This window comes from Apteryx mantelli, chromosome 19 (genome assembly GCF_036417845.1).
Source record: "Apteryx mantelli isolate bAptMan1 chromosome 19, bAptMan1.hap1, whole genome shotgun sequence".
NCBI classification, from domain to species: domain Eukaryota; kingdom Metazoa; phylum Chordata; class Aves; order Apterygiformes; family Apterygidae; genus Apteryx; species Apteryx mantelli.
This window is the reverse complement of record NC_089996.1, coordinates 12,040,283-12,184,075: the sequence shown is the minus strand read 5'-3', so window position 1 is coordinate 12,184,075 and position 143,793 is coordinate 12,040,283. Positions and strand designations below refer to the sequence as shown.

General features: G+C 44.7%; 2 protein-coding genes and 2 long non-coding RNA genes across 6 annotated transcripts; 2 read left to right on the top strand and 2 right to left on the bottom strand.

The window, feature by feature from the left end:
* The first annotated feature begins 9,746 nt into the window (after positions 1-9,746).
* Positions 9,747-22,480, top strand: LOC136993690 (uncharacterized). The gene is made up of 3 exons (XR_010886095.1): positions 9,747-9,867; positions 17,311-17,563; positions 20,952-22,480. It is a non-coding gene; the product is annotated as an uncharacterized lncRNA (long non-coding RNA).
* A 34,924-nt stretch (positions 22,481-57,404) lies between these two features.
* Positions 57,405-76,742, top strand: MMD (monocyte to macrophage differentiation associated). 3 transcript variants are annotated; one of them, XM_067308426.1, is made up of 7 exons: positions 57,405-57,462; positions 63,727-63,808; positions 70,285-70,445; positions 71,604-71,678; positions 72,360-72,461; positions 72,975-73,044; positions 74,448-76,742. In XM_067308426.1, exons 2-7 carry the CDS (start codon positions 63,731-63,733, stop codon positions 74,646-74,648), a joined length of 687 nt encoding a protein of 228 aa, XP_067164527.1. In that variant the 5' UTR covers positions 57,405-57,462; positions 63,727-63,730; the 3' UTR covers positions 74,649-76,742. The 3 variants fall into 3 exon arrangements, with proteins under 3 accessions (XP_067164527.1, XP_067164526.1, XP_067164528.1); XM_067308425.1 differs by lacking the exon at positions 57,405-57,462 and adding an exon at positions 58,002-58,070; XM_067308427.1 differs by lacking the exons at positions 57,405-57,462; positions 63,727-63,808 and adding an exon at positions 64,666-64,819.
* Positions 76,743-88,800: 12,058 nt separating this feature from the next.
* Positions 88,801-124,570, bottom strand: HLF (HLF transcription factor, PAR bZIP family member). Its single transcript, XM_067308467.1, has 4 exons — positions 124,270-124,570; positions 122,492-122,827; positions 94,355-94,575; positions 88,801-90,689 (listed from the first exon to the last, which is right to left on the bottom strand). Exons 1-4 carry the CDS (start codon positions 124,373-124,375, stop codon positions 90,474-90,476), a joined length of 879 nt encoding a protein of 292 aa, XP_067164568.1. The 5' UTR covers positions 124,376-124,570; the 3' UTR covers positions 88,801-90,473.
* A 7,945-nt stretch (positions 124,571-132,515) lies between these two features.
* Positions 132,516-140,581, bottom strand: LOC106493118 (uncharacterized). The gene is made up of 3 exons (XR_001294102.2): positions 140,515-140,581; positions 140,284-140,400; positions 132,516-132,578 (listed from the first exon to the last, which is right to left on the bottom strand). It is a non-coding gene; the product is annotated as an uncharacterized lncRNA (long non-coding RNA).
* Positions 140,582-143,793: the final 3,212 nt, after the last annotated feature.

Sequence of the window (143,793 nt, the reverse complement as noted above, 5' to 3'; positions counted from 1 at the left end):
TAAGCCCTGATAAACGCTGCATGGCAGATAGCGGCAGGGCAGGGTTGCGGCTCCATCAGGGGTGCGTTGGGGCTCAGAGCTCGCGGGAGCGCGAGAACAAGGAGCCGCATATCACGGACGACAGTGCCTGCCAGGGCCGCGGCTCCTGCCTGCTCTTTCCCAAAGCCTCCGGTGTCGGCTGTCGTCAGAGCCGGGATGCTGGGTTGGATGGACTTGCCTCTGACCTGCGGGCACTGAGGAGACGCATTCCTGGTAGTTATGTGCATATATTTATTAGGTGATATCGTAAGTAATGCAAATCGCCAGAGCCTGCTTTGCAGCACAGGCAGCTGCTTCCCAACGCTGCTCTGAGTATCCGACTCAAAAAAAAAAAAAAAAAAAATCACAGAAAAAACCTGATTTTGCCCATGTGTGGAGGAGCAACCAATTAAGCAATCTAGTGACTTAAGTGATCACCCAAAATATACCCAAGTGATAATATTGGTCTGTGCGAATGGTCCTTTCTTGAAGGGCCTGGAGGAAGCAAGAGCTTGGTGAAGAAGGGCTGTGGGCTTGGCTCCCAAAAAAGAGTGAGCAATAAGTAGGCAGTTTCAGAAGCAAGCACAGTGGCCTGGTTGGAGCTGGAAGTCTTGCATGCTTGTGGGTTTGCTGCTCTATTGCTGCAATAGGCTTCTCCTAGAGCTCCTACAAACCGGTGGTCTTGGCTTGCAGGTTAAACCCCAAAGACAGCTTATTCCCCTGACCAAGGGCTACTTGTGTAATTATGTGCCTCAAGCATCAGGCACCAAATGAGATGTTACTTTAGCTGCAATAAACGTATTATCTTTCTGCTAAAACCTTAAACTTCCACAAAGTAAGCTTTTAAACTGCTTTAGCTTGAGTTAGCATGTTTTTAGAATCTGAAAATTCAGTGCAGAAAGAGTTCAGTTCAAATGAAGTTGGAGCTGAAAAAGTTCAATAATAAAATGAAGTATAAAATGGATGTTACCTACAAAAGATTACTTTTTTCTAATGTTAAGAAGGATCGTGGCACTTGGCCTAGTGGTTATATTCTAGGAACTAAAAACAAATGTTCATCCCAGCAACTGGGTTTCTATCAAAATAATTTGTGTCTTGTTAAAATGTAGGTAATCCTTTGCAGTCACTATTATGTAAAAGAAAAATACTGGTTTGGCCAGAGCAAAAGCTGTTTTGGAAGATATATGCAAATATCATAGGAGGTTGATTTGTATTGGCCCTGAAGTTAGTTATGTAGTGTTTTTCATTGTCGTATTGAAAATTATACATCATCTGTGGCTCAGTTTTTTTCCTACTGTTGCTGAGAAATCCCTGGATACTGGTCAAACTTCTCTTGGTGAAGAGAAAATATTTGGTGCCCTAAAGTCATTCTGGAGTAGCTTAAATAATGAAGTGCCTGTTCCTGCAGACCTGGAGTGAGGAACTGCCCGTAACTGACCGTGCGGTTGCAGCAATAGTGGTGAGACGGGACAAACTCGGCTCCTTCTGAGCACGAAGCTCTGCAGATTGGGGCGCGCGGGCTGAAGGTGGGTCTGCCGCAGCTGCGAGGGTCACTGCGCCGACCGCAATGAGCTCACAGGAAGCTCTGTAGTTTCTCTTGGTCCAGATGAGAGAAGTGTTTATGTAGGAGTGTCCTCCCCAGAGCTGGGTAATGGCGCGGTTGGAGCGCTTTCGCCTGCGTTTCGGAGGTAGCGCTGCGATCCCCCGGGGTCGGGCGGGAGGCTCGCAATCAGGGCTCCTGCCCTCGGCTTGATACGAGAGGTGGAGGGGAAATGACTTTCCAAGTCACTCCCAGGAACTCTGCGTTTTTATGCTAAAAAGGCAGGCTTGGCGGATCACGCTGCCAAATTATTGGCTGGAAAAGAAACTCCTTGGAGCTTGTTTTGCTGACAGGAGGTACTGGATGGCTGCGCTAGCTTCTTGGGAGTAAAACTCTTTGCTTTACAAATTTTGGAGGTTTTTTGGAGGACGTGTTCACGGGGGGAGGCCTCGGGTGCTCCAGTGGGGCTCCACAAAAGTTATTTTACAGAGACTAAGCAGCGTGTGATGGCCCAGCCAATATAGTGTGCAATACCTGGTTGCATGTGGACATGTGCCTGTTACCCTCCTGTTCAAGGAGCTCAGGGTTCAACCAGAAAAGCCAGGGAGCAAGTTCTGCTATCCCTATTTCACTGGGACCAAGAGACCAAATAGCTTATTGAAGGGCAGATGATATTATGGTAAAACTGGGGTTTCTACGTCCTCTGCCTCCCAATCCAGGAACATGGCCATGAGCGAGCAGGAGAAAGGAGCTGGGAAGAGCTGCCATCTCGCCAGCTGATTCCCTGAGCGCTGGCAGGATTACGTCCTAAACCCCTAAGGACGACTGAAAGCCCGGACGAGTGTTTGTTGTGGGGTTGCTACTGGAGGCTGTGGTGTAAGGGAGTTTCTCAGGCATGTTGGTGAGTCATTTGATATAGAAGGAGGCCTGAGACCGAAATTACATATTGCCCCCTCGCCCAGCAGTCAATCCTGGACGGTGGCTGCTATTTAAATCGACAGCAGAAGTGTCAATGTATCTGTGACATTTTTTTAAGATGGTTGAGGAGACCAGGAGCTGACAAATGACTCTTCCCCTTCTCCCTGCTAATTTTGGATTAGCTGCATTTACAAACAGGTGCCGACGTGTCCCCAGGTCCCCAAACTCCACAATGCTCTTCTCTCCAAGGTTTCTGACAATCCATCCCACAAAGTGGGGAGGAACCAGCTAGTTCAGGTGTATGTCAGACACGTACTGAGTGCAGGCATGTTCTTGGTGTCTTGCCCTTTGTACCATATGGAGACAGGTCCTTGGCATCAGGCTTGGCATCCAATGCTTGGCTGATCTTGTAGTACGAAGCAACAAGAGATCAGGCTTGTCTGTGAGCATGCCTTTCCATTAGGCAGTACTTAGCTAAGCAAAGCTGGAGTTTATGCTGAAGCTTTGTGTGTAAACGGCTACTGAATGTGCAGGAGAGGCTTGTTCCAGCAAATGCAGCCGGCTGCAAGATACTCTGTTTGCACAAATGTCTCGGCCCTTGCTGAGGTGCTCTTGGAAGATGCCTTGTCTACAGACATTTCTAGAAACAGCATGTTTATCTCTGAGGCATTTCCAAAGAAAATATTCTGTTTCCCCAGCTTTGCACTGGCAGAGTTCCTATGGAAAAGGAAAATGAAAACCAAGCAGCTTCTTTTCAGGGCTTTTCAGTGCTAACCCAAACAGCGTCATCCAATGCTTCCTGTGCAGCTTGGTGCTCACTGGCCATCACCAAGGCGGTCACCTCTGGCATTTCTTTTCCCTGCTGACTCTATGCCAGAGACTTTGGTCCAAACTTAATTGAGGGAAGAGGTGATCAGGCCACTTCCAAAGCCCTGAGCTTCACTTCAAACCATTGATTGCAATGATGAGTGTTGGAGGAGCTCTTGGCCCAGTGAACAAGCCACTCTGGTCAGGGTGAGCAGAGTGTTTTCCCTGCAGGCTCCTTTCAGCATTTTGCATGGTCTGACTTATCCTCTCAAAGGCAACAATAATTTAGAGCAGCTCATGTATGGAGGGGAAGGCCTGGTCTGGGAACCTTTGTAAGCACAGGGGTCACTCCCTGTATTCCTAATCCCAGGGTGTTACTGGACCCCTGTCCACATCTACAGGCATAGCTTTGTGTTTTGTAGGGTGTGAGCCTGGAAGTGCATGTGGGAAAGAGCTGGAGCTGCTGCAACCGAGTCCTTCTGTTATAAGCAGGATCCTGAAGAACTGCAATGAGGTCCCACCATCCTCATATGGGAGAGTCCTGGAGACCTGAATGCAAAGTAGTGGCCAATTTATACACAGAAAAAAAATGTATGCATTGAAGTCTCTAAAATGTTATTAAATCTTCAAGAAACTTAATTTTTTTAGCTCTTAATACGATTGTCCTGGATTCTGTACCTTCACAAATTCAGCAGGCCTTTCTCATACCAGCCCTGAATGCTCTTTCCCACGGGATCCTGTGTCCTCTCCAGGCTCCTGATGTTCTTCAGTCTTCCAGCACTTGCCATGAATTCGGTCCACAAGTTCAGCACAGTGACTATTACCAGTGTAAACATTAGGAACAAATTCTTCAGTGGCTCTTCTGGAGAAATGTAATCTACAGAATGGATTGTCCAAGATATAATTAGAAGGTTTAGACTTGATAATGCGCAGCTTTGAAATAGATCTATTTATCAGTCTCTGCTCATTTTTTGACTTCCTGCAATGCTTGCTTCAATTATAAATAATTATTATTGGTGTAAGGCCAAAGATATGAATTCCTTAAATCAACTCTAGCTTGGAGTACAGACCTTAGAAGAAGATGCTAAGGGTGAGGGAGGGCATGGATAAGAATTCAGAATTTGGAGAAGAATACCGTGTCTTTGTTGAGCTTGCTTTCCAGACTGCTTTAGTGGATATTGACTGAAAGAATCTGAAGAAAAATACTGCCTAAAATCAACATCCTATCAAGTAACAACATTATGGAAAATGACTTCTCAGAGCTGCTACAGGCCTGAGCTGTCCTGGGAACTACATGAGCATGAGAAGTCAAATGCACTGACCTGAATAAGAATGAGGCCATTTTGGGCAGCTGAAATTTAATGTGGTGCCTGAATAAAAAGGCTTTCCAGTTCACTGGGAGTAAATGTGAATAACTTACTGTTTCTTGGCCGAAATCTCAGCGTTAAGAGCAGGCAGCAGCATTACACAGCACGCTTTTCATTACTGATGTCAATTCTGATACAGTCCCAGTGGGACCGCAGAAAGCTCTGCCCCATTATGCTGCAGAACAATAGGATCACTGCAAAAGAAAGACGCCAAGCGTGAACGTGCCAAGCTAATTCCTCTCCGATTTCAGCTTGAGCAAAAACACTCAGGAATGAACATCCTCAAATCTTGAGGTGGTCAGAGTCAATATTCGGATCTGTGTGGTGTGGCTTTTTAATCATCTTTCATTATGCCTGTATCCTAATTCTTGCAAGGATGACGTACTTTTTCTGCCCTGCTGAAATGCCATTACATTGGTGAAACTGTTTTGGAGCCCTAATATTGTTTGGACACTGAATACCAGCAGTGACACTTTGGGCTATGACGCCAGTCCTCTGACTCTCATCTTCAGTAGTGGTGGCTGATTTCAAGATATAAGACTAATATTTTGTTCTTTTGAGTGGTGTTTGGATCAAGTCATGCTTACAGCATACATTTCTATGGACCACTTCCTAGGACAGTAGAGCTGTTAAGGAAATGCTGATGCCTTGTTGCCCAGATATTTTGATAGCTGTTGGGGTTTCATTACTTTTATCAGTGGCAACTTATAAAAAGTAAGACTCCTCTTCCTGTGTCCACTTTCACAGAAGTTAATAGTGAATGAACAGTGCCTATTTCTGTTTGTAAACAGAGTTGATCCTGAATAGCCAGTTTTTGCTAAGCTGCCTACTTGGGGATGGCCATCAGGTGCAGTGAGCACTAAGTTTGTCCCTTTTTTTTTAGTGGCTTGGTACAAGCACTTACAGTTTCTGTCACTAAGAAAAAATACTTTTAGATCTTTCCCATTGGTTACTGAATACAAACCATCCTCATTTAACTATATCATGAGGGTAATAAATACATCAGAGGGATAAGCACCAGGGAGGAAGAAGAACTATTTAAACTGGACAATGTTGGCACGAGAACAAATGAGTGTAAGCTGGCCATAAATATACTTGGGATGAAATTTGGAAGAAGGTTTCTAGCCATCAGAGGAGAGAATTTCTTTCAGTTCAAGGAGTGTGGGAAAGAAGCTGAATTTCCTCTAAGATGGAGCTGGGTAATATAAGGGATTATATGTCACAACTGCAGTCAGTAGTTCCAGAGATGCTTTCCCAATCTGTTTCTGTTTCAAAGGAAATATGCAAATTTTTGTCACCCTACTTCAGTTAATTTTTTTAAAGGACTTCCTGTGCAGTTCCTTGAAAACAATCAGAATTCCAGCTTTGGACAAAAGATTTCAGATTTTAAATGACTACATGAATGTATTCAGAACAACTGAGAGCACCGACTGAAAAGCAAAGTTGAGAAACAAATTACAAAAAAACCAAACTGGCATCATTCTGCACTTCCTATTTTCAGCACTAAAAATAGTAAGTCATTGGAAACTGGAATTTGGAAAGAATCATGTCAATACATAATAAAGAGAGAAGGTAATAAATCTTTCTTGTCTCATCTCTATAAACTGCATGATGAAGCTTTGAGGTTCTGCAAGGGCTTGAGCACGGTCCATACTCAGAGCTATTATGCCTCTTCTGCTTCTGAAATGCGACACTTCTCCAGCTGATGCAATGTGACTCCCGGGCCTGCTCATGCCCCCGGTCTGTGGTGTTGTGCTGGAGTGACTTGCCAGGGAAACACATGCAAAACAGCAGTTTGGGGTTCTGCTCGCTTCCTGAAGTTCACTTCTAAATCCTCAGTGTTTTCAGTAGCTTCTTTCTTCAGTGCCATCCAAGAGCTCCTTTTCTCCCCTGGCATGAAGAAGTTCAGCAGAAGTATCCCAAAACTTCATGACTCAGTGCATCTAGTTCAGGACCCAAATATTTTTTCTTTCTTCACAGCCTCCCAGTTTGGATCCATGGGCAAGTCTGTCCTCAGTGTGAACAGTCTTTCTTCTTCCCTGGCTCTTTGCCCCAACAAATTGTTTCCAGGCCCTTGGCAGACTGGTCACTTGGAGGGTCCCTGAGTGCTCCCCCGTGGGGCTTGCCCCCAGTAAGCCCCAGATAACGCTCCCAACATATCTTGCATGCGTATGCTTGCTTTTCTCCATAAAATGCCTTTTTCTGGACTGAACTCTCACTAAAGCAGGCCAGGAATTTGACAAAACTAGCTTTTCATAGGGGGGAAAAAGTTTCTCACTTGCTGAAGCTGAAATTTTGTGCAGGATGATGCTGTTTTCAACTAAACTTTCACTGTAATTCTTTGATCCAGAGTGGAATTTCTGGGCAAAATTAAAAGATGAACTTTCAAGTGAGGCCAAATCTTCTCAAGACATTTGACTCGATCCTTTGTTGCATCCTTAAGGCACAACTGTGTCCGCAGAGCTTCAAACTGCTCACAGCTGCTTTTTCCTTTCTTTTTTGGAGGCCTTTAGTTGTGATCAGCCTTCCCCATTAGTTCTAAATTATCTTCATAATCAGCACTTTAATCCTGAGTTTTACGACCTATGTGGTTTAAGATAGGGTGACCAATGGTGTGGAGACTGGTAGGAACTAAGTGATCTGCCCCTGGTCCCTGTTTGGTGGGCCTTGGGGTGAAATTAAAGATTTTTGACTTTCTCCCCAATAACCCATCTGCTCCAATCTGTTCTGTCTCCCAAATTCAGAAGATTCAATTTCAGAAGATTTTGCTGCTCTTACCCCTATCTAGCAAATCTGAAACTGCTATTAGAACTGGATATTTCTTCTGAACTTTCTGAACTTATTCTAGCATCATAGCTATAATGTCACCTGAAGATTTGCATTTAGTAATAATATCAGAAATATGGAAACTATGATAAGTAAGGAGGCTTAAATTGATTTTGCCAGCCTCTGCTACAGAGAACTGCATGTAGAAGGCAGTGCAAGCCACTAGGAAAGCTGAAGTTGTTAGAAGATATTTTGGTATGCCTCTACCATCGGATTTCCTCCCACGATATAACCTGATTTTACTGCAACTCCTGCTTCTTTCTGTAATCTCTTGTAATGGTCAAAATGATAAATTACCCCGCCCTGGAGATGTTTACAGTTCCCAGTGTGTTGAGGGTGGAACAGATGCTGGGCGCTCCCATCTTCCAGTTGTTCTCCAAAGATGCTGTTACTGGCCAGGGGGAGACTTTGTCAGTCAGTGACCCATGCTAATAAACATTCATGGGAGCCCCTAAGCAATGGGACATGTAAGCAGAGCCTCTGAGACTGATTTTAATGAATTTTTGTAGCCAGTTTCCCTCCCTCTCTTGTTTTTCCAAATGAACTGTAGGAATAAACTGAAAAGCACTGTATATGTTATAAGCACACAAGGAAATGAGCCAGAAAGTGATAGGGTAAGTCTGAGTTATTAAAGTTGGGTCATACCCTGAAGGAGATTACAGCAAGATGAGCCAACATAAATATACACTATATTTCTGTCATATGTCTTTGTTAATGCCCTGGGTGGTCTGCAGTCAATTAACAGGGCGAGGGGAGAAAAGTAGAGCGCAGGATTATTACAGGCTCCAAATCCAGCTGGTTGGAACCCAGTTCTCATTAACTGACTAATTTATACTCTTTCTCTGGACCGGGGTTTGATATCAGTGTGGTGTGAATCTGGAGTAATGCCTCTACTGATGTGTTTTACTGAATCAAAGTCCCACTGACATCGGAGTCTGTCCCTCCTGCCCCTTTTCTTGTTGAACATTCTCAATCCACTAGATATCAAGTGGAGGTTTTCACCCAAGCAGGCGGGCCTGGCGATAAGAAAATCCATGCTATGTTAAGTGCAAATCTTGCACAGCCAGTCTGTTTTACAGGTTTTCTACGTTAAGACCTTGATCCTTGGATAACCTATAAGGGAAGGCATACTGAGGTTTTGGAGGAGGATTCATAACGCTGGAAGACATTACTGTATTGGCCATGAGTACAGAGGGTGTTATCTCTTAACATGTAGAGCCAAATTCTGTTTTTCATTAATCTGGTGCAAATCTGGAAAACACTACTTTCAGTGCGTTCACTCAAAGTTCGTTCCCGGTGTAATAAGAAACAGAGCACTGGTCCAAAGATTAAACCATCAACTCAGAGTGTTAAATCCTACTGTTATTCCAGGTGTGTATGCTGGTGTAATCCTGACTTAGGGCAAAAATAAGGGCTGGAACTAAGCTGCTCTGTCAAACCCAAAGGGCCTTGCCCATAGTGCGGCACCCTCCTGAGCAGCCTGCCGGAAAGCAGAGCCCTGTCCTCTTCCCCTGCCCGGGAATGAGTCAGGACTGGCTCTCAAGGATGAGGCAGTGGGACCGTGCCCTTGCCTCCGGCAGCTGTTGAGCAGGGCTTCGCAGTGATCTCCGCACGTCAAGGTGCAAGGGGGTCTTAGCGTAAAGCTCAACCGGCTCTTGGGCTGATTCAAATGGGCTTTTGCGCTCCAAGTCCGTAGGACTTTAGCCAAATGATCTCCTCCAGGGGTGGGCTGGGCACCTCAGAGCAATGTCCAACCCTGTAGGGCCTAAGCGGCCCCAAAGGGCTCTTGGGCGGCTGGAGAGCAAAAGTTTCTGGAGCTTAGCGGAAGCTCTCCAAGGGCAAACTGCAGTTGTTTTTTTATTTATTTTTTTCTGCCAGCAGCTCGAGGTTGGGCTCTGTGAAATGGCATCACTTGCCAGAGGAGCAGCTACTGGGGGGGATGCTGCGCTGGCCCGAGGGCGGCATGGGGCAGCCGAAACGCAGGGATGACGTGCGGATGCAGGCGCCGGAGGAGTTTCGTGCTGGAGGGGAGCCCGGGGCCGGTGCCCGGTGCCCGCCTGCGCCGCGGGGCAGGACGTGCCGGGGGGCTTCCCGGCTCCCCCCGCTCGTCGCAGCCCTGCAAAAGCAAACAAACGCCAGGGAAGGAAAAAGAAAAACCCTCGCAAGCTCTGCTTGTTTTGCTTTGCCTATCGCAGATCTAAACACAATATTTTCTCATTCTTGGGCCCGTATCAATTTCTGACAGTACAATTGGGGGCCGGCGCCCGGAGCGCATTGTCCGCGGGGGCTCGCGAGGAAGCGGCGGCTCTGCTCGGCGGCCGTAAATATCCTCCCGCCGTCGAGGGCGTCTGCTGCGCGGCCGTCGCGGGCCGCCGGACACCCTGGCACCAGGTTAGCGCTGGGAAAGATCCGCCGTGCCGATAAGGACGGGAGCGGGCTCCACCCCCAGAAATGCCCCGGCGAAAGCCCGGATTTCTCCCGAATCGCTCGGCTGGGTGGTGACAGCGGCGCGCCGGCGGGCAGGAAAGGGCTTTCCCCTCGCGCCGCCACGAGCCCCATCGCTCTCCGAGCTGTCGAGCGCTCGCGAATCCTGCGCCGCCTCGGCGCTGAGAAACGAAGGGAAAGTGCCCGGCGGAGCGGCCGCGCGAGAGCGGCCCTTTCCCGCCCGCGACGCCAGGCGAAACCCGCTTCGGCAGGCTGGGGTGCTGCTTGGGGTGGCGTTTGTCGGGTTTGGGTGGGGGGGGGGGTTAGTTTTTTGGTGGGAACTGCTGCTTGTTCGTAAGCTGTGCTGCAAGCGGTGTCCCGGGTCCTCAGCAAGGACCAAGCGATCTATTTGCGGGGGAAGAAGGGTTTGCAGAAAGCAGCTGTTTCTAAATGGCTGGAAGCAAAGCTACAGATAAGCAGAAACGCTGTTTCAGCTGGCAAGGGCGCCGCGGGCACGCGCCGGGCTGCTCGGCACCGCCGGTGGTGGGCACAGGGAGGAGCGGGCTGGGGAGCAGCTCGATGCCACCCATGCCTGTGGCGCACAGAAACCGCTAAAGAAAATCCACTTGAGCCTCTTTTAGGGTTTTATTTTTTTTTTGGGGGGGGGGGTATGGTCACAGGGTTTTCCCTCCGGATGCTGCGTGCTGATGGAGAGCTCTGATAACAAACAGCGGGGTGAGAGGGCGCGTTATCTGCGTGTGGTGGCTGGTAAACTGAGGCACGGCTCATCTTCGGGGTGACAAAGCTCCCCAAAGATCAAAACGGGATGGATATAACTGGTACTGAACTGATTTAGGGCTCTGTTGCCAGAACCCCCTGCCAAACCCTTCTCCCCGGGCAGCTCCCCGAGGGCAGCGAGTCTTCCTGCGGTGTAACGTATTGCTCAAGACGAGCGCTGGCACGGAGCTGGGACCAGAAACCAGACGGTCCGGCCCCCATCCTCGGCTCTTGGCACTAGGTCCCCGTAACACCTAATTTTCTTGCGAGCAGCTTGGGGCTGCTTCCCCCCCAGGAGCGGGCCGTTGTCTGTGCTGCTGAGCCCCACACGCTTGTTTTCGTGCCTTCAGGCTTTCGCTCCCGAAGGGCGTGCCAAAAACCACCGCTTTGGCAGAGAAGAGCCACCTGGCTTTGCACGGAGCAAACCCACAGTAGCAGGCTCTGCCATTAAGGGTTTTCTTCCCAAAGTCCAGAATAAACAGTCTCTGCTCTAATGAACACATTAATAAATCAAGTCCAGCTTCAGGGAACTCGCCGCGGAGGAGCTGGATATGATGCATGTGCAAGAAGTGTCCCTGCGACTCTTGAAATCCATCACGGTGCTGCGAAGCGTTATCGTCTCGGGCTCGTCTGCTAACTCCAGGCCGTGCTCGGGGCGAGCGCGTCCCTCCCACGGCGCTATTTCCAGCCTTTGCTTTAACTCCGGAGGGGCTCTCAGACCACCTCTGCTTCACTCGCTCAAGCAGATAAAAACCTTTTCTGTGCTGCGGAAGTTTGCCCGTGCTGGCAGCGGGTGTCAGGCTACGGTTCGGCTGCAAGTAGAGACACAGTCAGGCTGTTTCCATAACCGGGGGGAAAAAACGCTCCAGACGTGTTTACCTACTGAGAACTTAATTTCAATATATGTTCCCTTGCTAATGAGCCAGAGGTTGGAGCCTGTTCTCTGTCGTACAGCATGAATCTTGAAAGCGCACCAAATCCTGCTCCCCATTAACATCGGGTTACGTTACAAAAATCGGTAGAATTATTCCAAATTTGCGGTGACGCAGCTGAGAGCAGAACAGGGCCCAGCAGCTCTGCCGGCAACAGCCGGCTTGGCGCCACCTGAGGTGACCAGCCCAGAGGTGGACGTGGACAACGGGCTCCTGCGTCTCGTTCGGTGGCCAGCCTCCACCCCGCGGGTGCCTGGAGCCTGCCCAGGCGCTCGCCGCCCGCGTGTCGGCGTGCAAGCGCGTTTCACTGCGAATCTTCACTTGCACCGTCCGCCGTGGAAGCAGCGAACTGCAGCAAGCGCGGAGGAGCTGTGCGTTTCGTTGCCCTTCGGCACGGGCGCTGGGAAAAGCCGTTTGTGCCAGCGGAACGGCTCCGCTCGAGGCCTGGCGCAGCCCAGCCGTTTTGACTTGTTTCTTCTTTCTGCTAAATAGCAAAAATTTGTTCTTCTGTTTAAATAACAAGCTGAATTATTCTGTATGGGGAATTCACCAAAGACGGGATGATTCTGCTTACGCCAGCACTTTCCAGCAATCGGAGAAGGGACATGCTCTTACCCGAGCCAGGCTGGTCCTGGGAGGGATAAAGCAGCCAACAGCTTTGGGCAGCGCCAGGCAGGGACCAGGCGCCGGGATCAGACGAAACCCTTTGCCTGGGCGTCCTGTAACTCACCCCTACGGAGCCGAAAATGCGGGTCCTGGGGCAACTCCAACCTGGGCCAGCCCCGGCTGAGGTCGGAGCACGCCGTTCCCACCAGCTCTCTAAACACAGGCTAATGTTTCTCATGCAGCTTTTTCCAGTGAAAAGTGCAGATTTGGTCACACCAGGATGTTTTCTGAGCCTATGCTGTGTTTACTGAAGCTTTTGGTTAGATTTTTAGGGGTTTCTTTTGGCCTAAAAATAACTTCAATGTCCTCTTTGAGCCTTTTCAAAATGAAGGTGTCGCCTCATTTTGGGATAGAGGGTGGTGGAAACAGCAGCTTCAGCATTTCCTTCAACTGAGTAATTAAAAAAAAGAAAGAAAAGCCCTAAAACTACCGAATTTCAAATGAAATGTTTGGATTTGTCAAGCAAATTTTTCAGTCAGCCCAAAATAAAATTTCAGGATTGCTGCTCTCCTCACGGATGTGGATGCCGTAGTCTCCGCGAGCGCACGCGTTGGGCCGGAAGGGGCAGTTGCCACATTACTGCCTCGCTACCTCAGCAGGTGTGCTCAGATTTTACTTTAATGATCGTTGGATTGTTCATTTGAATTTCCCTTCATTCCATGTCCTCTTCAGTCCTGAAAATTGCTCGAGGAGAATACATGGCGGAGGAGAAAAACCCTGGGCAGGAGTGAGCGGGGCTCGTGTGCTCCACCTGGGGCTTGGGCAGGTTTTAAGGGCTCGAACGTGGTAGCCGTGGCCAGCGTCCTGGTGCCGACCCTCTGCGCAGGGCTCGGCCTCCCCTTCTGAGTGAAATTCGAGTTCGGAGCTCGTTTAGTCTCCGGGATTCTGGGGGCTTTAAGGAGGATCGCCAGTTCTGTTCCTTGGTTTTTATTTTATTGTTTCGTGAGCAGCAGTACCGCTTAAGTTACGCGGCCGTAGCGGAAGTCCTGTGCAAACGGCAGTTATGGTTTTGTGCGTAACTGTCCGTAACGGGAGCTGGAAAAGAAACGCAGAAAGAGAAATCAAATAGGAAACCCTGACCCTGCTTAGGAAGCATCTTAGTTATTTGTAAGTTAAAAAAAGGGGGAATGAAGGAAACGCCGGGATGGTTTAACGCAGCGGAAGGCTGCGCAGACTGTGCGTGCCCGGGCGGCCGTGCCGCGGTGCCCAGCTCCGCGCGGAGCAGCTGTGCGCAGCTGTGCGCAGCTGGAGCCGGGCAGTGGCCCTTCCCCGCACCCCCGGCGGCAGGGCCGGACGCCTGGGTCCCGTTCCCAGCGTGGGGCGGGAGGTTGCTGACGTAGGAAGCGTTAGGATGGGTTGCGCGAGTCCCCCAGCAACGGCAGCAGAGACTCTCTGATCCAAGATCGCTCCTGCTCTGAGAGGCGGCTGGGTAAAACTGGCTCAGCAAAACCGTCTTGTTCAAGAGGTCTTCTCCAAAGGTGCATTCGGGACCTGTTCCCTAGTTTAGGAATCTTATTTTTGCTTTTCCTTTCCCTTCTGTTCGCCCTGCTGCTGGTGTCACCGGTGGGGCAGGGAGCTGAGGTCCCTTCTGGCTAATCCAACCCCGTGAAAGCGGAGCTGTGCTACAGCCGATGGGGCTTTCGCTACAGCCGGGCGACTTGCCAAGGCTGCGGGGACAACCGTGCCGGTCCCTCCTGGGACCCCCAGGGCCCGACGAGCCCATGACTTGTACCTGGGGCGTCCGGCCGCGAGGCAGCTCGGGAAACGTCCCGCAGCTGCACTGCAGGTGGGACCAAGCGGCCAGCGGAAAGGACGGTCCAGGTCACGGAGGGAGGAAATCAAGTCCTGGGTGTCTTGTGTGACCTTGAACAACTCTTATAGCCAATATATGAGATTTCCCACCCACAAGCGCCTTACGAAGCAGAGGCGTTGAGGTGGCATTGCCAATGTCGCAGGGCCTGGGGAAGGGCTTCCACGAGACGTCCCGGTCAGCGCTGTGAGTCAACGGCATCGCTGTGCCGCTCTCGAAGTGCCCGAGACAGTTTCAGCCCCGGCAAGCTGAAGACCAGGTCTGGGGGAAAGTCCATCACTGCGGCCGGTGAGCCCGGCCCAGGGGCTGTGATTTGTCCAGCTCTTCCTGCGCTGGCCCGCTCGAGCCGGCCCGTCCTTAAACCTGATGGACCACAGCTCACTCGGTTAGCTGCATACTGGCCCCTGAGCAGCGCCAGGGCGGTGGGACGGGATTTGTGGTGTTAACGGTTATAAATCACGAGCGCCGAACTGAATCAACTCCCTAAAGCTTTCCTTGGAGCCCTCCCGCTCTCCGCTGGGGGAACCCAGGTGGTTCACGCTGCCCTCACACGAATGCGCACTGTGCGGGGCTGGGGGCCATCGGACTCGCTCAGCTTTCAAGCTTCACCAGAATTTGGATTACACTTTCCATGGAGAGAGAGAGAGAGAAAAAAAAAAAACCAGTATGTGCTGCCGTTTGGCAAGCGGGAGGGGAGAAGGGGCACGCGGGCCAGCCCTGCAGTCCTCCCCTCTTGCAGCACACCACCGGCAGTCCTGCTTCCCCGGAAGTTTTAAAAGAAGTGACTTGTCTCAGCACTTCATTTGGCTGCGAGCTCCTTTGAAACGGGCTTATGAGCCTGGCTTTTAATGAGCTGAGAAAACTTGAGGTCTTCTGCACCCAGGCTTGACGTTCACCAGAAATTCAGCTCTTTTTAGCGTGCAAGCAAATCAGAGATTCGAGCAAGAGAAGGGCTCACATCCCCCTGATGCCACATGAGGAGGGTGCCCCAGTGGGTGCTTTGGTGCAAGGAGCACGGGCACGGCATGGGTGCTCGGTCACCTCCACCCATCCCGGGCTCGGTACTGTAGATCCCTAATTTCAGAGCTTGGATTACAGCCAGGGTGCTGCGAATGCTGAATCAGCCGGCAACGGGACGGGAACGAGCCCGGCCCCTGAGTCACTGTGAATCACATCCGCTGCATCCAGGGGTGCATCGCTGCTCTTTGATGTGCGCTTTCTGCATGATTCCTTGGAAACAGCTTCCCCTAATTAAATTAAAGGAAAAGCATCATTGGGGCTTGGAGCCTCGGTTAGCAGGAAAAGCAAACTCAAACTATAAGCATTTAAACCCCTTTCTGGCAGGACACACTGAGCTCTGCTTCACGCAGCCAAGAGTTCCCATGTGGCGCAGAGCGTTTGCAAAGACACGACGGAGCTCGTTGCAAAAATTGCCTTGACGTGTCTCTGAGATGGCCAGAGACAACCAGCGAAACCCCGCGTCTGCTCGCGCAGCAGCTCTGCCATCGCCGGCAGGGCTGCGAGACGCCCTCCAGGAGGGGCGATTGCTGCGTATGGTCCCATCCGAGAGCCATCAACAGCGTTCAGCAAAGTCCCAGCGATTTCAGTTGGCTTTTACAGAAACTTGCAGGCAAGCCGATATGCTAATTGACCAGTTCAGCAAAGCACTTAAGCACATACTTGAAGCTAAACAGCTTTTTAAGTGCCTTTATGAGCTGGAGCCAAGACCAGTGAATGCACCAGATCCTTCTTCCTTGGCCTAAAATCAGCAGCGACTTTGGCATGGTCCAACACAACAGCCATCTTCAAATTGCTTTTTTTCTTCCTTTTTTGCCTGAGTCAGAGTGCTGAGTTCAGAGCAGTTAAACGTGTTGCTTTTGTTGTCTGCTCTGACGCCGGCCACGCTGGGTTGCTTTGGACGCAAAGATGGGATGGACAGAGTTATGGAAGGAGAGCACAGGGCCGTGGGCGAACGGCGGCGTGGTGCCTGCTGCCATCCACGTGCTGCCCTCCCTCTCCCCTGCCGGCTTCGATGGGCCAAACGGATGGTTTCTCACCAAATAATTCTGTGACTAAATCTTCAATCTGCTTCTTATGGCACCAGATCAGCAGAACTGAAAAAAGTCTGCCTGAAGCACCAGGGTGGTGGGAGAGGGTCACCCACCGCCAGGGACTTTCCATCAGCTGCGTGTTGGGTCAGAGCAACGTTGTCCGGGGGCAGAGCACAGCGGAGGGAGCAGGGTTTGACCCCCCTCGAGACCAGCGCGGGCTGCAGAGGGCCCCGCTGGCCTCCTGCGGCTTTTGTGCCCCTGCCTGCTTTCCTAGCGCTGCCATCAGTCCCGTTGGTCCTGCAAAGCCCAGCCTAGAGGCTCTCCTGTGCAGGCGTCGTTCGTCGCAAGCCGTCTGCCCGGCCGGGGTTATTCGGGGGCAGATCAAGGGGAAACGGCGGCTTCGCTGCCGTCCGTCGCAGCGAGCGTCCACCTTGCCGTGGTGGCCGGGGGAGCCCACCCTGGTACCTGGGCGGACACACACGGGACCGGGCAACCCGCGAGCCTGAAGCCTTCACCCGCTCTGTGTCCAAGCCCATGCGGTGGACACTGTTCTCCTAGAGTAAGGAGAGGCTTTTCCCCGTTTTAATTCAATCCACTTACCGGTGTTTGCAGAATCAATGTCAAACTGGAAAGCGAGCAGGTCTTAGGCCGCCACCCTGACAGCTGCCCATCACCTGTTCAGAGACAAATGCAAACCAGCCACACAATAACCGGTTTTATATATATATGCACGGAATTACTAAGAAAAAAATTAATTTTTATTTATTAAACAGTCCCAAGCATTGCTGTTGTCTAATCTGTCGGAAAGTGCCAGCGTTGCAAGTTTAGTCTTTCCTGGGCTAAGAGGAATGAGTGTGTTACACAGAATTTCATGTGTTTCTTCCCTCAATTTGCGGTTGTTGAGTTCAGCAGTTTTTTTGTGTTTTAAGGAATGATTCACTTATTTTTGCTCAGGGCTAGTTCAGTTTCAGCTAGGAGCAGGCCAAGGAGGATATGGGTTTGGTTTTGCAAAACCTCATCAGTGACTTTCAATTTGCTAATCCAAACCCAGAACTAAAGGGTGGCTTCCATCCAGCTTCTAATTTGTCTAAAATCAAATGATCTCAAACCAAAGTGGAGGGCTGGGAACATGGTTCTGATTTTAACCCTCTCTTGCTCCATCTTCTCTTTTCAGAAAGAATGAGCAGCAGTTTTCCTAAACGACCTCTAAATGCCGGAAAGCTTTCAATGGCATTTGGTTAAAGCACTGCCGTTACCAAGGTTTGTCAGAGCCCCCTTTGCTGCTTCATGCTGCGCGGGAGCCGGGCCGGAGGGCGATGCTCTTCCCCCGCATCAGAGGTCAGGCGGATCCGATCCTACATCGCAGTTCCCCAGCTCAGAAGCGGAGGGATGGGGCTGTTTCCATGTCTTTAAATCTCTGATGGGAGGTGAGGTACTCTTTTTTTTATGATGATTTCAAGCTGGTTTCATTTTTTTTGGCAAAACTCAGCTAAAAACCACTTTGGAGGTAAAAATGCTAGAAGTGAGTCTTCGGGTGGGACAATTTTGTGTCTGGAGCAGCACGGGTGAAGTCTGAGGTTCATGACAGTCACTTGTTTGTGTGCCAGCAAGACCTGTCTGCCTTTTATTATACAAACATCCCCGAGAAGTCCCAGCCGCGAGCCCTTTCCCAAGCCCAGCCCTGTCCCAGGGTGTCACTGCGCAAAGGGCATCGTCCCGGTTCATGGCTGGGAAATAAGGCCTCGGCGAAGGAACAGTTTGCCCAAGGAGACACAGCAGAGGCAAACACTGAATTTGGGTTTTCTGGCTCTCAGTCTGCTCCCTCAGACGCAAGATAACCTTTCACTGCTGGAGGTGGGGGAATAGGAGAGAACTGTGTTTTCCCCATGCAGTGGCATGGGAAAACTTTACGCTTCGGCACAGGCAGACGACGCACAGTATGAGCTGTTTTGGCCCCGTTCTGGCTGTGTCTCCGGAGGACGCTATCCTGGTTTTATGGGGAGCAGAGCCCTCCGTGCAGCCGGCACCGCGGTGGGAAGCGAGTCGAACAGCAGAGCTCATGTCAGAGGATTTGATTTCCACTCCAGCGGAGATCTCCGAGAGCCTCCAAAACACAGAGCTTCGCTGTCTGCGACTGAGCATGAATTGAACATCTGGTAAAGGTTAGGGTCAAACATATAAATGGGGGAAGCACAGCACATTTCATTAAAATACCCAATCTGTGACGTCAATTGAACTGATCAAGCCCTTCTGCGTTGCAGTCAGGGAACCATTAACTTTATCCAGTGGAGAGTGTTTATATGGAAAATATGAAGCCAGGAAGTTTCTCCTGATTGTGATATTAAGGCTATCAAAGTAGCTGGTTCCTCTCTCTCCAAGAGAGAGTAAAAGAGTAAAATTCCTCTCTCTCTCTTTTTTTTTTTTTTTCACTTTGTATTGCTTTTCTGTCAAATTACCATAACACCAGCCTCTTTACTGGCCCTGAGCCGTGCTGTTTGCCCCATTTCAGCTGGTCTCGCTGCCACTGCTGCCTTTTCCCTCTCGAGCACGCAGATGCTGCAGAAGCCCCTGGCTCTGGACTCAGTGCTCACATTTTGCTGGGAGCATCCTACAACACGTGCACGTGTTGGCCACGGTCCAAAATACACTTGGAAGAATTAAGATTAGGTTTAGGAGCACAATAAAAAATAGCTTCCATGGGAACAAAATTTCTGCTCTTGCAGTTGTTTAAAAATCAAGACAGTATGAATAAAACCACATAAAATATCAGGGAATCGATTGTGACACCCCCAGTGCCCACAGAGCACTGGGATTTGCGGATCTTTTGCGTCAGACTTTCAAGGCTTTACATTTTTCTCCAGTAATTCTGACTCCTTCAAAGCCTGCTCTGTTCCTGCCAGGCAGGCGGCAATCTTGATTTCTGTGCTGCAGAAGAAAAAGCTGCCGTTGAATGACTTGACTGTAGTGTCTGGCTCCTGGAAACCTGACCGGTGGTAAAACTGAAAGCGTTCATTACGGGAAACTCCCCTCCTCACCGTCTCCAACTCACTATTCAGCGCTAAAGCACAGCTCTTCCATGGAGGCGGCTGTCTCGCCTGGGCAACACGGCTGTATTTCACGTGTGGTTGGCCCCATTTGAGCTTCTTCAGCTAGGGCAGGTGGTACCTTCTGGAGGCCAGATGTTAACTGGGAGGCCGAGGTGTCTGGCTTTTGGAGGTGGTGAGCTATGGATCTCCTGCGCTTGGACCATGTGCCGCAGGTCCTCTGCTGCTGCGGGACCAGTCACCTCAGCTCGCTCAGGGCAATGGGGCTGGGGAACACCAGGTGAGATACCTGCTCTCTGCCTGGCCCCGAGAGGGGCGGAAGAGAGGAGATCACTGGCTGGATGTTTGGCCTGGTGGGTTCCAATTTGCTCACAGCAGTAGGTTGTGGACCTTCATCTCCAAGAGTAAAATTAGACCAGCTACTTCTGGTGCATCTCAGAAGACTTGTGAGCTCTCTGCAGCTCTCTGGGGTGACACTACCCCATTTAAGATCCTAAGACATATTCCAGGAAAAACAGAATTATGAGAGGTGTCTCCTTCCCTTTTGCTCCCCAGGGTATTCAGCAAACAAGAGGATGGGGAGGAGAGATGGGGCTGTGAGTGGGACCGGGTGGTCTTCTCCCTTCTCCCTCTGTTATTCAGGAGACTTAACAGCTCTCGGTACCTCGCTGCCAGTCTTGGATTTCACTCTTGCAGCAGCTAAGGGCTGCTCTCACTTGAAGTTTGTGGCTGTGGTGGGCACTGAGCTTCTATGTCCTGGATCCATACATTTGCATATTGTTCTGCTTTTGACCAGTCCCTTATGCTCTTCTTAGTTTTCCTGCCACCTACCAAGATGTTTTGGTCCCTTGTCTTAAATCCTGTGTTTGTATTTCTGTTGCTGATTCTCCTAAATTGGTCTTTTCCTGAAATCCTTTTTTCTTAAAGAGATAGTCAAATACGCACCCTCCTCCTTCCCCCACAACACACACACCTTGACAGTGCTAGTCATGGGCCAGGTCAGCCTTGGCTTTCTTGGAGAAAGGCCTCCAGAGCAACTTCTTCCTTCATTGGGAAGGGGGCTCTCTGTAGGGTTGTTTTCTTTTCTTAACTTGAAAGAGCTTTTGTTTTACTTCGGAGCAAGCCCTTTGCTTTCAGTGACCTGATCTCAGGCACACAAAGCAGCTGGGAAAACAAGAGAGCTATAAAAGCAGCAGTCCACCAAAGACTGGACCAGCGGAAACCATGAGAAAAATGGGTTTCTTGCCATGCAACTGGGTGGTCCACATGGACCCTGGGTGTCACAGTGTGGGTCCTGTGAAACTTAAAACACACCTCTGGGCACAAATAGCCCTCCTAGAGGCCTAGGCATCTCATTTATCTCCTGCTATGTCCCAAGACTTCTCCTAAAGCCATATACTGCTTCTTTAAAACTTTGTCTCTAGTGAAGCGGCAGGACTGATAACAGAGGGATGGCTGCTGTTTGCCACCTGATCCATCGAGCATCTGAGGAGGTTTCGTCCTGGGATCTGAAAAAAGCCTTTCAGCCTGGCTTAATGAGCCCGGGGTGTAATGAGCAGGGCGTAAGGCAGGCTTGGCCAGGGGAGACCAGCCCCTGCCCTCCCACCTCGAGCCTATACTCGGAGAGGATTCCTGGGTAGTGCTGGGATGGATGGAAAGCCCAAAAGCAAAACAGCTGTACCTTTGAAAAAGGTTCATCCTCTATGCTTCTTCCACATGAATCTGACCTTTAAATCTGCTGTAACTCTTTTTTCCCTTCTTTTGGTCATAGAAGCTTTCCTCGTTTGCTTCTTGTACGCATGGCCAGGCAGTCTTGTAGGAGGCTGCAGAAAATGCCTGAAAGCACAGTCTCCTTATCAACCACCCTGTCGGAGCAGCCATGCGGCAGGCCATAGCTACCTTTGGGCACTGGTTTCGGGCCGATCTGCAGAGTCATGCAGTCGTGTATGTAATACCCTCTGTGAAGGTTTTGGGTGAGCAGAGAGGAGTCGTTGCAGTCAGCTTCTCCCTGCCAGGGAGAAAGAAGAGAGAAGAACAAGGGAAGCGTCTCCTTTGCTAGACAGCAGTTACACAGGCACTTCCAGATGGAAACATTCAAAACGGTCACGCTTGGATTTTCTTTGTCTCACGAAGGTTTCTGAGGCAGCAGCACTGAGTTAGCAGCAAACAAGGCTTTATCAAGTGGACAAGGGTGGACAGCTAAGCCGTAGGCCTACAAACACACGCACTCGTACACATGAGCTGCTCCCTTCGGCGCTGAAGGACTGCCCGTGTCTAAAACGGGACATCGTGTGCAACTGCTTTGCGGCTCGGGAGGCACCGTTGGGGCTGGAAGGTGCCGGCGTGGGTCGTTCTCTACCTGTCTGCATTCCCTGAAACGGAGGTGAGGGGGAGATGGGCAACTCCTCTCCCCTCACCACCGCTGAGGTGCTTGAGCATCCGTTTGATGAGGCAGGCATGAACTTATTTTCAAAGACATGGGTGTGAGGTCGTGATCCAGGATGGGTCAGCCAATGTGCTGTTGAAAAAGCATTACTGTATTCAAAGCAAAATCATGTTTTCTCCTTTGAATTGCAGCAATCAGCTGAAGTACTTCCAGACCAGAGCCAACTGTTTGAAATAGGATATTTGATTTGTTTTGTGTCGTTCAGCACTAGGTCTCCATGATGTCTAAGCGAAAAAAAAAAAAAAGGAAAGAGGCCAATTCTTTCAAAGTCAAAAGGATTTGCCAAGCATGAGAATATGCTTTTGCTCTCTAATTAGATGATCTGCCAGAATAAGAACAAAAACAACACTTGGCTGCACTTAGTTTATGGAGGTACTGCCCAAACCTGGACAACACCAACCGTGGGGTTCAGACTTTTCATTACCGGGAGTGGATCAGACATCACTGACCAGATTTAGCCCTCACGTAACCCAAGTGCAGTCAGTCAAGTGACACCAGAGAAGAGGTTGGCATGTACCAGCCTCATAAAATTTTCCTTTGGTTTGGTTACATCTCTGCTTGAGTGTACAAGAGTCCTGCACAAAACGGGTTTGTGTGGGCAATGACTGCAGGGCTACTGGAATGTATCGCTAATTTATGGTCAGAGATGGCATATATATAAGGGTTTGACTAGAGCATCTTCATCCCAGGGAATTATTGATTATCTGGGGATAATTGTGACCAAGATCCATTAAACATTAGAGAAAAGACAGGTTTGTTATATTAAATTGAAAATAGATGTCCTTATGCAGTGTGGCACTCAGCCCAAGACCATAAATTGTTGTATCTAAATAAATATCTTGAATAATGAATAATGGAGTAACTTTTTTCACAGGATGACCTATCTCTGTCACAAATGGTGGATTTAATGCCTGTAGGATTTAAAGCTTAAGCTTTCAAAATTTCCTCTTTGGCCACCTTTACTGCATTAAGATTAAGTGTGCTGCTCATCAAGAGAAGGTGCTGAGCAATTGGCTAAAACTGTTAAAACTGTTCTCAAAATATCATGTGTCAGTTTTGCTTCTGGATTGTCTCTACTGAATGGCCCAACACACAATTAAGTGCTAGTGCTACTGGATAGTTAATTACTTTATAGCATAAAGTGAAGTAATTTTATTCACATGTGCATGAAGTTGGCCATCTGCTTGAAGATCTGGCAAACTGGGACCTTAACAGTCACTTGGAAATGGGAAAAGTGTTAGTCTTTCTTTATGAGATTTTTTACAATGATAAAGTAGAAGTAAATGTCAGTTAAAACTGGAGTGTGCCTCTGGTTGGAACCACAGCAGACAAGGGACCTTAGAAACAAACATCTACCCATTTGCTTAACTTTAGTTCTATGAAATCACCCCTTTGGATTCAACATATTGACTTGCGTGCTAATGTAGCCATCTGGCTATGTTTCTGTGGAGCTGGAATTTCTTTTGATCTCTGCATTTCAACCTCAATTCCAGACTGGAGTGGATCTCAGTTGTGGCATCTGTATACTATCAACCTATTAAAGTGTTAATACTACCATTTTTGGGGAAAAGCAACCCAAAATATCAGTGCAGAACACAGCCAGAACTATGGCTATTGAACTGATTTTTCAACAAGCACGTGCAAACCTATGAACGGTTCAGGATTTCAAAACGGAGCCATCCTTTGGCAGAAGTTCACACAAACAGAGATCTGTGAAGCATCCTGAGGCTTTCAGCCAACCGAACGAAACTCAGCCGTTCTGGAGAAAGCTCAGGGCAAATGAGCTCTCATTTCATTTTTTGACTGTGAATATTTTCATGGTCTCCTTCACACAACCTCAATTTTCCCTTCAGCTCAGAGCTTTTGGGTCAGTTGAAGGCCACGTTTGACTTGAGTTCAGCCAAGCTTTCACTAAGAGAGATTGATATGGATCGACAGGAACAGACTGGAACCAGAAGGTTATGAATTAACAGAAACAAGAGCGTCCATGAATGACATCAAAACCTATCTGAAACTAAGCCCTCAGTGATATACAAAAAGCCGAAAGAGAGATAGGAACCACAGAGGAAGCCAAAAAGGAACAATGCAATAATGATAAGATAGCGGCCGGCAGAGAACAATGCAGAAATGATTGAGGCTGAATTCGCAGCAGAGAGCAGAGCCTGGAGCCAAGAAGGAAACAAGAGGAGCATGGCAGGACTGACCGGAGCGTTAGAGAGGGGTCTGACCAAGAGGAGAGCAATCTGAATAAACATCAGGAGCAGGGCTGAAAGGAGGCGTTCGGAGGCCCAAACCTACTGACAGCACGGGGCTTGGTTCCCTTCCTGGCAGAGATGGAAAAACTCCTATGCAAGGTTGTTTGCTCCAGATTGGAGTCCTGCTTTTGTCCTAGGGAATACCAAATAAAAAGGTGGATGTGGAAGAAGTAGAGAGGGGGAAAAAAAAAAGTCACAGCGGTAAACAGAATTGAAGTGGGCGAGGCAGAGGAACATGTTTCAGTTCAGACTGACACAATCGGTTATTTATGATTGCTGGTATCCCGCTATCTTGCATCTCGAAAGGAAGGCCAGGCTTTGTCCGCACGAGCTGATTATCGGCGCCCAAGGAGCAGCTGGCAGCAGGAGGGCCTGCGTGCCGCGGCAGCACGTCTGCGGGCTGCGATGACGCCAGGCTGGCCCCGGCCAGGGCTGACGCCAGGCTGGGTTGTGGGAAATGGAGCCGGTGACGCGCTGCTCTTACGTCTCACTTTTCTCTGCGGGCAGGGGAACTAGCTGACAGAAATGAGGGTTCCCACGGAGGAAATGTCAACACAGATTAAGCCTGAGCATAGCGGGAATGGCAGTGTTCAAGGAGCCCACTTCTATCCAACCAAGCACGCAAGCACATGCGTAGCTGTAGGTGCCTAACAAGTCCTGCAGACTTGAGTGAGGATTAGGTATAAGCCTCTTACGTTCCGCTTAATTAAACTCATGCTTAAAAACTTTGCCAGCTTGGAATAAGGGACTGCAAAGCCAACCTGGCTCCGCTTTTCGTATTTATTCCCAGAGGTTTGTTGGCCAGATCGTACTCTGTGTACTTTTTACAAAATAAATCTAGGACGTAATTATTTGAATAGAGAGCTATATGTGATAAAAATCTGTTTACACCACAACGTCTCCAGCCAAATGATTGACGTATACATTTCTGCCCTTCCATTGATGTAACTTCTCAATTTCCTGTTGATGTCTAAGCTTGATTTATTTTTCCATTTATTTGGGTTTTACAAAGAGCGCTAAAGAGCTTGGCACTTGGGTCTTTTTTTGTCAGCTCAACCCTCTTAGTCCTTGATCACTTCATTGTTTCTGCAAACAATGAAAAAGAGAGATGGAAAGAACAGCTGTGAACAGCTGGGCTTGTTCGCCAGGTGTTGGACTGGTATTAAAGTATCCTCTTTTGAGCAAGGCCTCTATTCCCTGAAAAAGCCTAAAGAGCTAAACCCAGGCAGACTTCACTCTATTTGCTGCCTTCAAATAAATGATATGACGCAACTTTGCCGAGATCCTAGTAAGGAGCCTGAAACAAAACAAAACAAGCAAAAAACCTAATCTAGGAAACCTCAGGGCTTTTCTTTCTCAGGTTGCACCCAGCTGCATCAGTGGGGAGCTCTGCAAGGTCTTGTCAGGCAGATTTTGCCAAGTTTTTGGCAAATAACTTGGGTTATTTGCCAAAGGGTTGGGGAACCCTCCCTCTTCTCATCCTCCAGCTCATCTCTGCCTTCACCCTACAGGGCATTCAGGAGTCCGAGCTGGGAACAACTGGTTTTACAGAGCAGCTTCATGGGGCTACTCAGGACCACGAGAACCGTCACTGTGTTTTATTCTGTCTGCGAGGCTCCTTTGGGCAAAGAGCTTCTCCTTCCGCTCTGCTCGTAAAAGTCCTCTGGCTCCTAGAAAAGGAGCTACATGTTCCCACTTGTTCCAAGGTAGCAGTCTTGAAAGCAAATCAAGAAGAAAAAAAGATCGGATTCAGAAGCAAAAGTGATTTATTGCCCGCAGACACCGTAACATGATCACAGCAGCGTTCACCCAGGCACCAGGAATAGTGATGTATTCCTTACACATTCCACCCCATGGAGGTTTATTCAAGGAAAACAGAGAGGCGAATACCCATACGTCATCCTGAGGAAAGACGTACAGATTTTGTGCCAAGCAGCCCAGGGGAACCGTTCAGCACCGTCAGCTCTGCTGGCGGCTCTAGCCCACCAAGTGCCTCTTGCTGGAGTGCCATAGCCTGCCTCAGTCAAAACAAGCCAGATTAGCAAAATCCTGATTTATTAAGAAGAAAAAAAGGAAAGAACATTGCCTTAAATCTTTGTAAGTAATAAAGCAAGAAGCTACAGCTCTCCATTTGTGATTTCTCAGTTTCAGTGCTTTACTACCTCTGTTCGTAACTGTATTTCTGGCAGTCACCACGTAGTTAGTATCCGAAGCTCAGCTAAGCACATGTGCCTGAGCTGGACTCTAAATATGTACCTAAATCCATCTCAATTCAGAAAAGCGCATAAGCACATACCTCCGTTGCAGTCAAGCAAGGGAGGTGTTTCCTTGAGGACTTGGCTATGGGAGGCACAAAGAACGCTAGAAGGGATGGGGAAGGTTATATGACATAATTCCTCATTTGGCAGTGAACTCAAAACAGAATAAGCAAGGGGAGATTCACCGAACTTGATGCAACTGTGCCTGTGTAACTCTGGTTTTACCCCCGCGTTGGCCTGATTAGCTCTTGCGTAAGGTCTGGTACAGGACAGAAGACAAACCGAGGAAGCGGCCTGGCTCCGGCAGCACTGAAACGCAATTCCCGGCTCTGCATTAGCCACGCGCTCCCCTATGGCCCCTTCCCAGGGAACCGCATTCGATCGGCAACGTCTCCGTTTTCTTCCTCCTGTTTTCAAGGCGTCTCAGAGTTAAGAACGGCAAGGCAGTCACGCTGGCACCCGCCTCTCAAGCAGCCAAGGACAAGGGCATTGACTAGGTGTCTCACAGCACGTCAGACGAGATTTGTCACAGTTAAGGAAATTTCACAGGCTTGCTCGTGTGCTGGGTGCAGCGCTGGTTCTTTTAGCTGGCTGCACATCAAAACCCTCACGCGCCACCTTGGCTTTCCTTGGAAAGTTACCCAGAGAGGAAAAATAAGCACGTAGTCTTTCTTCAGGTATGAATCCTCTCCAGATGCTGGCCCTGCTGAGCAGCACTGTCTGAAATGTACCCTACTCTGCTGATATCAGGCTAGTAAAGTTAATAAAATTATAGAGATTTATCTCAGGTGAAGATTTGGACCACTGTGCTAAAATCAAACCACGGGTTTTACTTTTCACATTAAAATAGGTTTTATTTATCCTCCTGGTTAAGAAAAGAGTCAACTAAATTTTGAACTCTTTTATATGAAAATTTAGCATCATTTGAACAATATCCGCCTGGAGATGATGGAAAGGAGACACGTTCAGTAGTGCTGGCTGGCCACCGCTTCTGCGGCCCTGCTGGTTAGGGTCCAGCTCTCCAAGCACTCAGGCCCTTTGCCACACACAATCCTGGACTTGTGCACGTTCCTCTATAGGAAAATTAATTTTTTTTGCCCACAAAATCTATAACGAAAGCAAAAATGTCACAGTACGAAACCAGATCTCGCTGGGTTCTGACTCGCGCAGCACCACGTAGAGCCAGACCTGCTCGCCGGGAGCTCGGCGCAGTCACAGGGGAGCACCCCGTTCCCACCGCACGTGGGGCCCTGGGCCCCGAGACGAGGAAATGCCATCAGAGAAGCAGCTGATCGGCGTACGCTGCCTCACGGCACCTGGCAGTGTTTTACTGAGGCCTGAATCCTCCCCAGCTGAGAACTCGCTTGGGAGTTGATTTGCAGATAAAGGAAGTTGGAGCCGGGTCAGTGTGTCCATGTGGTGGTGCCTGGGGGGCTGCAGGTGCAAGGGGGTCTTGTGGGCTCTGCATCAATGGAGCTGATGCTTGTGGGGGCATGAGCCAAGTACATGCAGGCAATGGCTGTGAACAGTGCTTGGTATGGTAAGGCTTAAATCTCTGTTTTGGGCTTCTGACCCCCCCCGCAGCAAGATTCAGTGTATGCTTAATCTTAACTGTTTCTTTCACCTCTGTAGGGCTATTGATAACCTTAAATGTAGGCATATCCCCAATTAATATTTGTGGTTTCAGGGTCCCTGGAGGAAGCCACAATACAAATAATTACAGATGATGCTTAAGTAGATTAATTCTGCATCATAGTGATTATCTGGTGTTTTTCCTTTTCTTGAGTTTCTACTCCTTTATGAAAGGGAGCATTTTAATAGCTGTTTTCTAGTGCTGCACAGATCAAACAGATTAAAAAGAGCACCTCTAAAGCAGGAAATGGTTTAACCACTGCACTTAAACACTTCCTGAGAAAGAGCATAGCATAAGCCATGAACAATAACACCGAAAATCACTTCTCTCTTCGGGTGCTGACAAAGGAACGACCCCATTGCCCAAAAGGGGTTTAGAAAGCAGAGGTCTCCCTGCTAGTCTGCTGCGCCGAGCCTTGCACGACTGCTGCCTGCGGGGCTGCGCCGGGCGTTTTGGGGACCCAAACCGCTGCTGATCTTCCGCTGCCACCTGCCGGGCCCGCGGCGCCGGTGCTGATCCGGGCTGGTGCTGAGCTGCTCGCGCGCCGTCTCCTTGGGATTTTGGATGCTCGCATAAGGAAAGCAATAGCACCTACGTGTGGCCAGCGTGTATTAGGCATGTGTAACGGTATGGCCATAATGTGGAGCTGCAAGAGATCTCTAGGTGAACGGGGTGTAAAGTTCTTATACCTTGTGCAGCTCCCTGTAGTTTGTTGCAGGCACCTGTGAATTTGGGGTATGCCCGTCGGAGGTGTGCAGTGCTGCTGTGTTGCTGCCCCTTGTGCTGCTTGGCTCGATATCTGCCCCTTGTCCCCCATAATTTCTGATGGTGCTGGTTAGTCCCCTTCAACCAAAACTGTCAAATGTATTAAAATCCTACAGGCAATATAGAAATAAGCGGGCAATGGGGGCTTCCTTGCAGCAAAGGCTGCAGCCAGAGTCAGTTATACCCAGGGGAGGCTGAGCCCTCTTCCACCGGGGGGGGAAAGGGGGCAGTGTGTTGGTTTTTTTTTTTTTTTTAGGGTCCCAAGTAGCAGTTTGCGCCACGCATTTGCAGCACCCAGCGGGACCCCAGCCAGGCTCGGTGGCAGCATCGCCAGCGCCTGCCCGCCGGGCGCACAACAGCCCCCTGCCACGGGGTTTGCCCCCGGCAGCTGAGCCCCCTTGCTGGGCAACGCAGCGTGGTCCCCGGCTACAGTGTGCTCCTGCCCGCTGTCCCGAGGCCTTTGTAGGGGCTCCCTCTCTAGTCTTTATTTTTATTCTTTTCGTTGTTGTGGGGAAGCGGATGGACTCGAGCAGACCCCCCCGACCTGACGCACCTGCGCCTACTTTCCCGGGCTGCGGAGGTGCCGCAGGGGAGGGTATTGCCCTTGGACAGGCCCAGCCTTCTTAATGCCTGGTCGCCGCAGTCCGTCCTTTCGTTCCATGTTGAGCACGCCGGCATTGCAGCCATCTGTGTTTCCCTCTGCTTCCGCTTTGGACCGGGATTGAGGAGATTTGTCTAACGGAGGCTATTTTTAGCAGCGACATTGCGGTTAAGCCACTCAAGCCTCTTGGCTGACTCGCTTGGTCGGCAGCACCGCGGCCACATCCCAGGCAGCAGCCGGCATCGCTGTGCCTTGGATCCGCCGGCGAACCCCTCCCGTCATCATCCCTAACCTGTTTTAGTGCAAACGAGCTACCCTAGCCGTGGCCTGCGGTTTAAACTGTTCAAGTCGAACAAGCGCTGATCTACCATCCTCCGAGGTTAGAGGAGCCAGGTATCGTCGCTTCTTGCAGACGGACTTTCCTCAGCCCCTCTGCACCGTGTGCCTTAGCTCCCGCGAAGCAAAGGGGCCGCCTGCATCCCCTTCCCTCGGGGGCCTCTGGCCAAGGCTTTCATTTTAAAATCAGTTGTGCCCTGATCATAGGGAGCGGTCTTCTGCCATTTTTGTTGATGTTTTTTAACCCCAAAACTTTGACTCTACTGTGAAGTCCATCACTGGATGATGAGTTTTAGTGAAAAAAACTATAAAAAGGATCTAACTTTCTATTATGTCCATCTCATTCCTTCACATGTCATCCCAGTTAAAATGGGTGCTTGCTTCCAGGCAGACAGCACCTCTTCTTTCGTCTTTATAAACCGAATGATGCTTGATTCTCTCCTCAGTTTTCATCTCAGGTTGCCTCCACAGCAGCTGGTGGCCCTAAGGCCTCCTGAGTCCCGGCCTGGAACGCTGTTCCTCGCACAAGGCTTGCTTTTTTTTTTTTTTAATCAAGCATTAAATAATGGAGTAGTGCACTCCAACTAATGTCCTTGTTGAGGATATTTTTTCAATGGGAAGCTGTGTAACCTGCCACCTCTGCGCTCTGACAGGCAGCCAGTCACCGGGCTGATCTGGCCATTGAAGCAACTAAAAGCACGGATGAATTTTGAGACATCCGAGGAGAACAGGCCCCACGGACACCCGATCTCATCTGCTGCTTCAGGCTGCTCCACATGCGGGTCGGAGGAGGAAAGCAAGTGTCGAACTTGAGGCCAGCTCCCCTTGTAGTCCTTCATTTTTAGATGCACTGATAGGCTTTATTATAGATGCCTATCTAAATTAAACAATTAAAATGTCATGTACTTCCCAATTGCTGTGTTAAGCAGAAATATGAAACCAAGCCATGTGTGGAGGACTTTAGAGGAGACAACTTATGTTTTGGAAAACTTACTGATAAACAAAACAAAAAAAGGGAGAGAAAAATCCCATAAACTTTCTTTTGTAAGTGTAATGCTGAGTTTTCAGACTCTAGGCTGCCTTTTGAAAACTACTCTAAATGGCTTAAACCAATTTAAAACCCCCTAAGAATAATCTGAAATAAGGGTGTCCCACCACAGATCTCTCCAGATATGTGAAACGGATTAAATTTATGATTTCGGTACTGACTCTTGCATAGCAAAGTCTGGATGTAATTTAACCATAAACCCTGTTGCCTTTCAAATGCACTTGTTGCTTCCGAGTCACTTTATAGGGACTTCGGTGTTTCCCGGCTAGCACTGCAGTCAAGTCCCAGCTCCAACTGTCACGGTTTCGGAAGGGAGCTGCCTCTCCAAAGGCTTAGCCAGTCCTGAAAGATCGCAGCCTTGGTCTGAATTACGTCAAAGAGCCGAATGCCTGGGCTGCTCCAAACGCGGCCAGGACACGTGACGGAAAGGCGACGTGAGGGTGCGTTGTCCCCGCCATGGGCTTTCCATCCTCGCGGCTAACGTTGAATTTGGGACTCGTTCTCCGTGACGCCAGTCGCTTTTAGCAGCTACGGCGGCGGGAGGGCGGAAAAACGCGTTAGCCTGCCCTGCCGAGGTCTGCTCCCGCGGCCTGGCCCCGTGACACATTTCCCGCTGGGTCGGCTCCTCGCTGTCCCGCAAAGCCCTTTTCCCCTGCTCGGGGAGCGCCCGGAGCTGGGTCAGCCTAATCTTGTCCTAATGCCGAGCGAGCCGGGAGGTGGCCAGCGTGCTGCTGCCCCGCGACCGCCAACCTGCCCTCCGGTCCCACGGCTGGCTTGGATGTCGGTGTGCTGTCTGGGAGGAGGAGAAGCCTTCCCGGCATGGTTTTCCAAGGAAACCAGCAAGCTCCAAGCGTGCCGGCTGCACGTGGGTCCCCTCTCGCGTGTCAGCGAGGTGACGTCTCGGAGATACAAATCCTGGCAGGTTTGGTGGCCAGGCAACCCAGCGCTGCTCTCGGGTTCATGACGTAGCTCATGTCTGCCTGAGCTTTTTTCTAGCAAGCAGCGAGTCCACCCAGGAACAAGAAACCACTTGTGCTGGGGCCGCAGAGATGCGCCGGTTGTGCTTCACCTTCTCGCGCATGGGAGACCCGGCCGGGATGGAGAGGCGCGCGGGCACCCGGCTCCTTCGGCTCTGCTGCTTGCACGGGCACCCGCTGGGCAGCCTGTGACGTGTCCCAGTAACGTCGATACAGAGGGGTAATAATAGCTTTTAATCCACTCTAAAACCTTTTACAGCACCGGGCAGCGCAAAGAGACCTTAGCTGAGATGAGAGTCGGGCTCGCTCTATCCTGAGAAAACGTGCCTTGCAAATGACTTTCTCCCTAATTTGTCTCCATGTTCATTTACTACTAACAGAGCTGATAGTCTGCTTCCTTCAGTCCAGTGACTCGGTTTTGAGCCCAGACCCCCTTGTAGAGGGTGAAAAGGCAAAACGTCCTTCGAGGAAACCCGCTGTTTGGGACCCGCCGGTCGGGGAGGAGAGACCCCGGAGCGAGAGGCGGGTGCAGCTGTCAGGGGAGCACTTCTGCCACTGCAGGCACCGTGGCATTAAAAGAAGGAGCTTAAGTTATTAAACTGAGCTGCTTTAATCATCCAGTTCGGGGAAATCCATTGCTACGGGAGACTGGAGGATTAATGTATTTTTACCGCAAAGCCAATACGTCTGTTCTGACCAGTTAGCAGCCGCTCGCTCGCCCGTATGAAACTTTGTTCTCCGGGTTTGCGGGTGGTGGTATGGGATCGGATGGAGTTTTATTTGGAGATTGACCCCATTACCCTGAACCTCATCATTCTGGTGGCGAGTTACATCATTTTGCTGCTGGTTTTCCTGATCTCCTGCGCGCTCTACGACTGCCGGGGGAAGGATCCCAGCAAGGAGTACGCTCCCGAGATCCCTGCGGAGGCGCAGCCTCCCATCCGGCTGCTGGGGATGCAGCAGGGCGCCCCCGGCTCCCGCTGGGCCAAGGGACTCGCCTCCGCCTGCGGAAACCCCTCCGACCTGCCGGGGAAAAGGACTACGGCGGTGTGAGGGCGTCCTGCCTCCGCGCTCCCTCCCGCCTCGCCGCCGCTCGGCTCGCCCCGGCCGCCACGCGTGCTCCCGGCCGGCGGAGGGAGGACGCGCTCGCCAGGTAAGCCGAGGCGCCGGCTCGTCCCACGCCGTGCCGTCGCCCGGGGGGTTGTTTCGCGTCCGGCTCGGGCGCACGGTCCTGCCCGTCACCCGCGAGGAAACCGCTTCCCGCTCTAGGGCTGGGAAAGGCCTCCGGTCTCCCGCGGCTTTGGCATCGGCACGTTGGCGGGGATGTGGTGGCCTCGGGAGGCCCTTTACCTCTCCAGCGAGAAGGATTTTAAAAGGACAGAAATAGCGTCTTTCTGATAGAGGCCAGCTGCTGCTGCCGTCAGGATTTAACACTTTCCGTGGTGTCCGTAAGCCGCCCGGCGCGGGCAGCGCCAAGCCCGTCTCCAGGCTTGTCTCCAGCAGGCAGAACTCGATCGCTGCTTTTCGGAGTGCCCCGTCACCCGAGGAACGCGACCCGGCGCAACACGCTTCCTGGAAAAGCTGGGTGCGATGCCGCCGTCCCGAGGGAAGGCTTGGGCCAGGGTAAATTTACCGGTAACGGGATGCGAACGAGTCACCGCCGAGGTCCTCGCCGCCGAGACGGGGAGCTGCGGTCGCCGGCAGCCAGAGCGAGCGGCGCTGGCTCGCAGTGGGCATTCCTGCGTGCGTCGCGCGCCTCCGAGCCGCCCTTGGCCGTGCTGCCGCACGTCCGGCTGCGGCAGGCGAGCGCTGGCGTTTGAGCGCCGGCAACCTCGCGTTACCTGCGAGCCGCCCCCGCTGTGCTCCCCGGTTCCACCGGTGACCCCACTGCTCGTTTAAACCGCCTTGGATGTGTCCGTGCTCCAGCTACAGGGTGTCTGTGGCTTAAACCCATTCATCCCACCCTAATGTGCCTGCGACGGGGCAAAAAATCTGCGGTCTGCTTCCCCGAACCCGAGGGCTAAGGGTGCCTGCAGACAGATGGTCTTAGGTGCTGCGTGCGGGCGTCTCCGCTGGTGGAGATAGTGAAGGTTGTGAAGGTGAAGAGCACCAGACCCTTACGGTCACAGCTGTCTGTCCCTTAGGAAACTTCATATCTTCTCCATGCTTGAATACCTGCAGAGTCCTGTAGAAAGCTCTGGTAGACACCGGCTCAGGTTTATCGCTTGTCCCACGCACCAGTGACGGGTGACTCCCTGGAGGCGATGGTCCCCGATGCCTTCGGGACGGGCGTTTCGCACGCTTCCAGAAGTAAACGCGGTGAACGTGAAGCACGGCTGAACAAAGCTGTCTGCTAGATTGCACAATTTGTACCCAAACTGTGCAGTAGCTGGCGTTACAGCCCCAGACGTGCCGATTTATCAGTCGGTCTGCAGAGAATTGGCGCTGGCTACGAGACTGTGAGATATTTTCTATCTCTTTATCTGCCTGCATTTAAAAGAAAATGCAGGCAGAATGCTTCTTGGTTTTGTTTTGGTCCCTAAATTCGTTCGGGTGAACCGAGGTGCCGTTTTCAAGCTGCCCCGTGCGTCCCCGCGGGTTACGGAGCTGCCTGGCTTTGGAAGGAAGCCAAAACGTGGAAGGTAACTCCGAGAGCTGGGGCTGCGAGAAGGAAACTGCCGAGAAATCAGAAGCTGGTGACATGTCCCTCTCTCAGATATACTGCAATAACGATATCGAATGGCTTGTTTTCGTTCTCTTAGCACTGAAAAAATGCAATTAATTAACAGCAAGTTCTAGCTGCTTTTGGTAAGAGTCGACAGTGGTTAAGCTGCCGCTACGTGACGGCCACTGTCGCCCTGCAGGCCAATAGCTCTCTCCAAGTGCTCTGCAGCCTGCCTTATCTCTAGCTTCTAAGCTCTTCAAAGCTTTTTGTACGTTCATACATCACCCACCATGCTAGGGGCGTCCTTGGCAATAAGGGCTCCTTGGCGTTAGGGAGCAGCAATAATAATCATCTTTGCTGAAAAGAGCTTGGCAGGGGGGGACTAAAAAGAGATCAAAAACATCACAAAGTGTGATCGCAGCTCGTTTCTGCCTTGATGCTGAGATGTCGTATAAAATGCCACGGGGCCGGCAGAAAAGCTCCGTAGCTCTTCTATAAAGGTCACGCAAGTAATCAACGGTACTTTGGCATGGCCACTAGGTCTTTGCTACCTTGTTTATTTATGTAAGTAATTACACGCACAGAGGTAGAGGCTATGTTAATAAATATTTACAGACAGCAGAAATCCTCCAGATGCATAGTTTGCTCTAGTTGCAAATACTATGTGTATATCAACTGCTGCAAAAACCCTTGGCTTCTCGAAAGGGAAGGGCAAAATGGTTGGATTCAGTGCAGGCAGGATTCCCGCGTAAACCTCAGCAAGGCGGTCGGGCTGCGGCCGAGGGCACCCGTGGGCCACGTGGCGCTTGCCCGAGCGCCGTGCTTGGTTCTCCAGAACCTTATCAGTGGTGACATAGCTCGTGGACTCTGCCCTGAAACGTGGAGCTAAAAGCAGCTGATGACGTTTCTCTCCTGATAGGAGGAAAATCCCCTGTGCAGGAGACGAAAGAGTAAAGTGCGCCAGCGCTTTGCCTTTGCGATGGGAATAAACTGCCCTTCTTAAAGCTTGGTCTACGCTAGAGCAACGCTGAGCACGTGCACGCGGGCATCTCCCGGGCTCGCGCGGCAGCACGTAACGCCGCGAGCTGGCCCCGGCCCCGTCCTTGGCATCAGCGCCATAAAGCTGTCACCAACATCCCCATAGTGATGTGATCGAAATTGTGCCGTCTAAAGTTCATATCCCTTGCTGGCACCAGCACAGTACAAAAAACGTCTGGCAAGCGGCATTGCTGGCGGCCCTGCCCGACGGAGCCGTGCCGGGGGTCTGGAGAGGCGCCTGGTCTCCTGCCATCCCTCCGCAGGGAGGACGGCGGCGTCGCTCCTCGCGCACAGTCCGGCTGTAGGTGTTGTAGACGTCTACAGCCACCGCGGAGTCACGCTCACGTGGCTCTTGGCCCGCGCTGGCTGCGTCTGGCTTCTCCATCGCTGTTGGGCTGATCGTGGATTTGCACCTGGCTTAATCACAACCGCCTACATAGGCGTGTTTGGCCTGGGGGATTAGATACGGTGGTTTAAGGCCTGGATGTGTAGCGCAGAAATACTGTCTCGAAGTAAGTGCCGTTTGCAAATGAATAAGATGCTGGTAAAAATTACGTTGTCTAACATATATTCAGAATCAGGATGAGCTGGAGAGGGCTGGCTGGAGGGGTGAGGTTTAGGAACCACGTTGTGTCCCCACTCCGGCCCTTGGCTGGTGGGGCATCCTCGGGCAACTCGCCATGGACCCATCGCGTGTCTCCTTGTGACTCCTAGCCACGTTATTTTCCTCTGCCCTCTGCGCTGAGATTTCTCTCTCCTCTTAGACGTTTGTGCCTTCATAACGGGGTTTTCACTCGAATGGCACCCGGGGGCTACAGCAGAGCTTCCCCCCGTGAGCTAACCTCAGTAGGGCCCAACAAAGCAAAACCAAACCTGCTCCAACAGCGACAGATTGCCGCAGCGAGTGGGGCAGAGGAGTCGATGAAGGTGCCGCTGTAAATCTGTGGAAGCCGTGGACCTGGAAGAGCCTTTAAAGCCCTTGTTTTCCGTGAGCCACGCTCGTTCCTCGCGGGGCTCTGCCGAGCTGCGGCTCTGCGGTTTGAAGGGACCTGGCTGCTGGTGGGAGGATTTATTGCTCTTCTGGAGGAAGCAGGCATTCAGCCTGCGCTGGCTCTTTTTCAGTTGGCTTTAGTGCCCTTTTAAAATTATACTTTACTGTGTTCTGTAAAGCCTTTATTAAAGGGTTTCCACAGGAAAAAAAATTTTTTTAAAAACAACAGATTTCTCCAACATTAATTCAAATCAAATGTATCATTAAATTCACTGTTTAAAGAAAATACATCTTTAGTGTGAGCCCATTCCACTGTAAATATATCGTCTAAGCCTTCAGATTTTTTAAAATCCCTAATAAGCCACTACATCTGAATAGAGGATTAGCCCAGACAGACTAACCCACATTTGCAGAGGAGCGCTCCTTGCCATGCAATGAGCCTTTTGAATCTGAAAAGGGATAAATCGCCTTTCTAATTTTTATTAGCACGTTGTTCTTACGGTGCAAATGCTCATGCTCTGACGGTGCCAAGTACAGCAGCGTAGTAACGGTATGGCCAAGGCAAGCCCCTTGGCTGTAAGAAGAGATTAAAAACTGTTTTTACTGCCGAGAACCACATCACCCTGCGATATCAGCTGTTCAGCTTGCATCACCTTGGCACTTCAGCAGGAATGGTGAGAGATGTAAGAGTTGCTATTGGGTGTTTGATGAGAAATACTGTTCTCCCAGTCGTGCTTTTGGGGACCTTACTGCACGGGACGTGCAGGAGTGGCTTTCTGGAGCTGAAGGGACCCTACGGTAGAGATTTGGGCCTTGTCGCTTGAGCGACAGAAAGCTGAATTAACCGTTTGTAAATGGCTCTGACACCTCGGCTGAAAGACATGTCTAAGAGTGAAACCTTAATGAGTGAAAATCATACCAGAAATGTAAAAAATGGGAAAATCAGGCTTGCTGCCATCTCTAGCTTCCTATTCGAACATCTTTTCTTGTCTCCTCACTTGCTCTTTCTCGCGGGTGCCGGTTTCCTTGGAGACGCTGTTTCCTAGTTTCCCTCTCTAATAACGTCACCGTTTGACGTTAACCTTTCAAAGCGGCGTTTCCATCCTAACGTGGCAGGGCGGCTGCAGCTTTTGGAGGCAGATACGTGTCGTGAGGCGTCTGAACCCCGTACCGACCACCCAGCCCAGGCTGCGACAGATGCTCCGTGTGGGCAAGGAAACCGCGCCCTCGTTTCTCCACCTATTAATGGCGATGATAACTGTTACATAACTGGGGTGTTGGGTTGATTAATTAACGTGTGCAAAGGAATTTGAGATCCTTTCATGGGTGGTGCCACGGTGGTGTTCAGAGTTATTATTAATTATGGGTTGCTCTGATTATATATTTGTGTCTATTCCTGAGCGCACATGAAATCTGGACGCACCGCTTAAGCACCCACCCTCCACACCCCTTCGGTACTGAAGCTTTAGGGCCCAGCAGTATCGCTTTTGGTTATCCTAAAAATACACTGAACTTGCTGCTATTGACTTCAGTGAGAGCTTCAAGTGAGCAAAGAATATAGGGTTAGCATCCACCTATATTAGTATTAACGACATTGCCTAAATCATAGCCACTGTTTTCATGTAATTTTATTAGGTAACATTTTTCATTTTTTAGCCAAACTACTTCTTTTAAAGAAAAGAAATATACAAATTCAGGCTGCTTCTGGGCCTTAGCTCCTCAGGAAAGGGGAGGCGAGGCGGGAGTCCGGCACGTCCTTCCATGTATGTCATCTTCAAACGACACAGCAGAGAGCCACCGAAGTTTTGAAGGATCAATACGAGTTGCCTTGAATTTATAGCTGGAATCTGGGCATTCATAAATCAAATCTACTGAACCTAAGAAAGGTGGATTGAAAAAGATCTGTGAGTAGCAGCACGTGATATAATGTCTGCGCATGCTGTGCCATTTAGAACGACCCATTTCCCAGTTAGTGTCCCCAACCAAAACCAGTCTGTGCTAGGTGGAAGAATACGAATGTTTATTACCGGTGGTTTCTCTTCTGTCCTCTACGTGCTCCTCCCCTTGCAGCATGCTAAGCAAGGTCTTGACATAAGTCACATAATCATTTTCTCTCCATCTCCCAAAAGGGAGAATTGTGTGTAATGACGTGTTTTGTTTTGTTGACTCAAGAAGTAGCAAAGTATTGAGAAATAGCGGTAAGAGCCTCTACCCCACAGGCAGACCTTTCTTAATCAGTGCGTGGTTGGGTCCAACCTATAGGGAAGGCAAGAAGATCCCAAGTACTCTGCCCCCTTCTGCACTAGCTGTCCATCAAAAGGCATGACAAGGTCTCCTGCCTCAACGAGTGGAGAAGATGGGGTGAGAAATGGGCGCAGAAGAAGCTAGCACAGTTTACTGGAGATGGCCTCAGCCTTGGCTTCCTGGAGGACACGCTCGTCACCTGTCCCAAGACTAAAGGATGCCTTCGTTAGGGGAGCAGAAGAAAGGTCTCTGAACTTCAGCTGGTCTCCTGCGTGGGGCAGTGCAGCGATGTGCTTTGCTCGCTATGGGGCTTGCGGCAATATTTCCGTTGAATCATTCCTCGTCAGTCACCAACAGCACTGCAATTCCCAACCCTCCGGGCAAAACCCGGGTCAGGTTACAGGAGCTGGTACAATGCGAACCCAGGGACACTGAAGATAAAGAAAAGCTTCTGAACTGGGAAGGGAGTCATATTTTATTATTTTAGTCATATTTTATTATTTTTCAAGGCAATAGTTTTAGAGCAGGAACCAGGGAACACTGGAACCAGGGTGGTTTAATAGTGTCACTTAAGAGGGTGATTTTATACTGGCAAAAGCTCCAATGTAGATGCAACTATACCAGGAAAAAGTGCCTTCAACAGTAAGCCTTATTTTGCATACTGCAAGGATGTGTACTAACCTGGCAAAGAACTGCTTTAATTAATTAAAGCTCTATTTACAGTTGATGGAGAGAGACAGCTTGCAGGGACATGCCATCAAGTCTTTTCGAGTGCAAACAAGGCTCTCTAAAAGTTGCATTTTTATTTATACACATCCGCAGAATTGAAAAGCGGAGCAACGCTTGTAAAGCCAAGTGTTTTGTCCCTGGGGTATTGAATAGACGGCAAATCTTTGGCATCGAGAGGGCTCGTGTTTGCTTTGCGAAGGAGCGCTGGCTGGGCTCCCGCCGCGAGCTCTGAACATCTGAGGAAAGGCTAGCTGGAAAGAATTACGTTGTGACGCAGGCGGGAGAAAGCCAGGAAATTCAAACCCGAGGCAGAGGCTCCTACCTTAACTCGTTCTGGCAAGGAAAAAATAATTGTGAAGTGTTAACACCGCATCCTGGGGACGCTTGGTTACAAAACGTGCCAGCTTTTAAGAGTTCCTTGGGAGGCTCGAGTTTTTGACCAATTTATTGTGATAGAGGTCAGAGAACTAGTTGGAGGAGTGGGAAAATTAAACCATAACTGGAAGAATAATTACGGCTTGCCATTGTCAAGTACCGTGTGTTTTTGCAACTGTCTTGGCACGGTCTTTTTGCCTTTTGCTAATCCCCTTCTAATATTCTATTATTATCTCTGTATCGTCTGAGGGACAAAGGATCCTTCTTTCTCTCCTACTAATTTTGTTTCACCTGTTTTGCAACATCGCAAAGCCTCGGGGTTCCCTCATCTCATAGTGTTGCATGCTCGACATTACAAAAGTCCAGCTGCTTCGTGGGGTAACAGTTAAGCTGCCATGAGGAGGATGTAGGATTTTATCGCGAGCCATTTGATGGGGAACGCTTCTGCAGCTGGACTCGCTGCCCTTCCCCTTTCGCAAAAGGAAAACGCATTGCCTGCTTCATCTGCTAAAGGGGAACGTGTGGTTTTATTTCACTATTTGGTCTTCAGTGTTCGCCTGTAGTGGAAGAAAGGACCCCCGTGTCCAGCGTGCACAGCCGTGTTTTGCAGCGAGAGGACAAAAACGGTTCGGGCACCGGCGGGACCGAACTTGCCTGTCGCAGCTTCCTCCCGCAGGTCCCCAAAGCGAGTCCCGCGGGGCCGAGCTTCAAAGCGCCGTCGCGGTGGAGGACCTCCGCTTCCTGTTTTGCTTGAGCTGAGCAGCTGCCTGGGGAGGCGGCGCGTTGTGGCCGCCGCTGTTCTCTGCCCTCCTTGCTGGGAAGTGGCAGGATAACCAGGAGCAACAAGCAGAAATTACAGAAGCCAGATCATTTCCATTTTTTTAGAGCAGAAGTCAAGGTACATTTATGGGATGAGAAGGATGACGGAAGATGACTTGAGGGTAGTTTGTGCCTCGTTGCACAAGGGCGCAGCACCTCAGTTTCTGCACTTAGCGAGGTCTCGCTCTTACTTGGACTGTAACTGGTCAAAAATGTCATACCTTGAATGTTGAAATTCCAGCTTTTTGCATGTTTTCCAGGCAGGTGGACAGCGATACTCTTGTTTGTGATGCAGAGTACCCCCACTTCATCCGTTTGCTTCCCACCCTGAGCAAAGGGATGGCAAGAAAGCCGAGCGTCGGCGGTCACCGCACCCGCAGCAAGGCCACACTGGAGGAGAAGCCAGCTGGACTTTTCCTGAGATTGCAGTAATTTATACCCTGAGTAGGGCCAGGAAGGGATCGTGTCTCCTGAGGTGCAACTTTGGGTTGTGGTGGCACTTCACGATGCTCCTAGCACGGTGCTAGCTCTGCTCTTGCAGGATATCAGCTTTTCTGCCTTAACGGATGAATCGCTGCTGGCCAGATTGTGTCCGTCTCTTTTGCAGGCACCAGGGCTCAGCTTGAAGAAAGCAGAGACTGCTTGAAAAACCGGGGCAAGCCCCAGGGCCCAGCTCCACAGGCTGTTTGTGTCCTCAGCCCAGGTGCTCAGGTACTCTTGCACGCTGGGCCTGTCTGCCTCCGTCCCCCTGCAAAGCAGACACGGTGACAGCGTCCCGCGGCCAGGGTGGTAACAGGAAACACGCAGCTCTCAGTGACTTCTCTTTGAAGGCAAGGTTGCTCAAGAGTTAAAAATGTGAAACAATCATGCTGCATGTTTCATAACTAAAGGTAATATAGGAAAAAAAGCAACTATGCTAGCTTCTTAGGTTGCTAGACCCGTAATTAATGTGTACTACATGTATGCACCTGCACACAGAGAAACATGAGCCCTTGCGCACATAACTGTAGGTTGTTGTATTAATCTATTGTTGTATCTATTTTAATCCTGTATTACGGTATCTTGAAGGCAGCACAGAAGTCACCCTAGCCTGACTCTCATATTTCACCTCACCTTGGCTTTCCCTTTCCCTGCAAAAGCTCGGGTGATAAGGCAGGCGTTTAGACAGTCGGCCGCATGAGGCAATCATTATCCTAAACCTCGTCTTTCCAAAACCCGCGTTCTGGGACACGGGGGCACTTTGCATCTCCCCACAAATCATGGGCATTTTCATGCTCCAGTTTTGGGATTGCCGGGGGGGATGGATCCTGCTGCCTGTGGCTCCGGCGTGAGCACGGGCCGCTGCTGCGATCCATGGGCTGCGCTCTGCCCCGCAGGCGGGAGGTTATTCAAGGTAATTCCACCGGATTCCAGCGGAGTTACCCGGGAGTGACATGAGCACAACTCGAGCGCGGGGGGGAAGCGCAGATGCAGCTCTGCCTGGCTGCAGATACGATTAACGCTTGGCCGTTACTCTGCAGGACGTGTTCAAGATGCCGCTTGGCTGCCGCCCTGTCTCTGGTTTCGGGTCCGAGAGCTCTCCGGCCGTTCCTTTGCACCCGCTCTTCACAGAACAGCATGACCACTAATTACTCCAGCTAATTAACTTTTAAAGGCAGCATGGTTCTCACACCAGCATGTCAATTAGAGGAAAGCCTTCCTGTGAGGCAACGCAGTTACGTTTCTGAACACCCTAAGCACGCGGGAGGCTCAGCCCCCCTGATCACCCCCAACGCAAGCGTCTGCCTTATCTCCCTGCTTGGTGCCCCTCGCTCCTCCCTTCGCTTGCTCTCCTTTCAAGGGCCTCAAGCAACGGTTTTCCTCCTCCTTAGTTAGAATGCTTCATCGTGGACCAGACAGCATTTTTCCAAGTTGAGATGGGATGGAAGGACTAAAATAATGTGCCAATCAGACTGCCTTTCTCTGACGTCTGTCCGTGAAATACAAAACGCAGAGCAGCAAGCAGCACCTCTGGTGCCAAAGCTAGCATCCTTCCTGCGAGACTGCGTATCCTCTTTAGCAGGGGTTTCCCTGGGTCCCCATGTTTTCCTTGCTCTGTTTGGTGCGATGATAAAAATAGCTTCTTTTGAAGATTTTAGTATCTGGCAGAACACCTCATTCCCTCAGAGTAGTTTTGCACCTTCGTAACTGCTTTCCTACGGACGTAATCCGTCTAACACCTTCCGTGCGGAATACTGATATAGCAGCGCTGGCTGCTCTTTGCCCAGACTCTGCCAGCTGCTGGTAACAAGAGCCTTGTTTTTGCTGACCTGAGATGTCCTTTCTGGCAGACCTACGCAATGTCCTATGTATCTTTTCTTTCAATACCTTTTGCACATAAGGTAATAACAATGCTACGTTCTTTTAGCAATGCAATAATTATCATTCGGCAGTGGCTTAATGAAAGCACCGCTCTTCTTCTCACTGAAGCTTGAGAACTGACATTCGAAAGAAGTCCTTTCCCAGCCTTTTTCTCTTGGCCACTCCTTGTGGAAACTAGAGTGTCTTCATCTTAATGAGCTCAGGGGATTGGGGAGTTACAAGAGAAAATTCAGCTTCAAAAATACCTACCGGCCTCTTGTGAATATGTCAGGACATGTTTTTAGATACAACGCTTTCTTACCTGAATGGGCTTGTGCTCTCCTGATTTAGTGACTTCTCCAGCTGAGCTATTTCTTGGCTGGGTCCTGTGCTGGATGCTGCAACGCCTTGTTTAGTTTGCATGAGGTATGTCGCAACGTATAGAGCAGCTCCTCAGCGGGTACAAACCGCCTCCGCCTTGCTCACCTTTATCACTTCTGCAGCAGATAGCAATGGTCTAGGTAGGAAACCACAGTCACTTACATACACGTGTGTGTTTGCAGGGCTTCCAGGAGCTGGGTCCAAACCAGCAGCGTAATCGTGCAGGCAAACGGAAGCAACCGCACTAAATGGCAACGAAAGGCATGTGAGAACGGAGCGAGGTCAGGAGATGCTGATTTTGGGAGTCTCCTTTTTCCCTGCATCCCCGAGGGTGGATGGGAAGGTCCATGGGAATAGCCGGTTCCCGCACCTCGGATCCGCTACCCAGGTGCCGTGCTGTGCCCGCAGGCCAGGGACGGACCGCTGGGGACCAGGGACGGCCGCGGCGGCTGTACCCGGCTCCCGGAAACGCTGCAGCCTGCGGTCCCGTGGTCGTGCAAACGTTAGTGTCAGAGTCAAGAAAAGCGGTGGGAGCGTAGGGCTGGGGTGAAGGGGAAGGATGGTCCCTTTTCAGCTGGGTTTTATCCTCCTGAAATGTCTGCGGTGCTGCATCCTGCGCAAGCAGGTTGAGCGGGCGGTTTCTGACTTGGGCTCGGTATTTTCCCCTCGCCTCCGCGCTGGGAATGGCCCACAGCCCCACGTCCCACCGGCTGTCGAGCTGGGAAGTAGGAAATAGCCTCCAAATTTTTTTAATGGATTTCTGCTGCGATAAGTGCTTTCATTACTTGGAAGGGTCTGCGGCATTGCTGGTGGTGATGGGGCGCCAGGGAGAAGAGCTCCCGGGCCAGCGCTTGCTCCGTCAGCAAATCCCTCGTTGCAGGGACCGGGGCGCAGCTCGGAGCGCGAACCGGGCCGTAGGGGTACCGCTGCCTGCTCTACGCGGGAAACGGAGCTAACAGCAGCGCTGACGAAACGCCAGGCCCGCGAACCCTGTTCCTCCCCTTTTAATTTGGGTCTTGATCAGTTCCCGGGATCTGAATGTTCCACAATCAAGGAACAGGCAGGGGGTTTTAAATAAGGCCATGCTACATCCCAGATCAGGAACTGGGCTCCTCTGTAAAAATGCCAAGTTAATTATTTATACCGCTAGAGCCATTCCCCTGGATGGAAACAGGGAAATCAATAGCAGAGCAATGATGACCCGTATCAGCCCGAGCTCCTGTCACTCAGGCTCCCGGACTCGAGTCTTTGCAGCAGCTTTCAGCCCCCGTCGAAAACTCAGCCGGGTGATTTCTCTTAACAATAAGCGTCAAAACGTTTTGGTTTTCTGCTTTTGGAGGCGGGAGGGGTGTGAGCCCAGCTGTAGAGGAGGTGCACCGCAGCTCCGAGTCTTAGGAAACGTTTGCTGCATGAAACTATACATTAGAATTTCTATAGGTTTGGATGTTGTGTAGATAATGGCCTTTCATAGTAATATATACGCACACACGCACATGCTATCTTGCATACATATTTATTCAGTGACAAGACAGATAGCTTGGAAGAGAACCATGTTTGCAAAGGGCTGTAATGGCAAACGTTTCCTTCTCACGTCTGCGTTACGCAGCACATAATAGAAGCTGATCTATCCCTGGGAATCTGCAGGAAATGTAATTTATTCTATCAATGTCAAATACACACACAAAACAGTCTGGCTCCGCATTTGTATTTGCAGAGTTTATTAGCACAAATAGTGGGTGAAGTGAACAAAAAATAAACCATGCTGAAATATGGGGGAAATACCGGTAAGCTTTTCCTCGCTGCTGCCTCGGTGCGTTTATGCAGTGCTAATCCCGAGCGGTCCCAAGCTCGGCTACAAGGACAGCCACGGAAGAGAAAATGGTGATGGTTGTTTATGAAACCGGGCTAATACCTGGATGGAGCAGCTGTATGTTAGCGCGGCTGTTGCTGTACGTAGGGATGTTGGTGCACATACAAGGATTCCCTTTGGCCTTAAACCGCAGTGACGGGGTCCCGCTGGTGGCTCTGCACCACGACCACATTTCTCTCCGCAGGGCAGAAATTTCCAATAGCTAAAGGAGTTCTTTGCTTTGGGATTGCTTTAGCCTACACTAGTTTTAGCCCATTTTTGATGACAAAATGAACAACTTCACTACGTCCCCGTAAGCGCAGCAGAAGACAGGGCCCTCTCCTTACGTGCTGCCGGGCGTCCCGGCACAAGGAAGGTGACCGTCATTTCCCAGGAAAGGTGGTTATCAATTTCCCTTGACCGTGTTAAAAAAAGGCTGGCTTAGCTGATGGTTTCTGCCCTTTAGCCTCCGCGGGAAGAGCGGGTGTTATTTTTCAAAGCGGGGTGGTTAATATATACTAGCTGTGCTACGATAAAAGCCCACTGGGAAACAGCCGTGTCTTTTGCAGTCAGGTAGCTCAGCGCCGTCGTCCCCGGCCAGGAATAGCGCGTTACGCTCACCTGGCCGTGGCGCCAGTAGTTAAAACTGTACATGCCTCGTCTCCCGGGGATTTTACAGCTCTGGAGCCGAGGCACGTTAATTATCCCGCCGTCAAAACAAGCCGCGAGGACAAAGCTGCTGCTCCGAGTCGGCCTCCGGAGCTGGAGCAGCAGGGGCTGGCCGAGGTCGGGCTGGCGGAGAGTCGGCGGAGCGCCGCCGGGAGGCATGTGGAGCTGCTGCCTGCTGTCCCGGCCCTGTGGCCACCCGGAGCTCTGCTCTGTCCTGGGCTGGTGCCAAGGGTGCAGCGCTGATGAGCAGAGCCTTGCCTCTGGGGGGCTGTTCTCCATCCCTCCTCCAACCCTTCTCCATCCCTTCCATCCCTCCTGCATCCCTCCTCTATCCCTTCCATCCCTTCTCCATCCTTTCCATCCCTCCTCCTTCCAACCCTGTTGCAGTGGGTAAATTGTGACTGAAGCAGGTTTGGTTTGGGTTTTCACGTTCCAGCTTGCAGTAAAAGCAATAATTTGGCTGCGAAGCTGGGCACAACAGGGCAACCTTGGCTTACGCCAGCCGCCCCGGCGTTACCGCGCCAGCGAGCAGCCGAGGACCTGCCCGTGCAGCTGAGCAGAAGGGCTGGTTCGTTCCTGCCGTGCCGTGTTTGGTGTTGAGTACACGACTGCTTTTGGAGTCGGGCATGTTTATCACCTGCAGCAAGGTTTAATGGGGAGCCAACCTTTTTGGCAGCTTTTTCTTGCGGGGGGGGGGGGGAGAGCGTTTATGGGAACTGGCTTTTTGAAGGTGGTTGTATAAATATTTGTTCTCTGCTCCTTAGCAGCAAAGGGATGAGCACGATCAACATCTCCATTTAAGGCGCCACTCCCTTGTTGCAAAAGGCTTGATCCAGTTTTGTTTCGCTTTTGTTGCAGACCTCCTGCTCTCCTTGCAGGCTGTGCAACGTGCAGCTCAGCTGCCCATGCCAGAACCGCTCCGTAGCACCTGGTCGGGGCAGTAGTCTTAAAACAGTGATGCTGCCATGATGGAAATCTTCCCGGAGAGGGAAGATCTTCAGTCTGGGCAGTGTAAGAAGGGCCCCTCCGGGATCGCCAGTCCAACGGTATCTATATCTAAGCATCCATACGCGTCCCCATGAATGCGGGATCTATCCACGAGTACCCAAGCAATAGCTTATCCCGGGCAGACAGATAGTTACCAAACGAGACCTGGACTTTTACAGGTAGTCCTCCCTCCTGCAGTCACTGAATGAATAGATACTGTTCTTTCCATAGGAAAAACAGTTTCCAAGGGCAAAAAAATGTCACAGGAGGAATTTCAGCACGCAGATGCAGTGCACGTGTTAGATGAGAACTGCTCTGAAAAGGACCCAGGATCAGATTATCGAGGCTGCTGTTTGCAAGACCTCTCCCTCCCAGCCCAAATGAAACCTTAGGCCACATATTGAGAAGTAGAGAGGAAATGAAATATGGAGTAATTGCTCCTAAAGTGAACACTGCCCATCCAGTGCATCATTTTTCCTAAGGAAAAAGTAGTGTTTGATTGTGGCATTAAATACTGTGCTATATTAGACATATCCAGAGAGACTAAGAGTCAACTTTAATTCTGGTGCTTCATATCATTATAGTCTTTGATTTTTTTCAACTCTAGTAAAATTCTTTTAAGTTGTAGGTGGAGAGCTTTTTGTGTTTAAAAATATTTATGAACAGCCCCTTGTGTGTTGGAGCAGAGATCTGCACTGGAGCCTGTAGGAAGACTGTAATAAAAATAATGGTTTGAACAAAGTATCTCAGATGATTCCATCCCTGAACCTAAAACTTTTAGTCTTAATTTCCTTTAGTGATTTCACATCAGACATATATTATCACTGTAATGTGATATTGATATTTTTGAACTTTAAGTACAGAAACATCTCTGGGAGTTGTTTTTAGTAACTTCCCCATTAATGTCTATTTAACTGGAGACAGAAAGAGTCAAGCACATATTTAATTATGAAGATGTCTGCACAACAGCATAAAATCTTAAACAAAGAAGAAACATTCCTTTAATATGTATAATCTGGAGATTTAAAAGTATCAGTCCTCTTTAAATAGCAATGTATTGATGACTAGGAGCAGACTAGGAGCACGAACTGGCTCTTGCGCTACTTCCCCCCTAGTTCAAGGACCATTTATTTTAACATCCTACCTTGCAAGCATGCAAGTGCAGCCATAGCGTACACTTCGGTTTGTATGGGATTAATGTAATTTAACTTTAGCTATCCAATGGTTAGTCTTCTAGGTCCTTAAACTATCAAATAAGAGGAAAGAGACGGGCTCCTCCAGGATATGGTCCATCCCATGCTGAGAGAGGCATCTGTAGTCAGAGGAGATTCACTCCTTTTATTCTTGAAATGGTTAAATGGTTGAAGTTACTTCAGATGAGCCCTTGAACTCTACATAGTTTTATTGTCAAAATATTTGAATTCAGCCTTCCGCTGAAAAATTGAAATGTGCTTCAGAAAATTCTCACGAGAATTTTTATCATTTTCACTGAAATTCTGCATACTTTCTTTTTTTTCCTTTCTATATAGCCCTGGTCATAAGACACAGATCCTGCCTGCTGTAATAACTGTCTGACAACACACTCCTGCCCTCCAATGCCCAATTCCCTCTTCTGTCTCAATGTAAACTGCAGCCAAGAGGGAACCAGCGCAAAGTTACCCGTACCAAACTCCTCACAAGGAAACTCATTGGTGGCATGAAGAGATATAAAAGTCATGACCTACCCTGTGAAAATCACAAGTTTAGTTTAAAAAAAAACAGCATTAGAAAAATGTTAATTTGAAATCAGTCCTTTTTGTGTGGCCCCTTGATTCTTCCCATAAGGTTCCTACTCTGCGGAGTATTTTCCAGCGACAAGGGAACTCATCACTTCAAAGCTTTCTGAATACGATTCAAAAGACTAGCATTTAAGTAAAATATTATTACAAGCCTCCAGTAAAACTATAAGAAATTGGTAAGAGTTCAGAAACCAACATTCGTATTAATGTTGAACGTAAGGCTGATTGAAATAAGTCACGTACAGTCGATACAACGCAAATTGAGGGCATAGCAGGGGGCCACGGGCACGGACGCGCGCCGCTGCGGGTGCTGCGAGACGTGCGTGGCCAGCGCAGCGACGAGGGACCTAAGTGACAAGCAGCACGCCTCCCCAGTCCTCGCCGTCCCGTCGGGGCTCCACCTCGCCCCGCAATTTGTAAAGTTGATCGCGCTAAAGACAAACGGGGAGAAAAAGCGTGGTGTGAGCCCAGCCAGGAGGCACGGTCACGGCACAGCCCGGGCAGTCCTGGGCTTGGATCCAGCGCCCGTGCTGCGGCCCGGCCACGGGAAAGGTCCTGAGGAAACAGATTTTGAAACCGTGGCCTTCATCCAAGGCTTCGGATTCCATTCCCAAAAACGGGGCCTTGCAATTTTGCTTCTGCGAGCTACAGATGATAGAAAAGTTGTGGTGTGCAGAGCCGCAGAAGCAAGGTGAGCCCTGGTGCGGTGCCCCGCTCCCGGGTTTAGCCGAGCAGAAACGCCGGTGCCGGCGGCCCCCGAGGAGGAACGGCCTCTGAAAAGCCGTGCTCTGTACACAGAGATATCTCTGCTTCAGCCCTTCGGCAGGGATGTTGTCTGCGTATTTCTTGGTTTTGTTAAGCTAACTTATCTTTTCCTTGTAAACGTTGCTATCTGAGCCCAGGGACGCAGAGGACAGGAATTTGCTCTCTTGGTTATAGCAACAGCTCGAGGGGTCCCTGTGCCCCCGCGGATTGCTGTTTACCCACTCGCTGTCCCGCTGGCACCTAAAAACTCCGCGGTCATTGTGTCTCCTCGAAGCGTTCCAGCAGTTTACCCGACGGGTCAGGGCGGCAGCAGCACTAATTCCAACCTCAGCTGAATCACCGCAGCTCACGCACTGCAGTCGAAAGCCATTCCTCAGTCTGCACACACATCTGGCCAGATGCGTTCCTCATCTCGTCCTTCGGGCGCAAGTTACGCCCGCTGAAAGCAGCCAGGTCCTCCTGACACTGTATTCCTTCCACCAAAGATAACACAGTCAATAACACGCTCCCAAGGGTGGGGTGAAAGGTAACTGGGTGGTGGAAGCAAGGTCTCATGAAGGTGACCACTAGCAGTAACATCCATTTTGCAATCACTGTGTTTGCCAGCCGAGTAAATAAATATGAGCCGGCAGCAGAGCCCGCGACACCGCTGTGCCGCTGGCTCTGGCAAGTCCCGAAAGCTCTCAGCAGCTTGGCCTGGCCACCACCGTGGCACATACCCGCCGCTTCCCACTGGCCGGAGGGGTGTTGTGAAACACGGCTCCTCGACGTAACGCACCACGGCACAGCGAAAGATGGTTTGGATCTTGTCCTTGAATGCCCAAGGTTATTTCTGCAGACACGCTGAAGACAAACTTATCTCAGCATATCAGCGGAATCACAAGCTGAGACCACCCAGCTGTCCTTGTCCCTGCCCACCCTGCGCTCCCTCTTTCCAAGGCTACGAAGAATTGTTTAGTTTGGGAGATACCGTAGGGACTGTGCCGGGTGTTTGCTGGGGTTTAGCAGAGAACATATTTATTTTGCTTTCAAGTTGTATTTGCAAACATTTGCATGCGATAGAGAAAACGGATTCACATTTTGCTAAGTCTGTTTACAAAACCTAGAAGACCTGAGATAATTACGCATCTTTCCATACAGATCTGTGCTCTCCATCTCCAAATGTATTTAAGGAACCTTAAAAAAAAAAAAAAAAATTAACAAGCTGTCAGCAAAACGCTTAGTGGAAAAGCCCCACGTGTTACTGGCAGGAAGTCCAAACTCGGCTCGCAGCCACGTGGCCCCTCGGCGCTCGGCAAACCCTGCGCAGGGGATCGTGGTGTGAAACCGTCCCCAGTGAGCCGGCTCAGCCCCTCTTTCCTGACCCAGCTGGGCACCTCTGCTCTTTAGCAAACTTCCATTCTTCCTGATTTTTTATTTCCTATATTTGTTTTTTCTATTTCTCTGTGTTAGAATAATATAATAGCAATAACACCAGGTACCATGGTAAGCTAACATACAATCAGTTAAAAACAATATAAATCAAGCAACCTTCTCGTAAAAATCTGAAAAGGAGAGAATATCCAATCAGAACAGAATTTCAATCGGTCAACCACTGACAAGAAATCAATTGGTTTCGTTTGCTAAATATGTTTAAAATCTCTACGTAGACCAAATGGTATGTGGAAATCATTTCCTCTCGGATGACAAATGATGGGCTAGATTTTGCTACCTCTGTTCACTTTAGGTTTAAAGCTGATAGGAAACGATGAGCGTCTTTCCGTTGACTTAAATGGATTTTTATGTCAGACCCCTTAAGTAACAGCTTATTTCACTTCATTGATTGAGATGCCAAAGATGAGGTATTGAGAGCGAGCGTGGACAGCCCGCACGTTCACAGAGAGAGATCCCAATGGAGGGAAGGGAAAAGGAGGATAAAAGTTTCTGCATGAAAATGACCTAAACATGGATAAAGACAGTCTGCTTCACCTATGGAAAGGAGGTGAATGTACGTCTGCTTTATCATGGGTTTGGCCCTGGCCTTGCAGAGAAAACTCTCTTTACAAGTGAATTTTACCTTTATACTGTCTTTTAACAAACTCCTGTTTGCCTGATAGCTCAAATTATATAAATGTTTCTGTCCGAGGAAGGTAGCTATTCCAGGGAACACCATTCAGGTATAAATAAAATCCCAGATTTTTTAAAATCCCAGATATTTCTGTATTTTTTGAAATGCAAGTTCTTTGTGCTCATCAAGGGACTTGATTTGTGCGATGACTCAGGCCGTGCGCAGCCGGGCCAAGGCCGGCGCCGAGGCTCACGAGCGTTGCTTTGCTCTCCTCGTTCTCCAAAGACGTAATCTTGTTTCAGTTAGACAAAGCGCCTGCTGGCCTTGGGTGAACTTCTTCAACTAAGGGAAAGGTTGAATATATAACATTTAACAAGGACGAATTTGATTTTCTCACTCCAACAGAAAGTTCTCCTTGTAACAAACACATTACTGTAATCCCACCAGAAAATGTTACTGATTGAAATAGATTTGTAGTACATCACGAATCCAGATGAACCCAAGTCTTCTAATCAAACAAGGCAAAAATGTCAATATTTTAGAAACAGTCGCAACAACTGGTTTATTACAAGCTGTGCTTCTAGGGTCAAGTACGCCATGGGACCTTAACAACTTTAAGTGTACAAAAAAGTATCTTTTCAGTATTTTTCTGTGTTGGAAAAGTTGGATAAATAACAGAATTGACCTTCCTTGTTTTTCTTAATGTGTGCTTTGAAATGCATGTAATTTTACTACCTGCAAGAGCATGCTTGTCTTCAAACACAGCCCATGGCGAGACCATTCTCTGGCACACAGACCAATAATGTTCCTGCACCATTTTCCTGGAGATGTGGTTAAACTTCCTGAGTCACATACAACTAGATAATCAAACTGTATTTCCATATCTGTCCCTTGTTTGGGAGTTCAACTCTCATTGATCTGAAGCCCCGAAATCAGTGAACACCTAATATGCATTCTCTCTGCGTTTTCGTTTAAGTTTTCTAAACAGTCAGAGCTTGCATTCTGTGACATGTTTAGGTTTTATTTTTGTTATAAAATTCTAGCTCTCACGCCACATTTTGAACTGTTAGTAATTCAGCCAGTTGTCTCAAAGGGATGCAGGGGGTCAGTTCACTTCATAGATGGTTTAGTCAAATAATTCTAAAACATTTCTTTCTTCTGAGAGCTGACAGTTATATTACTTGTTCCCTGTTAATTGTTCTCATATTAAAGATCCCTATTGACTTCAAGTGCCTTTGCATTATGCCGTAAGGTAATTGTTTATTGTCCTTACAACATCTCGTGGCTTCGCAGTCATGAAAAACACACTTTTCTCAGAAATACTGACAGAAAAAAAGCCTTAAGCAGCATTTGAAATTTCATTATGTAGCCTAATCTAATCACGTACGAGGCCCATCTCTCCAAAATCACTTGTTTTACTTGTAGTAAATCTGCTCTATGATATTGCCAGGTAATATTGTAATCCCATTTCAAGGTTGGGGCTGGCAGCGGGAGCGCTATGGCATCAGGTGTAAGTCAATGTTTGAACATTATTTCCACCGCGAGTGGATGTCTGTGCCAAGGGCCAGCCTGTCTTTGATACCTGTGTCACCCTGCAGAAGTTGTCTAGGCCAGAACTAATTCCATTAGTGTTTGGAAAGCTATTTATAAGCTTGCCTTTAGTGGGATGACCTTATTAATTAGATTGGGGGAAGGCCGAGGGAGGGAGGGCTGCTCGTTTCACAGGACCGTCGGCACGCGTTTAAGTAAGAGAGACGCTTCTCCTTTGAATGACACTCAGAACAACCTGCTAGATATAGCAGAAATCTGGGTCAGTCTGCAGCAGGAAAACACGCGAGCTGCGTCTCTGCGGTGCGACAACACCATGGAGGGCAGCTCGGCGGCCAAGCACCCCCGGACGCGCCGAGAGAGCCCCTTCCTGAGGGGCGCGGGGCTGATTTCCCTGCTCGAGCTACGCTGCAAGGAGAGCCGTGTTCACGCACCTGCGAGGGGTGAGCAGAGCCCAAGATCTCGCCCTTAAGCGCTCCAGCGCACCTCCGCCGCGCACACCGAGGCACAAGCTCCGGCCCGAAGTGTAGCGCACAGCCCTGTATTTGGGCTTCGACTTGCAGCTATTCTGGGGCATCACTCTTACAGTCCGCGTTATTGCAAAACTGCTTTTCATATGAGAAACCTGAAGAAGAAATAGATCTTCCTGGCTGGTAAAACGTAACTTAATGATGCAGTTTTTGAAGGAAACTCTTTTTTGAGAATACATTTCTACAGTGATCCATACACATACACCTGTGAAGTGGTCATTCATTACAGCCCTGCTTATTTCCGAATCCACTCTCTAAATCTAAGACAGGGAAAGAGCTTTATTTCTAAGGCTTCTAAATCAAACGTCACTGAAATCACCATCCTCCTCCATTATCACGGGTACCTCCAAAACAGAAAGGCTGGATTCTCGTATTCTAATTATTATGAACTGAAAACAAGGAGGCAGAAAGGTATTTCTTTTGTCTGCCCTTATTTACCAGAAGCACTTGACATCTCCTCCCATGCAGACTAGGAGTGGAGAGGAGTTTCACCTGTCCGACTTGTTTCCCGGGCCTCATTAAGGGACCCGGGCTGCTCGGCTCACCTCTCGGTTGCTTTAAATGGGCCAAGAGCTCCCAGAGCTGTAGCATGAGATCCTGCTGCCTCTGAAGCGAGCCTGTTACCACTGGCAACTCAGAAAAGTAAGTAGATGGGAACATTAGTTAGCAGTGTCATGTCACAGATACATCTGTTCTGGCAGCCACGGAGCCACTTGTAAATGTTTTTGCTTCTCTGTTATCTGCTTAACAAATGAGGAGAATAGTTATCGTGCAGGCTTATAATAATAACTTGTCTGTGCCAAACGGCTGGAAGAAACTCAGCTTTTGTGTGAGATGTTTAATTTTATTAGTATAACCTCCTGATAGAATTTCATTCACTGCTGACGTCTCATGTGGCACTTGAAATTTCATCTTGGCTGGGGAAAAAGGGAGCTTTTGTCAAGTCCTGTTTGTTCATTTGATTGGTTTGTGCAACCCCAGACAATTCTGCAATACAGTGAAAACTGCCATTACTGTAACTACAGACCCCATTTTTGTGTCCCTGTTGATATAATCCCATAAAAGCACTTGATGTCTGGATCAGAAATTATGTATGTCTGCGTGTGTCAGTTTAGTGCTCATGAAAGTGCTGGATTAGGTGTGGGAGAATGAACTCCTCTGTCCCTAGACAAGTGGACAGTACCTGTGAACGATCTGCAGGAGAGTCTGCACGGGTAAAATTTGCCCTAGAAATAGTAAGGGCAAACCCCATAGCTCATGTAGTCATTGACTTTGCTGCTGAGACTGTCAAGAATTGCATTAGTAGCAGATCTGCTATGCAAACACCTTCTCTTAGGAGTCAGACTGGGGTTGCCTAGTTCATTTTGTACGATCCATCTCACAAATACTTCATACCACTGACCAGAATGATAGTCTCTCTGGCCAATAAAAAAATAATAAGTTTAATTTTGTACTGACAAGCCCTCGGCTGTTCGTTTTCAACCCTTTGCGCCTTTCTCCAAATGCGCTACATGCTACTACCCCACAGCAGCAATGAATTCAGCAAGGAAAGCTCTTCCACCTTCTCGTAACCCTGACTCATCTGTTAAAACACATTGCTGGCTGAACCTAATATGACGTATTTCTAATGTTGAGAACATTTCTGAATCAAATGATCACTTGGTATATGAAGGTTTTTTTGTTTTTATACTTTGTAAATAAGAGTAATCAAACTAATAGGGTTTTGCTTCTTAAATTTTAAGCTTAATGTTATTTTTAGAATTTAAATTTAATAGTCAGTCCATAATATGGAGTTTCATTTGTTCTGATATTTAGAAAAACAGATGCTCTGAGTCATTAGATCATAAAAAGCAATTACAGAGATGAGTTCAACAAGAGTCATAGGTACTAAAAACATGGTACTGGTCAGGATCACTTAAAAATATGCATGCTGAGTAATTTAGTGGTATCTTTAAGAGATAAAGACATTCAGTTCAATACAAGTATTGCCACAATCTTCTGGTCTTATCACAGCTTTCATGATGCTTGGTGGTCTTCTTAACCTTGTTCCGCTTGGTCATGCTTTATGAATTGAATGTTCTTTTTTTTATTAAAAAAAAGTTTTAACCAGTGATTTAAACTCTATCTTAACCATGTAAATCTTCAATGCTCCAACAATAGGAAGCTACACAAATTGTTGTTTTAAAGAACCCATGATTTGTGTGTGCTTGGAGCTGGGAATACTACATCTGCAACTTTCAAAGCTGAAAGGTGCCAGCAGTAGAGGCACAAATTTTGCAAAGATATACTCTCCAACCTTAAATTGAGAATGCATATAAAGTAAGGCATACTAAGATAGGTGTATCTTAGTTATGTCCCTGGCACTTCGGTAAGCAGTGAAGGATAGTGAGATCCTTAGCACTTTACCTATTTAAAAACCATTATAAATAGATAAAATGCATCCTCCTATAGCTCCTATTTCCCTAGCTGCTGTTCTCTAGCCCATAACCTAACTAACCCCTTTAGATTCAAAGCTCCTCAGAGAAGGATCTGTATCTGATTGTGTTTGTCTAGACGCTAGTACAACCGAACGCTGATCCTCTGGGTATTACCCTAAATATGGAGTGCTATATGACCACAGAAAAAAGCTGAAAAACAGGCTTTCAAAACTTTGAGGAGAAAAAAATCTACATACGTGACACATTTGCGGGTAGACTCTAGATCAAATGTCAACAGCAGCAGGGAAGGAAATGAAAATGAGAGTGGTTTGAGAGAGACAAGAGACAGCCAAAGAGGAGCAGAGGGCGAGAGAAATGCAGGCAAAAGGCAATGACTCTGTGTGTACCTCTGAATGTCTCTGTACATTCATTTTACGTGAGTCAGTCCCCTGCCTTTTACCAGACCACAAACAAGTCAGCCTTCCAGTCACGGTGTCCACAACGCCTTAAGTTCTTGAACATTTTTACAGCCTGAGAGAGCATATTATTGGGCAGTAGTAGAGGAACGCAAGGCTGGGTGTGCGACACTGGGGAGGAAGGCGGCTGTGCTACTACAAGGTCTACCTCAACGTAAAGCCACGCTGCTGAGATACCACTGAAGCTTTGGAGGTTCAAACGTGTTTGGCTGGGCTCTTCAGTGGAGTCCTCAAATTTTGCTCCTTTTGGATTAGTAGATAACGTAAGTAGGGCATATCCTCATAATATGAAAATTTAATTAGCAATGACATTGTTAAACCAGGTGGCAGACTGTACCAATTTAAGTAAACAGTGATACCTCACTGAGATTAACGGGAAGTATTTTAAGCTACCCTCAAACTCAGGAAAAGTCCCCTGGAACTAGCTTGACTCTGCATTTCAGAAACTCTCCTTTTCCAGCAGCAAATTCTACTTTCCCCCATAAATAAAGTTGAGCAAGCGTCTGTCTGCAGCGGTCTTCTGGCCCAATCCCAGCTGTGATTGCAGCAAGCTGCTGTCGGAGACCGAAATCTGCAACGTACACCCAAAAAGCTCATCCGGTCCTGAAACTAGGGAAACCAAGGGATAAGCAAGTCTTGCTGTGGCAATTTAGAAAGTTGTTACCCCCTAATTGCTCGCTAGCTCCCAGCACGGGGGGCAGATTTTAGTGAAGGGGAACGTGTGCCACTATTTAGCCTAACTGTCGCATTTCCGTGTAGTGACCGTTGTGGTTATCTGGCCAGGATCAGCCGGGGGAGGTAACTTAAACCGCTGCAGGGGGATTCGGCGCATCCCGTCTGCCTCTGTCATACCGCAAAATACACGGATACCAGACACACTTTATTTGTCTGAACGGGTGGTTTGCTTTGGCGTACTGATACTAATCGCACTGAGGGCTGGAACTGCTCAAAATCCCGTTTTAAACAGGATCTCAAACTAGATGGCAGACGCAGGGATAGGACGTGATATTCTCCCAATTCACGCCCTGAACTGTCGTATACAGGGCAGCGCCTCGCTCTTCCCCCGGCAGCGTTTCCAGCGTGCTCGGCGCCGCTCCTCCGCTGGTGCCGAAGCTCATGGTGGCGGCAGATAAGGACGGCTCGCCGCTGGGCAACCAGGAGGGCCGGGCTATCGGCAGCAGCTCGGCCGCCGCGAGCGCGATTTAAAGCCGAGGCGGTTATGCCGCGCGTTGCTATTCCTGGTGCTCCGGCGGCCAGGCCCCGCCGCAATCGGGCTGGAAGAGGGCGTTTCGCCGCGCCGTCGTGTATATAACAGGTATAAATTTTGTCGGGCAAGGGCGGCCGGGCGCGCGAGGGCCCCAGCGGGGTATCGCTGACGCCGTCGACGCCGTGCCTCTCTTGGAAGCCTCCTTCCAGCTAACGCGGCCTCCCTCCGCCAGCCGCTGCCGTTCGCGTGGCCGTTTCGCCGCTGCGAGCGGAGCCTCCCCGGCGGCGTTTCCGTGAGGGGAGCGGGCGGCGGCGCAACATGGCGCGGCCCCCTGCCGGCGCCGCCATGCCCCCGCCATGCTGCCATGCCGCCACGGCGCCATGGCGGCCGCGGCGCGGCGCGGCGGGGGCGGGAGCGGGGGCGGGCCGGGGCGGGGGCAAGCGGCGGCCGGGCGGGCTGCGCGGAGCGCGAGCGGCCGGTTAAAGCGGCCCGTCGCCCGCCGGCGGCTCCCGCGCCTCTGCCGCACGGCCGGCGCCGGCCCTCGCTGCGCGCCGCGGCGGCCGCCCGCCCGCCAATGAGGGCCCGGACCCCGGCGCTCGCCGCCTCCGGAGCCGCCCGCAGCCTCGCGGCCCGACCCCCCGCCCGCCGCCGCCGCCGCCGCCCGGCCGGCGCGGGCGGCCCGGACCCATGCGGCGGCTGCAGGAGCGCTTCAGGAGGTGAGGTGGCCCGTCCCGGCTCCGCCGCGCCCTCTCCGAGACCCTCCCGGCCGCCCGGGTCGCGGCGGCATCGCCGGCCGGGGCGGGCGGCCGCCTTCAGGGGACGGCGACCGCCGTGAGGGGCTCGTGTCTGTCTGTCCGTCTCTTTTTTTTTTTTTTTTTTTTTGGGGGGGGGGGTCTTTAAATGGGTGAAGGTTCACGCATCCGCTGCGGTGTCGCGGATGCGGCTCGGGGGCTCGGCCGGGGGCCCGGGCAGGGGCGGCCCCGCCGGCGCCCCCCTCCCGCCGCCCCCGCGTGCGGATGTTGCTCGGCGGAGGCCGAGGATGCCGCTCTCGCCGCGAACGGGTCAACGGCACGGCCTTGTTCTTGCGTGAACATATATATAAATATCTGTGCGTGTGTGTGTATTTTTATATATATAAATATATATATAAAAAAGTGGGTTTTAGGTCCCTGGGGTAACTTCTGAGCGACAGCCTGCCCGGCAGGTGAGCCCCCGTCTCGCAGGGCGTCTTCCCCCAGCAGGCGCGTGGCCGCAGCGCTGCGCCGAGCCCCTTTCCGCCGGCTCCTCGAGGACCAGGAGGGAAAGCGGGCTGGAAGGAAACGTGAGGGGAGAAAACCACGGGTGGGCTCGGGCTGCGCGGCTTCGCGCCCCGCTCCGTCGCCTTGGCACTCGCCGGAAGGTCGGGCGGTGTTGGTGAGATGCGGAGAAACTCTTTCCCCTGACCTAATGTGACCTAACGTGATGGCACCGTTGCTGGTGGCCTCTGAGAGTATCGTGGGTTTTGCTTCATCTTCAGTGTCACGAGCGCGTGAACCTTTTCACATCGTGTGATTTCACCGATATTTCCGAACAAGTGGTCTCCTCCGGTGCTGATTTGAATTTTCTTTTTTCTTTTTTCTTTTTTTTGTGTGACTCAGTTGTTCAGTGTTTGTGACTGTTCACGTTAACTTTACTAACTGTGACTAGATATCTCCTAATCCAGGAATGTGCCTTTACTTTGTGAACAGACTGAATTCATAAAGAGAAGTATCTGCCAATCTGGCCAAAGAAATTAAACTTATTCGAAGCGTATTTAGTTCTTTTCAAAATTCTACCTACGTGGTCATCGTGAAAATGCAATACTGATGAGGTTTTTTTGGCCTTTTTTTTTGTTTTTCCTCTCAAAAACAGAATAGACAACATAACTAATTGCTTTGACATCTAAATGTGTAACCCCATTTAGTGTATGCTACTGCTGTTTTTGTGGAGTTCTCTCCACCTTCTTGTTTCTCGTATGCTGTTACTTACGGCTTATGGGGTCTAAATGTCTTCTCCTGCTGCTGGAAAGCACAAGAAATAAATGGTACAGAAAGGAGTAATGTGTTTTTAAGCTGGTAAAAGAAAGTATGAGGCCTTTTGAGCTGAATAAAGGAAATATACTTCCTGAAAAGACTCAGAAATCCAGATCTTTGAGACTCTTTTCGGTGTTTGCTGTTTTTACTGAAAAGAAATTTTACTTCATGCTCCAAAGAATAATTTGTTTAGCAGATGGGAGTCAAGGATAAAGCAAGACTTGAAAGTTGCTTTCCTTTTCTGCACTTTTGAGTAGAAACTAGTGGTGTGGTACCAGAGAATATATACCACACAGATGTGTGTATTAGATCTGGGATTTTAATTATTTATTTATTTCTCTAAATTGGGTCATGCATGCTAAGACAAAGCAGAATCAACTCTCAGATTGTCCTCCTCCTTTCTCTCCCAAATACTGTGATCTCTTAATTCTGAAATCGCCTTGAAACATATAGCCTCTGTCCCCTTGGAAATGAGCTGGAGCTTGAGGTTCAATGGTCTCGCACTAAAAATCGATTAGTCTGTCTTTAAATGTTTGAAGTATTTCAAGATCAAAGTTCAAACACTGTAAAGGCCGAGGTGGTATGATTTTCTTCATTTTTTTTTTTTTAAATGAAGTCATATGTCTTTCTCAATATCCTTTTTCCACTTCTATTGGGAATGTACTTGTCAAAGAAGGTTGTTTGGCGCTTTGAAATTATAAAGCGCTTGGTCCTCTTTGGGCTCAAGTAGATCCTGAGCTTTAAAAATGCACGTAGTTTGTGAGAACTGACTCACAGCTGCATTAAAGGTAAAAACGTCCCAATCTCACTGTAATTGCTATTGCTCTGTTAGCTTCATACATTTCAAATTCTAGTGCAAAAAGCCAAAATATATCAAGCTTATGAAGTGAATCAAGACCCTTTGGAGCCATCTGTATTCTTTCATGGTTCTCTAAGAAGCTGAAAAGGAGCTGATGATGTGGAGTTGAGATCAGCTATGTCAAAGTCAGCAGTATCGGTTCCTGGGGTGCTGTGTTTGTGCATGGCAGCTGAGCCTCCTGGGCTAAGTTACGCTGAAATCACTTTGTTTTGATGCTCAAACTAATGGTTAAATTTATGCAGCAGGAATGGCTGTGCAGTCGTACCCATCTTGTATCCTGATATTGCAGGAGTTAATGTTTTATGCTGAAGATGAGGCTTTTGAGTCTTCAGAATTGTAAATGGAGACGTATCTATGCTTTCTTGTGAGGTGCAGCTGCATATCCCCAGATAAATGACTCCAGTTTCTCTAGGGCTGCTTTTAATGAATATGCTAGAGAAATGAAAGCACGCAGTTAAAGAGGCTTCCTGTAAATTGGAGCCTGGATCACTGGGACCTCCTCAGACTGTCTTGCATTTGGTAATATCCTTAATTGTTGTGTTACAGAGAATCTTTACTTGGGATTAAACAGTATCTGAATACTGTATGGCAAGTTTTTGCTTTAAGGAAGGTGAGACTGTGTTTCTGTTATTTTTTTCAATAAGGGGCAAACTTGACCTGTAAATAGGAGGAAAAACAGTGTCCCTGTGTTGCAGTATTCATGTTGCAGAAAACAGAAAGCATCGGGGGGGGGGGGGGCTTTGTTTTTATACCATTCAGGTGAAGGAGATGGATGAACTATTCCTAATGGCCTTGTTCTGCTATAACTCTCTGGTGGAAGAAAAGCAGGTTTCAGCTGCTGTGGGAATCTAGTGATGCTCTCCTTCCAATAACCGTGTTGCTAACCCTTTTTGTCTGTTTGTTTTAGTTTGTAAATAATCAGCATTGAAATCTTTTTTTGAAAAGGTGTTTGAAGTGTTTTGTAAGTAAACATGCATGGGTGAAGCTTTCTGAAATCATCTGCTTGTCTCTTTTGCCAGTGTAAAGTTGTCACGCAGATGAATGAATGTTTGCATCATTCCTATGTTGGCACAAACAAGCAAAAGAGGAAGAGAAAAAAAAAAAAAGACAGAGACTCTTTGTGTAGATAACAGAAAAAGGATAGCTTTGTTAACATCTTTATATTCTGTTTTACCACTAGTAACACTGTCTTTAAATTAGGGAGAATAACAGGTCCCAGTAATAAATGGAGTTCTGTGAACTGTTTCTTCATAATTCTGTCTTAGTCTTACTTACCCCAGGTCCTGTTGAGACTGCTTTAGAAAGATGCATTATCTTCTGTACTGAATAAGTCTAAGTGAAAAAGAAAAAAAAAAAATCAGAAATAAATCCTCTAATGACTAACAGCATGTCCCATTAGTGTACAATCTTCAATTATTTATAGACTTTTTGTTTAGATGATGATAATACACAGAAATTTTGAATGACTGAAATTATAAAGCTAATACTGAGGATAAATTTATGTCTGTGGGTTTGGGAGGGGGGGGGTTGGGGTTTTTCTCCTTACTTCTTGTAAGGCCTCAAAGGTACCACCACTGTGGCCTTTGGAGAAATAGAGTGAAAATCTAGCTGTAGCCAGTGGAAGGCTTCCTGTCACTTCCAGTCTATGGAGTTGAGCAAGTGCAATTTAATCCTAGCCACTCAGCTGAGCCAACATATGCTTTTATTTTTAACTGTTTTCCTAACTTGGAAACAGAACCGACTAAACTGAATGCTCCATCTTTGGATGTTCAGATGTTTCTCCCTGGTGAGAGCTACTGAAGACCTATACGCACTGGGCAGCAAAATCGCTTCCAAATGTTGTGCAAGCCTGTGTATGTGACTGTTTTCGTTATCCTCTTGGAGATGAGGGCAATGTGTAAATCTGCCAAGCCCTGCACTGCCATTTTTTAACAGTATATTAAGTCCCTTGGAATTATTCACTTGCTAACAGCTGCTTTTACGTGGCCTCTGTGACTAAAACTCACTTTTTTTGTTACCCTTTGCATCAATAATGGATGAAATTGTTTCTTGAAATTGCCACAATTTGGAGAGAGATCATGATACTGTGTTACTTTATCAAGGCTGTTTAGTAGTCTTAATGAATTTTCATGGATTGGTTTAGAAAAACCCAGCTTTTTTGACTGATTTGTAAACCAAGTATCTTGTATCTCAGAAGTGGGGAACTGCTTTTTCAAACTGTAAGATTCTGGTTGTTGTTTTTGCCCTGGTCTGAGCCTGGCCAATATTTTATGGGTGTCATAAAAATAGAGCTGGTTCTGACTTAAACCAAAGTTTTTCTGACAATCTCTGTACATAATCCAGTTAACAAAGTTGTTCTTGGTTTTGAATGGACTTGTATATGTTCTGTATTTGTTGTGAAACTGAATTTGTTGTGTATTTGTTGGGAACCTGACTAATTGTCAGTGAATAGTTTCATCATAGTCTGAAGTAAAGTGGGATGCAGTGAGAGTTCATTAACGGGAGAGAGTCACTTTTGTGTGGCTGTAGGCTGTGCTGGGACAACGTAGTGCTGGAGCTGGAGTAGTTCATAACTTTGATTTGACTGTGTAGTTTCTTTTAAACATATGCTGTTTTGTAGAGGTTTTTATATGCAGAATTTAAATTTCGTAGTTTCACAGAAACATCTCCAGCTTTTGGCTTTTTAGAAGAGTTAAATGTAGCTTTTGCATTGGCAAATTCTTCTGCAACTTTCTCAAGTTTTCTCATGTTTTGTTTGACTTGCATAGACTTCCTTGGGAGTGATTGCTTGTTTCTTAGGTAATGCTCACAGATTCCTGGAGAAAAGATGGAAATGCCCGTCATAAGCCTCCTGAAGCTCTTCTTTCAAGTTAACCATTAGGGTCTCCTTTCTTCTCTGTATAGCTTTAGTTTTTGTGGCAGACAAAAGATAGCATTAGCCTCAAAGTAAAACCCCAGCCCTGTAACACCCCAGCCACAAGTACTGCTTTTCATAGGATTAGAAAAGGCAATGTTCAAGCTGTTTTAGGCCAAGTTGTTAGAGAACTCAGATATTGCTGCAGCTTCAAGACATTTCTTAAAGTAAGAACAACCATTGATAGCTATGATGGAGTCTAATTTGAGAATAATCTTGGTCCATTTCACATAATTTAAATAGGAAATACTTCATTCTTCATTTGACAAAGCTGTGGAAAAAGAGAGGGTCTGACTTTTGTGCTCAATTTCTGTTAAATGAAAAAAGCCTTGCTTGAAAATGACCATCCATTACACGCAGTCTCAGAAATTTATTTAACATTTTTCTGTTAAGAGAGATTACCTGGGAGAGCTTACAATTTAAGTAAGTTACCTTAAACGTGTCTGTACTTATATTTTTAACATTACTTGGTTGGAGGTATTCCTTTATGACACTCCAAAAATAGGGTTTATTAAATTTCCTAAAAGTACTCCTTAATTATTCAACAGGTTCATGAACCACCCAGCTCCAGCAAACAGCCGCTACAAACCCACTTGCTATGAACATGCTGCTAACTGTTACACACACGCAGTAAGTATTTTTTTTTTTTTCTTCTTCTTTTTTAACCAGATGTTTTGGCAAATTCTTGTGGTTTTGGATGACTAAATGCTTACCTTTGCCCAGTTGTATTCATATTTACAGCCTCTCTGGTTTTGTTATACAAGCTTCAGCTATTAAAAGCCCAGTAAATGTAACACTAATTAGATGGCTGGTGATCGCTAGTCCATGTTCTGAATCGCTAGAAGCGCCAGATGCTTCATAAGGTTCCTCTTTGCCAAAGTTACGTGTCTTTAACTAGATGGTTTTCCTTTGACCCAGTCAAAGGAGGACTACAGTAAAATGAACATGGGCCTATAATAGTTAGTCTTGCAAGGAAGACTTTTGCAGTATTGTGCTTACATAGTATTATGGGAATTGTATAATGGAAATATGAGAAATTTTTTTTGCATGTTAAAAGGGGAAGGTTTTATGTAAGACTGTGGGTGTTAGCTAGAAGAGCTATAATGGCTTAGTTCTCGTGCTTAATAATATATATGAATTGATTCTTTGAGAGAGCTGATATTTGGAGAGGGACACTAACAATGCTGATCATAAATGCTAAACAGCCCTATTAAAAATCCTAGTTCTTTCCATAGTATGAGAACCCATGTATTTGAACATGTGATATATACACCAAATAATGAAAGCAGGCCTGTGGAGTTTTTTGTAATTGGGAAGTTTAATTTGCTGTCTTGCACTTTGAGAAAGGACTCTAAAAACAGTTTTTTAGACTGGCATTTGCCCTTTTATAAAGGCAGCTGGTGCTTCTCATTGATCTCTTGTTTAACTCCAAACATGTGAAGTATGTTTGACTTTGGCCTCATTCTTTTATTTATCTCCAGTGTGTCTCTTGAGCAAGCTGCAAATATGAATTCTCAAGGTACTGCATGGGACTCTAGTTCTAGAAAGAGATCTACTCTTCAAGAGCCTTCATGTGTATTTTATAAATAACCAACGTACAGCTCTGCGATGCTGGCAAAACTGAATCACCTTGGTTTGCCTGTAAGAAAAGTAACTGAGGCTTATGTGTATTTTTAAGCCAGGGGTCTCATGTACAGCATTATATAAATATATGCTTATTTGTCCAGAGAAATGAAGCAACTTTCTGTTAGTTAGCACAAATACATAGTTTATCTCCTAATCCCTGTACAACTCCTGTTTACTCTGGCCAAAAGTTAGATTTCAAAACATCTGGCAGCAGTTTCTATACTCCTTAACTCTTCTAGCTTTCATCTAGTTGGAAAAAAAAAAGGCACATCATAGGCCTGCCTGTTAGCTGTGGGTTATAGCCAAGATGTCATATCATTATTCTTTGGCACGCTACTGTTTATGGTGATGTTGTCTGTTTTGTCTATTTGCTTCTGACCATTCAAGCTACGTGCTGCAAATTACCGTGAGCTGTTAACAGCCTGGTGATATGTAATGTTAAGATATCCTTTGGAGGAAAATGTAGTGTAGTATAATAAAGGGATCATTACTCCTTAAAATTGTATGCAATAAATGATTTAAAATGTGAAGCCTTGAAATAGGAATCTAATCTGGGAAAGCACAGTGGATTACATGGAAAAAAGCTTTGTGGGGGGGGCTTTTTCTCCTCCTTGTTACAGACTCTGTTTTACTATATGTTAAAAGGTTGACTGGATTGAGTCTTTGCTGCTAGATTACAGTATGAGTTTTCAATTAGACATTGATTTAATTTCAACAAAACAGTGTTTAGCAATCTGCTCTCCAGCTATTTTTCATAGCTCAAAAAGTAGTCGACTTGTATTTTATGAGCATGGCTCTACTCCTTGGATAGGTGTCTCTTCTGTTTTTTTGAATTAAAAATATGCAGCAGTCAGTTTAGGCAGCTGCTTCAAAAATACTAGTTAAGAAATTGGGATACAGAATCTCATATATAGCTTTGTCACATTACTTAGTATGTTATATGCAATTAGCTTTTAAGATAACTTCAAATTTCTAACTAGAAAGGCTATTTAAAATGTCTTGATTTTTAGCTTTAAAAGAAGCACTGAATCATCTTTAGACACTAGGAGACAGGAAGGGCAGCTAAGCAGATGAATGTAGAGACAGAAAAGACTGCTCTCTGTGTTTAGAGTAACAGGAAGGAAACAGCATGTGAGAGAAGCAGGAGTCATAACCATTTGAGTTGTAAGGTAAGCTAAATCGAAGTGGGGGGTTGGCTGCTTCATCTGAAGCTTCCTAATATGTGTAGGGCTTATCAACCAAAAGATATGCTCTGTTATGTTAAATTAAAACTTGCAATTTGCTTTATACTGCTCTAGATGTTTCTTCCTACTGCCTTAAAAGGAGGAACTATTCTTAAAATTAGTTATGGTCTGTATTTTCCAATGTTGATTCATGTAGTGCATGGAGAAAAGAGGAAAAAATGTAAATGTTCCCAGAGTGAGATTTGGACACTTACCAGGAGGTTCTTCCCTTTGGAGGATGGAAGGACGGGTCCTCAAAATTTCAGAAGTACTCTTATGGTGAAAATGGCTTCACTTTACCTGACCAATGTTAGCAGGTTCTCCATTCCTCTGTACAGTGCACAGCTTAAGTTGCTAGTAGACTTCCCACTCCATGATGCTTGTCTCCATTATCTGAGAAGAGAAAATTCACGAGTAGGGAGACCCTGAACTTGGCTTCAGGGCTATGCTTCTAGAGCTGGCAACCTGAGATGGGCACTCCATCATTCCCTCTAAATATCGCGTGTGATTCTGGCTGCTTTGTTGATCTTTCCACTGTCTTCCTGCTCCACAGGGGAAGTGTAGGGTTATCTTTATGCTGTTAGTATTTCCCCCTCAATGAATGGGAAGGGCAATACCATGTTTTGCTACAGTGGCTTGCACATCAAAGGTCATGTTGCTGACTAAATTTCCTGCATAACCTTGTGTGCAAACCAAATAACTTAATTTGGCCTGATTGTTATATACAAGAGCAAAACATTTAGTATATTTTTAAGCCTCTACGTGAGAGCTTGTCTAGAGAAATCTGGAAAGAATATAAGTAGAATACTGACTAAAGTACCACTATACTCAGCAACCCCAAATAATTAGAACAGAGATGTCAGAAGGCTACATCCTACATTGCTATAGGTTAGTAACCAGAGAATGCAATTTCACTGAATTATGTCTGGTCAGGTTTAGCGCTTACAGTTTCAGTGTCTTTCTTTGTGCCTTAGGGCTATTTTACAGCAGCAGCTATTTGTGATAGTGGTGGTTGTGATGGTCGGTTTCCCAAAATACATCACATGGAGGTTGTGCCTAAATCGCCTGCTAAATATACAAGCATATGGCCATAAAAATATGTATTTTAATCCTTTGTCTTCCTTTTTATTGCAAAGGGAAATTGTAACTTCAGGCTCTCATTTTGTTCTGGCATCTCTCCAGAAAAATTAGTGAAATTGTTGCCTTATGTTCTGTAAATCTCACTGCCACCTCCATTTCTTAATTAGCAAATATTAATGAAGGTGCTGAAATTAGTAAATTGGTGCATCATAGTTCTGGTTTTGCTCACAGCATATTAATATTGACAATATTCATTTGGAACGGTTGCACTTCATGATGAAATAAGCAAAGCTTTTTGTGACTTTTAGCTAATTTTATTACCAGGACTGTTGGCAACTTAGAAATGCTATGTCATTCCTATAAAATGACACAGTGCTATCACACTCATTCTAGTAGTTCTAATTCTTTGACTACTTTATTGGTAAATACCTTTTCTTTTAAAGGACCCATTGCTTGCTTCTCCATTCTGAAGATTAAAATTCTGTTCTTGCACTCAGGATTTTTTTCCAAATGAACATGGGAAATCTGTCTTATTGACTAAAGTGTTGTCTTTCTTCCAGAAGATGGATGGTAGATATAATAAAGAGTGTGCACTGTATCATATGTTATCTGGTATAGCATTAATATCTGAAGAACTTTTATCCAGTTGGCTGGAACAGACTGTTTTTCTGGATTTTTGTTTTTAATCCAGCTATTTTGGTCAGAAGAGGAGTAATAAAACATCTCTTGTTTAGTCTAACTGCTCCCATGATGCATATCAGGGCATGGAGGCAAAGTGTGCTTGTTTCCAAATAGAATACTAAGAAAAAACAATAAATCCTTCTCATATTAGTATTTGAGAGAAGTAGAATTTTCCTTTAGAATAAGGACAAGGCAGAAAAGAGGGGAATTCAGCTCTTCTCTCTGAAGGTTTGAAGAAAGAGGTACTAAGACAATTGTTCATTTTAACCCTGTGACTTTATGTACAATAATTGCTGGAAAAAGTGATCGTCTGCAAGCTATGTGTTGGCCAATTTTAACGTGACACAATATAGCTTAACCGGTGAAATAATTATTTTAGTAGACTAGTAAAATTGAGATGTTTGTATAATAATGCAGGTTGTTCCATATAATATCTGACTTCAGTTTCCAAAGAAGTCGTCTTTCCTCTAAAATGGTCTCGATCAGAGCTCTAGGTGGGATCTCATAGCTTCTGAGAAGAGAAGCGCGTGCCCAGGCTGTTAGTAGGGAATTAATAGGGGTTTGCTATTGTATCTAGTTACTTGTGTCCGTGACACCTGTGAGTACCAAATCTCCCTGACACTTCTAGTTCTCTGTCAAATTTAGTTTAAAAACTGCGAATTGCACCAAAACTTGTGAAGGAAGCTGACAAATGTGAATACAGCATGATGCACAGCTTAAAGAAATCAGGCTAAAATATATTTCTAGAGTTTAGTATTTTCCTGTCTCCTGTGAAGACTGAATGAAACAGCTGCCACATCTGCTTGGTTCCCTGCTGTCTCAAGGGCTTCAGGCACCCTTTAGACTGTGTGCCCTATGTGGAAAACAGGAGCGACCGATCTCCTGAGGAGTGAAATGCTTTAACCTTTCTGGGATGTGGGGGCTGTCCAGGATAGGTATATGGAAATTTATGATTTGTGATAAATGAGGCCTGCCTGGAAGACTATTTCTGGCCTTAAAATGCATGAGTTCAACTTTCATAGTCTGGTTACAAAGCTCAGTTTTCTCCTCTGGTCTGGATGCTGCAGCTTTAGGGACACCATGCTTCTCATTTGTATTGTTCTACAACTTCTGTGTTAACTGTACTCTGCTTTGCAAAAAGGAAGAAGATGCAATAGCAGTGAAGCTACAGTTGATGTACTTAAAAATCCAGAAGAAAAAGCAGTGATTTTTTTTTTAACAGTTTCTTTGGATTAACCAGCTGCTTTTCAGACTCATTCAGCAGACTCTGCAACTTTTAAGCTGTAACTGAGCAGATCCTCAATTTCTTCCCATCTCCAAACAGATAAAGGACAAGGATAGTGCAGCTTAGGCTAGAGCTTTGCACTCTCAGCTATCAAACGTGTAATGCAAAGCAGAATTACCAAACTTCTTTAAACATTACTGGTTCCTAGCTTTATTGTTAATAAGCGTGAGAGACTTAAGTTGTTCCTAGTTTAAACTATGAAGTTTATTTACAGTTCAAGTGAACTAATTAACATCTTAAAACATACAGGAGGGACTGGAAGGAAACTTGTATTGCAGAGTCCTATAACTTAGGAGTCTGACAAAGATATCTACATTTTCATAGTCAAAGGAAACGGGTAGGAATGTCTGAGCCAGCAGTTTCTTTTCTTTAAATACTTGTTGGATGTGGGTTTTTTCTGTCCCCTCCCCCCAACCCCAAGTTTCTGTTTCTGAAGAGACAGAGGGAGATGATGTAATTTATCCTGGGAAGGAGTGGTGTTTTAAATGCATTTCCAAGTAATTATATGAAACCTGCAGCCCCCTTCTTAGACACTTCACGTGAGCGTGCTAAGGAAGGTGTGAACAAAAGCTGCTTTGAGAGGCAGGTGGTGAGGAAAACAGACTGGGACACGTTACCTTAAAAGAACATCATCTTTGTGTATTAAGAATCTGTTCAAACTAGAAGTTTACAGCTAATTTATGATATCTAAAACCCAAATTCTGCAAAGCCTTTGCTAAATTCTTTTATCTTCTCCTTACCTGAATGCTTCTAAATGCTTTATTTTCTTCATTTGAGTTTGAAATTTCTTTTGTTCTGTTCCTTGCTCAGCCTTTATGCAAAACAGATGGTTTAGATACAAGTCTAGAGTAAGATCAAAACCTTTTAAAAACGTGAAGCAGAATGTGAAAATGAATAAATTAGTAAGACTTATTAAATCCTTTCGTTTGCGTGATGTGTTATGGCTAGGGAAGCTAGTGACTTGTCCGAAGCCCTGTTGGGGGAGAAACTTATCACAAGCAGGTATAATCTAGATGTCTAAGATACTGTCAAAGTCTTGACACTTGTGTATCGACACACAGCTACACAAAAATTTTACTCCAGTTAGGAGCGTGCCATCAGATGTCATATATATGGTTTTGTATGGCATACTGCCCTGCTGTTGCTGTACTGTGGGCGGTAGCTATGTTGGCTGGGAGTGAAAACTTAACAATGGCCTTTTGTTTTCTTAGTTCCTCATTGTTCCTGCCATTGTGGGTAGTGCCCTTCTCCACCGGCTTTCTGATGATCGATGGGAAAAGATAACAGCATGGATGTATGGCATGGGACTCTGTGCACTCTTCATTGTTTCCACAGTATTTCACATAGTTTCTTGGAAAAAGAGTCACTTAAGGTATCACAACAGCTCTTGTTTATGATGTTTTGTTTTAAAGTTCTGTGATAATTTTCTGTTATGTTTCTCAAGTAGTTTAAAGAAGGTTGGACTGGTAGCTCGTACTGAATTGTTAAGAAAACATTGATTCTGTTGGAAGAAGTAGTGAGCCAAGCTTGAATACAAAGTTAGTGTCTGCTGTCTTCCAGGAAGAAAAAGAAGCTTTTCCATACGTCCTAGTGGCTCTTAAACAGATTCTCTACTTCTCATGCATTCTCATGACAGGTGTTTCAAATAGACTTTTGTTGGGCAGGAGGATGTGTCGGTGATTGTTTAGATGCACCAAAAAACAAACAAACAAAAGAATTGCCAAGGCATGGAAAGTGAAGGTAGTGTTGCGCACATTTGTCTGCCTCTTTATGAAGAGGAGCGTCCAATGCTATCTGTTGTAAGAACACACATCACCTTAAGTAGTTATGTACCAAAACCTTTGTTTCAGTCTGAAACAATAGTTGCTTAGCAGAACAGAGTAATGCAACAAAACCACAGAGTTCATCCTGGCACTAACTGTAGCTATTAACACATGTTGCAAGCTAATACAACTTTCATCTATACAAGCACTTCTGGATTAAGTGCATGGTGGATGTAATCCCAGTGTAGAAATGAGAACACTTGTCTGGGACTGCGGCATGCTGAAATACTTTGAGGAACACACAGACTTTGCCAAGACGCTTAATCTAATACACAGCTAGCAGCAGAAAGCTTTCTTGGGAGCTAGTCAGTAACAAAACTAAGATGTGTTCCCCCCCCCCCGCCCCCCCCTCCAGCCCTATTATGACTCCTCTATAATTCAGGGTCATAAATTGGATTTAACCAGTAGTCACTGAATGGTGACAATTTCTGGATTAAGCAGAGTTGTGACAGCTTTCTGCCTCCTTGCTAGACAGCAGGATGTATGATGGAGTGGAGAAGGGGAGAGGAATGGGAGAGTGCTCATCTCCTACGTCTCTTGATTATGACCCTGTGAAGCTGAAGTCAGCTGGACATCTTCCAAGTGGTTCTGAGGGGTTGTGGAAATGACATTATTTTCCCTAAAAATTCCAAAGCATGTCAGGAAACAGATGCTGTTAAGAAATCTTTCCAAACTCAGTCTTGGTGACTTGTTCTCTCTCTTTCTAGGACCATGGAGCATTGTTTTCATATGTGTGACAGAATGATGATCTATGTCTTTATTGCCGCATCATATGCACCATGGTAAGAAATCTGTCTACCTATAGAGAGAAAGAAAATTGATCAGTTTAGATTAGAAAACTAATTAGTACAGTAGGATTCGTTTCATTTGCTGATAGCAACTAGGAAGAATTCCTTGTATGTACTTTCTCATAAAAATCTTTGCAATGCTTCCAAACTTGAGCTTATTAAGTCATTTGTCATGGTCTTCCAGAAGTAAAGCTGGAAGTTACTACTTAGGCTATAGCAGAAATGTTTTTCTCAAAGCTGTCAACGCTTTTCCATCTGAAATATTTGATGCAGTAAGCCATATCTGTTTCTTGTCTATATTAACTATATCAGTTAATGATTAAGCCTGCATTGTTGTGTTTTGAGTCTTGTTCCCCCTCTTTCTTCTATTCTGGCTGTGAATTATGGAGATTACCCTTTAAATGAAGATACTGGTTTGTCATGCAGCTGTTGAGTATGAAAACTGTGTGGATGTCATCTTATATCTGACACTATCAAATATGAAAATACCATTTTTGTTAACCCCTTGCATGTAAATGTTACAAAACTTGAATTTCAGATGTCTGTTAATGCAGGTCTGCTCATGCCTAAGTTACAGCTTTCAATATTTATTTTTATCAAAAAGCCCCACTACTCCTGTGTCAGTATGTTCCATTCATTCATCACTTCTGTCTATTGAAATCTTTGTACTTCCAGGTTAAATCTACGTGAGCTTGGACCTCTGGCATCTCATATGCGTTGGTTTATCTGGCTAATGGCTGCTGGAGGAACCATTTATGTATTTCTCTACCATGAAAAGTAAGAACTGTTGTTTGCAGTTAACTATAAACTGAAATGGAAAGCTGGGAGCTCTTTTGGTTTTTGAATACTGCTTCACCAAAGAATCTAGCCATTCACACACTGATTTGAGAGCAGATCTAAATTACTGAGCATACTTCCATTACTTATTTTCAGTGGGCAAGACCAACTGTTCTTTGTCTTGGAAATGAGCTACTGAGCTTCATGTCAAATAAGAAAGTATAAGTTGTCTTGATTGTTTTATTCTCACTACTGCTTACTGACTTAGATGCATTGATTTTCATTATTTAGAAAAAAAGATATTGTCTGCAACTAGTGTGTAGTGTGCTGAGATGAACACTAGCTTTATTTTGGTAATAAAACATTGGCTATCTGTCTATGTAGAAAGCTTTTTGGATAGTTTTAGTGGACACATACTAACATTAAAACACAAATGTTTTCTTTACTGTTGAAGGAAATGTTCATCCTCTTGTACATATACCTCCTTAAATGATTCAATTTGTTCCTTTTTAGGTATAAGATTGTTGAACTCTTTTTCTACTTAGCAATGGGATTTTCTCCTGCTCTGGTAGTGACATCCATGGTAAGGAATGCAACTAACATTATAAATATACAAGCTTTCCTTTTATAACTGGTTTTAAGTTCCAGTGCAGCTGTAGTTCTTCTGAACAGATCTTAATTTCAGTCCAACATGATTATAAATGCTCTCTGCAGAAGAACCAAATATTCAGTTATATTTTAAGTTTGTAGTTTAAATTCAATGAAATGCTACCTTTTTTGTTGAAATTGGGCCACAGAGTCTCAATAAAAGAAATTAGTTCCAGGCTTCATGAATACCCCCAAGTCTGAAAGAATGTTGGACACAACAATTTGTTTACTTCCTTTTTCTTAAAAATGAGGAAGATGTGAAGTACCTTAATCCATCAAAGCAATGTTTTTAGGTTTTACTATTTATGAAATTATTTAATGCCTGCTTACTACTTACAAGTTATGAAAGAAGGGTTTTATTTTGGAAAGTGGAACGGACATCTGTCAAAATATGTTGTCCTTCTTTCTTGGTATACTTAAGAGCTTGAAAATCTAATCAGTTTATTCTGTCTTCTGGTCTAAGAACAGAAAGTAAATTTATTCTTTCCCCTTTCAAAATGACTTATGTGAAACAAGCCTAGAAGATCTTTCATCTCTTACTACAGGCATTTTTTTTTCCTTTAAAATCAGTGAAGCAGGGCAAAGTTGAAATATGGAGTAGTTGAACTGTATCAAACTTATGTAGCTGATGAATTGTATCTGAGGTATTTCATTTCTCAGCAAATTGAGATATAGATATATTTTTTTAATTCCTTGGTGCATCTGAAGACAAGTAAAAATCTCCGTGTCTTGTGCACCTCAACTATGACTATTGTTTACCAAAAGTCACACATTTTAAATAACTTTGAATAACACTCTCTGCTGTAAATGTAAATCTGAATCATAAGGCATAACTTTACAAATCTGTCCGCTACAAAGGCCAAGATTTCCTTGAGTCTGCAATCTGTTCAGAGAGCTGTGAACCTGGAGTATATAGATAATGCCAGTTACAGTACTTCAGTCATTTTCCACATGAATTCAGTGCTATACCAAAATGTTGCTTGATAATTCATTCAGTAGAGTTAGTCACATTCAACTCATGCTTATATGCAATAATGTGGTTTTCTTTTTCTCCATATTTGCCTGCTCTACTAACAAGCAAGAAGCAAAATGTCAAGCTTACCTTAACTTGAGTTATCCTACTGTTACTTCTATAGTGCTAACAACTGAAACACATATTTAGGTTACACTTTGGAATATATACTAAGTATACTGTTTTTGTCACTTGTCCATCTGAGTGGGTTAAACATACTATACTATCTAAGATGTTCTGAGTTGTGTCATCCAGTTCTTCTGGAAGAAAAATGCACTTTGTACTTTGTGTGTAAAATACTCTTTCCCTCCCTTATTAATTGACAGAGTAACACCGATGGACTTCAGGAGGTCGCCTGGGGAGGCTTGATATACTGTCTGGGTGTGGTGTTCTTCAAGAGTGATGGAATCATTCCCTTTGCCCATGCCATCTGGCACATATTTGTGGCCACAGCAGCTGCAGTTCATTACTATGCCATTTGGAAGTACCTTTACAGAAGTCCTGCAGACATTATTCGCCACTTATGATATTTGGGGGGGGGGAGGAAAAAATCTGCACTTGGCCTCTGTAGCAGTATTATTTGACTTAAGGAATTTGGGGAAATTGGAAAGTTGCACAGGAAAAAATGCACTGACTTTGATAGTTCTCTGAACATAATTACTGTGAACTGATGTTGTATGTGTCCTGGAATTGCCCTTCATATGGCAAGTGCTGTAAATAACCAAGATACTGCACGGCAGTACTAAGAGTCCATTCCATGTTAGTAGAACTGGCTACCTGATGTTTACAAATAAATTTTGTATTCTAGTTTAATTTTACAATTTTTAACTACACGAATTTTTTCTAAATTAGTGATTCAAATGGTGAAGTCAGTGCAATAACAAAAATGTAACTCAGTTGATTTGAAATTGGTTTCTATCACCTTTCCACTAGTCATTCACTAAACATGAATCACAGATGGATAATCTACTTTTACCACCCATTATCTTGGTATAATGCGACTTTTATAGAAACTTGTGTTTTTTGTAAACTTTAAAAATACATTTATTGAACTGAAAACACAACTGTCATCTATGCAGTTCCTCATATTGCAAAATCTTGCAAGAAATGGTTACATTCCGCATACTGTACTGACAAGCAAACATTGTACCTCTCCAAAGGTTGTACTACAGGTATAGTTGTAATAACCACTTTTACAAATTAAAATCTAAATGTGATTCTGACAGGTTTTAACATGAAAACATCTGTAATACTACTGCTCATCTATAGTACTACTTACATGGCACCTTAATTTGGCTATATCGATGATGGAAAGAAGTGCTTTAAAGAACTAGGTAACGCTAGTTTGTCTCTTCAAGATTCCCAGTTCTACTCTGTGCTGCCCAGTCAGGCAGCAGTTTGGATGATAGCACACTCATCAAGGCTTGGCAGTATTAATGAAGGTGGCCAGCTAATATCCCACTATCCACGTTAGAGAGTCGGTAATTTCCCAAAAATATGTATACGCATACCGGTGCTGTAATATTATGGCTTGGATTTTCAAAGGGATTTAAATGGGCCAACAGAACCAGTTTCCACCCACTTTCATTGGGGTCTTTTGATGGATGGTTTGTTCGGAAAGCAGGTACAGAGCAATCACTGACCACTTAAAATTCATGGTTAGTGGTTCTTCGCAAGCGTGACCTTCTAGGGAGGAAAGCGTGGAGAACTTGACACAGTGTCACTTGTCATTCTGGGACTTCGCACAGAGTAAAACTGGTTGTTAATTGTATTGCTGTCTTTCTGTACAGGAAAATAAAATGTGGTAGCAAGTCATGGTTGTAGAACATGTGCATTAAATGACCAGATGTGGAAGCCTCATTGTAATACTGTTTGTCCAATAATTGTATCCTGTCCCACTATATTATGAATGTCTTATATTAAGATTGACTTTATCCTTTTTCTAATTTACTCACTTTTTCATGTCAGTGTTTAAAAACAAAACGTGTTGCCTTTTTCAGATTTTGTTCTGGATATTGCCTGTCTTCAAACAATAGGTAGTAAGATAGGGATGTTTTTCAAGGTACTGTTTAATACTTCACCTAGATTTGCTGGTGGGTTGCATATTTTAGAATATATACATTTGTATATGAAATTTGCAAGAGGGGCAAACTTTAAAATCAAGGCACTGAAAAAGAGTTGCTGTACGGTGTTAGCAGGTGATTGGAAAAACAACACCGCTACAGCAGACTAGTTAACTGCCCGGAAAGAGTACAAATGAAACAGCTGGGCAGGTAATTCCTTGTACAACAGTCTCAAACATCTGGATGCCTCAGTTTTTTAACATTGTGTCTATTTTAATATTTTCACTTTTTGTGAGTTCATATACTTGGTTTAAATGCAGTACTGTTAAAACCACTAAAATACACATGAAAGTTTTCTGCAGTCAAAAGTGAAACTATTGCTTGAATATGTTTGTTTTAATTTTAAGTTAATTTTTCATGGCATTGCTTTTTGGAGTGTTTGAAATGGGTTTTTAAAAATATTTGAATTCGCCAAAAATATTTTGAATTACTGTATTCTAGTCAATATGATATTGAATGTACTAGACTAAACAATAAACATTTTGTGCAGTTTGGAAACTCGTGTGTTCCTGTAATCTTTCCGCAGTACTTAGTATTAAAAGTGTTGCAAATTTACGGCAAATATGCAGAAATATAAGGGCCTAGCAATGTTGCTGCTCCTAATGATGCTTATGCTTGCTCAAGTGACTCTTTAAACTAAAAATATTAGGAAAGCATTATGGTCCAAAATGGTATCATTTGTGGCAAGAGGTTTATCTATATAGAAGTTTTGGGCAATATAGAGACCTCAATTTTTGCCTATTTGTTGTTCTAGGTCAAATAACAAGTTTACTAACTTTATTACTGTAATCTGGCTTCAGAATGATTCAGTGAATGGTGACAGTCCGGTGGAGAGAGGGAGGAAGAAGAATCCAAAGATCCCTGCGTTTGTGAAACTGCAGAGAGGAGGGATCGATCTCAAAAGTTCCTGTGATGAGTTTTATGTTAGGGTGTTAATGCAGGTGTGTTGATCTTAAAAATCAAGAACTGACATGTTGCTTGTATAAGACACTTCATGATTTTGCAAAATGGTGATGTTAAAGCATTTCTGAAGGTTTTTTGTTTTGCTTTTTCTGGTGAAGCTGGCATTGCTTTATTTTGGTGTGTACTTGGGATTTTTATTTCCCCTCCCCCCCACCCCATAAAACACGAAAATACCTAATCTTACAGGTTGTACTTAATAGGAGTATATACATGCTTTTTATAGGAGCATATTTTTAGCTGAACTAAAAATGCATTTCTCTCTGGAAACTTGTTTTTAGTGTAGAGACAAATGCTATGTTGGTTCCTCCCCCCCCCCCCCCCCCCCAAAGCTAATTGCAGCTCTCTAGGCCGGTTCTTGCCGAGAGTAACAACAGTGCTTTCTGCAGGAACAGAGATGAGATTTCTGTGTCCCTAAAGCGAGTGTTTTTATAAAGTACTTGCTTCTATTTTCTGTGCTCCTAGGTTTTAAAAGGGCAACAAGTGCAGTGATTCTAAATGAAGCAGTAAAGACATGCATCTGGCTTTGCAGACGGGCCCTTCCAGAAGATGTGTGGGATGTAACAGGTACTCTGAATGCTTTCAAACTTATCTCTGTTAGGTCATATTTCTTTTAACACAGTATTATGTGCACCTCTAAAATAATTAGCTTCTCAACCACAAAACTCACTGAAGAAGCTGATTGAGGCTTCCGGGATGGCTTGCCAAATGGTGAATCCCGACTAACGTGCATGGCGGATGTGGTGCTTTTGGTATCCTGAAACTGCTGTCTGTCTCACCAAGCCCGGATGGTGCTGTTGACTAGCTTTCTTAGCGTCCGGCTGAGGAAAAATGCAAACTAGTGGGCTGTATCCATATATCGGCTGGAAGAAAGTTACAGAGCAGGAAGAGGTGAGTGATTTCCGATCAGCATGGGCAGGACCTGGCCGGCTCTGCCCCCAAGGAGAGCAGGTCGGTGGGGACCACTCGATGGCCTGCGGTGCCACCTGGGAGACGCTGCCTTTTCTCAGCAAAAGGTGCCGTTTTGGTGCGCCAGCTCTGGCTGGGGAGGGGAAAGCAGCGCGGCACACGGGCCGGGGGCTGCCGGCAGCTTCCAGGTGCTGCTCTGCCTGATGCGCTTGCAGGAGCTGTCTCTCGTGGTTCTCAGGTCTAAAGCCTTACAGCGATGCAATCTACTCTTGTTTTCACATGAGCTCTGAGAAAGTGAATTAAACCTGAGTTTTGTGGAGAGGTTCATTAGAAAAGACTTACTGTAGACGCTACACTGCTTTTCATAGTGTATTGGTTTCTCTTCAATGACACCAAAGAACAGACAAGAAAGTATTCCTTTTTCTTTCCGTTAACAAAAGCAGTCATAAAAGCATACTTCTTTTTCAACTGGCTTCCCCCAAATCATTCTTAATTACAATTTATCACAGTAATCAAAAGTATTATTACTTTTCAAGAACTGCGAGACAGTAAAATCCTTTAAAAGCAGACTTGAGTATCTAAAAATAGTTTTCACAACCTTCATTGTACCTATTGAATTAGGTTTTAGAGTGAGATACTCCAAAAACTCTTGGAAATAGTTATTAATCATGGTTTTTCCAAAACTTTAAAAAGTTAAGCAAATTCCAAGTTGTTCGATGTTAGCAAAGAGACAAGAGGGTTCCCTTTAATGTGTTTTTACACAATTTTGTTCTAATTATGTGTTCCTTTTTCACCTGGTTTGAAATGCTAAGCCTGTTTCCAGCAGGCAATGGCCTTGCTACGTATCACAGCCCTTCTCCACTGGCTGGAGCAATGCGCTGCTTCGTTCCAGGGCTATGATGGTGGCAGATCTGAAACTGCATTCGTGGTTTGTTGCATTATTTTCACAGACAGTAACTGAACTCTTCCATGCCGTTACTCGAACGGTGTAAGCCAGACAGGTGTAATAACGTTTCTAGTGCTTCTTGCTGGCATGTGCGTGGGGGAAAACGAATGTCTCAAAACAGAAGATATTAGTGTTTTTCATAGAGATCTTTCTCTCAGACTTCTCAAGGACGCGTCCCTGGCGTGGAGGCCCCTGCCTCTTGTTTGAAGCACTCTGGGATTCACCTACACAATTCTTTATTTAGGGCTGGTGTATTTAGGCGCGTGATTTCTCTGGAGGCTAAGGCTGTCGTGTTCACATCATGTGCTTGACTGAGGCTTTTCTCCATGCTCGGCTATTAAAAGACTACAGGATGTTAGTCTCTGCTACTTAATTGCGTTCCCCAGCGAGCAATGCCATAAGATTAGAGCTAAAAATAGCTAATGAAAGAAAGTCCAGGCTGACAAGGTGGGCGCTTGCCCGCCCTGTGGCGCGGGCGCTTTCAGCCCGTGTCCCGCTCCTGTAGGGTTAAGCAGGTTGCTTAGCTTGGGGCATGGACGGCCCTTCTTCCATAGCTGGAGGCTGTTCACTCTCATGCTTTTAGTATTTAAAAATTTTTGCTTTGTGTTTTCATCTTTTGGCTGACTAAGTTTACTAAACGTGCTCTGAAACACCATCTTTCTGAAAAGGAAAACTACGTAAGGCATCCAAAATGTTCCCTGCCGGCTTCTGGGGAGCCTTGGGACACTTCTACCCAGGGATTAGCGCGGTGCGGGGAGGACTGTTGACTCCCAGCGGTGGCCCAAGCAGGAGCGCAGCCGTTCAGCACAGGTAAGCTCAAGGAGAAGGGCCTTAAAGTACCTGTACCGCTTGCAATCTGAATCAGTGTAGTGTTTCAGTCTTACAGACCCATCCTCTAAGGAAAGCAGTGGTTTCTCTAAAAGAGCGTTTGCTGGCTTCCTACTCAGGTGAGGTGTTGGCTGTCAGAGCTGACATCTCGTTACAAAACCACGCGTCCTCCTGGACAGGCTGTTCTCATGCCAATTAGCCTCTTTCTTTTGTACGCCGTGAGCCTGACTGCAAACACTAAGGGTGGCGGACACTTGTTCCCTTGATAGAACCAGGACGCTTGTTACTAAGGATAAAATGAGGAAATTGAAATCCTCTTGCAAAAGACCAGCAGCGAAACCAACACCGGGTTTACAACACAGGTTACATCATGGCCTCTAATGAGGTTAGTGTGCTCTCGGAGGGACGTGTTCAAGTGTCTTTGGTGCTTAGCAGCATGAGCCCTGCTGGCAGCGGATGTGTGCTCCCAGATCCTTTCGGTGCCTTGGAAAACCTCCCTTGGTTTGCACATACGTGCAAAGCCGTTAGCAGAGGCCTCCTGAGCTTGTGGCTTTGGTTCCAGCAGAAGCGTTCGTGCTTCCTAGTGCCTGGTGTTCAGACTCGGGAGCGCCGCGGAGGTTTGGGTGGGCAGGCAGTGACCTGCGAGGAGGTTACAGATGCCGACCTCCTTGCAGCGTCCTTGATGTTGGCTGCATTACCATGGTCCACCCGTGGTCCACCAAGCCTTGCCTCTGACAGGAGGCTCCAACCAGACCACAGGAGGTTTGGCTGGAGAGCTTAAGCTGTCATTCAATATGTTGAAACACGGAAAGCAAACCCACGGCACCTAGTGAGCTTAGGAAATCCGTTGTATGCTTGGCTTCAAACTCAGCATTGCTAGCACAGTGCCAGCTGTAATAGCTGGACATCCTTGCTTTGGGAGCTCGACCACTCTCAGACTAAAACCTGCACATTTGGAAAGCTAATACACATCTCCGTATATAAATGTGTTTGGCTGAAAGAAAATGGGCTTCGTCTTGGAGCTGATGGTGGTGCTGAGCAGCTCAATCAGCCTCTGTTAAATCACTGAAAATAAAGCTCGAAGGGACTCAGATAACTTCAGCCCATCCTCTGCCTGCAGGCAGGGCCGTCTCTGCTTGTCCTGCCGGCTGTGCTTGTCCAGCCTGTTCTAAAAAGCCTCCAGCCACGGAGATTTCACAATTCTCCCGGGCGGTTTATTTCAGTGTTTCGCTCTCCACCCTCTTAGGCTTTTTTCTGCTATCTAAACTAAATTTTCTTTGCTGTAACTTAAGCCCTTTACTCCTTGTCCTGTCTGCAGTGGGCACAAAGAACATCCTCCTTTTCTCCTTATCGTTGAATTGTATGTGTTTGAAGACCATCACTTCTTCCCTTGCTGTTTTTTCCCCTCTATCTAAGAAAACTCAGTTCCTTCAATCTTTCTTTGCAGGTCGTCTTTTCTAGACCTCACGTTACGTCTCCAACAGCCTTCCTCTTTCTGCTGCTCTTAAGAGAAACCACCAACCGGGGGTGCAAGGGAGGAAGCGTGCTGGGCTGGCCCTGGCCGTTACCAGCGGGTAGCGCTGGCCTCGCGGGTAACACGATGTCCCCGCTCCTTGGGGACACTGCTACTTGTGGGGGATTACGCTCCATTCACGTTGCGTGGGAAGAGAAAGCCCCTGTGGATCCAGACGGTCCGTAAGCAACGAGGAAGCCTGAACCCCGCTGTGGTCCTCAGACCTTGAGGTTTTGGCTTTTTTATTGCCAGGGGATAACCCCCAAAATCAGATGTTCGCATCTCACCAGTATGGTAACTATCTAATGCTGATTTTAGCTACTTAGATAAGTTATGTTTTAACTTTGTCCCCCCCCCCCAACAGGTGCACAGGGCAGCGGTCCTGGCCGTGCCGAGTTTGTCGAGGCGCGTGCGCACACCGAAGCCGTAGCTGGGCGGTTGCAGTGCCGGAGTGCACGAGAGGCTGCGGCTGAGCCGAACTGCGGGTGCTCAGACGTGGGGCTCCCAGGGACATGGCTGGAGATGCAGAAGTCAGCAGATACTTGACCGCAAATTGTATCAGTCACTGGGAGGCTGAATCTTCATCAGTCGATCTTCTGATCTGGCAGACTGCGTTTTTCCTACGGGTATTTGTACTGTAAGTTTTGTGTTATTTCACCTGTCCTGTCGATGATCCCCACCTCGGCGAGGCCCCTGCGCCGTGCCGCCCCCTCCCCGCTGCGCCGCACAGCTATTGCATCCTACCACGTCCGCGGCAAAAAGCACTCAAGATCCCCCGACAGGAGGCTGCTGCAGGGGCTTGGCCGCTGGCTTCGATTTGTTTTCTCAAGGTGCCATCTGTCACTCGTGGCGTCCCTTCAGCCAAGCTGCTGAAGTCCTGGCTGCCCGTGCCCGCTCCAGCAGCGCCCGGGCTCCTTCGCGCCGCCGATCTCCACTTATCTCCGCCAGCGTTCGTGCAGTTTGGAAGCGGTTCAGGGCAAGTTATCTGACGTGCTTATTTGCTTTTTTTATTTCCAGTGACACTAGTTTGCCTTTTCCTTTGGCTTGGGCCCTTGAGCTCACGCCCCGAGCTGGGCTGACGCTTCAGGGCTTGAACTCTGGTCCAGCTGTGAACGGGGAGGCCCCTTCCTAAGGCACGTCCCTCCTCCCCCCTCCCCTAAAGGGGAAATGTGTGGGGGGGTGTGCATATATATATATATATATATATATATATATATAAAACATATATATATGGGGGGTGTGCATATATATGTGTGTGTGTGTGTGTGTGTATATATATATGCACACACACATATTAAAAAGCGCGGGGACTGGCACTCAAAGCGTGTTGTTATCACTTTCTCGCGTGTTATTATCAATCACTTTCTCGCGCGTTACGTCGCCGTCTGTCTGGGCTCTGCGGCCAGCTGGGCTGACGGGGACGCGGGGGCTGCCGAAGTCCCTCGTTCGGCCTCCGTGCGACCAGCAAAGCCGCAAGGCAAGACGCAGCTAAGAAACGCTCCCTGTTGGTGCTCCTTTTCCCGGGGACGATGTTTCCGGCTGCGGCAGGGAAGCGGGGCGCAGGGGCCGCTCGGGGAGCCGTTACCTGCCGCTGCTTCCCCGAGTTTAGTTTGGGGAGGGAAAAGGCCGGCGGCGGCTCAGCCCCGCGGGAGCCGGGAGCAGCTCGCGCGTGACACCTTGTGTCGGCCGCGGCGGGACACAGCGGCTGCCGGTGCGGCCGCAGCACCGGCGCAGGATTTAAGTCATCGACATTCATTTATTCCTGGTTACTCTGTGAATAAACCCTCGCGGCTCCGCGACCCGCTGCCTGCGTCCTGCACACACAGTCCCACATTTCTTACACGCGTGTCTTGCGCATGTGAGCTATGATGATATGTAAAAAATGTGGATCCGCAGGGGAAAGCCCCAGGTCATGCTCAGGAAGGCAGAGCCTAGTTACGGCTTTCAAGCACCACTTTGAAAATGTTGTTTATCGGCCTGGCTCCCTGCAGCAAACAGGGCTGGCGCTCGAGCTGGTTGGTTGCTTCTTGCCCTAATAATTTTTCTAAGCAGCTGGAAAATCTTAATGCAGAGCTAAAAAAAGTCTCAAAGGTTACTGCATTCCTGCAACTTTCATGAAAGGAAGGAAAGAAAGGAAAGGAAAGAAAAGGCAGGAAAGGCCTCATTAACAAATGCCGCAGCAAGGAAGAGCTGCACAAGGCGCTCGCGAGCCAGCAGGGCCGGCCGGCCGGCTGCACCCCGAGACAGAGGATTACCGTGGGCAGAGCTGCGTGGCCCCTGGCTGCGCTCCGTTAGTCTCCTTCAGGCATCGAAAGTGATGTTGAGGTGCGGTTGTGCTCGAGCCCAAGCAGCTGCATGCAGAAATGTGGTGCACCAGCAAAGCCATCTGTCCGTCCATCCCTGGCCGCACACTGAGCTGGGGAGCGAAGACAAGATACAAACGCGCCAGGACCCATGACCGCAATTGTTTCACGCTTCATCAGGGCAGAGATTTACTGCTCCGGGTTTTTTACGGCGGCAGCGGCCCCGTGCCAGCGCGTTCATCCTCATAACAGCGAGGCTGGAGCTTGCGTCCTGCAGTCGGTTTGGGAGCCCTGCAAAACGTGGGCAGCGGCGGCCGGACCCAGCGGCGCCGCTTCCCCGGCCGCGGGATTGGGGTGGCGTCAAGGGGCGCAGGGGGCGATGGAGGGGCCGCGGGTGCCCCGGCTCGGTTCGGCACGGCACGGCGCAGCACGGCGCGCGCGCGGGCACCTGGCGTACACGGCGTGCGGCAGGTCTGCGCAACGGGCAGCCTCTGCACAGCTGCATGAAAGCTGTTCTGTATCGAGTGTCTCTCTAAGTGTATAAGGTGCATATGTGTGTGTGTATGGATTATATGTGTATATTGTATGCTTATATTTTATAGCTGTATAATATAGTTTATGTAGATATAAAAATGATCTCTGTGAATATATACAAATTGTGTGTATAGATACATGCATAAATATATATGCATGCACACACACATATGCACATACACACATATATGTACACACACACTATACATAGGTACAAGTACATAATCCATTGTATGAATATAAAATATAATAAGCATATAATATACACTGTATGTTCTTAAAATACTGCTAAATATGTAATATTTTAATATATAATTCTTTAGGTTTATATATATATGAACACTGTATATGTTAATGAATGTCTTTGTCATATATAAATTATTATATAAAATATAAAAGATTAAATGCATGTATTAATATAATTTATATACCAGATAATATATAACAATTGTATAGTACAATAAAAATTGCTGAATATACATCACATTTAAGAACATATAACAAATACTCTGTCAGTGTACTGTGTATTTATAATGACTTTACCTTTTGTTGCATAAAATACGTATACATTATATTATTTTTAATCTATATAAGTATGCCTTAAATTTCACACATGCACACACACACGCGCGCACACACACACACACACACACACACGTATGTACCTATAGATTTATATGCATAATATATACATATATATAGAATATGTTTAAACACACATATAAAGTATGTATTTGTATATATGGGTATGTTGTATGCTTATTTTATATCTGTATAATATAGGTTATGTAAATATATAAAATGTGTATGTGTATATAAACTGTGTACACATATGTATGTACACACTGATATACATCTATGCACACTGTACATATAGATGCATATACATTGTATTATATAAATATAAAATCTAATAAGCATGTAGTATGCACTATATCTTCTTAAAATACTGCTAAATATACTATATTAGCATATAGTTATTTTCATATATATTTGGACACTAGTTTAATGAATATATCTTTTTGTATGTTAAAATATTTTGCCACATAAATTATTGTAAATAAAATACAAAATTAAAAACACATATAAAAAGATAATAGTGCTATATTGTCTATTACAAGAAACACCTCTAAATATACAGCACATTTAAGAACATATAACAAACAAACACTGCACGCGTGCCCTGTCTGTTTATAATGACTATATCTTACAGGGCATAAGCTAGCTAGAGGTGCACACAGCTACATTAACATATATATTTTTATGTGTGGAGAGAGCATGCAATAAATGTCACCACCAGCCCTCCTCACCTCCCTCCCCTCCCCGGCCCGGAGCAGCGGCGGAGGCGCCTGCGCCCCTAATGCGGGGGGGGGGTGCGCGTGTGTGTGTGTGTGTGCGGGGGGGGGTGTCCGTCCACATTACACACCAAATATATTTTGTGCCTGATGATAAGCTATAGCTGTAGCTGTATAGACACCCTCCCGGCCTTTTTATATCTCAGTATAATCTCTATATTAGCTACATATAGATTATTAAAAAAAAATTCATGAGAATAATGCTACAAAACATGCCCTAGGCAAATATTAGCCACCAATATGCGTGCACGCGCACACACACACACACACGCGCACACACGCACACACACACACGCGCGCACACACACACACACACTTTATTTTAATGAAAGCATCTTTTGCTATAAAACTGTATACAAAATATGTACACTATGTACTAGCTATGCATGTAATAGCTAAAAATTTTTTTTTTTTTTAATGTGTATATGGGGGGAGAGAGAAAGAGAGAGAGAGTGTTCTGTGTATTATGCAAAGTATAAAAAATAATGAAAAAGTAATAAATTGGTGTCTATTAGAATGGAAATACTGCTGCATATACACCATTTTTGTGTCTAGAGTAAATGCTATTTGTGCACACAGTATACTCACTTATAATGTATAGCTTTACAGTGTAGAAAATGTATAGGTATAAGTGTGTGTGTGCACACTGCACTTAGTCATATTTTTATATATACAATTATAATATATACATATCATATTACACATTATAATTACAATATTTTATATAAAAATGAGTAAAAAAATTTTTATTAAAATAAACTAGAACTGGCGATAGCCCAACAGTAACACATACACACACACACACACACACACACACACACACACACACACACAAACACAAACACACACACACACACACACCCCGTCCCCCTGCTGGATTTCCCCCCCCCCAGCACTCCCAAACCCCTGCCCGAACCCAGATGCACCAAGCAAGCACACTGGTGAGAGAAGAAAAATTTAAAAGTTTATTAAACATTAAGAATAACAGACAAAAATAAGATTTGGGCTGACCAGCATACAGGATGCAATCCATTTCATGTCATACATCATTGAATTTGATCCTAGTTGTTAAACTTGTATTTAAACAGATGCTGCCTTGTGGTGTTGCCAGAAATACAATGGTTGATCACTTGTAAGTTTTAATACACATTTTTTTTCTTCACATAAAAAAAAAAAACAATAAAATAAAAATAAACTGCACATCTCTAGTGTAAATCACATGCAAAAATAGTTTTAAAGCAATAATAATTGGGGCTATTACAAACCCACAGAGGCAAGAGATTCAACTCCTTTTTTTGGGGGCTGGGGGTGTCCTGGGCTCTACTTACTTAAACAACTCAGCCACCTTGCAGCTGCTGCAGAGCTATGTAACCTTTGTGCGCACACATATAGGCACAACTGAGTAAGTAAGTTAAGCTTAATGCCTAGCTCAGGCGCCGTCCTTTCATTTTGAATTTCTTGCTTTTGTGGATTCAAGTCAGAACTTTAATCCTGTGGTGCCAGGTTTAGCAACTCTTGCACCACACCATTAAAAAAAAATAAGAACTAAATCCCACCCCACCCGCCGCACACCTTCCCAAGCAGATTCCCAAGATGCTAGGATTCACAAATGTCTCAAATTCAATTTATTTTTTTGTTTTAGAGGGCTTTTCTTTTAAAAAAAGCATTCTAAGTTTCAGCAAAAAAAAAAAAAAGCATTTTACCAATGCTTATTGTTTAATCGAGGTCAGCAAATTATTTAGAGACACTATTAATTATGCTGCAAATATATATATTTCTATTTTTATAAAATTATAATTTGATAGACCTACGAGCTCCTTTACGAGCAACAAAGCCATCAGAGGCCTGATGATCCCAGCTAAACCGTCCTTACGAACTGAAAACAAAACAAATATATATATATTTTTTTCCACTGTTATTCTGGGGAGACACCCTGGTTGGGGAAAAAAAGCAAAATCTGATTTTTTCCAAGTTTTATGCCAAACGTATTTCACATCTTTTTTTTTTTTTTTTTTAAAGAAGGGTGAGCTAGGGTACCTAGCGCTCACAGGGAAGGAGGTGAGCGTCAAGTAAGTCCTGCGCTGTGAGTTAACATCTCCCTGCCCAAAAGAAACACAATAATCCTCTGTCATTTCTTCCGAGCTGCCGTTTATGTTTTAATGAATGTTTCGTGGTCACACCGTGACCCACCACTGGTTCTAGCGGTGATTTACGTCCCAGCTGATGATGGCAACCCCCCAGTTTCTGCCTTTAAGTGTCTCCCCAGAATAAGCACAGCGATGGCCGTGATAATGCTGCGGCAATTTGCCATGTTGCTGCTGAACGTGTATCCATGGTGGCGGCCTGAGCCTGCCACCGGCAAGACCTATGCCGAAGGAAAAAGAAAAAAGGGGCCTTTCGTAGTGGATATGGCGGATATATACTGACTGGCGTCAAACACTTTCAGCCTCCTTCCGCTACCCTTGCATCCAGTGGCTTATACCGACCTTTAGAAAGTAACTCGGTACACTTCTTTAAACTTTGCAATGCCCTGAATAAATGGTCCACAGGCAAGTACTGCACATTACGGGACACTGACAAGTCGGGTCCGTTTGAGGACAAATACTGGAAAAATGCCACTGATGCAAGGATATGTTTAATGCTGAACAAAATGTTGAGTCCTCTGTAACGATCTCCTGAAGCATGAATAAGATTTAATGGAATGAACAACCTTTTTATTTGAAAGTAATGTCAAAACACTTAGAAAACTGTGAGCAAGACGTAGCACCGTATTTTCCGCACACGTTAATAAACGTATGCAGTACATACAACTGTATAAACGACCAGAGCTATTTATAAAAAAAAAAAAAAATTCAGCTGGAAACAAATTCTAGCAGCAGCAGCAGATTAGAAATGAATGTGAGGTTTTTTTGTACTATATATTATTCTTCTGCCTTTACAAAATATTGTATTGTCCAATCAACAGTTGATTAAAATGTGTTGTGCTTTGTCCCTATTAAACAGATTCTTTAAGTGTTTCTCATGGAAAATAATAAAGTCTCTCTTTTCTAGTAATATGGAACCCCCTGGAAAGCCATATTACTTCCATAAAAATTTAATTTAAAGCACAAACATACCGATGTGCCAGTGGTAGGCTTCAAATATTAAAGATTTAAAAAAAAAAAAAACAACCCTAAGCAGTTCCTTTCTGTACAATATTGGAGAATATATATCTTTGCTATATATTTTAAACATGGAATAGCTTTTTCTTTTTGCTATATATAATATATGTCTTTCAAAATACATTGTCAGTATTTGTACTTGAAAAATACTGTACAAAACAAACATACTATAATTATTCTGTATAAACTTTATACATTTTATAATATCTATTCTTTTGGTCTATAGTAAACACTTAGATTGATTGGATTAACCACAGTATATGACAACACCATCCCCTTCTGAAATACACCAGTGTCTCTTACATTCATTTTTCAGAAGTCCACTTTATATTAGAACATACGTGTTCAAAAGCAAATAGAGAGATTAAAACATAATAAAGTTCAGAACCATCAGTTCATGTCACACTCAAAACGACAATCACTAGGAAAGATGGGCTTCGCAAACCAGTGACTTCTTCTAACTGAACAAAAGTGATTTTTAAACGGCAAGATATAATCCACAGAAAATATATTACAAAATGTGGGAAAAAAACAACTGAATTTAGGTATTTATTTAATTTTTAATCACAAAATGGAACTTGAAGAAATGCAAAACTAACTGAAAACCAAAAAAAAAAAGCTCCTCTGATTTCAACATCAGATCTGATTTGATACTATTAATTTTGTTCTTGTTTCAACTAATTATCCTGCTTCTTATACATGCGCTCCCTGCAGCAGGGATACAATTAGCATGCTCACATTAATGTGTCTTTTACGTCTTAATTTTTTGTTAAAAACATTAAAACTCCTGTTGGGTAGGGAAACCATCCTACGTCCACTAGGAACACCCGGGCAGCATGCGCGCTAGCGTACAATAGGATTATTGCTTCAGGTACAGACAGTGCAAAATACACACTCTGTGGTCTATCAAGAGTACTCCTAGCTATCGGGGGGCTGTGGAAAGAAAAGGAACCTTAATAGCTATAGATAAGCCATTATGGGATCTATAATGAGTACAGCTAACTCAGTCTAACAGCACTTTAAATCTGAGACAATTATCACCAAAACTTAAAATACAACAAAAGCAATCTATAAATTAATATTTCTGCAGTGTAGTACTAAATTATTATTTGTGCACTTTATTAGCATGTTAACTTTTCTGATTAGACATACTTAAACAACAGCTTGTTACTCTCGAAAAACTGAGATCTACTTTTTTTTCTTTTTTCTTTTTTTTTTCTCCTTTTTTTTATAATTTATACTGGGATCTTTCCAAGTAAATCAGGAGGATGGAACTGGTTACAATAACATAAAAACCCTAATCCGAAGCAGCACTGAAAAAAACATAATTAAAAGCTTACTATGGCAGTTCTCAACAGTCCAGGTAAAAATGTGGCACCCTTTGAAGAGGGTTTCATAAAAATGGGAAGTGCTGAGATGCGTGCGCACGCCAAGACACACACACGCACGCACATACACACGCACACACAAGCACACACACACATATAGACGTGTGAACACACGTGTGCACACATACGCAGATACACACATACGCAAACAAAAAAAAATAAAGTAAGTCAGTTTTGTTTCTGCTTCTGGTAAAGTGCTGAAGACAGAAAGGTTGGTTTGGGTGTGGTGCTATCAAACAGGAAACACATTGTCCATCTATTCAAATGCCAACCTGCGACAAAAAAAAAAGAAAAAAAAGAAAAAAGAAAAAACCCACTTCCCCCCCTCGAATTTACAGGGGGCCGTGTCGAGCTTCGTACTTTGCAAGGACGTTCTTGCATTTGCCCAGCTCTTTCCGCAAGTCGGCCACCTCTTGGCGGAGAGCCGAGTTCTCCTTCTCGAGAAACGAGGCGCGGATGGCGATCTGGTTCTCCTTCAGGCGGCGGGCATCCCTCGATCGCTTAGCAGCCATGTTGTTCTTTCTGCGCCTTGCCCAGTATTTGTCATCCTGCTCATTAAACACAGAAAGAACCAAACAAAGTATTAGATTTCAGTAAACTGAGCAGCCACGGGACTCTACCCTTAGCCCCGGTCTCTGGATTGGTGGTGACTTCCCACCGCGTGTTTTGCTGGCCATGGCCTATTTTGCTTGCATGGCCCACTGAACCCTGACAATGCCAGCTAGTGCTGGGACAAAAGTTATAGATTTACATGGCATAATCCATCCAGTGAGCGCGGAGGCCTGCCCAGATTTCTGTCAAAATGTTTACCCTAACCCCATCATCCTACTGACTGAAGTCCTCCAAGGAAAGACGAAGCCGTATTCCAGTGGTACAGTTCAGCTCACATCCCCCCTGACCTAGTTAGCACACCCACCTTCGCACGCGATGACTCACTCTCTGCCGGTCGCTGGAGTAGTACTAATGTGCTATACTGTTTCTTTACATCTTGTTTATGTCCCTGCACATCTTCCTTGCCAGCCTGGTTCATTCCGTTTGTGGGTATCATCCATTTCCTCTATTTTTCATCTCTGTCTCACTATCCAAAGCTCTTTTGCTACAGAGCCCAAAAGGACTCTTGCTTTGCGCTCTAGAACAGCAAGTCATTGGAAGAGGATTTCTTGGCACTACTTTAGAGCTGATTCGGGAATAGCAAAACAAGGATGACTGCTTCAGTACCATCCACAAAGAGATTAGTACAAAAGGTTTTCGTCGGTGGCCACGAAGAAAAAAGTATTTGCCAGAAAAAAGGTCCATATCACCTCTGAAGTTTCATAACACATTCCCAAAGTGTTATCCCTACAGACTTGCCTCTGGGAGTTCACCTTAGTTGTATTTGTGCATCAAAGGCTGTAAGTCACTATATACTTTCACCTGATTTTTCCAGCTTCCAAATAAAGTGGCCTTCAGCAAAACGGCAGCTTCAGTGCTCCTTTGATCTAAGCTAAACTGAATTAAGTTCTAACACCTAGGAGCAACTGAGTGAGCAGAAACTGTGCAGAATCCCTTAAAAAAAGTGAAATTCAGTCCTCTGCAGAACAAGACTGATGCAGTCATCCAACCCCACCCAGACTGCCTGGTCAAGCCATATAGGTCAAAATTCCCCTCCCAGAGTCACCCAGTCTATTTCTCTTTCCTTACTTTTGCTTATGCTCTGAGCGTGGCGCTCTTGTTTCAGCAAGAGCGTGCTGTAGCACAGCACCATTTCCAGTGCGAGATCAGGGAGACGTCTGTTCCTAGGTTGCACCGAACAGACAAATGCTCCACCACTCATCTGTCTTTCAGCACAAAGCATGCCAGGCCCAACACTGCTGCTCTGCACCTTCTGGCACTGCTTGCACAATGCAAAAGAAGAGTAAAACAATTGCTGGAGGTATTATATGCCTGTTTTGCATTAGTTTAGCTTAACGAGGTGTGCAGCAATGATGATTTGGATCTGGTGCATCTCTAAACTGCCTTTCACCTGTGCTTAGATGGGACCCCAAAAAAATCCGCTTAAAAACAAGCATGCAGCAAAACACTATGACCCAAATCTTGCTTATAATTTCCCATCTCATTCCACTCCATAAAAATCAGCTTTACGCAATTTATTAGTGTGCCACCTAGGCTTCATCCATCTTTATTTTAACAAATTGCTATGGCAAATCCCTTAATCCAGGCCTGAAAGAGGTAAGGCTGGCATTTCAGAATCACATGCAACCCAGAGACGATTGACTGGTCTAATCTGCTTACCCTCCCCCAGAACTCAACAGCCACTCCACATGCCAGGAGAGAAGCAGCACTTGGGTCAAGCACTTTGAAAAGAGTCAAGGGCAACTGATGTGATGATTATCTCAGAGAGACGAGGGACCCTGAACTTCTAGTTCAGTCTTACACTGAAAACTTACAGACTCCACTGTTGCCTACAAGACACTGACGTTTGCCACCTGTGATATGAAATAGTCCAAGGACATCTTTGGCAAAAGTCTGCTTTGACGTATAAGGATACCTAGGAGATAGATAGCACAAAACGACAAGTGGCGCTAACTGGAGTGGGCACACTCCACCTTTCCTTACACCTGTGTAGCCGTTTCTGTACTGAACACCTTTCTTTAGAGAGACCTCTTAGTATACTGCAGTATCAGTGGAGCATCACCGGTAGTAAAATTTGCCTGGGATAGTAATGATGTGGTGCAGATGAATCTTCTTGAATGAAGGCTGAGGATATTACAGACAAAGGAAAAGCAGCAGATCACCTGAATACTACTGGAACTGTGATTTCTGTGCTTTTAATTTGGATGACATTATCCTTAAGGATAAAAATAGCAAATAGCATCAACGTCTTTTCCTAATGCTATCAATCTATCTGGTATCCCACTCTCTTTGGGTACAGAGCCAAAGATTCCCACCGATTCCAATAGACTTTCAGTCTGTGCCTTGGGGGGCAGCAGCAACAGCAGAATGAAATTCTGCACTGATAACCTCTGATAAAAAAATCTGCTTGGAAATCACATACTAGGAATAGAATTTTGCAAATAATGATAATTTTCATGGTTATCTGACATACTAAATCAGCTGATCAATTTGTTCTGCTCCCTTCTAAGAATTTTTGCTGTTCACATCTCAGCAGCAGTGAAAAGCATAGAGGAGGGTGCTCTTGCCTTTTAGATATAGTATTATTGCAACATATTTTAAATATTGCCTTAAAATACACTTCTTGGCAGTGTGTTTTCAACGCTTCCTTCGTAAATGTCTGTTTACTGACATACAATCCTCTCTGCAGATACTCTACCAGACAGAACTGCCCAACTTTCATTAGAGACTGCAACCCTATTTCCAGTCTCGCAGGCCTTTTTCGAATGCTTGTTTTAAAAAGTGAATTTAATTTGCATGTATTAGTCTTAGGACCTTGATATCATTCCACCTCTGTGACCAATGAAAAATCAGGCCTCCACGGTGCCTTAGTATCACTGCTGATGTCTTGGCTTTCTCACAGCAGGTTTCCAAATGCTGCTACCGTCAAGGAAATTAATACTGTGACTAGTTATCTACACACGCGGTTCCTAAACAATAGTACGCTGGGTCCATTAACACAGCCTTAGAAAGATCAAATCATGGACCTAAACCACTGAATAATTAGAATCATTTTATTCTATTTTCCTACAATTAGTTTAGACTCTTTCACCTAGATTAGTAATGTTTAATGCAGTGTTTCCCTTGGCTATTAAAAACAGAGCTAAAGAAACTTCCAGATGAGATACAGTACACTTCATTCTTTCCTTATCAGGGACCTGCCTGGACTACACCCTCTAAGAAAGAGATGGATTCTTCCTAGAAGAATTTACAGTCTATGCCGATGAGACAGACAGGGTTGGAGGAAAAGGAAAGATGATCAGACTGTTTCATAACTGGGAAATATAGGACAAAGTAAGCTTGTGACCTGGGTCATGCAGGAAGTTTCTGGCATACAAGGGAAATGAATATTGATCTCATGAATTTCAGCTTTTGCCTATCACAAAAAGGACACCTGCCCCCCAGTCTTACTTGAAGCTGTTCTAGTTTAATTCTACATCAAAGTCATATTTAGTTTGGTAGATTTACATGAGAAAACAGATTCAGGCTCCAAACCTATATTTCAGAAAATAACTGTGACAGAGTCAGTGTATGAATAACCTGGTCACCAGTTCCAATTTACCTTCAGGTCATCTGGAATGAAGACTTTGCGAGCTTTCTTAATCATCGGTTGTGGTTTCAGCTCTTCCTCAGAGAATTTGCGCTTACGAGGGTCAAACATCTCCTGGCCAGGAATACTGGAAAGAGCAAGATCTGCAGGGTCAGGTTCATAGCCAACGGGAACTTGGATAGTCTCAGGATCAATGGGACTTGGTGTGTTTCGGTTTGTTGGCAAGATCTGACCTACAAAAATAAAAGATGAATTACAGCTATGTTAGAAGACAAAAGATGATAAATAACACCACTGAATATGGATTTTAGAGGCTCTCTAAATACTTTACAAGTGTTAATTCACTAAGCTTCCATGTAACTTTGGTAGCTACTTTTATTAAGTATTAGAACGTGCATTTTGTAGGGTGCATATGCAGGTCCAGACGTGCTCATGCCATTACATTCAGAATGGGCTCCTAATTCTGACTGCTAATTTTAGATGCTCATCTTAGGATCACTGAATCCAGTGCTGAGTTCCACTAGAGCACAGGCTGAGGACACATCACTCCTACCTGTGGCACTTTGTTAAGATCACATCATCAGGAACAAATCATAAGCACTGTCATTTAGCTCTGATTTATCCATTACACTGTAATCCTTCCCAGATTTCTCATAAACAGATTTCTTCATGTACATCTTCAAGGGTACTTTTAATATAGGATCAAACAATGTATGTTTGCAATAGGACAGTATTTGATGAAAATGTACTGTCAAGCTTCGCTGAAATGCTTTACTAAGGAGGATGCTAAATGTTTTCTATGAAATCCTACTGGTTGTGTTCTAAAAGGCATTGAAAGAAACCAGCAGCATGAAAGGCTACAGTGACTTAAAGATACTCTGCAAAAATGAAAGAACACATATATATGCCACATTGCTCTTCTATGGTATATAAAAGCTACTTAAAGGAGCCTATCACCAGAAAATAACTATTTTCTCCACACTTATCTTTTTTAGTTTTAGATGCATCTTTCAAGATCCCACTTTTATATCATCAGTTCAGGCACCATTCCTACTAAAAATCAAATTTAAAATCTCAGCCAAGGATTCCAAAAACAGGATCCTCAAGTCAGCTGCCTAAACATGGATTATCCCTAGGGATAGAATTTTCAAAAGTTTTCACATGCCTTAGAAGTATCACAGACTTCAGAAGAAGGACTTGTGATTGAAGTAGATATTCTTTTATAATTTTGGCTATTAGCTAATTCACTATGACTTAGGGATATGCTGGCTTTCATAATAACTTCACAAACATCCTGTGACTGCATAATATTTCCTTATTTGTGTCTGTATCTGTAATATTTATGGTGTAAAATGGCAATCTTTAAATGCTATTTCTAATTCCAAATCAAGGTCAGTGTTAACAATGTAGTTTTTATTTTAATCTAACAGATAGCAGCAACAATATTGGAACCACGTAGAAAATGCACTGGGGAATTGTGCTGCACAAACCAGGGCTTACTAACAGAAAGCTCGTCTTTTGTAACACCTATTTTAAAATAGCGCTGATAAAAATCAGCTTCCAGGAAAGGCTGGTAAGGGCCTGGGAGAAGAAAAAGGAGGATCAAAGTTATTTAATTAAAAGATATATACATCTATATGAGAGAGACAGAGAGAGGGGAAAGATTTCGGTTTACCCTCATTGTACCAACAGCAGCGCGCTTCCTCTTCTGCCTCAGGATGTGGCACGCTGCTGCCAAGACCTTGGTGCTGAAAACTAGACATTTCCTGTTGTGCTTCATTAATAAAATCAGAAATAACAGCCTGCTCGATTCACAGCTGATGGGGCTCTCCCGAGGGCTGGCCATGAGAGGGCGCGCCCGGCCCGGCGCAGCGCGGCGCGCCCGGCTAGCTCGCCTTCGCCTGCGCCGGATGGACGGACAGACGGACGGCTTGTCCTTCTCCTTGCAGCAATGAAAACTCGAGTCAGATGTGCACCAGCAAAATGAATTAAAAGGAAAAGGCTAAGGGAAAGAATACAGAGCGCTAGACTTTCATTTTTTACGTGTAAAGTTTTCACAAGAAAGCTTTTCAGCTATCCCTGGAGATAACTTTGATTAAATCGTTTGTTTAAAACATTTTTATGTCTTTAAAGGTGTGTGGGGGGAAAAAATAAAAACAAACCCCAGACTGTTAACTGCTTTAAAGGCAGCCCAAGAGGCTCAATAAACCAAGGCATTTTTGTAGCCTTGCTTTAAATGGATGGCTAATCTCATTCCAAATATATGGGCTGGCAGAAACAGGCTTATTTAAAGGATTAAATGCAGGAAAGCTTCCTTTGATGTTAGCACACTTGTATCAGAGCAGCCAGGCATCTTCTAAGGCAGACAAACACATAGACATACGCATGCCCAAATCTTGCAAATTCGGTAATACAGATAAAAGTGAAACAAAACCCTAGCTCTGAAAACTTTTAGAATATTTCTGGTGAGCCTGCAGGTTGTTTCTAAAAGTCAAGCGGATTGTGAAACCGGCTCCTGGCTTTCTAATTGCCCTAAACAAAAAAAAGCCTGTATTTAAATATTGCTGAACTTCTAGATACATAGTATCAGTTCACACATTACCATTTATCTTTAATGCACACTATTACACAATTATATGAGCTCTGTAAACATTGGCCTCAAGTAATTTTACAGCATCTCTTTAATGAAGGAAAGGGCAAAAATGCTCCTTTTAATCACGGGAAATTGAAGTATTACATCTTGCCCAATGCAACAGCAAAAAAACCCAGGAACTTTAGAGTAATGAATTTACTCCCAGGGTCCTGCAGTCACAGCTAAAGATCCCAGGACTTTCAGTTCTTCCTCATTTCTGCAACAATTCTCTCCAAGACAAAGTAGGCCTTCTGTGCGCTTAACATGAACATAATTTTAAGACAATAAAGCAAAGAGAGATGCATCTCCTAGGTGACCTGTTAGAAGAACCCATGCCAGTCAAGATCCTGTCTTCTTTTCTCCATGCAGAAATCTCACTTTCCCTGGTCTAGAAGCTCTCATTGCCATGGGCCTGGTCCTGCAGCAACCATCAGATGGCCCAAGTGCCAATGCAAAGCTCGTTCAAGGGCTAATGCTCTTCTCTCATGCAAAGTCTGAAAAAAATATGCACACTGCTAAACATAATCATCTAGGAGTCTAAAAATTATTGTGCCGTAAGATTTTTGTACACTCACAGCACATGGACACCCCTAACTAGCTGTCTATCTGACCCGACTCTCCACTCAGTTATACTAGTGTAAATGATCAGGAACTACACTGAGAACAACAGAGTTAATATGGGTATTTAAAACCCTAGGCAGAAAAAACAGTATTTCCTTGTCCAGTGTTTTACATTAGGCAACTGCTGGCACTCTATATCTTTTTATTTATTCTATCAAGTTTTGCCAGTAATGCAAGCCAGGAACCTGTCTTCATTAGTTTACTGGCTAATGGCCGTAACATCTATGTGGTGCTGGAACTGGTTGTAACCTAACACGACAGCGTGGGCTGCGCTGGAGCTGGCGCAGCTCTTACTGCAGAAGTACAGTATGTGGCCTCACGTTACACTGCTCTCCAGCCTCCTCTCCCCCCTGTGTGCATGGCACTTTAGCTGTGCATCCTTCTGCCAAATTTGTTCAGGGTGTTATTTTTATGCACTAAATTCCTCGCAATCAGAGGTAGGTCAAATAAGAACAGCAATCTGAATGTCATGTGCCTCGCAGCCGACTAATCCTCACATCAGCAAGCTTCACAGCTGTCACAACATCCAGAGAAAGAGCTGGTCAACAGAGACTGTGAGGTACAAGCAATCAGCCAAGGAGGAAGCCTACGGTGCCAGTCGCCAAGGCCAGGTGAACACAAAGCCTCTCGCTGCCCGGCATCAGGGGCCAGATTCCTTTGTTGCCGTCTCGGTATTATTTAAACACTCTGTACTCACAAGAGCGGCCAAATTTTCACAGAAGTGAAGTGGCTGGACTGTTTAATGTGCTTAACTTTGTTTTCAATGGGGGCTGATGATTGCCAAGTGCTTTGGAAAGAACTTGGCCCCTCTATTTAAGTTGCTTAAATGAGAGCTCTTGAGCATTGAGCGTTTTTGGAAATCCAGCTGCAGAACTCTACAGTGGTGGTGGAAGCAAGCTGGGAACAATGGTTAATGGAAACTTCCCCTCATACCACCCTAGTGATGCGTCTCAACCGTGGCCTGGAGAGACCACAACTATGTCAACACTGGCCTTTTGTCTGGAGACTTTCCCATTTGTAGAGCTCCACTGAAGCAACACTGAATATGCCAGGATAGACAGAGCTCCAGGTGTCTCCTGGCAAAGAAATCAGCAGGTTTCAACAACTCCAACAGTTACGGCAGCCCCAACATCTTGCCTTCATGAATGTTCTTCGTGTTGTTCTGGCAGAACCTAGCAGTAGCGGAAAATTTTCCAGAAAGAAGGACTTGAAAGCAATTTGGCTGTTCTAATCCTTTCAGTCCTTCTCCTCCCAGCAGAGACTGCCAGTGAGGAAGTCAAATGTAATGGCTATATTTTCAGTGTGGTTCCTTATTCACAGAGAAATGGACTGAGGCCATCCACTCGTGTCATCTAAGTCACCGAACAGCTGGTAAAAAATAGCAACTTTCAACTGCTAGCAATATTAATTAAAACTCACAAGTACAGCAGTATTTTACACACCTACATCAGTGAAACACAGATCAGGTATTGGGGGGTCTCAGTCATGGTATCCTGGCTTTTAATTTCCCCCTCTTTAACTATCCTACCCACCAGCTACACCCAGGAGAGTTAGGAAGGAAATAACCTCTTCAACCGCACCACTTGACAGGCTTTTTATTTGTATTGCAAGAGATCCCCAATGAATTATGTAGAACTCAATTTTGAGTCATTCAACTCCCATAAAAACATGCCTGATTTTCAGAAAATCTCCCTTCTCTCAGCCCTTCCACACTTTTCATCAGTTCAACAGCTGGCTGGAAAACAGTGACTGAGAAAAAGAAAAGAATGGGAGGTGGAAATGTTCTAATCAAAATACTTTTTTTTTTTACTGTTCTATTTTTTATACATATGTTGGAGGGAAAGAAAAGAGTTTAGTAGAAGCCTAGAGATAAAATATGTGTTTGCCTATAATTTTTCTTATTGCAAATTACAGGCATTTTGGGCATGTCAGTTATACTATATAGTATGTCAGCTGAATTGACGCATGATCCTCACCCAGAGTTGCTCTAGAGAACCCTACAGCTCTGTCGATATGTTTTCCAAACCTTCTTTCCTTTTGGCAGTTGCCCAGCTATTTGGGACAGTTCTCTTACTCCAAATCACAGACTGTCCCAGACTAATCTGTGATCTATTTTTGCATTAACTCTTTCAGCCTTGAGGCAAAGTATCTCAAATGCACAGTACAAGGCAGCGTGCAGAAATCAAGACAAACAAAAATCCCCAAAGGTAGAGAAGTAAAAGCAACATCTGGGAGCCAGGATTTATCTAAGTACACTATCTTGTCAGGTCGCAATTCCTGAGTTACAATATAAACTACACTTTATCTTCATATCTAATTTTCCTACTACTAGGATGTCAGTGTCTTCTTGAAATCAAAATATTTACATGGATATTGAGACTATCATCTACACTAGAATTAAAGCGAATGCCAACGCACGCTGTATGATCTTCCAGCCCTCACATGGCAGGACAAAGCCAACAACCACTCTCTGCCTGGGGTGAAGATGCTCCTTCACTCTGGGGTGTATTTATGTAAGCAATTATTAGAGGGGCTTTAATTTTCCTCTGAAGCAACAGGAGATTAGTGTATTTTGACCATATTCCAATACAGCAAGGACATTCCTATATTGCTTATCTTACACAAACTGGATTCTGCCCTTTGCAGAATACACTGTGACTGAACATTTTCTGTGGAAAGATGCATCTCGATAATCCAATACAACCAGAACAGATTCATCGCTCCTAACACACACCAAAAGACTGGCACATAGAAATGTTTTTAAAACATGTACTTTTGAAAGATATCAGCATTGTTTATGAATCTTGTGCATTTAATTATAAAAGAATTGCCATTTCCCCTCTCAGCATTGTGTGCCTCCCGCTCTGGGCCTCTACGGTATTATTACAGGCAGGACTGGTAGTCTTATTAAGATTGTCTGACACTTCCCATTAGAGGATGCTGTTTTCAGTTCCTTAGACCTTTGCCAAATATCAACCATTCTGTTTGGATTTGTAGGCGCCAATTCATGTTTCTGCCAAAATGGTTCCACAGTTTCCCGAAAAAGGCTCAGCAAAAATACTTTCTTTGAACCTGTTAAAAATTTCTGGCAAGCTTTTCACTGAAATGTGCTAGTGGCCTCTGCATTGGAAAAGAGGGCAGCTCCAGGATCAGATGCACATTTCCCTTTTACTTGCCTTCTTAAAATCTCTCTACTGTGTGCGTGCTAGGGCTGGGTCAGAAAGAGGCAATTTGAGTAAGAGAATAGCACTAAAAACTGAAAAGGGTGAAGGAGGTGGGGAAGGCAAGGATGAGGGAGACTGGGAGCCAAAGAGGAGAGGGGGAAGAGCCACGGAGAAGGAGGCCACCTCAGCAAAGATTAGGATGAAAACATTAAGTAAAAGAGACCATTCTTGAAGGGAACAGGGCAGGAGTCTGTACCCGATGGTACACGTATAGCTCCAGATTCCTGAATCCCACAGATCCTCTGCTATCAGCAAAATAGTGAAGCGTGCTGGCAAAGTGCCCTGTCCTCCTTCAGCTTAGAGCAAGAGTAAGTTGTCATTCTCTGCCTGTAACTCAGTCCAAGTGGTAGGGCTCTAGGGGGATGCTGTCAGGTCCGTTCCTGCTCATTTCCAATGTGCCTGTCATAGGGGTGGCACACGAGAAAATCCAGGTTGTCTTTTGCTTTTAAAAACAAATTGAGGAAATTACACATGAGTTGTTTTAAGAAAACACAGTTATGGTTGCAATGATTTTTAAAATTTTGATCACATACTGTTTTTTCCACAGATGCTTTCCTCATTCAGGATTCACTCATTTTCCCCAATTTTGATTTATCCAAATGGACCCCATACATTATTTGCCACAAATGATTCTAACCTCGTCTAGAGACAGACTTGGTAACTTTTTGCGAGTTCCCTCAAGCACTCATGACTACTGCATCTGAGTGCTTCATGGAAATAGTTTTTCCCCGCAAGACTCCCATGAAAGAAGGGACAGCATTATTTCCTCTTTGCAGGTGAAGAACAGAAGTACAGAGATTTTAAACCAAAAGTATCCAGCCTCTCAGGTTACTCAACATTACATGGCACTACCTGTATTCGGACTCTGAGGGCCACCCCAGGTATCAAATTGGGCTCCTCATAAATGGGAAGCAAGTAAACAGCGTGAAAAGTTCACATAATTAACTAACTTGCTCAGAATTATACCAAAACTTCATGGCAAAGAAAGTAATAAAATCTAGTCTCTCTCTGGACAAAATCTTTTAGTCTTTACTGCCAGATTCTCCCCTCTCCTCCTGCAGTTCCTTGCATCCTCTGGCATCTGCAGTAGATGAGGTCAAGATCCTGCAGACAACTGCTTCATTCCTGAAACAGCCCTGATTCACCCCAGAGCAGGTCTGTCCTCTGCATTCAAAAAGGGAAAAGGGAAAAATAGGAGATCATGTAATTAAAGACTGTATCGCAAAGCAGACAAAGCGGGGGGCATGCTCTCTGAAATTGCACATGTGGCCTTAGTTCTAGCATTTGCAGGCTTTTGAGGGCTTGACTTCGCAACTTCTGGATTTGGTTAGCATAATGTGTGTTTAATATGCTATGCCCACTGTGCCAGTAACATTCTGCCCTTCAAAAGCAAAAAAATAGATAAATGTGAGGAACCAATTTAACTTAGTGACAAGCTGTTGGGAGCAAAGACCAGGTAAAATTTATGTTTATCAGACTGTGTGAGAAGGCTTCACCCTCTGAAAATCTTACCCTGTCTTTAATCTGTGTGAAGGCAGAGCTTAGTTCAATGGGGCCCATTTCTGGCATAGGCTTGCAGCTGCTCCTGTAGTAGCTAATAAAAGACTTTCTGGAAGCAACCAGGAAATCAAACTTTTCTCCTCTCCCAAACCAGTCCCTGATAACCAAACTGCAAGATGCCTGGATGTAGCTGTTCCGGTTCTGAACCCTTCCCCTTGCATAAGCATTACACACAGAAAGCTAGGGGTTTATGCTGTTCCAGGGACACGGCACAAGGATTACCCTCGTCTTTCAAATTCCTGAAAAGTATGAAGTCCCCAGGCCTCTTAAATGCCTTTCTGATTTTTCTGTAGGGTGTTGCTTTACTTACAAAGACAGGCCAAGATGACATTTAGTGGGGACAGGGCCTGAAGAGAAGTTATAGGGAAAAATGTTCATACAGGTATTTCATTTTGATTTACACTTGGTTTAGAAACATGTTTCACTTGAGGATGCTGGATATTCACTGGTGAACTGGAGCTTCATGATATCCTTTGGCATATCTGTCTATGGTTCCTTAATTGGCAATTCACATATAGTAAGGTTCCTCAAAAAGTACAATTCTTCTTTCCTTTCTTAAAGGAAAGGTCCCAAAGAAGCATTTTGAAGCATCAGAAATTGATGAAGCATCAGAAACCTGTTCTAAAGGAGTCAGAAAGGTTCATTTTTTCTTTCCTGTGACAGTTACATACCCAGCCTTAATAAACCAACCCTCAAACAGTAGACTTCAGCTGAGCCCCTGCTTTAGATAACAACCTCATATGGCATCCACAAACATCCCCTCACATGGAATACCACTTTCAAAACAAAGGCAGCGCCTGTCCTCAAGTCGCATTCATGTCGCTGCCAATGTGCTCTGCAAGACTCCAGACCAAGTTCCTCTCACATTGTTCTATTTATTTGGCTAACGAACATCCAGGACAGCACGCTCTCAGGCGGTAAACAGGTCTTGCAAAGCCATTGTGTAATCCTGAGGGCATATGCTACCCATGACTCATGTATCTATTACCCAGTTCTGGTACCCAAGCCCATCTCGCTGGGCGTGTTATCAAAACACAGCGCAGCGAGATTTCAAATGGCATGGAAAAGCCACGTGAAGCAGGTACATGTCCTCTAAATCCCAATCAATGGCCAATGGCAGTTCTGAGAGAGAGACGGCAGACACCACCGGCTGCTCTCTGAATATGCTCCTGAAGAAAAAGGGGTCACTGGGCAGAGTTACAGAATCTCGCAAATCTAGCCTTCTCTGTCCATCTGTGCTGTACACACCACACAGTTGAACTACCTGTTGCACTAGCTTTTGTTTTACACCTTTTTCACTAAAACAAAGTACACTTGTTAGGTGACAAAACTAAACTGGTGCTTTACAGAGACCGATTTGTATAAAATGATCACATTTTAAGAAGTAGAGATGCCAGAATGAGGACACGCTGTTCCCACAACCTTCCACGTGAGACTTAGTACATTTTTTTTCTCTCTGATTTAAGTTAGGACTCTTGTACATGTTTAGAAAAAGAAAAAAAAAAAAAAAAACAGCAAAACCCCCAAACTTGTACTTGGCTTGTTATAGCCCAATAACTACAGAGGCCAAATTTGCTACTACATACTAGTTTTATGCTCAGCAAGCAAAGAAAAAGCAAGCACAAATGTGTGGGGCTGTATCTTTTTCTTTCTCTATCGATATATTTATCTTCATCTAAAACTATACAAATGCATCAATCACAGCGTAGTCTGAAAAATGGGTCAGAGAAGGAAAGGAACACATAACTGAGGCTTAGGGAAAATTCCATGAGAACAGGCTGTTCCATACAGAAATTACTAGTGGGCCCATAACTACTTATTTACTGCTGCTGCATAATACAGGTTTTCATGGTATGTCAGACAGACAAAAATAGGTAGCTTCGAAAAGCAAGTCTGATTAAAAGAAATGATGACACTGAACACCGAGCAAGACAGTGTCTCATAAATTCACTTCTAAACGTAAAAGAGTCATTTAGCACCAGAAAATGGTGAAGAACTACCATGCCGAGGAGTTTCAGAAACCAAACTAACACCTGAAAAGATTTTTGCACCTAAGAATTGCAGTCACATTTTAACAGAAAGATGAATAGTAAAGCAAGCAAAAATTCTCAGGGAAAAAATGTCCAATGAAAGCAATACACACCAAAATTTTTATATTTTTATCTTTAAAAAAAAAGTAGCAATGAAAAAGATGGAGATGGAATATTTCTTGAAGAAATCCTGAAATCCTAATAGTTATTTTCCTTATTATGACCTCCTCTGAAGCCTATCCATAGCCCTGAACTGAGACCCTGAGCACACTAAGTATGCATGGTCTGAATATAACAGATATGCACAACCTGTGAAGATTCTGAAAAATGTCAAAAGTGAAATGAAAATGTCCCAAGACACGAAAGTCAAACCTCCTTCCGTGTACTGGGCAATGCATTTATTGTGAGGCCTTCCGGAGGCATCGCTGCAGAAAAAAATCAGTGAAGCAGAACCTGACTGCCGTTTGAGATTGCCATTTCTTTCAAAGCCTCTTCCCCCAATTCGCAAGTAATAGAGATTTTACACTTATTATCACACACAACTTGGCCCTCCATTGTCCATCAGAGATTAAAAAAAAATTAAATAGTTTGAGGTTAATCTTGAGGCCAAAGCAAACTGGGATTTGCCTTATCAATTCACTCCTTATGGGAGCTTTTAAACATATGTGTCTGCATCTTATAAATATACATAAACATACAAGACTGTTCACTGAAAATTATCATTAAGAAAAGTGTAAGCCAATGGCAGCCTTATTTACAGTTAACGGTATTTTTAATATAGTACTTTTCTCCCAGTAACCATAGCTACAAATTTCAAAATTAGTTGCCAATCCAGATGTACCAAATAACTTTCAAACAATGTCTTGGCACTGAAACATTTCTTTAACAGAGACCCATCTACCCCCTTCGAATACAGTAAATTTCATGCAATTCTCTGCCCACCAGCGAACAAAGCCCTTTGAGGGCTGTGCTGTACTCTGCACTTCCCCACCGCCACAACAAGCTCAACACCATTCTCATTCAAAACAATACGTTTTCCTACTTTCGTCAGCAACATATCACTGCTGTGCAACACTATCATTTAGGGTTCATTTGGGATGGTCAAGAGTGACCATGTACTTATCTTAGACAATTTCCATATCTACATTACTTATAATTTATAGTGAATATAATAGAGCTTTATTATAAGCCGATTCCCACAAACAAGTTGACTGGACTGGGTTCTTTTTTTTATGACAGTGGTTAACTTTTCTACATGGAATACCTGAGAGACAGCATAGGTATTATGGTATTTTGCTGGCCAAGGCCTTTGAGAGGACTTTCAGGGGCACCCCCAATCTTCATGTTCTTCTCCTCTTGTTCATCTGGTCACCTGTACACAAAGATACCGCAGGCCTTTACAAAACTCCCACAATGTGCCTCTAACACTGCGAAATACGGGGTCAGGTCTGCAAGAGTGGGCCATGCTGAAAGAAGAGGTATCTCTGTCCCCAAATGAGAGGGGAAACATTTAAGAGTTGGAAAGCATTGCAAGCTGAGGGCAGCAACAATTCATAGGCTTGGAAAATTATGTGGGTTTTACCTTTTACACTCCTGTTAACTCTGATTTTCATGAAGTAGGTGGTGTTGCTACAGCAACTGTCATATCACATCACTTCTGCTGTCTCTGTCACAGAGATCATCTTATTTTATCCTAAACTCAGATATGCAGCTTTTCTTCTTCTATTTTAAAGCCCTCTGTATTTTGGATATAAAAAATTACAGCAAATAGAGCTGCCCCACATAAATGATACTTTAACAAATGTAGCAAAGTTTATAGAACATTTTTATTCATGCTCACTTTACAAATGCAGAAGGAATAAAGAAAACAGCACTGAACAGATTTATGGTGCTCCAGAGGCTCAAAAATAAATTAAGAGCTGGTCTCATGATAAAGATGCTTAGTGCCACCTTTAATGCATTCTTTGTACACTCTCTGTTCTGGTGCACTTTACCAGAAGTAACTAGTCCATTCACCGGTGAAAACATCTCGCTTCCTCATGCCTGGGCCTATTTATGTGTGTACATTCCACACAATTCACACCCAACTGAGATGACGCTACCCATCCACCGTACACAATACGCTGCTCAACCCTCATATCTCACCTGCTTTCCCTTCAGCCTAAAAGAAGCATCTACTGAAGCAGAAGTCTTAACACATTTTTACCTGTTTCAGAACGTTTGTCCTAGCAGGAAGGAATGAGGCTGCCGCTCCTGGCTTTGCAGCTCCCTTGCTGAGTGACCTGACAACTTCACTCTACCTCTGTTTGCTTCCATTTTGCTGCCTGGATAAGGTTTTCAAGCACTTAATGCATAAATAAGACTCAGTAAAACCCTGATGACTGAGCAAAAGGCTCTGCACAATTCTTGTTATTAACATGCATTCCAACTTGCGTGCTCACAGATCTTCCTTCAAAAATATGAAAACCAGTATGTAACAGTAGCAAATATTCCATTACTCCCTCAGGCTACCCAGGAAACTAGAGAAAGACTTACCTACAGCCAAAGGTTATTTCACAGACAACCCAGCTGCTGGCAGAGCTGCCAGACTGCCGATTCAAGGTCTGCCACATCCACAGCCTAAACCACTAAGTGTTTGTATCTGCTGCTTTAAGAAGCATTTCCAGGAACTTTCTAAAATAATCAACCCAGTCACCAACTTGCACTTCATTTTTATGAAGACAGGTCCTGTCAGCTGGGAATCTGCCTGCGTGGATCTAATCAGACGGCAAAACCTGTATCTTGTGTGCCTGGTTAAAGGCTACATATGCAATTAAGATACCAAACGGCCTTCCAGTTTTTTCAATGATTTGCAGACTTGCATCTCAGTGTCCCAATACACAGGCACCTGGACTGTATATTATTTGACAGTTATTCTTTAGCTCTATTTCCTTGAGAAATGAGGTTTGTGCGATCGTGCCCTGCACACGTCTGTCTATCTTCCTTCTAACCACCTCTAAAACTGCTGGCAAATTTCATACAAATATAGCAGAGAGGTATTAGTCTCAAATATACGTTACTCGCTTTCACAAGCTTTGTGAAAACAATGCAAATGAAAGAAACCATTACTTCCGTGACTGAAGGAAGGCCTCATATGTCTCATTATACATCAGAGTATCCACAGAGATTTTGCTGCTCATGGAACCAAGTCTTCGGGCAGGTAGTAGGAAGGAAAAGGACAGTGTTAACCAAATTATTACTGTAATTTGGAGCATCTTTTCACCTCACCCCACCCACCCATTCACTATTTCCAGTAACCATGAGCAAAATCATTTGTTTACCAACAACTGCACTGTCGCTTGACAATATTTCTGAATTCCACACAGACACAGCTGGTATCAACAGCCATCAAAATAGTCATGCACATGTCCTGTCTTAAAAATCAATGCAGAAGACAGTCAGATGTGGACAACCAAGCCACCTGGCATCATCTGAGCATATATTTATTCTTATAATATGCAGAGAAAATCAGAGCACTATTAGAAAGAGCTTTTTTTACATTATCCTGCAACACTTACTATGCATGAAAGCAACTAGAGTCTTCCATCCAAGACATAGTAGAAGTGTTTTGGAATCAGCGGTGTGCTCTAGCAGCAATGAAATATTGGGGGGGGGGTCCTTTTATTTATTTATTTTTATTTTTTGCACAGATTTCCTTAAAATGCAAGACAAAAAATTAGGTGATGAACTATAAGGAGGACTCGGCTAAAAATTCGAGTGCTCCACATTTATGCTGGAAACAGCATGCCTCTGCCTACTTGAGGGATATACACTAACACACAACTCTGTATTTGCAGGTTTAGATCCCTTCTAACTTTCTTTCCTCCTTCTCTCATTGCTGTTATTTCAGTGTCAAGAGCATGCACAGTAACAAGCTTGGGGATGAATGGGTTAACTTTGCACAGAAAAAAGGATCTGCAGGAGAAACACCTTTCCTCTTTCTGCTTAACTAGATAATTGGTTAACAGGAACCTGCTTGATGAGTTTTAGCAGGTCCTAGAGATCAGGCAAGGCTGTTTCTGAGAGTGGCTAAAGCTGCTGACTGTATAAATATCTTTAGTCGATCAACAGGGTACCCCTCACTAGGGTTGATTTTTTACAGCTAAGACTTGCAGAAGGTAATGAAGGTGTTTGTATACCAAGGGAAGGTGTTTGGATACCAAGGACTCATCCAAACCCAGTAAGAACAAGGCACTGGACTATTTTAGGCAGAATATTTTATAGACATTACAGACATAAAACTGTCTTATGGATAGAATAAACAGACAATTTCAAAATGGTTAGGTGAATGAAAAAAAGACTATATAATTCTCACTGCAACGGAAAGAGCACAACGGCAAGTTTCTAATGAATAAACAACAGCTACTGTCCTAGTAATTTAAGGGGCTAAGAAAATTCTAGTCCTAAAGGTTCATGTGACAAACCAAAGGGTTTCACTGGATCTGTACAGTACTCTGGGCCTTTTACTCAATGCTATCTATCTATAATGCAAACGTTTTCCTCAAGTAATTAGTGATTTTGAGGTCAGCTGTCTAAAGGAAAAGTTTAAGAGGGTTGATTTTCACACAGGGATTATATTGTATTATATAAGATGAGTACATATGCGCATGAGTAAAAAAAAAAGAAAAAGGAGATAAAACCTAGTAAAATTTGCTTTAAGTTCAAAACTCCACCTAGCCATAACTGTATAATAACCAAAGTAGTATCTACAGCAACTAGTGCAAAATGTTGCAAAAGATCCACTTATGACTCTGCATAGCCACCTTCATATATATTTATTCATCTTGATGTTTCGATAACTAAAAGCTGTAACTGACAAACGGACATTCGTACCAGCCACGGTTTAACATCAAGGACCAAGCTCTCCCTGCCGGAAGCTCTGCCAGTCGACACCAGCCATGGATCTCACCACAGGGCCCTTTCTCCCATGTCGCTCTCCCTTCTGAGGATGCAGGAGAGATTAAGAGATGGTGTCTCTAAACATATATTCTAAAGAACAATGCAGAGATTTGGGGAAAACTATTTCAGCTTTTGCCAACATTCATCTGCTCAGACTCAGCTCAAAGCAGCTTGATAAAGCAAGCACGAGAACAGACTTCCAGGCTGAGCGCTGTATATATAAAACGAACAACGACGAAGTTTCAGGAGAGGTGTCCCCTCATAAAATAACAGGAACTGCCCCCAAACACTTCTGCTTGCAATTATGTTTTGTAGCCCTCCCCCAAGTATTTTTTGGGTTTGTACTATTTCTTTCATACAAGGACGCCATCAGAGATGTTGGGGTTTCAAACCCAAAGCCAACTTTCCAAAACACACTGCATTTTGAAAGGCCCATTTTTGTTTCTCAGAGAAATAAATGAGTTTGCATCATAAAGCCTTTATCCCCCCCCAAACCCAAAGCCTCCCATACTGTTAAAAATCAAATCCAGCTTTATTTTCCTGCATGAGTCAGGCTGCATGCAAACAGCTTCAGAGGAAGGCAAGCTCGGGGTGGAGAACAGAACTGAAGTAAGAATTCCAGAGAAGGATACTTGTTCTTCTAACAGCACACTCCTATTTTCCCAAGACATTTGCTAATATTTTCATTTAAGACTAGAGAAAAAAAACAAACCCCTTCCCCCCAAAAAAGTTTTAAAGATTATAAAGACACACAAGGACAGACTTTATTATTTTAACAGTTATTGCTATTTTCAGAACTCCAGCAAAGCTACTTCCTTCCATAATTGGACTTCAATCAAACCCTAGTGAAGCTTTTGATCTTAGAAAGAGTAACAAAATAGCTCTGTTATCAGTACGTAGGGTGCAAAGAGTAGGACATCCAAAATTTTTCAATAAAAGAAATTTAATTGCTTTGACTTATATTTATCAAAGGTCATGGCTGTAAGTTCTGAGTGCACATACATAATGCTGCACACCGAGAAGTCTTGTGTAGGCTGGCCAAAGTATGTGGTGGGATTATCCTATCTATGTGCATTAAAAAAAAGAGAGAGAGAGAGAGAGAGAGAGAGAAAGAAAAAAAGCAGCAAAACAATGCTAGATTACTATCCAAATATACCCCAGTGGATGTCCTGCCAAACAGCAAATATGTGGCTGTAAGCTCCAAACTGAAATAAAAGCTTGGCTAGAAGCCCAGAGCTTCACTGTATTTTGCTCAGCTAGCCATAGTCTGGCAGAACAGAGTGAACACATTCTCAGCCACGTGATAAAGAAGCCAGTCGGGCCAAGCTGATTTCCTTGTGTTGGTTAAATGTGATCTTCAGAGTGTACACACCAGCAGCTTTGGGAAAACGTGAGAAAGTGGGAAACAACAAGCCACCGTCTATAAACTGAAGGGCAGCAGAAAAATTACTTAAGAGGTTTGCTAGTGCTGACAGTGCTGTAAATTAACTAGAAGTTAACTGGTTTTGGGTGCTGAGCACAGTGCATTCATCTGGATTTGGAGAGGAGTTAAAACACCATCAATTCCTTCAAGGATGCAGACCTTGAAAGGACGTGATTCTGAAAAGGCAGTGTAAATTGTTAATGCTAGAGGGTTATAAGCACTTCCCCCAAGTGGCTCAAAAATACAAAATGAATTTGAATGAACCATATTCAGGAGAATTAGAGGTACTTAGGCTTCTCAGGATATGGCCCAGCACAGGAAGAGTATGAATCTGATGGAGCAACACATCCCACATGGCTGAGATTTTGCTGACACTACTTAAACAGCTACCAAATAGTACACAGAACACAGAGGGACATTCACCAAGTGAGGCAAAATTTGGCCAAAGGATCCAGTCTGAAAAACACACAGGTCTAATGCGATAAAAGCTGCCCCAATGGTAAGTTACTATATTCTGATAGTAGTGATAATAAGGTTTTTAAATAATTGACTTTGGAAGAGATAAACAGCATCCCTGGCCAGTATCAGAGCTGCATGTGACTCGAGAGCATGTTACATGCGAAAGCAGAAACAAAAGCCTCCAAAAACAAGCCCTCAGAAGTACATCCCTGCTACAGATAAGAGCAACTCAGATGAAACAGTCATGAGAGTATATAAGAAAAGTGAGATTTGTTTACTTTCTAACAGAAATAAATTGATAACAGACACGTGCAGAAGCTGGTGAAATCAGACACACACAAGTTGACAATAACACCTCCAGTTCTTCCCTTCTATTTGGCTAATGATTTCTTTTCACATGTTCAAAACAGCTTCCAGCAACTACCACAACTTCAACCTTGTGCTGAGAAAACTGAACAGATAAAAAGAGTTTGGAAAAGTGTTTCCTAAACATGGCAATGAGTAAAGTCCAAGAGAAAGATCAACCTTTCTGAGAGTGGCCAAATGGATGCGTGAATGTCGGATCTTAGGGTCTGGATGCTCTGTGCCGATTTTTTAAGCGCTGAGACACCAACAGCTAATGTGTTTCAAGCGGACACCCAAACTGCAGATGTCCAACATTTATAACTGAAGGCTTGCAGTTTAACCTTCTGAAAAGGTGGATATGCAGGTTAACTTTAAATATATTCCACTCTTTCTTAGTTCTCTCATTTAAGTATACAGAGGAGTGATGCAAGTGTTCAGAAGCTTGATCTCCTGCTCCCTTTCACTCAGTTCGTATTACTCTCAAAAACCAGATCAATCACCATAAAGGGCAAGATTTCAGAAAAATCTTCAGCTAATAAGCAAGCTCCATTTTTTTGCCTACGTGAATTAGAGTAAGGCATTACGACAACATGTGGCCAAGTAACACGACCCAATCTTGGTATCTGACTTAAATCATTATCAGTTATTTATGTTTTCCTCCAGGAAAAATAATCCTCACTGCGGACAAGGTAATTACTCTCCATTTTTATGGTACATGTATCAATTCAGAGGGCAGGCCCTTAGAAAGCCAGTGACAGAGACCATACCATGGTCAGTCCCTGGTGACTAACCTGCTAGGGTAGCTCTGGTCCCTGGAGAAGTCTGGAAATGGGAAAGTAGGAAATAAAAAAAAGGTGCCCTAAAGTATTCTTAGTTTCATTCCCCAAACTCTGCATTTTCTTCGCTAGTCTTGCAGAGCAGCTTTTACTCTGCGCACTATGGCCCTGATTCTGACTATCTATCTTTAGATACCTGGTTGCATTGCCTAAGTTGGAAGAGTCATTCGTTACTCCACCCTCATTCTGCAGTAAACAAAGAGAGTAAGGCTCCTCCATGGGACTAGCCCAGCATATAAAACTGATACACCAAGTTAAATTATCTCATGGTATACGTAACACACAAAAAACATTGAGCAAATATATACCACCATGGAAGTTTTCCTTTGATATCCATATGCACAGTGACGTACTTCAAAAAGCAGTAAGCTCAGCACTTGCAGTTATTTCAGATCTGGATCTGATTTTTAATTTTCCTAAGTTCATCTCCAGGCAATATCTTAGACACAGTCAAAAAAAAAAAAAAAAAAAGAGCAAAGACAAAAAATTGCAACATTTCTCAGAAAACTTTCTACATCTTAACATTGAGAAAGCAGGAAGACATTCTTGAGTGCCTTTTTATATAGCTGTCTCCCCTTTTTATGCACTTCATATAGCATATACCACTTCATGACGCCACTGCCAGAACAAAAGGATTTTCAGGCCACAGATAAGTGAACACTACCTTACCAAAAAGGGTTGTGAAACGTCTTGATGTGGTGCTAGAAGCACAATGTAGAGGGGCTCTGACAATTTTCTGAATGCCCTAACAATCATGTGCATTCACGGGGGAGAGGGAATGGGACACTAAGGGGACAGGGGAGTCCACCCAGTAGTGCTGTATTATACTGCAAGCGTGTTGTGTCATTACAGCTTTATCCCGACACACCCATATTTACAGCACACAATGTACTGTACAATTCACAATGCCAAGAAACTCAACATATCTAATCTGGCAGAAAAACAAAGTCATATCAGGTTAATCCAATTCTTAAATTGCACAACTTTGAAAAGCCAATAGGAAAACAAATCTTCCCTTTGCTTGTGCTCCCCCTATTCCTCCTCCCAACACACATGCCCTGCCACGACCTACTTTTCCTCTTTGATCCCTGAACATTTTTAGCCCACTCTCATTTTCCCATGTTTCTCATTCACTTCTAACCCCCCTCCTCCCCAGACCCTGGTGGCAGAGTGGAAATTTACACTGATTAGAACGAGCCGTAAAAGGGAGCTTTGTGCAGAGCACCCCGGCCGAAACGCACGCCGACGAATGAATGGCAACACACATACACAAGGTCACTTGGACATCTGCCCACATGTGATACTGCAATAATTATGATAAGATAACTGGCCTCAAATTTAAACTTGGCTGACTGCAAGGTAGGTTCCAACAGAGCAATGGAGCTGTGGTGCTTCTGCTGCACAAAAGGCACAGGATATTGCAAGGTTGCACAAAAGTCCAGAGTTTTTCAGGTAAAATAATTTTGCTGAACTTCGGAGGGGATCAAGATCATGCCATTATCTTGGTTCACTGCTTCCAAAATTTTGTCTGCAAACCTCATAGCCAATTTTCTAACTGTTCTTTTTAAATGAAAGCTTAGAGTCTCATATAATCACAAGACTCCAGGAGCTGAGGATTTTAAAGGAAGAGTAACAGTAAAATAGTTTTGTGACATCCCCCCCAGTATACACAGAGTAAACCAATTAAGCCTTGTTTCTTGCAGATTTGTTTCTCAAAGTGGATTGACATCTCATGGTGTCTAAAAGGGTGTCAGCTCTCACAGAAGCATTTCACACAGATCAGGCATTTTAAAGGTCTTATGTAAATTCTCTGAGGTATAAAACTCACATTTGCATTACAGCTCTTCCTGCTCAGTAACATCTTCCTACTTTACCCACCCGTCGTTTTCCATGAAAGTCTAGGAATGTAATTGCTCTTTTAGAGTCTTAACCTTTTTGCCACATTCGGTTGAAATCAGCCAATACACTCAAAAATCCTGAAGCAGTAACACACGAGAGGCCCCACATACCTAGAACAAATGGTAAGGTTTTTTTTCATAGCAAACTACGCAAGAAAAAAATATCCCAACCCTCATCTATCCCAGTAAGCAACAGAACTGCAAGGGTTACATACATAAAATGGCCAAATGCCCCGTGCTGTAATGAGAGGCTGCAGCTGCAGGGATTACAGACGTCAGTAACATCTGTATTTCCACTATGCCGCACAAAGAAAGAGGGAACAGTGGTATGTCTGATTGCTGCAGGGTCCTTCAAATTAAGTCAGTTTAACCCTCTCTGTTTGGATGAGGAACAGGATTTGTTTTCAAGTGCGTACTTCTTGCTTACTAAGCATTAGAAACTAAGCACGCAGTTGTTTTTAAACAGACTTCTCAAAGGAGTAGGACTCATTTGCAAATCTCGAAATGGTGAGCTTGTAAAAATGACTGAACTGTTCCAAGTCACCCCCTTTATTTCAACGAAGCCCCTCTTGGTCTGAGTCTGTGTTTTATAGTCTGCAGCCTTGGGTAACATACTCTGCCACATGAAGGCTTAGTGCATTATTTCGATAATTCCATTGTACTAAAATATTGATTTGCTCCATCAAATGGAGTTCTGCAGGAATATTTTGCATTTAGAAGTTTCACACTGTTGCTTCTATTTTTCAAAATGCAAGCTACGGCTTCTTTCCTTGCCTCCTTGGAAACTCAAGTTATATGCAGTTACTAGCGGGACAGCGTTTAATTTCTGGTTTGAGTGCTTTCATCTGTATCACGGTTACTGAGTTCCCAGGTTACCTCAAATAAAACAATTTTCAAACCTCAAATAAAGCAATTTTCAAGTATAAGAACTAAATAAGTGGTGAGCCTTGTAAATGCTTTACAAAAATTTAGGTCCAATCCTTGCCATGCGAAGTAATGGATTTTGCTGTGGACTGAGAGCCGTGTTCATTCATTTGTTTATTAAATACAGGAGTACCAACCAGTTCTGTAATGAATTACTTAATCTTTGACCTATTGTCCACAACCGTGTTCCAGAACAGAGAATTTATAGCAAGCTGAGACCCCTAAGGCTAATTGGAAAAGTCGTCATTTTTACCATTCTCCATCCTCAACAAATCTCTACCTAACAATGCATTTTTGCCTCTCCGTATATACACCTGTATTTCTAAGGACGACATTTTGTTGCAGATGAGTTACTGCCGTAGTTCATGCTGACATCCGTTTGTAACAAATGCATACTACTAAGGAACACATTGATTTATGGGTACCTGTCAAGTTTTGTTTTAGTAATAATCTAGATTTGGGCTCCAGTTAACAAGGTCCTGAGTTTTCTAGGATCCTAATGCAATATATATTTAATTCTCCTACATATGGTCTACACAAAAATGGGAGTATATGAGCAAAGACCTTCAAGATCAGCATGCTTGTTTTCATTAAACGGCAAATCATACGAAGAAGAGAACATTACCAGCAACATGAAGACCTAAAGCTGAGAAGAGAACCGTGAAGCAAGAAAGAGGTCCACATCAGAGAGGCAAGATTTGGTTCAGAGAATGGGACAGGGAAGCATAACTGTACAACAGCTTCAAGTGTGTCAGAAAACGTGAAGAGGTTGAACAATAACTTGTATTAATTTAAAACTTGACGAATATTGCCTCAGTTATGCAAAGCTGAAGTGCTAAAAAGAGTCCTAGCAGAAAAAAAAAAAACTAGCAAAATGTTGCGACACATGCTGCCTTACCTGCCTGTTAGCTCTCCCCACATTAGCTCTGAAGCTCTCAGGACCAAATTTAGCTTTGTGATAAACAGACAGCTTCTTTAATGTTATTTTTACATTAAAATGGCCACAGATGCTACAAAATCTGTTTGTGGTGCATTCATTTTGACACAGTGGTGCATTTTAGATTCATTTTCTATACTCACTCCTCATGTGTAACTTACTCCATTAAATGCTACTGGACTTGAGGCCTTTTTTTCCCTTAAATAAACATTTTTTTCCCCAGCTCTTCCATAGTCCACAGCACTTCATACATTAAAAAAAAAAACAAACAAACCCAAACCACAGTTTTCTTTGAACTTAACCTATTTGAAATACTCTTTTCTAATCATCACATTTTTTGTGGAATTCAGGAACAAAAATATTGAAATATTATTTATTGATTACAAAAGTGAAATTTCAAAAAAAAAAAAAAAAGATGATCACATTAGTAATATACATGTTAAACAGCTGCATGCTAATGCACTGCCAGCCAACCAAGCTGCTGTTTACATAATGCTCTAAAGAACACTTTACTGATCACGAGGGTCCTTTCATCCTGTGAGAAGAAAACTCCACCAACACGCCGAGACTGGTTATCCTCCTCGGTTGGAAAAAAAAAAAAAAGCCAGAAAGATGAACGACAAGAGAACAAATAGTGATATTTTGCTACTCCACCTAGGAGCTGATGAAAGAGGGCAGTCAATAAGCTGTGCGCCTGCTGAGCAATACTGAAATCAATAAGACTACACGAGGAGTAAAGCACTCATCGCAGATTAATTGGGCAGGATCCGGCCACTGCTAGCTCCCACAGTTGCCAATCTACTGTCATATAAATATGTAGAGATTGCAACATTTAAACGTGTTTCCTAGGAGCTGCATCTAAGCAGATAATATCAATGTCTTCTTCACATACAGCTCCTGAGGACGTCTCCCCTCCTAACTATAACATATTGTTTTATGAAAGACTTCAGGGTATACTGTACTCGTGTCTTAAAAATCAAATCACTGCACTAGACAATCATTCAATCAAATGCTCTTCAATACACTTTGAGATGGGAAGCAAGGCTCTTAAAAAGACACTGTACTTTTTCTAGGTAAATGCAACAAGTTTGACTTGCTCTCAGACATCCTCAAAATGGTGAAAAAAGTCCTGCCTGGTCCCTCTGTGTACCCTCTTCCTGACACTGAACAGCCCTTACTAGCGTAAGTAGCACTACTTGTGTGGAAAGCTCTATTCCACGCAAGAACAAGAGAGTCAGGCCAGGTATATTTTAGAATTATAGCAAAAGCCCAGGACAAGACTTGGTGTTTACTTTTTATACGCCTAAGTAACTTCATGTTATTTCATGTAGTCAAGCAATTATTTAACCAATAATCAAAATTTAACAGTGAATATTAAAATTGGATCTCTTAAAGGTGACTTAGTGTTCTTGCTTCTAGCATTAACAAGGCTCGTGCATTCAGCACTTTTTCTCCCTCTTATCATGCGACAGGCTATTTTTATATTTGCCAGCGTATATTCTGCATCTTTCTTTGATCCAGAATGCAGTCTTGTGAAGCTTGTCTGCATACGGCACTTCCCTTGCTCTGGCAATCCACAGAGCTAAACTTTTCCATTTCGCTGTGATTTCGGCATCGGCAGGTAATGGCAGGAGCACACAGCCATGTGTGCGTGCATGCCTGCCTGCTGCTGCTCCAGCAAAAGCCGTGCTGAGCAGGCTGCACAGGGGACTGCCACGTGCCTAAAGCACATGGTCATGCAGGCAACAGCCATTCAGAGCCTCACGTGAGAGTCAATGTGAAGAGCAGCTCTCAGTACCAGCCTGCTTGACGGTTTAGCAGGTCATTCCCATGTTATCATGTGCGAGAGCAAAGTTCAGGAAATTCCCAGCTCCTCCTAGTGCTGGAGGTAGCGTCCTTTGACTTTAAGAGAGGGGGCTCATGATGTGGCTCAAGCAACACCTAATAACTGCTTATGAACAATGATTAAAGCTTAGGAAGAGATTCCACATAGAGCTGGCTGCTGGGAATGCTGCCCTTTGCACTCCAGAGGCTATGCGCGAAGAGGAGGTCACGTTAAGAAACACAAGGGAAGGAAGGCTACAATAAAGGGAGTGTTGCACACACACCCTTTTGTGGGCTACCTCCTTCATCAAGTCATCCTCAGTATGCAGCCGAGAGGCTGGGTGGAGCAAGAGCAAGAGATTTCCTATTTGGTTGGTGCACCTATCACAAAACAAGAGTTAGAAGAAAATGCTGGAAACTACCCAGTCATGCGTAGTGCCCATCATTACAATTCAGTATCTATACAAGAAGTAAAAGGTAATGGATCTTGTACTCTACACAAAATATTCCTCCTGAATGAATAAAATATGGCATTTAATAAAACCTTTATGTTCTTGGGGGGGGGAGGGGGAAGAAAATCAGTGTAAGTATACTTCTGATGATAGTGGTTTTCCAGCTTTTTTTGGTGAGAATATCCCTAATTTTTTCAACTGAAAGTGCAGACCATTTGATACCTACTGCACATATGTGGATTATAAAGCTTGGGTTTTTTAATCACCTTTGGCAGATCCCTTGCAAGTACTCTAAGATACCCAGCTGTCCAGGCATCACAGACTTAAAGCCACTGTCATGGGAACACAAAGATAAAGGGAGTTTTTCAAAGCCACCCGATGGCCTTATCCTCCCCAAGTAGCAGGGCAGCAACAACAATATGGGACATCACTGTCAGCAGCATCCTCTGAAATGCAACCCTAGATCCGAGGCTTTGGTGGCAGATGGAGAGAATTCAGATCTACAACACAAAACCCAGAAGCCTAACTAGGGTCTTCACCAGACTTGCCTGAGGCATCGAGCTCTAATTCACTCCGTACAAACTCTTTACACTAGCTGCCCTATTCACCCAAAGAAGGACTACACAGGGGGAAAAGGCCAGGTAAAAAGCAAACACCAACTAGTTAACTGTAAAATATGAACCTCCCTTTACATAAAAACAGGTTAGAATACTTGCTATTTCCTTAAAGAACCCCAGAGTTAAATGGAGATTTATGTTCCAAAGAACCAGCAAAAGACAACACAAGATATGCAGCGGATGGAGAACCAAAAAAGTGTGTTTGCAGTAACAGGTTATTTTAAAAGCTAGCCTTATAGAAACTGTTTTTCTGAGGGAGACTACAGATTTCAACAAACTAATCAGCATCCAGTGGGGACAGGGGGAAGGTTTCAAATGCATCTACTTTTACAGTGAATGGCAGTCTGCATTGCTAAAATAAATCATCAAAATACTATTTAACAAACCAAAGCTGAATTGTGGGGGAAAAAAATGCATCAGATTCTAATCTTGCAAAACCGTGCATCCCTCCTCATCAAAATAAAACCAGCATTCACTGCTTTCCCAAACACAGAACTCTATAGGGAAGTAGGTACTTCCTTGATTCTTTGATACAACCTAGAGAACAGATGAGAGAAACTGGTGTCAGTCAGACGATCCAAGCTGGAAATACAGAATTAAGTTAAAAGGATTTGCTTTTTTATTTATTTATTGTTGACTAAGGAAAACAAATCGGTGAGGATTCTGTAATGTCATCTTTAAGTCAGGGTCCGTTCAGCTTTGCTGAGCTTGACTACATTTCTCAGTGAATGCCAATGTGAATCTCTGGATCTTTTCCCGAGGTTGTATAAAATATACATCTGAGTGACACCGTTAGCTTCTAGAGGTGCGTAAGGCTTGTATCTCAAAACATACATATAAAATTAAATCTTATCATGTCACTCCCGTACAGCCTGCATGTCCGAGATATACCATGTACGTTCATGAGCCACATCTGGCGTTCCACACGCACCCTTCCCTGTACACAGTAGCTGCACATGCAGGTATACATGTTTTGGCCAACTGTATGTGATATACTGATGCCAAATGCTGTGAAGCCATTTAAAGTAGTGATCAGAGATGTGAAAAGCTCAGGATATGACTCTTTCCAAAGTCAGGGTCCACACTCCCAGACAGGCTTCAGTTACAACGTTAAGTAATACAAAATTCACAAAATTCACCACCATCACCACATTTTTAAAATAATTGCTATCACCTAAAAATTTTGATTTTCCTAGCAATAATAAGATCACATGAAATTACTACTTTTATTGAATTTTTTTTATACTATTTGTTCTTGGCTTTATTACAATACAAATTGCAACAGCAATGTGTACTGAAACAGTAGCTCACACCAATTAAAAAAACTTCCTGACATGATAGTTAAAAAAAAAAGTTAAGTCTTATAGGATATACTAACAAAAAGGCTCCATTATAATGATTTTAATATTTATCTCCAGGCTAACTTCCATATTTCAAAGCAGCACGTTTGCCTTGGCCCTTTTATGACAACCTTAAATAGTCATTTTTTATTTTATTAAAATTTGATTTTTAAAATACATATTGTATTATTTTAAAGCTTGCTCAAATTAAAAAAAAAATCCTCAAAATAGACTGTGAATACAAGACTTTTATAAGAGAAGGCACCAAAGGAAAAAGATATATTTTCCCCCAAATATATATATTATTTTAAGAAATGAAATGAATCCCCCTTTAAAAAAATTAACCAAAAATTTACATTATTCTTAAAACCAGGATGGCACAGAAAGTAAAAACTGCAAATTAAGATGATTTATCCCAACCCGAGAGGCCTGACTTCTTTTATAAGAGTACAAAAGTATACAGAGTTTCTAGTGAGAAAAGTTCATAACCCTGAGCTACGAACAACGCAGGAAAAAAACTCAAAAAAAACCCACAGTGAGTTGCAAAAAAGTCATGCGGACAGCTGATTACAAATAAATTCTGACAGGTGATCATTAAAAGCCTGGCGCGTAATCAGGCTCCTCCAAAAAAAGAAAGAGGACAGATTATCTGCTTTTGATTTTATGCGTGCATATACGACAGAAAATGGGGAGGCATATACGCACTATTTTTAAGAACTGGCTCAGGAAAAGCAAAGTTTCATTTTATATTTCTCTTGACAACTCCAAATATATTTTAATTTTGGAAACTGATACAAGTTACTGGTTAAATATGAAATGCCTTGGAACCAAAATATATAACAATGAAAAATCCACTTTAAGTGAAGGCGAGTAAATAAAACCCACAGACTTCTGACACACTTTGACTTCAGGGGCACAGCTCTGACTTGGGACCAAAGAGTCTGCTGACAGGTGTGTGGTGTTTTGAAGGGGGTGTTTTGTTTCTTTTCAATGAGAAAGAAATGCTGTAGACTTTAAGACTTTTCCATTTCATCCTGCTCCACAACTTTTGTCCTTCTATTTATTTATTTTGCCTCCTTATCAGATGATTCTGACAATGACTTCGCACGCTGAGCATGGCAAATGATCAAGCAGAAGGGAGAGGAGTGGTTTCCTGCTCCCAAGAGCACACTTCGGTCTAGCAGACCTTGTATGAGCAGAAGAGCACAATAAATAAGTCACCCATGGGCTTAAAAAACACCCAATTCCACGTTTTCCAAACTTCAGTGTTGACATTATTCCCCAGACCATGATCTCAGCCATGTTGGTGTGAAGCCAGAGCAGTTATCCAGGATTTGTACTAGTGTCTCTAAAGGGATGAATTAAAGTGCTAATAAACTAAGAGAAGACTTCCACTGATGTCGAACGGGTTTGAACTGGGCACTATGATCAAAACTCAGCTCCATGACTTCTTTTTTGCCTGCAGCTTAAGACAAGTATGGATCTAACACAGCAACTGGGGTCAGCGGAGTTGCACTCAGTTTATGCTAACTTAACCACAATTATAATGCAGCTCCAAAATTTAGCTCCTGTCCCCCATACTGTGGCAAATTTTATTTTGCTTGATGCAGGACAAGAACATGGCCAAAACTACAAACAGGAAGCACCGTCTTTAAGTTTACCTTCAAGATAATTGCCCAGGCTATGGTTCCTGCCTTCTCACATCAAATATTGGCCGAACAAAAGAACATTCTCTTTCGTGGTCCTTGTCCCTGTTCATTTAACACCGTGGCATCTACACATTACTATTCTGTTTGTGTTTTTCATTTGCTAATAGCCAAGTTACCAATGAAGAAAAGATGACAGGCAAGTTTCCCTGGAATTCCCACAGCTTCCTGACATAATTTAAACAAAAATCCCTGCAGAGCAACTTGCAATAATGAGAGCTATTATTTTTATTTTTTGGCATGCCAATGTCTCGAATCATATTTGCCCTCTCTAAGCTGCCTGTCAACCATACAGTAGAAACTGATTTACACTGGCAGGGGTGGAAGGGATGGGGGGCAGGCTCATGCTCAAATCCATAGGGGAGGTCTTACGGCTGATTTACCTGGTCTGACCGGGCTCTGCATGCAGTTCTGCGACACCATGCCTGGGTGGACTGAAGTAGAAGCCCTGCTGCTGAGGTCCATGACAGAAGGTGATGCTGAGGTAGCTTGCTGGAGACCTGACTGGTGTGGGCTATGCTCATGCTGGTTTGGGCTGGGTGGAATGCCATTTTCTGAGAGGAATTCTTCCAGGTCCATGTATTCCAACTGGAAAGTGTCTCCATCGTATGGCAGTGTCTTGTCCCATAATGTTGGGCCCAAGAAAGCTGACTGAGGGACTGTGGTACTGGTGCTGTCATCATCTAACTTCTTCTCTTTGTCTTTTTCTTTACCGAATGCTTAAACAAAACACATAACAAAGATGTAAGAGCTGAGTAATTAAATTACTAGCTACTATTACTACTTCAGTTATTCCTCTTGCACTCTCTTGGATGCAAGAGGTGAATACTCCCTTCGTATAAATAACTCCTTCGATTCATTCTGTTTGGCAGAGAACTGGAAGGCCATGCCAGCTGAGCACCTTTCCTTGATCCAGCCATGTTTTTAAGATTTTCCTCTATTTTTAGTTAACAATTCCACTGCATGCGTGGCTTTAAATGCCAGCTTCAATAAGTACTCACAGGCTTCTTAAGAGTATGCAATCAAGCTAATAAAGCAAGCTGGAAGATGTTGCTGGATACTGTATTTTGTTGAAAAGGGAAAATTTTGATCTAAAGCCCCTAAGCCTATAAGTAAAACAGTATAATAAAGATCCTAATCTTAGTAGTCCTTACACAATCAAAGTAGCCCCCAAATTCAATAGCTGTACTGCTTGCTTTAAGATGGTAAGGGAGCCTCATAGGAAGCAATAAATAATACAAGGTATCATTTACAGAAATAATAATGATGTTAAAACTTCTTAATGCTTTGAAGTTACAAACTTACAACAATGGTAAAGTCTGACAGAATATATATTTTAACATACAGAAGTGGAAAAAAAAAATCCAGAGGTACAGAAAAAGCAAAGCAAAAAAACCCCCAAAACTGAAATGTTTCCTATTTGCTTCTATAAAAAACATCCAGTAACTTCAATGCACACTTTGAAGGCAGCACCTGATTTCTCAACAAGATATGCTACAATTTAAACTGATCAAGCTTTCTGCCAGCTACCGTGCCTTCACAGCGTTTCCTTTTTAATTACATCTGCCCCTGCTGCAATCCTGCATGCAGCATCGAGACGAAACTCGGGACGCCGAGCGCACTACAAGTCTTGAATCCGCAGCACGGGGGGGTTTGTTTACGACACAGATCCGAACGACTGGAAATACCAAGTACAATTAAGCCTGCTCTACCTTAGCTTCCTACAAAAAGAGTTGCAACTTTTTAAGTGTTAAAACGCCTGCCGGTTGCGCGGGGCCAGATGCTCACGCACGCCGGGGTTCACAAGGAGGAAGGGACCGAGCCGGCCCGTTAATTTTATTTTTCCAGGCGGCCGGAACCATCCCCGCCGCGGCGGAGGAAAAACCCATCGCCTTCCGCTAGGCTAGACGCGCTGCTCTTATCATTCACCGCCTAATATCCTTACGGAAATCATCCAATTACTTAATCACCTTGCGGGGGGGAGCGGGGAGAAAAGGGAAAGCGAGGCGCGGGGCTGAGGCGGCGGGGGGGGGGGGGGAGGAGGGGCCGCCATTTCGGGGCGCCCGCCCGCTGCGGGCCGGGCCGTGAGGGGGGCCCCGACCCCGCGGGGGGGGGGGGGGGAGCCGGTCCCGGGGGCCAGGGCTGCCCGCGGAAGTCTCACCGTCTTCGTGAGCGAGCGGCAGCTTGAGGGGGTTTTCCAGCAGGGACTTCAGCACCCCGTAGGTGGGAGGTAGGAAGGTGGGGTTCAGCGGGAGCGGCCGCGACATGGTGGGCTCTCCCTCGGGGCGGCAGCTGCGCGGCGGCCGGCGGCTCCTTCCCTTCCTTCCCTTTCTCCTCTCCTCTGGCGGGGCCCGCTGCGAGGCGCGGGGGAGCGGGCGGAGCGGAGCGGCGCTGGCGAGGGGCGCCCGGAGGCCGCCGGAGCAGGGGAGCGGGAGAGGCGCCTCCGCCGCGCAGCACCGCCACTCCCGCCGCCGCCCGCTCTGCGCCGCGCGCCCCGGCCGCGCGCCCATGTGCAGGCGCTGCCGGCGCTGACGTCAGCCGCGGCGCGGCCCCGCCATTGGCGCGGGGGGCGCGGCGGCCGGCCCCGCCCCCCTCCCTCCTCCCCCTGCCCCGCGCCCCGCGCCCCCCCCGCCGGCGCGCGCGGCGGCCGTTGCCCGCGCCGGGGGCGGCCGTTATGGGCCGGGGAGGGGGGAGGGCGCCGTGGGTGTCTGCGCGCGGGCTGCCGCGGGGGAGCCGAGGCCAGCGCCGCGCTCGGCGCACGCGGAGCCTCGCGCGGCGAGCCCGTGGCCGCGAGCCGTTTCCCCGGTAACCGGGAGGAATGTTAATGAGTTTGAATGTTTGACCTAGCTCGGTGCATCCGAGCGTGAGGTAACGGGTGAGCAGGCGGCGGCAGCCCTGCGGGGAGCGGGCGTGTGTGTGCCTGTTGCGAGCACCGCTGGAAACCCCCCCGTAAACTCTGCGCTGGGGCCCCGGAGGGGACGAGGAGAATAATATTTTATCTAGACGCTAATAATATTTTATTGGTTTCTAAAGAAAACAGTTATTGGGCTAGCTAGCATTTAGCTTCAGAGACACGACAGAGCTTCTAATACACCTTATTTCCACAAGAAGACTGCTCTTCTCACCAGTTACCTGCATAAACCAGGGTGGGATAGGTTTCACCATTACCAAGATTCCTGGTATCTTGTCTACATTTTCTGTCTGAAGTGGTTCTCCTCTTTCTGCTTTCTAGGATCCTGGGTGCACGCACAGCTGGTTTTCTATCCACTTCGGCCTTCAGCCACCCTCTCAGGAACTGAGCGCTTGCCGTGTTTGCTCCATTCAACAACTGCACTCTCGCTGTGGTAATTTCCACCCTTCAGACACTTGTAGGCATTTATGTCTCTTTGCTTATCTTTTTAGGGTGGCTCTTTGCCAAGCCGCACCATCCATATTTAGTTCTACCATTCTTTCTTTAAAATTAGTTCTTTCACCATTTACACATACGTACAATCATAAGCTGATATAGGTAGCGTATTTGCATAGGTTATTAATTTGAATGCCCAGTATTTAGAAATAAAAGCAGTATGATTTATGAGGAACAGAAGGCTGCCCTGAACAGTTATGTTCTCTGCTTATTACCCGGGCAAAACATATTGAAATGTATCTATGAGTATATGCATTTTCACTAGTGTCTGGTGAGATGATCCAGCTAAAACCAGCAGCCAAACAAAGTCCAAAGTACGTTCAAAACAAGAGTATGATTGCAGTGCCATCACCAAAATCTGAAGGTTGAAAAATGCAATCATCAGGCCCTTCAGAACCAGAGACAGCGTAATATTAACATATTTAGGGAAAACAACTGAGAAGAGATTATGAAAGAACCTTCAAATGCTACTGATTTAGCGAGGTTCATGACAGGAGGGGCTTCATGGAGTAATATGATAACAGCAGCATAGTAATTTGCAAGTCACCTACCCAGGAAAAAAGCACTAGATTATTAAATGATTGTACACATACCAATGTTGCCTAAGATGGCCAAATTGCTAGTTATTGGAAACCTTTAATTACGTAAGTACAGAGTGAATGACAAAGAGGAGGGCAATGATTGGCAATGCATATGTAGATGTGGTACAGGATGTTTTTCTATGCAGTGTAAAAAGTACATTTAGGAGACTGGGTAAGCAACAAAGAAGAGTAAGTAGAAATAGAAGATGTGAAAGTAATACGGACACTGGGAAACACCAGTAACAAGATTAGTTAGTGATGTTACAAAAGCTCAATCTGGGCCAAAGTACCTAAGTTTTTGTGGTTATTGACCACTTCAGACAAAATGCACTCAAAAGAAAGAAATAACATTTTAAACAAAACAGAATGATGGGAAAACTGTTCTGTTTCACTACTTGATATTGAATGGGGTAAATTATGTTTGCTCTGTGCAAGTGTGGAACAAAAAGACGCAAAAGGACAGTAAGGACCAAGTATAATTACAGGCTATGCATTCCCAGCAAGTAGGAGCTGGGAATTTCCTCAGCAAGGAAAGTGAAACAAATCTTTCCAACGTATAGACCAGCCAGAAAAGCTGGGACAAGTACCAGAGAGTATTTACTGTGCCTGAGCGGTTGTTTTCAGTTTCACACTCCAACAGGAGCAATAATTTAACTCCACAGTCTTGCCACATAGACAGTTTTCATACCAAGGAGCCTAAATTCACAGGCTGTCAGGACAGAAAGTTGTTTTTAAACATTAGTGTTATGTGTACCTACAAGTTACCAGTTTTTGCTGGCTACACTTTCTCAACAGTGATCTGCAATTAATTCATACTATTTCTACCAGTGGCTGACCCCACACTCTCCAGATAAGTCTAACACAACCAAAATAGAGCTAATTATACACTAACTGGATTTCTGCATTTTCCAACTAGTCAAAAATGCCATTTTTGGCATGTATTCTTAGCAAAGGCACCCAGAGAATGTTTATTTTATAGCACATGAGGGACTATGACAGCTATGTATTTATTTTGTTTCTGTATAGAAAACATCTTGTTTGGTCCCCAATTAAAAAAAAAAAAAAGAAAATCTCAGCCAATGTTTATGTTTCTGCTCCTGGTGTTTTCATCACAGAAATTCAATCAGTTACACGGTCCAAACATGCCATTTTTCAAATTAAGTACACATAAGTTAATATGCAGCTTTCCAGTATCCTGGTTTTACATAATTCTTTCCTCCTCTAACCAAGACAATTTGAAAAGGCAATTTTAAACCCCCAAAACTACGTTTTTAAGGAGTCTTTCCACACAAGTCCAAGCACACTGGGTCACGCTGGCAGACACCCCCGCTCCAAGTCCTTTGCTTGCCCTTTGGCTAGCACAGGCCCGCGCAGGCGACGCGGGGCGCTGAGGCGGCGGCCTCCGAGGGCGGCCCCGGCCCCCCCCCGGCCCGCGCGCGCGGCGCCGCCACGCGGGGATCCCGCCCGCCGCCAGGCGCGCGGCGGGAGGGGGAGGTGCGCGGGGGCGTCACGTGAGCGCGCGCTGACCTACTTTGGGCCAATGGCGGGGGCGGGGCGGGGCCCCGGCGGCCCCCGGCAAGCGGGTGGGGGTGGGGGAGGGGGGTCGTTCGTCGCCCCCAGCGAGGCGCCGGGTAACGGCTCCTGCGGGAGGGCGGAACCAATCCGTGGTAGCGCGGACCGCGCCCCGGCTCCTGCAACGCCGCGGCGGTGGCGCCTGCCTAACCTTCTGCGAACTGGCCGTGCCGCGGCAGCCCAGTGGGTTTTGGCTGGTACACCAGTAAAATAAACGGCCGTGACTGCGTCCCAGTCTGTGATTACCTAGGCGAAAAAAAAAGAAAAAAATTTGGAAGTACTACCCATCAGCGTGTTAAGCCTTATGACCAAAAACTACCAAGTTCCTGCCTTTCCTGACATACCGGCTTGTGGCTGCCCCGGGTTTCGGCTGCCAACCCAGATGCAGTGCGGGCTGCTCCTGCGCTTCTCCGCTGCCCGCCCAGCGTGTGCGCCGAGAGCCTCTCTGAGAGCTAAACTGCTTTTTAGGCGCTTGGGCTTCAGCAGTCTGACTCAAGTCTTGATCTTTCAGCTAGGGGGAAGACTCCAGGTGTTGTTTAGATGTTTTTGTAACTCTTGGCATGGATTAGATCTGATTATTCTCTTATTTCTAAATCTACTTACTCATACCATTTTTTTAAACTGAACTATGGATTTTTTTTTTCACTGGTGTTATTCAAAATATTTTTTTAAAAAGGGAGGCCCTTCTTGTTTTTACTAAAAAATCTCCTAGCATAGTCCATGGATTTGCGCCATTATTTTACTGCAGTTCCCATTCTCTTACTTTATATTGCATTTGCATAGTTTGTGATGGTAATTGGGAATTCTGCTCTGAAATGTCCTCTGGAAATAACAGCGCAGTTTTTCTTCCCATGTAGAAAGCAGAAGTTAATATTTTCTCTAGAGATCCATCTAACCAGGGAGTCTACTTGTATTTTCTCCATAAACACTGATAAAATAAGATTGGCTGGGCAAGGAGGACTGCACAGTAATCAGGACTAAACGTAATGTAGATACTGATAGATGGAAAGATGACTGATCCTGTGCTGGAAGACAGTTTTATATTAATCATAATCAACTTGTAATCTAGATCTCCCTGTGTGTTTAAATATAGATTGGTCTGAAGTATCCAGTCCTTTTCTCTGACCATCTCGTTCTGTCTCAGGATTAAATAGGAGTCATTACTGTATTTTCACTTTGAGAAGTCTCTCAAACTTGAGCAAAACTTCCTCTGATCGGGTATGCATAGGATTGCAGTTAGATTGGCAATATCACTTTTATTCCTCTTAGGTTGCCTTCTTTTGAATATGTTCTGTTTTCTCTGGAGAAAAGAATTGCAAAAGTGGGGAGGAGGATTACAAGCTACTAGGTGAAGAGAGAGGATTACTTGGAAGAGCTGGCTCTTGGGTCAAGGCACAAGACAGATTGGAAAAGCAAATGGTTTACGAAAAGTGTGACTTAAATACGTACTGGCTTATCGACAGAGATCCTTGCCTCAGGCTTCTACAAGCCAAAATGATGGATGAAAGGAGCAAGTGAGATATGCAAGAAAATAGACAATTTGAAGAGACTTAAGATTCAGCATTTGTTTTAGTTCTAATTTGTCCTAAAAGAGAGAAGCATGCCCACTTAAGCTGGGACTGTCCTCTATGTAAGGCCATACCATGTGATGTATACCTCAGAGGTACAGAAAAAGCCAAAAACGTACATTTGGATACCCACACCCTAATTGGTGCTAAGCAGCAGCAGCAGCTTTTGAAGGCCAGTTCAAGAAGCACCAAGGAATACTTCCTTCCCCATCATAAAAATTCTGGAAGTAGCCCTTGCTTGGCTTTCCAAGCAAAAGCTATTACCAACAGTGTTGAATTACTTACATGTTGATGTTTGTTGTCCACTTGGCATGCAGCTGAGCAAGCAGCAGTGGCTCCTCATAAGAGGGAAAAAATGCTTTTTAAATGATCCATGATCTGCCCCCGCCTGTGGGTTTGGGTTTTTTTTTTGGTTTAATTGAATGCAGGAGGGGCAGGTTTGGAACTGCTTTTGGGTGATGGCAGAGGAACTTCTCTTAAGTAATCTGGGGTGGTTCCAAAAGGCATTCCAGTTCTCAGAAAAATAGGTATTACTAGTCATTGCTTATAGGCTATGAGTTGAAAGATTAATACATTTTTCTCCACCAAAGTTTACAGTCAGCCCTTAACATGACAGTAGATCAAATACATGTACTTGCATGGGCAGCTGACCTGGTTTGAACTGAGCAAGAGCTACTCTCAGTGATGACTATGTTTTTGGAACAAATACTTTGCTATGCTTTTTAAAGCAATCTTAACCTTGTAAAGCATTGACCAGCCTCTCAAGCTCACTTCAAGTGTCTAGAGCCCTTGGTGCTGTGGGGAAATATTTAGATCCAATAGCTATGACTGGCCAGTTAAATAAGATGTCACAACTGTATTGAGACAATAATGAAGTAGCTGGTCTCTTTTGCTGTCAAACCTTTCTCTGAGTAAGGACAACTCCCAGCTGGTGCTAATGGGAGAAGCAACTTGATCCTGCCATTTATTCATCTGCTCTCAGTTCCTATTCCTTTCTCCCTGCTGGCTTGCATGCAGCAGAAAGACAGTTAGAAATAGCTGTTCTTACATGCTCAGGCTGTTTGATTTTGGAAGCTGGCATTGGTTTTAATGGATATGGGAGAAGAGCACCCATGCGCACAGAATGAAACGGCCCATCCCCAAGCAGAGCTGTAAGAGAGGAGAGGAGTGAAAGGTGCAGGAGCTGAGCATCTCCTCTGTTTTCAAGCAGAATTTCTATTGAAGTTGATGACCTAGATTTCTCTGACTTCAAATGCCTGTTTTCAGAAAGATTGCCAGAGGCTTGGGGCAAGGAAGGTCAGGGCAGAATTTAGCTCAAAGTATTTTGTGTCCATAGGCTTATCAGAACTGGATCCATAAAATTCAGTACTGAATACCCACCTTCTTCAATGAGGTCGGTGACAGTCACTGAAGTGCCTCGTACCCCTGGGCTCCGGAGTCCTGTAAGGTGGTTGCCCTAAGCTTGTGATTTGTTTCTGTCGTGTACTTTTGTCTTCAGTTCTGTGACATCTACCTTGCTCCCAAGTTTCCCTCTCAAAGAAACACACACACAAAAATAAAAAAATCCACCAATTTTTAATCCTGTGGGCTTAGATTGTTAAGAATCCCAGAAATGTGGTGAACCTCTTTCATCTTTGGCAAGAAAGCCTGACTTTCTTCTGGAAAACTGGGGAAAATCTTACAGACAAAAATCAGGCTTCTAAACGTAAACACTAAAGTCATGCTATGTCTCTTTATGAAAGAATCATCGTAACAGCACATATTGAAAAAGAGCAGGAAATAGTTGCAGTAGCACACGTTATTAATCTGCATGCAGTTTATCCTGTAGGACTGGATCCATTAAATCTTGCAGATGAGACAGGGTTTTTTACTTACTCTCACTTTGTTATACCCAGCAGCAGTGGAACAGTTTCTAAATACTAATTTCAGACCACTGTACCCCCATCCACAGCCCAAACCATGGAATTCTGTTGGAATTAATTCTCATCTCTCTCTATGGATCATTTTATTCTGTTTAAATCTCTCATCAGAAATTTCATTTGGAATCTATTTGCTATATCAGTGTCAGAATATATACATTGAGTATGTTCAATATGAGTATATTGGACTTCTCTTGTTTTTGGAAACCTACTTTTGCAAATACCATAATGCAACATACAGATAGTATCAATGAACACTGACTTAAGAGGCAAATGTACGCTGGATTCTGTGCATGTATCGCCCTACTTTATTTGATGCAGAAAGTCTGATTGGATGTCTCAAAGATTTATAGCTTAAAAGGCTTGGAAAAAATAGAGTTTGAGGAACCTGGATTTTTTTTAATGTATTTTCAAACACAGAATCAGCTTTAGTGGTACTCACTGAGCATCCAAAGCTGGATTTCAGTTGTATGCCTCTCTGTTTATCTGGAGAAAAAGGAGGTATTTTCCCATAATCATGTTGCCTTTGTCTGAACATAGTCCCAGGGCTGCCACTTGCGATGACGCAGGGTGGAACAGCTGCGTCCTGGGAATTCGGCTCAAAGCGAAAGGAAGAGATTCTGCCTGCTCAAACCAAAAGTACTCCTACGTCTCCCTTCCGCTGTAGACAACAGCCCTCCACGAAAGGTGTCACTCCTGCTGCCCTCGTTGTCTTCCAAAAGAGTGGACTAGTTACTGATGACCCCTATGAGGAAAGATGTGTACTGAAAAGGTGTGCATTGAAAGACAGACATAGTGTTTGCCATTTCAGTGTTTAGCTTTGTGCTGTCAGCTTTGTAAAAATGTTTTTATGCATTAAAGTAAAATGCATAAGCTAATTAAGAAAAATACAATGATAGCTGGCAACTTTATTGTGTAAACCTTAAATATACATGCAGACAAGAGAAACAATAAAAAGATTGCTATTGTTTGTTGCTCTATTCTGCCTTCAAGCATTTCAAGCATTTTTTAATATCCTGTTTTTTTTTTTTTTTTAAGCGATGCCCTGATCTGCAGAAACATAGCTGCACAATTGACTGTATTTGGACTAAATATATTCTGTCTGTGTGTTTCTCTGGTCAAGGATTTAGACTTCAAGCTATACTGAAAGCATCAGGCATAATTAGTTTTAATAACAAACACCTCTGACTTAATTTTATTCCCATTCATTTCTTAAACCTTTTTATAAAATCTTGAAACTAATGAATTGCCTTGCAGAATAAGTTGTTTTTGAAGGCTGACAACTAGCATTTTTGTAGGCATTTGTGTTTTTTTTTTTTAACTGCCAAAGGGCATAAACATACTTACAGTTTTCTATAGCCATCTGACAGCGTATGGAAGGAAATAAAGATGTCCTCCTGTATTTTCCCTTAAATGGCTTTGACCTGGAGAATACATTATTTTGACTGGCATGAAAAAGAAGGCTGTGATCTTATTTTTACTGTTTGTTATAGCTGTTTCAAACTTATCAAAGAAAGAAATAGAGGCTTTTCAGATGGCTTCTTGCCAACATCGCTAATCAGAATTTTAATGAGATTTTTTGAGGCCTAAATTATGTCTGATTAACAATATATAAAGCAAATGTACAATACCAGAAAAGGGACAAAGTCTACTGTCTCTTGTGTAGAATTTATGTTTTGATCTCTTTACAAATAGAAATGTTAAACAAACTACAAATTTTAGGCTGTTTTAAATATATGCAGACATTTTATTGTTATGCCTTAATTAACAAACTGCCTTTAGAAAATGTGGTCCTATACTTTTACAATAACTTTCAAATCTCTGAAGGGGAAAAATTAAGTGTATGTATGTCTGAAACCCTCTGTATGATTTCCATTTGCTTTAATAGACTCCTGAAAACTCCAGTCCAACACACGCCACTATCACAATGGAAGCTGTGCTTTTTTACTTCCCTTAAGTGCCCCATTTGCTATCATCACATCTTTGGACGGAGCATGTGTTCCTATTGCTTGTGGGCTGGATTACTAGCCTGCAGCTTCCATTTCCCAACCATCATAAAAGGCACAGCTATATTTAGTTTACACACGCTGTTTTTCTCCAAGCATCTAAGGCACAAAATGATTAACAACTACAAAACATCACCCTCAAAACACAGTATTGTTTATTCTCCCCAAAAGTATATTTTGTGCAAAGAAAGAGGGGGCTAAACCAAAATTACTTTCTTTTTTCCCCCTTGCAAGATTTTGTTGTTACTTATGGTACCATAGTTCAGTTCCCTCATTGTCTGGCTTATCTGGAACGTATGAACTACTTTAAAAAGGAAAGCATCTTTAATCAGATTTGCTTAGATGCAGTTTAAGTGCATTTAGACTCCTAAAAGCATGGAATTACAACCTATGCCAAAACAGACCATTTTATTCACATACTGAGACCATTAAATAGGAAGTTTCTTGCAAAGCCTTCTTCCAAATTTCATGTCTAGTAAACAAATCCCATTTCTTTATTCCAGCTAAATCAATATATCTTTTGATTCATTTAGGTGATGAATAGCAGCACTAACAATGGGGAGAAAAAAGCACACCCAAAGCACACCAGAACAGAATGAATATAAAAAACAAAACAAATATTCCCCCACATATAAACTCCAGTTCATAAACACTAGTAGTATTGAGTTGAAGTGTTCAGAGCACTTGAGAAGGAAACTTTTTTTAAGTGTTGCTCTAGACCTGGTTTATCTGGAAAGCTGTGACTAGAGTTTATGCTAAATGGTAGCATATATAGTTAATGGAATAGCCTATCAAGAGACCACTAGCTTCGAACTAACGTTAGATGTATTCTAAGTAAGCTTAAATACACATTTCAAATGTGTATTTCTTGAAGTGTGTAAATAAATATATTCACAGCAATTTTAAGGAAAGAGCCAAACCACAGGACGGAGTGAGCCAGAATCATTTTGCATCTGTTACAACACTCAGGATAATGTTTGGTTGATTTATAGTGGAAATATTTGTTTTTCAGCTGGAACTTTGGTAACTCAGAACAGATGTTCAACAGCAGTGTTGGAACTTTATCTACCCATGGTTCTCTGTTGATTCCTGTTATATGTTTAAGCTAACCTAGGTTAGTTTAACCTGAAATTTAATATACTGTGAAACTACTCATCTCAAGAAAAGTACATAGTAAAGGGGGTGCTGATGGAATATAAGTTTGGTTACCTTTCCATTTTATCAGAATCTCAGGCATTTGATAATGTATGCAAAAATACCAAAGCTATTAGATTTCATTAATTCTATGTATCTGGGTGAAGGAGAAGTGGTTATTTTTTTTCAAAGCTTTGTAGCATTGGACCAACTCAGCTTACTGACTTTTTTCCTCTCTTCACTGAGCTAGGGAATATTTTTTAAGAAGGAGTGAGAAGAAATTTCTGCAATGAGAAAGTTATTATTTGTCTCTCCTAGAGAATTAACTAGTTGTCTTTAAAATCATTAAGAATTCAATATAGTTTAAAAAAAAGTCCTATTTATACCACTTAAAGACCTCTCACTACAGAACAGATATGAGTTACAGCCCTGTCTTCCACCTGATTTACTCATGTCCCTCAACACTTTGCAAGAAAAGGAGACGATATTCTGTCTCCACGCTTGTTTAATTAGCTGCCTGTTCAATGTGTTCTGAAATCAGTAGAAATCTCTGCATTTGCTTCAGTGGTGCTTTTTTGGTTTGGAAATAGCTGCCCTTTTTTCCCCTCAGGAGGCGACTTATATTCTCCTCTCCAAGTGCAAACATTCAGAGATATTTGCTGATGTGAATTCCAGATTGTCAGTGAAATTCTGCCTGATCTCTTTCCCTTATGATTTCTGTTGTTTCTTCTAGGAATTTTCAGCTACTTTACTGCAGTGTTCCTGCTCCCCAGGAAAGATCCAAGTAAACTGTTATGCAGCTATTAAATGTTTATCCCATTACCAGCTACATTTCTTTCCAGGTGCATCACTATATCCTTAATGGCTGAAAGCATTAACAGTGTCAGAGAGGATCCAATTACTCATTTCTATGTGGAGCAAAAGCCTTGAATTACAGTTCTGCATTAAGCTCCTGAAGATGTACACAAAGATGTTTCCTCTCCGATTTGATGGACTCAAAATAATGCTCAATAACATGCTCATCGCAGGGAAGACAGCAGGCTGTCAGAGTTACAATGCGCGACTCGGCACAGTGCTAGTGACTGCATGGTGTTCAACCTGTCGTGCTGTCAGCTGAGAAAAGAAGGAGAGGTAGAGCGTGTGGAGGGGGGCTTTTCTTTGGGCCTCAGCTGTTTTATAGCTATATACCTTTTACACCTCATCCTGCTGCTCTGCAAGATATACTGTGTATCATTAACATCTGAAAGAACCAGATCTCGGCACAAGCCTGTTGTGCAAATCCTGTCCAAATGCAGATTTTACTAGAATATATTCTTTTCAAGCAAGTTGGTATTTATAGCAGTGACATGAATCACCTTCTTAGATACCATGGATACAGCATTTCATCTGGTAGCTCCATTAAGCACAATCAGCTTTTCACAATATTTTGCACTTGCACTTGTCAAACAGATGATTGTCCGTTTTGCTCCTCCAGGCACTCCCCCTCTCTGTCCTGGCGAGACCTCTGGCCCGGAGGCGTCTGAAATGCTGCCGCAGCCAAGGAGCCTCCATGCACCAGAGGGAAAAATTCCACGGCTGCAGCCGTTGTTCGACAAGCTTCTTCGAACACTTCTCTGATGTCTTGCTCTGACCTCCATCCCCATTATTTTATCCCGATCATTATCTGACTGATGTATATTATGTCAGTTCTTCCTTGGAAAAGCTGTCCCTTCTGCAGGCAGTGCCATACTGGATCATTATTTGAGATTTCCTTGAGCAGTAAGCTGTAGATCCAGGCATCCCTGAAATACCGGAGTGCTGGGCTCTCACAGCTAGCTGCATCCTATGCTTCTGTTTCTATGTTTGAGAAATGCATTCACTGGTGGTCTGTTTACAGTCCGTTGAATTTGGGTTTTAATTTCAGAGAGTAGGAAACAAAACTGTGGTAGGTAGGAGAGATCTTTTTGAAATGGAAACAACCCCAGCTTTTTCGTATCAGGTGAAAAGGCCAGAGCATCATTTTTACACTTTTTTTGAAGAATAAATTTTTCTTCTAGTTTTAATATTTACCTCAGGTCCCTGGTGTGCAGCCTTCACTTACCAAGCCAGTTCAGTACAGTGGGTAAAGCACTAGCTTGGTGACGAAGGCTCATCTCCAATCACTGCCACCAACTAGCTGTGTGACCTTGGGCAAGTCACCCTGTTTCTGCCAGTGCTGTCTGTTTCATCGTTGGTCTCTGTTTCCTGTAGGTGCAGTGATGAAGATCTTAAAAGAATAATATGCGTATCCCAGCTGAATACTTGCCCGAGTAGCTGTGTGAATTCATATATAAACGAGGTAGCAAGGTCTATTATGGCATTGACGGAGTGCAAGTTCCTTCTACACGACAGCCAGGTACTTGTTTCTAATAAGAAGTTCTGTAGCAGTACGTTATATTTGTTTCAACCTCACAAGAATATCCTCTTGCTTGCTCTCTCAAGTCCTTTTAATGAGATGCTCAGAGGTTGGGAGACAACATCTGCTTAGTAACAGAGTTGGTATTGATCTTGGTTATTACAGATTTATGCACTTTGCTAGCACAGACAAACATTGTAATAATTGCTCGTTATAAGAACCGGGAACTGCTTAGGTCCCAGTTAGATCTCAGGGGATTGGTCCCACCAGGCGCTGAATGCTTCTCGAGACCTGAGCAGCCTTCAGTCCGTCCCAGGGAGGTGAAGGCTCTCAGCACGGCACAGGGTCAGTCTGGCTTGGCAAGTCCATGCAAGACTGCGTCCCGCAAGGAAACACTTTGATTGTTCTGAGTACTAGTAAATAAGAGTAGTTTACTTATGAGTTGCACTCAGGTCCTTCAGAAGTCAGTCAAAGGCTTTATTATGCTAAGATTAATAGCTCATGAGTAATTGCTCCTAAAACAATTCAACCTGCTAGGCTGTTAAGTTTGTCAGGTACAATATCTCACTGCCACACGGGCTGATTTTTAAAATCTGACAGTTAGACAAGGTCTAACTACAAAGAAATCTGTGGAACCACTATATTTCTGGCATAAAGGTCAGCAAAAGATCCATTATGATCTATGCAACTCTTTTCTGCAAGGGTAACACTGGCTTTATTATAAGTGTTAGATTTTCTGTCATCTTAAATTGCTTATAAATTATAGTGAAAAGTAAAACATGCATAAGTTAGTCAGCTAGGATTTTGCAGTTCTAACACACATTGAAGTTGCAGACGCAAAACTTGGCATGTTTGGTTCATTTAGAGGATACACATTTCAGCACTCAGGGACACCCTTACCATACAACACCAGCACAGGCAGCACTAATGAGAAGTTATAAATCAACTGAGGAAAAAAAATAATTTTAAGCTTCCTAGTTTTATAATAGATAACAGGAGATGTGATTTCTTTTCAATATTTAAAACAGTTCCCCTTAAAATTAAAACATTCAAACCAATTTATTTTTTTTCCCTCCTGAAGAATGTCACAAATAAAAACTAAATGTATGTAAGGATCATTTGTCTTGACATTAAAAAGCAACTGCATTGGCAGTGAAGCACAGCAACAACTTAATGCTACTTTCTCAGAAAGTGAAGATACTTTCTTCTGTTTGAAGCCACAAGCGGATAGATTACTCGAACTACAAATCTACTAGAGCATTATCACCATTATTTTTAAAAAGTCTGAATGCAGAAAAATGTTAGTAACAGACTAGTTTTAACAAAATTGGAAATCTGCAGGCATTAATCCAGACGCCCTGTGGTAATCTAGTGGTCTGTTATTTGTGTTAGTCTGTCTGTGCCAGGTTGTAGGTACTTTGGGGGAGGAAGTGGGTTTTTTGCAGCTGGTATGGTAGAGTCCCAACCTTGGTGCTTCTGCAGCATAAACACACAGTGGAGTTAAGAAAGCTTTACTGCTGTACGGTTTGAGATTTGTCTGTGACTTCCCTGCCAAGAGGACACCGCATACAGAGAGCGGAGCGCTTCATGATAGCCTGTGACCGGCCATCCCTGCTTAGCGAGAGAGGCCATAAGGAAGGACGGGGGCCTGTTTTGAGTTGGTGCCTCCCCAAAGTGTCCACTCTCGTTCAGGCATGGGTTTTTCCTGCTCCTGTAGCTGTCATTCCCTGTTACAAACAAGTGTGTCAGCCAGGTTTTCTGCCACAGAATTTTGTTCTGCTAGTGTCATGTGTGAAAGTTGTCCATGTTTCCCTGTCCCTTGTTCTTTAGGTGCTGTTTCACAGCTGTTTTTGTGACTCCCATGAAGATCAGAATAACAGTCTGGCACCAAGCAAATCCATAGCAAGATTTCCATCAGCTTTTTCAAGAGAGAAAAGATTTCACTTTACCTCTGGGATCTTCCCAAAGTATATTAGATTTAGTGACTTTTTCTCCTTGTGACTCAGTGTTTGGGCAGTAAGGATAACGTTTGCCTGATTTCAGATCTACAGAGGGACTACAGAGTTCACATGAGGCTTCCCTGAAAACTTTGTACTATTTCAAGGGGTAACATCAGGGAGAAGTCTGCTAGCAGCTTTCTCATCTTCTCCGCACTTACGAATATGCACAGGGGAAGAGGGAGCAAGATGAAAAAGCAGCTAGGACCCATGTCACCGTACTGCTGCAGATCTTCCCTGATATTAGTTATAATTGCCTCCTCTCTTTCTCGGCTATCCAGTATTTTAACAGGTGTTTCACTGTTTTCCCAAAGGGAAGCAGAGCAGCCTATTCCCTTGTGCTCTGAAGTGGCTCCAGCTGATTTGAATTCACACAAACAGCAAATTGGGTGAGAACGGTGCCACTGAGGAGGGAAGGCTCTGCTCCTTCTCTGGCCTCTGCATTGGGCAGGCTCAGCTGCCTGAGGCAGGCAGAGCAATCTCCCTGGGACCTACACCCAAGAGAGGCTTGAAGTCTAGCTGAACCCCACTGATATCTGTAATTTTAAACCTCCTCACTCACAAAATTGCATGAACTGGCATAGGACTATCATGGCTGAGGTTCGTATCCAGCATCTGCATGTAGATGTGCAAAAGTCTTAAAAATCTTGACAGAAAAACTCAAAAAAAAATCTTTTGCTGGGCAGTAGTCACTACTAAAAACTACCACCCTTTTATCTGTAGCTGTCAATGCACTGTAAAAAGTGCCTGTTATTCCTGTTTTGTAGAATAAACATATATTAGTGATTTCTGAGTAGACTTAATAAAGAAACTGGGTGCCTAAAAGGTCTTCTAGAAAATCCCATCATTACTACATAACTGATTTTGTTCTGCCCAGGAATTCAGATCTATTGGTTGTGCTTGGCTTTTCTTCTCATAGCTTTAAAGCAATAACTTCAGTCTGGAGCTTTCACTTTTCTCTCATTCTGGGGCAGATGAAAAACTGAAATGAGACCAGCTATCATCATTTTCATTTTGGGGCAATCTTTCAGGTAGGGATTTGTTCAAAACTTCTTTAGGTGTATCCTGGTTTTGTGATCCAGAGACACAGAAGTCGCATTTGCGAAATCCAATTACACACCGATCCCGGCACGGACGCATGACATAATGCACGTAGATCCACCTGACTCACTTCCGCACCCACAACTCTCCTTCCCTGCTCTCAAAACTTTCAGCCTCCATGACAGAGCTACGCTTCCTATCTCAGGTATTTGGGATTATAGCAAACTCAATCTACGTGTTTGGGAGTTGTCAACGTTCCAGTCTTTCCCTTGGAAACATGGTAGCTGACAGGGAAAAAGCAGCTGAGAACTGCTTAAAACTAGGGGAGTGATCAGAACTGGGTAGGGCAGGAAAAAAGCTGTAGATGGACATTGTGGTGGCATCAGTACACCAGAACAACAGCTGCTAAACGCAGTGTTAAGAGGCTGTGCAGTGCCCTTGGTTTTAACGAGGAATTACAGACACATCTCTACTTCATTAAGCTTCCTGCCCAGAATTAGCATCTGTCAGTGCTTGTTTGGAATGAGGACTCTTGAGTGCAGTAAGACAAAAATCTCTAGAGCAAGGAAGAGCTTACCTGGTAATGTTTCTTTCTCAGGAACAAAATCTCATGCACTGTGGACTGGAAGGATGTGATACGCCCAACCGGGTGTGCTGTCTTCACTCCCAGCTACACAAAGTCCCTCACAATTGGCTGTAGCAGAAAAAAGGCACTAGGTATTTCTCCTTATCTCTGCTCTTGCAGAGCAGCAATTTCCTCTCAGCCACATCAGAAAGCAAATCACCATTAACCTGTTGCACTGCTCACCTGCCTGGGAGATGGCTGCTTCTTGCCTGGAGGCCTCCTCTTGCAGAAGCCACTTGTGCTGCAGCAAAACTTTATTCCTGAGGGCTAAGAAGTTTTCTTATAAGGTAGAATCTATATATTTATGAACACAGTGAAGTTATTAAGGCCTTTTCCTCCAGTTCCCTGAAACTGTATTCACTTATAAGCAGATTCATTTGTATATACATAACACTCAGGACAAGCAACGCTAACAAGCCTTGATTGAAACAGGCTCCAGAGTTTTATGGCAAATAATCACAAAGCACAACAATAGAACAGACTTTTCAGCTCATCTGCATCACAGGGCTTTCCTGTTAGTGTATATTTACTATTGTTTTGATTTTTTTATATATCAGTTGCTGTGGAAATCTAAATGGTCATTGGAACACTATGGCCCCAATTACTATGCTGCTTTAGCATCTAAAATCAGAAAGAGTTAAGCACCTACATTTGAGAACTTACACTCAAATGACTAGACAGTTTTCCCAAGATGAGCAGATGGAGAAATGAACAAGAAGAGATTAATTACATTTACACATTTTCCTTTAATGATAAAATGCTTCATTTTGGTTGCATTTCCAAACAGCCAAATAACAAGACTTTAACACGGTTGGTGTCCTATTTCCTATTCCCCTGTATCTTTATTATTTACAATTTGTTTTGTATTTAATTTGAAGGAATAACATGTTCTGAGAATGACAGGCAGCTTTCTTAATGGGCTTGTCTGCTCCTGTTCATGCCATGACATCAATTATACACAGTTGTCTTTGACTTGGAACGTGTAACTCCCATGGTGACTAATTACAGTACCTAATGTTAGGGTCCCAAGCGACACAGACTAGAGATTAATAAATGCAGTTCAGCCTGCTGCTTGGGGACTGAAAACTTAACTATCCCTGGAGATCTCCATGCTCTCGGTTTTCTCAGACCTTTGGGGATGGAAAGGAACTACAATGTATTACCAGCTTTTGGAGTGAAAATGAAAACAGTCCTTTGTTTAGAAGGAATCTCAACGCTGTGCCTTTCCCAAGATCCTGTCTCTTCCCCCTATCAGTGCTATTATTGTTATATTTTTATTTTAGGCCACAAACATCATTTCATTTCTTCTTCCATTTTAATCATGTATGTTTTAATGAGTTCTCTACACACACAAGAGCAAGAGTTGTTTTTAATGATTATAATAATTGGGACGCAGGGAAATATGACTGCTTAATAGCTGAAGAGCAGGGTACTTAAAAGGAGATTAAGACATTCTTGTTTCTGAACTGTTTGTGGCTTCTGGAGGTCAGGGCAAAATCCTGACTCGTCCGAAGTCAGTGGCAAAACTGCTGATTTTACATGGTTTAACTTTTACCCAAGCAGCCTAGCATACAAATTGATATTCCCATAATGATTTCAGGCTACTAATTTTATTTTAGTTCACCTCCCCTATCCCTGAGGTAATCTAAAAGAGCTATGTTCACTTTTGTTTTGGAGTACATCATAGTCTTGCCCAAACAGAAGTCCTACATCAGAGACCTTGCAGGTGTCACAACCTACCTGTGCAAATACCCTTCTTGGCTCCAACTGTGGCGATTCTTGTGCGGCAGAAGTGGTGGATGCTCTGTAGGTTTGCAAGAGTTACAGAAACCAGCAGCTCCTGGAGTGCTCTAACCTTGCAAACTCTGGGCAGAAAAATGAATGAAGACTTTGATATGATACAAGAAAATTTTCTTCACATCTCTGATTTGAAGCTTCAGAGACAACAGTATTTCCTGGTCTGTCAAGCTACACATTTTCCAGGTAAGCTCAGTCTTCAGTGACTTTCCTGAGAAGCTGGATTCTTCCTTGCCAAGACCAGTGAGCATTGCTCCTTCTGACAGAATCATCTGTCAGCAAAGCCCTTGATTTGCGGCCCCCAGTGAATAATAAGGTATCATATAATTGCAGTCCAATATCATAATAACCTTCATGACTTGAAGAGAGAACACAGGCTATGGATTTTTTGGAGAAGATGTTGGACTAAACTCTTCTTTCTACTTTGGGGTAGAATTTGGAGAGGACAAGCTAACTGCTCAAAATGTTCACAAGCAGGCATAACTGGGGGCAAGAGGGAGAGAAGGTTTTTTTCATATATTCTTTTTTAATCAACAGCCTTAACTGGTTTGGATTTGACTCAGACAGTACCATGGGGACAAAATCAATATTGGCTATTAGATTGCAGCTTCCCATCCTAATATTTAGAAACAGGAGGCTCTGATTTTAACAGATTTTGCCCCATTCTGTTTTTTTCAGCCACATGATTTAATGATGAATGATGCAAAATTCTGTCTGAATACATCTTTGTGGGAAGAAAATTCAATAATATTATCCTGCAATAAAATAAGTTATCTCAAAAGAATGTTACAAAAATATCAACTTATTAAATCCATGGCAACATCAGCCACTGTCTGGGGAAAAAAAAAATCTAGAATGAGCAGAAAATAATCAAGCCGCCAAAAATATGAAAAGAATCTGGACGGTACAACCTGTGAAATGGCTGGTATTTTTAGTATTACATGAAAACAATCCCTAGGGAAAGGCAAAGCTGGTTACAGAGGACAAAGGTTAGGCTTTATTCATTAGTATGTGATTTTTGGTACAGTATCGTTGCAAGCAGTAAGGGGAAAGATTTGCTAAGGTATTTAGGTACTTAAAGATGCCTAGCAGCATTTATAGCAGCATCTAAGTAGGTTAGGTGCCTAATTCCCATTAACTCCATCAGCATCTTTAAGCTGCTAAACATCTTTGTAAATCTGGCCCCCGAGTCTGAGCTGACAGGTGTCTCTGAACAGATGTGGCTGTGCTCGTTTGCAGCAGCTGAAGCACAAGCTGATGCTCCTTTGAGCAGTACTGACTGTGTGTGGGGACCTGGCGCCAGAATGGGCTTGAGGCCTGAGCACAGAAGTGAAAAAGCAATCCTGAGCCGGCTTTGTATTCTCCTCCTGACTTGAGCTAGAACATTATGAAAGTCACTTGGGCCAACATTTGCAAAGAGGCCACTGAATTTTGGTGCTAGATCTGGAATAAGCCATTAAGATTTCTGAGTAGCTCCCAGTGAGTTTCTTGAGCTGAGTGTTAAGCATCCCATGACTTCCCAGAAAAGTCAAGATTTCACAGGCCAAGTCATAACTGAATTTGCTGAGCTTTAAGAGAGCCTTTCCCACTAATTAGTCCTTCACAACCTTGCCTATTCAGCAACCACAAACAGTTTTCTTAAAAGGATTTTCCTTGCCTTCAGTA

Bases quoted from the DNA above. Each gene is read 5' to 3' on its own strand.
- MMD (XM_067308425.1), top strand. From the start codon at position 58,042: ATGCGGCGGCTGCAGGAGCGCTTCAGGAG. The intron at 72,462-72,974 runs GTAAGAACTGTT...GTTCCTTTTTAG, and splicing joins GTATTTCTCTACCATGAAAA to GTATAAGATTGTTGAACTCT. The intron at 73,045-74,447 runs GTAAGGAATGCA...ATTAATTGACAG, and splicing joins CTCTGGTAGTGACATCCATG to AGTAACACCGATGGACTTCA.
- HLF (XM_067308467.1), bottom strand. From the start codon at position 124,375: ATGTCGCGGCCGCTCCCGCTGAACCCCACCTTCCTACCTCCCACCTAC. The intron at 122,828-124,269 runs GTGAGACTTCCG...GTTTTGTTTAAG, and splicing joins GCCGCTCGCTCACGAAGACG to CATTCGGTAAAGAAAAAGAC. The intron at 94,576-122,491 runs GTAAATCAGCCG...TTATTTTTGTAG, and splicing joins GCAGAGCCCGGTCAGACCAG to GTCAGATCTTGCCAACAAAC.